General features: G+C 45.0%; 1 protein-coding gene across 2 annotated transcripts; it reads right to left on the bottom strand.

The window, feature by feature from the left end:
• Positions 1-39,543: 39,543 nt before the first annotated feature.
• On the bottom strand, positions 39,544-122,193 carry LOC138671326 (P2Y purinoceptor 2-like). Of its 2 annotated transcripts, none has more exons than XM_069759418.1 (2): positions 122,014-122,193; positions 39,544-41,866 (listed from the first exon to the last, which is right to left on the bottom strand). In XM_069759418.1, exon 2 carries the CDS (start codon positions 41,841-41,843, stop codon positions 40,785-40,787), a length of 1,059 nt encoding a protein of 352 aa, XP_069615519.1. In that variant the 5' UTR covers positions 41,844-41,866; positions 122,014-122,193; the 3' UTR covers positions 39,544-40,784. The 2 variants fall into 2 exon arrangements, with proteins under 2 accessions (XP_069615519.1, XP_069615520.1); XM_069759419.1 differs by lacking the exon at positions 122,014-122,193 and adding an exon at positions 118,466-118,486.
• Positions 122,194-144,179: the final 21,986 nt, after the last annotated feature.

Below are 144,179 nucleotides of genomic sequence, written 5' to 3'. Positions count from 1 at the left end.
TTGCTCAAACCCCTTTTTGATGGATCTTGTGTGATGCGTCATTTTCTAGAACCTATTGGTTATCAAGTCGGGATCAGTTATCTAGAGATCCTATCTTTGCATGGTTTAATGTTTTGGTTAAGGGGAGTGTTCCACTTTGCCGAGTGGGCACCTTTATAGGTGAAACATGGTCACTGTGTGCACATTTCCACTGGTCATCAACGTGTATCGCTATAGAAGTCTTTCGGCCTACCCATTATCTGTTTGATTTGCGATGTTCTGATACAGTGGAATTCCACCCTGCACATGTTACAGCAGCGACTGTGGCAGCAGCAACGAGCCCTGGTGCAGTATGTCCTTTTGCATATCCTGGGCCAATGCAGTATGAACGTGCTGCAAATCACGAGTGGACACAGATGAAGGACCTCTGCACCCTTCTGCACAGTTTTGTAATGGCTACTAAGATGGTTAGCGCTGACGATGCCATCATCAGCATCACTATTCCGGTTATCTATATGCTGGAGCAGACTTTGAATAGTCTGCGTGAGAAGGTGGTGGTCCCAGAGGAAGAGGTGGAAGCAGAGGTGGATGCCTAAGGGATAACAATATCTCAAATTTCTTAACTGTCGTCGAACAGGCGGGTGGCTAACAGCTGTTAGTGAAGGTGCAGGAGCCGAGGAACAAATGGAGGATGACAAGGTAATGGACGCGCGACAGTCAGGAAATTAAGGGGATAAGGATCCCCTCTATGTTGTCCATGGTTGGCTGAATGGGACGGAAAAAGCAAGCTTGAGGGTTACCCCACAACCAACACACCATGGACTTGGACCTCATGGAAGCGCCCAATACATGAGCGCCTTTTTGCTGCACTGACTTCAACACGATACCCAAATTCTTAGGGTTAGAAATAGTGCTGGGTACTGGATTGCCACTCTGTCAGATCCACTGCAATTTAACCAGATGCTCCCCCTCCTGGAAAGCGGCAGTATTGAAACACACTTGATGACAATCTTAAGAGTGATTTTCCCTAAGACAGCAGTGAGGCATACAATGTGCATCCCAGTTCTAGACATCCAACTCCAAGAACGTCAAGGCGTCATCGCAAAGACAATAGCAGCAGCAGTGTAACTGGCATAAGCAATTTCTGTGAGTCATTTCACACATTTTTTAGACTAGCCCGTGCACCAGCAGAACAGAGTACAAGTCTGACACATTGTGAATGACTGGAGAGGATGGTGCAGGAGTATATGGAGCTCAATATCAATGTCTCAGGGGGGTTTGGAACCTTTTGCATTTTGGCATTCAAAAATGGGAGGGTGGCCTAGGCTCACCTGTCATACCTTGGAGGTTTTATTGTGCCCGGCAGCCAGCGTTCTCTCAGAACGTGTCTTCAGCTCTGCCAGTGGTGTCCTGACTGATAAGGGCATTCAGCTGTTCCTTGGAAGTGTAGACCACCTAACTTTCATCAAAATGATCAAGTCATGGATCTTCAATGACTTTTGAACCCCAGTTGCAGATTGGGCAGACTAAGCGATGGTGTCATTTTTAGTGTCATGTATTGATCTTGCGCTATTGTAGCCTGTGCCATCTTTGTGGTGTCTTCTGTACCTGCTGCAGCTATTGCTGCTATTGCAAAAAAGTTTTTGAGATCTGGAGACTCCAAGTTGGGTCTTCATCCGGTGGGTTGCCCGTGTAAGAAGGACTCCCAAACAGGCAGGACTGCACTCACTTTCAGTCAACTACCTGTGTTACTTTCCTTACATTTTTCTACCAATATTGCTGCATGAAATTGATGTTTGTGCCTTCTGAGTGTGGCTGGAAAAAAAAAATTGGAGGTGTTGCATGAGGTATCAGGTCTCCCAGATAAGAAGGTTTACACCGCTCCTCCAGCCACCAGGTCCTCATTGAAACTTCAGTTGCAAGCTGTAAATGCTGGGCCGGTCCCTGATACCTCATGCATGGCCCATGACTGACTGCTGCTGAGCCATTTGCAAATTTCTACTGTATGTCAATTGATGCCACTTTTCCTGGTCTCTGCCCCTAATTTTAGCTGTTTGGGAAGCTTTTTGTCCCCCCTTAAGGTGTTGTGTATACTAGGGTTGAGCGAAACGGGTCGAACATTTTCAAAAGTCGCCGACTTTTGGCGAAGTCGAGTTTCATGAAACCCGATCCGACCCCTGTGCGTGGTCGGCCATGCGGTACGCGACTTTCGCGCCAAAGTCGCGTTTCAATGACGCGAAAAGCGCCATTTCTCAGCCAATGAAGGTAAACGCAGAGTGTGGGCAGCGTGATGACATAGGTCCTGGTCCCCACCATCTTAGAGAAGGGCATTGCAGTGATTGGCTTGCTGTCTGCGGCATCACAGGGGCTATAAAGGGGAGTTCCCGCCGACCGCCATGTTACTGCTGCTGATCTGAGCTTAGGGAGAGGTTGCTGCCGCTTCGTCAGAAGCAGGGATAGCGTTAGGCAGGGTCCATTAACCACCAAACCGCTTGTGCTGTAGCGATTTCCACTGCCCAACACCACCTTCGGTGTGCAGGGACAGTGGAAGCTACATTTTTTTTTTCCCCCTCAGCGCTGTAGCTCATTGGGCTGCCCTAGAAGGCTCCCTGATAGCTGCATTGCTGTGTGTACGCCGCTGTGCAAACCAACTGCTTTTTTCAAAGCACAAATCCTCTTGTTCCTTCCTTTCTGCACAGCTATCTTGTTTGTTTGTCCACACTTTTTATTTAATTTGTGCATCAGTCCACTCCTTATTGCTGCCTGCCATACCTGGCTGAGATTACTGCAGGGAGATAGTAATTGAAGGACAGTTCCTTTTTTTTTTTTTTTTTTTTTGTGGGAGATTAAGATTGACATTTCTGCTAGAGTGCCATCCCTGTCTGTGTCATCTCTCACTCAGTGGGCCATAGAAAGCCTATTTATTTTTTTGCTTGATTTGGGTTCCAAAATCTACCAGAAAAAATCACAACATCAATCAGTGGGAGAAAAATATTGGCCTCAGGGCTTGTGTGCCACTCCTTACTCCTGTGTGTGCCATCTCTCACTCAGTGGGCCATAGAAAGCCTATTAATTTTTTTGCTTGATTTGGGTTCTAAATTCTACCTGAAAAAATCAATAAATCAATCAGTGGGAGATTAATATTGGCCTTTGGGCTTGTGTGCCAGTCCTAAGCGTGCCATCTCTCTCTCTCTCAGATAGTGGGCCATAGAAAGCCTATTTTTTTATTATTTTATTGGGTTTATAAATTTTCCCTGGAAAAAAAAAAAAAGTGGGAGATTAATATTGGCCTCTGGGCTTGTGTGCCAGTCCTGAGCGTGCCATCTCTCTCACAAATAGTGGGCCATAGAAAGCCTATTTATTTTTTTGGTTGATTTGGGTTCATAATTCTACCTGAAAAAATCAATCAATCAATCAGTGGGAGATTAATATTGGCCTTTGGACTTGTGTGCCAGTCCTAAGCGTGCCATCTCTCTCTCTCAGATAGTGGGCCATAGAAAGCCTATTTATTATTATTTTTTTTATTGGGTTTATAAATTTTCCCTGGAAAAAAAAAAATGGGAGATTAATATTGGCCTCTGGGCTTGTGTGCCAGTCCTGAGCGTGCCATCTCTCTCACAAATAGTGGGCCATAGAAAGCCTATTTATTTTTTTGGTTGATTTGGGTTCATAATTCTACCTGAAAAAATCAATCAATCAATCAGTGGGAGAAAAATATTGGCCTCAGGGCTTGTGTGCCACTCCTTACTCCTGTGTGTGCCATCTCTCACTCAGTGGGCCATAGAAAGCCTATTAATTTTTTTGCTTGATTTGGGTTCTAAATTCTACCTGAAAAAATCATTAAATCAATCAGTGGGAGATTAATATTGGCCTTTGGGCTTGTGTGCCAGTCCTAAGCGTGCCATCTCTCTCTCTCAGATAGTGGGCCATAGAAAGCCTATTTATTATTATTTTTTTTATTGGGTTTATAAATTTTCCCTGGAAAAAAAAAAATGGGAGATTAATATTGGCCTCTGGGCTTGTGTGCCAGTCCTGAGCGTGCCATCTCTCTCACAAATAGTGGGCCATAGAAAGCCTATTAATTTTTTTGCTTGATTTGGGTTCCAAAATCTACCAAAAAAAATCACTAAATCAATCAGTGGGAGATTAATATTGGCCTCTGGGCTTGTGTGCCACTCCTGACTCCTGTGTGTGTCATCTGTCACTGAGTGGGCCCTAGAAAGCCTATTTTTTGTTTTATTTGTTTTCTAAATTCTCCCTGAAACAATCATTTTATTTTCTTTGGTTTCTAAATTATTCCTGAAAAAAATCATTTTTTTTGTATTTTTTTTTTCTCTCAAGTCTCCCTGAAAAAAAAAAAAAAAATCTGTGGGAGATTCATATTGCCCCTTCTGCTTGTGTGCCAGTCTTGACTCCTGGGTGTGCCATCTCTCTCTCTCTCCCCAATTGTGGGCCATAGAAAGCCTATTAATTTTTTTGCTTGATTTGGGTTCCAAAATCTACCAATAAAAATCACTAAATCAATCAGTGGGAGATTAATATTGGCCTCTGGGCTTGTGTGCCACTCCTGACTCCTGTGTGCGTCATCTGTCACTCAGTGGGCCCTAGAAAGCCTATTTTTTGTTTTATTTGTTTTCTAAATTCTCCCTGAAACAATCATTTTATTTTCTTTGGTTTCTAAATTATTCCTGTAAAAAATCATTTTTTTTGTATTTTTTTTTCTCTCAAGTCTCCCTGAAAAAAAAAAAAAAAAAATCTGTGGGAGATTCATATTGCCCCTTCTGCTTGTGTGCCAGTCTTGACTCCTGGGTGTGCCATCTCTCTCTCCCCAATTGTGGGCCATAGAAAGCCTATTAATTTTTTTGCTTGATTTGGGTTCCAAAATCTACCAAAAAAAATCACTAAATCAATCAGTGGGAGATAAATATTGGCCTCTGGGCTTGTGTGCCACTCCTGACTCCTGTGTGTGTCCTCTCTCACTCAGTGGGCCCTACAAAGCCTTTTTTTTTTTTTTTTTTCCTAAATTCTCCCTGAAACAATCATTTCATTTTATTTGTTTTATAAATTCTTCTGTAAAAAATAATTTTTTTTTAATTTTTTTTTTTCTGAAGTCTCCCTTTTAAAAAAAACAAACACAAATCAGTGGGAGATAAATATTTACATTTGCGCTTCAGTGACAGTCCTGCGTGTGTGCCATCTCATTTGTTGCCAACAACAACAGAGTGTGTAACATTGTGGCTGATTTTCGTTGTGGTCTCACCCACCTGTAAAGGGGTAGCTAAATCATACTGAAGTTATAGCTCACCGTGTAAGTTGTGTGACAGCAACAAATACCGTTCGTTTGGTAACGTTTTTAAAACAATGAGGAAGTCTGGTGGAAGAGGTCGTGGCCGGGGGCGTTCATTGTCAGCTGGTAATGAGGGTAGTGGTAGTGGTGGAGCATCAGCTGGTCGTGGGAAAAAAAATATTGCACCTAAGTCTGGAGCTGTGGAGCCAGGTTCGTCGTCTGGCTACACAAGGCCTCGAACGCTCCCTTTTCTGGGAGTAGGAAAACCGCTTTTAAAGCCGGAGCAGCAAGAGCAAGTTTTGGCTTATCTTGCTGACTCAGCCTCTAGCTCTTTTGCCTCCTCTCGTGAAACTGGTAAATGTCAAAGCAGCGCATCGTTAGTGGATGTTCACGGTCAGGGACAAGTCGCTTCCTTGTCCTCTTCAGCAAAAACAACAACAGAGAAGAATGCAGCAGGCGACACAACGGGTTACTCCATGGAGCTCTTTACACATACCGTCCCTGGCTTAGAAAGTGAAGCAGTTAACAGTCCATGCCCATTACAAGTTGAATCTGACATGGAGTGCACTGATGCACAGCCACAGCCAGACTACTATGCTGTTCCTTTGACTCAGACCACAACATTGCCCTCGCTGGGTGCTGATCAAGAATCAGACCCTGATGAGACTATGTTGCCCCATCACGAATGCTATACCACCGACCGACACGGTGACACAGACGAAGTTGCACACGAGCTACAAGAAGAGGTAATAGATGACCCAGTTCTTGACCCCGATTGGCAGCCATTGGGGGAACAGGGTGCAGGCGGCAGCAGTTCTGAAGCGGAGGAGGAGGGGCCGCAGCAGGCATCAACATCGCAACAGGTTCCATCTGCCGGGCCCGTATCTTGCCCAAAACGCGTGGCAAAGCTAAAACCTGTTGGAGGACAGCGTGGCCATCCGGTTAAAGCTCAGTCTGCAATGCCTGAAAAGGTATCCGATGCTAGAAAGAGTGCAGTCTGGCATTTTTTTAAACAACATCCAATTGATCAGCGCAAAGTCATCTGTCAAAAATGTTCAACTACCTTAAGCAGAGGACAGAATCTGAAAAGTCTCAATACAAGTTGCATGCATAGACATTTAACCACCATGCATTTGCAAGCCTGGACTAACTACCAAACGTCCCTTAAGGTTGTAGCACCCTCGGCCAATGAAGCTAGTCAGCAACGCAACATCCCTTCCGGCAGTGTAGGGCCACCATTTTCCGCACCACCTGCAGTATCTGTGCAGGTTTCTTTGCCAGGCCAAAGCCGTCAGGGTCAGGGAATCACCAGTTTCGTAGTAGGAAACACTGCATCTAGGGCACCGGTGGCAACAATACCATCTCCCACCGTCTCTCAGTCTGCCATGTCCACCGGCACCCCCGCTAGTTCCACGATCTCCAGCTCTCCAGTCCAGCTCACCCTACATGAGACTATGGTTAGAAAAAGGAAGTACTTATCCTCGCATCCGCGTACACAGGGTTTGAACGCACACATAGCTAGACTAATCTCGTTAGAGATGATGCCCTACCGGTTAGTTGAAAGCGAAGCTTTCAAAGCCCTGATGGACTACGCTGTACCACGCTACGAGCTACCCAGTCGACACTTTTTTTCCAGAAAAGCCATCCCAGCCCTCCACCAGCATGTTAAAGAGCGCATCGTCCATGCACTCAGGCAATCTGTGAGCACAAAGGTGCACCTGACAACAGATGCATGGACCAGTAGGCATGGCCAGGGACGTTACGTGTCCATCACGGCACACTGGGTAAATGTGGTGGATGCAGGGTCCACAGGGGACAGCAAGTTTGGGACAGTTCTGCCTAGCCCACGGTCTAGGAAACAATTGGCTGTAGCCGTTCGCACCCCCTCCTCCTCCTCTTCGTCCTCCTGCAGAAGCGAGAGCTCGTCCACAGACCGCAGTCGCACAACCACTCCATCCGCAGCTGCCACTGTTGCACACCAGGTCTCCCATTATGGGGCAGCTACTGGCAAACGTCAGCAGGCTGTATTGGCTATGAAGTGTTTGGGCGACAACAGACACACCGCGGAAGTTCTGTCCGAGTTCTTGCAGAAAGAAACGCAGTCGTGGCTGGGCACTGTAGATCTTGAGGCAGGCAAGGTAGTGAGTGATAACGGAAGGAATTTCATGGCTGCCATCTCCCTTTCCCAACTGAAACACATTCCTTGCCTGGCTCACACCTTAAACCTGGTGGTGCAGTGCTTCCTGAAAAGTTATCCGGGGTTATCCGACCTGCTCCTCAAAGTGTGTGGACTTTGCTCACATATCCGCCGTTCGCCCGTACACTCCAGCCGTATGCAGACCTATCAGCGTTCTTTGAACCTTCCCCAGCATCGCCTAATCATAGACGTTGCAACAAGGTGGAACTCAACACTGCACATGCTTCAGAGACTGTGTGAACAGAGGCGGGCTGTTATGTTTTTGTGGGAGGATACACATACACGGGCAGGCAGTAGGATGGCAGACATGGAGTTGTCAGGTGTGCAGTGGTCGAAGATTCAAGACATGTGTCAAGTCCTTCAGTGTTTTGAGGAATGCACACGGCTGGTTAGTGCAGACAACGCCATAATAAGCATGAGCATCCCCCTAATGCGTCTGCTGATGCAAAGTTTGACGCACATAAAGGATCAGGCGTCTGCAGCTGAGGAAGATGAAAGCCTTGATGACAGTCAGCCATTGTCTGGCCAGGGCAGTGTACAGGACGAGGTAGCGGGCGAAGAGGAGGAGGAGGACGAGGAGGATGATGGGGATGATTATATTTTTAATGAGGAAGCTTTTCCGGGGCCACTGGAAATTGGTGGCGCGGCAAGGCCGGGTTCTGGTTTTTTGAGGGACACAAGTGACGTGGATTTGCCTGAAACTGCCCCTCAACCAAGCACAACTGCAGATTTGAGAACTGGAACTTTGGCCCACATGGCGGATTATGCCTTACGTATCCTCAAAAGGGACACACGCATAACTAAAATGATGAATGATGACGATTACTGGTTGGCCTGCCTCCTTGATCCTCGCTATAAAGGCAAATTGCAAAATATAATGCCACATGAGAACTTGGAACTAATATTAGCAACTAAACAATCAACTCTTGTTGACCGTTTGCTTCTGGCATTCCCTGCACACAGCGCCCGTGATCGTTCTCACACGAGCTGCAGGGGCCAGCAGACCAGAGGAGTTAGAGGGGCAGAAATCAGAAGTGGCTTTGGCCAGAGGGGTTTTCTGACCAGGTTGTGGAGTGATTTTGCTATGACCGCAGACAGGACAGGTACTGCAGCATCAATTCAAAGTGACAGGAGACAACATTTGTCCAGTATGGTTACAAACTATTTTTCATACCTTATCGATGTTCTCCCTCAACCCTCATTCCCATTTGATTACTGGGCATCAAAATTAGACACCTGGCCAGAATTGGCAGAATATGCATTGCAGGAGCTTGCTTGCCCGGCAGCTAGTGTCCTATCAGAAAGAGTATTCAGTGCTGCAGGTTCAATACTACAGAAAAAAGGACTCGTCTGGCTACCCAAAATGTAGATGATCTAACCTTCATTAAAATGAACCACAACTGGATTTCGAAATCTTTTGCCCCACCTTGCCCGGCTGACATCTAGCTCTCCTATGAAAAGGTCTTGCCTGTGGACTATTCTGAATGCCTTTTCCAATCTCGTAATTTTCAGCACCTGATTGTCCAGCATACGACATGTTTACACCTCACTAAATGGCCAAACTCCCCACACGGGGCTGTGGTATCGACACTTGGCGACAGCACCCGTGAGAGTGCAGTTTGTCTGAAGAGGTGGGTGAGCCCGCTTTTGGTCGACGGCACTGCCACTGGGTCCCTCCCCTAGGGGTATTTGCCACAAAAATAGTTACTGACAGTAAGTACAAATACTAAAATAGCAAGACTGCACTACCACCTCCGGCCAGAAGGGGGAGCTCCAGAGACTCCCCTTGATCCATTCTGGTCTGAGAGAAGAAATGGCAGTTGGGCTAAGGAGCTGATAGTGAGAGGTCATACAGTTGAATCTCTAACAGCCCTGTGACTGTTACCAGGCCTAAATCACCGGCCTGAGGAGAAGAGGGATAGAGAAAAAGGACATTGTGAGAACCGGGTAGCATTAATCACTACCCAGAACAGGCGCAAAGACGGATACCGGATCCGTGGCTGTATTCATTATATATAATACAGCAACCGGAAAAACGTGAGGTGATATCAGCTTCACTAGGGCCGGACGCAGCAACAGACACAGAGTTCAGCGGTACTCCCAGAGGGGGTAAGCTGATAAAAGGACTCGGGTTGCCCGTCGAACCAGGACCCGGAGGGGACAGATTGGGCCGGCAGCCAGTTCACATACAGCAGCAGGGCCACACAGAAATTGCGCACAATAAGAGGCAAAGACCCCGGCAGGGTCAAAGTAACTCAGAGTTCCCATACAGACTCCGGTGACAGGACTGGTTGTAAATCCTTTTATGTTAAAGTAAACTGGTTAAACGTTTCAGTGCCTCAGTCTTTCATTTGGACAATAGCCATCTATCCAGGATCGGGATCGTCACCGCTGGGAGAACCTGCTGCTGATCAAGTAAGTGCCTGTCCCCTCATGATACCCCTTACACTGTGCATTGCCTGAGGCCACAGCACCGGGTCAAGCCACCCGTGACATCCCCCTCAAGAGGCAGACTCCATTGGTCCGGTGCTGGGTATCCCGGTCTCCTGGGCGTCACAATTGGCGTCACGAACAGGATCTAGCCAGCCCGTATACCGGGTATTGTGTGCCGTGATTGGAGCCCAAAAGTGTGAAAACTGGGATGAAAAATCTTGAAAATTGACTTTATTAAAGAAAAATCCATTCCCCATTGAAAACTATTGAAAGTGACTTTTCCCCATTGGTTATAATGGAGTAAAGATGGCCGCCATCCCCTGAGGTAATCACTTCATAACCGTTAGGCACGAGACTGTTAATTGAGCTACGCCATCACCTGAGCCCCAGTCTAACTGAAAAACTTCAGAATCCGCCATTACAGAGCGCGGTGGGTGGGAGCAGCAGGGGGCGTGTCATTGTGGGCGGCACCAAGCTGAGCGCTCTGACATCAGAGCAAGGGGAAAATCGATCCTGCTGCACAGCGGAACGAATCTACACTATCCCGACGGAAGCGGAGGACCGGAAGGGTCCGGATTAACTAAGGGGGCACAGTATGTCGCAGCACGGAGACGCCGCAGCACCCGGCAACGCTAATGCAGCTGAAAGACAGAGTGTCAATAGAGAGTCCGGCAGCGCAGCGGTGCAAGGAGTGGCGCCCATCATGCCGGTGCTGATGCCATATACCCCGGGTGGCCCATGGCTTCCAATGTATGAAAGTGAGCCTAATACCCTTGACAATTTCAGAGAAAAGATGCTGGCCCATTTTGACATGTTCCCTGTGGGTGAAGTTCAGCGTGTTAGTCTCCTGATGATGCAGTTAAGTGGCCATGCTAAGCGAGAAGTCACAGCATGGGCAGCTGATCTAAAAGGCACTGTTGAACGCATATTTGCTGGATTAAAAGCTACATTTGAAACCACGGCCAGCAGCAAAGCTAAAATAGATTCTTTAATTGCAAACAAAAAGCTAATGAGGGCGTGAGAGACTTTGCCTTAAACCTGCAGGAAGCCCTTAAATCACTTACACTGGCTGAACCCATTTTTAACACCGGAGCGGATAAACTGCTAAGAGATCAATTTATTGAGGGACTCTACACCCCTTCTCACCGGGGGCATGTGAGCATGCTTGTTTTTAAGAACCCTGAATTGACATTTGCCCAATTAAAGGAGAGCGCTATACGTCTCCAGCTGGCAGAGGCACCTCGGGATCAGGAGCCTGCGCAACCCATGGCAGAGGCACCTCAACAACAGGGAGTGCCAGTGACATCAGCTATGTCCGGGGCCATTGCTAAGCCCCTGGGGCCCAGTACTAATGAGGCTCTTCAACAACAGCTTGACTCTTTAACTGATGTTGTTGCTTCAATGGCTAAAACCATGCAGGAGATGAGAGGACACAAGATGGAGTTGGCAAACTGTAGAGAGGATGTTCCATGGATGAGACCCCGGAGATACCCGACATGGAGAGGACGACCACGCGACCGCTACCAACCGGATGGACAGCCCATTTGCCGCCGTTGCCAGCAGCCGGGCCACTTTGCACGAGATTGTGATTTAAACGGGAATCCCCTGGGAATGCGGGCCGCTTCGCAGGAATGAACTTTCAAGGCCCAACACCCTGGCACGACAGGTACATCGGAGGACGACCCATTATCCCTATCGTGCTGGACGGAATTCCCCTCAACGCTTTGCTGGACACAGGTTCCCAGATTTCATCTATACCGTATATCCTTTATAAGAGGTACTGGGCTGATGCAGATATTGATAAAGGGCCCTCTGATGTTGAACTAGATATATGGGCCAGTAATGGTAAGTTGGTACCGAAACTAGGATTCAGGGAGATGACCATAAAGATTGGTAAAGTAGAACTGAAGAAACAGGGTATAATTGTTGTTGATGTTGACCGGCGGAACTGTGAACCAACTGTATTGATAGGAATGAATGTGTTAGAGAACTGCTTTTCCGAAGTCATTTCTGTCTTACAGCAAATTGCTGAAACTGCCCAATCCTGCCAGCAGACCGTTCTCCGGAGGGAAATAAAAGTATTGATGTTAAGGCAACAGGTAGAAGTTGCAGGTGGAGAAATCGGCAGTGTGAGGGTAAGTGATCCAACGTCTATTGTAATCCCACCAAAAACAGAAATGCTGGTATGGTGTAGAGCAGCCATTGGTACTAAGGGACGAGATTATCAAGCCTTAATAGAACCAGTGTACACCGACAGCAGGCCCACTATACTCACAGCACGAGGGATAGTCGAGGTACACCGGGGACGAGTGCCGGTACGACTTTTGAACTGTGGAGAGGAAGAGGTCACTTTGCCAAGGTATGCTACAATGGCAAAGCTATATAATGTTGACAACAATGCCATCACAACCATTGAGCCCTTAGAACCAACCTGTCAGGTGGAAGGCAATGGCTCAGATGGAGAAATGGAGGATTGGTGCCAACAGCTACACGTAGGCATAAATTCAACACCTACCCATCAAAAACAAGGGGTGTATAGGCTAGTGACGGAATATGAACAAGTCTTCAGTAAACACCCATTGGACTTCGGACGGATAGAAGGGGTAGAACACACAATCCCCACAGGTGACCATCCCCCAATAAAAGAAAGATATAGACCCATACCGCCCGCTCACTATCAATGTGCAAAAGATATGCTGAGGGAAATGAAACAGGCCGGGGTAATAAGAGACAGCTGTAGCCCCTGGGCGGCCCCTCTAGTGATTGTCAAAAAAAAGGACGGAACCATGAGAATGTGTGTAGACTACCGGAAGATTAATAACATCACCCATAAAGACGCCTACCCCTTGCCTAGGATAGAAGAGTCCTTAACTGCTTTGAAATCTGCTAATTATTTTTCCACCTTAGACTTAACAAGCGGGTATTGGCAAGTCCCTGTGGCTGAGAGAGATAAGGAAAAGACGGCATTCACCACACCAATGGGTCTATGTGAATTTAATCGCATGCCGTTCGGACTCTGCAACGCATCCGGTACCTTCCAGCGGCTGATGGAATGCTGCCTCGGACACAAGAACTTCGAGACCGTCCTCCTGTACCTAGAAGATGTGATCGTCTACTCTAAGACTTACGAACAACACTTAATAGACCTGGCAGAAGTGTTCGAAGCCTTATCCAGGTATGGCATGAAAGTCAAGCCATCCAAATGTCACCTTCTCAAGCCAAAGGTACAGTACCTGGGACACATCGTGAGTTCGGAGGGAGTAGCACCAGATCCCGAGAAAATAAGCGCCATAAGGGATTGGCCAAGACCTACCAGCGCAAAAGAAGTGAGACAATTCCTGGGATTGGTGGGTTACTATCGCAGATTTATAAAAGGATTTACCAAGTTGGCAGCACCCTTGCAAGACACCTTGGTAGGGCAGACGAAGAAACCTTCAAACCGAAACCCTCCTTTTCAGTGGAACGACGAAAGGGAAGACTCCTTTGAACAACTAAAGAAGGCACTAACCGGAGAAGAGGTTCTGGCATACCCAGATTACCATAAACCTTTCATCCTCTACACCGATGCCAGTAATGTGGGACTAGGAGCGGTGCTGTCACAAAAGCAAGAAGGTCGGGAGAAAGTCATCGCCTTTGCAAGTAGAAAGCTCCGGCCTACTGAAAGAAATTCAGAAAATTACAGCTCCTTCAAATTGGAACTACTGGCAGTAGTTTGGGCTGTGACGGAGCGTTTCAAACACTATCTGGCCGCTGCAGAATTTATTGTCTATACTGACAACAATCCGTTGACCCACCTGGACACAGCCAAATTAGGTGCGTTAGAACAGCGATGGATAGCCCGGTTATCTAATTACAACTTCATAATCAAGTATCGAGCAGGTCGCAAGAATGGAAATGCCGATGCCCTATCCCGGATGCCACACTTGAGAGATGTAGAAGAGGAAATGGGGGAGCTTGAAGAAATTGAACTACCAGCCTTCCATCGTCCCAAGGCAAAACATCATCAGTCAAGTACCTATCAGAAACAACAAGAGGTGAATTTTAATCCGTTAGCACACCATAGATGGGCTGACACCCAAGACAGCAATCCGGCTGTGAAGTTGGTGAAGGAACTGTTGACTGAGCAAAGTGCATATCCCTATGAGGATGCCCCAGAAGAGACGCATCAACTCTGGAAAGAGAGAGGCAAAATGTTCCTGTATCAAGGGAAGCTCTGTAGAAGATACACCAATCCGAAAACACATGAATTGGTTTGGCAGATTATTGTGCCTACACAAGATGTGAAGATGGTCCTCGAAGCTTACCATAATGGTGCTGGTCACTTCGGTTGGAAAAAGTTAGAAGTACTTCTAAGAGAAAGATTTTATTGGGTCGGGATGAGAAAATCAATCGAACAGTGGTGCAGAAATTGTGGCCCGTGCAACCTCAGAAGAAACGATCAAAAGAACCAAAGAGCACCACTGCAGCCCATAATCACCAAACAACCACTTGAACTTGTAGCCATGGACCACGTGAAGTTGACACCAAGCCGGTCCGGCTATGTCTATGCCTTGACCATCGTGGACCATTATTCACGTTTCTTGGTAGTAGTACCCGTAAAAGATCTGACAGCAAAAACAGCAGCCAAAGCGTTCCAAACGTACTTTTGTAGACCCCATGGATATCCGGAACAGGTTCTCACCGACCAAGGTACAGCCTTTGAATCAGAGATCTTCAGAGAATTCTGTAATATGTATGGTTGCAAAAAGATCCGGACGACGGCCTATCATCCACAAACAAACGGCTTATGCGAGAAGATGAACCATATTGTAATAGACCTACTAAAGACTTTACCTGAGACAGAAAGGAATCAATGGCCAGAGAAATTGCCTGACTTGGTGGATCTGTATAATCATGTCCCGGTGAGCTCCACCAACTGCACCCCAGCTTACCTTATGCGTGCAAGACCCGGCCAATTACCAATCGATCTAGAAATGGGAATTCTGAAACCAGACGCAGAAGTCCAAGACTCCAATTGGGATATCATACGGCAAAAGCAGTATCGCCAAGTGCAAGAGAGTGTGGAAAGAAGCCTTCAGCAAACTAGAGAAAGACAAGAGCGAACTTTCAACCAGAATGCTCTAGCGACCCCATTAAGACCGGGTGACCAAGTGCTCAAGAGAAATCGTCGAACCAATAAACTGGACAATCAGTGGGAAGCCGTACCCTACACAGTTTTACCAACAAGAGTGGATAATCCTAAAATGTGTCTCATTAGCAAAAACGGAGGCTTAACATCTGTACTAGTGTCAAGAGACAATCTTAAATTATGTCCGGAAGCATTGAAAGAGCCAGACGTTGTCCAGCCAGAACCAGAAGTTATTCAACCCATACAGGTTCAACCAGTAAAGGAAAAAAAAGAGGAAGTGTATCACACCTGTATAGGAGACTTTCCCAAAACCCTACTAACATACCATGGTGCAGTAGTGGTTCCCATGGTGGCCTTTTACCCAACACCGAACCCAATACCAGAAGTCCCAAGACAGGAAGAGGCTGACCCCGTACTACAGGAGGTTCCAGGCCATGAAGAACAGATTCCTGGTCAGAGTAATCCCATTCACGGTGGACTTGCCAACTCCATAGTCGTGGAATTATCTTTAGCAGAGCGGGCAGATACTACATCCGCAGTAGACAGTAGTACACCACATGAAGAGACACCGCTATTACGTAGATCACAGCGTAGTACCCAGGGTCAATTACCGGCCAGGTATGCAGATTACCAACTATAAAGCTCATAATGTGAATTGTATATATGTTATGCCGTATATAGTTAAACAGAAAATGTAGTATAGTCATTGCTATCAGTCTGCAACGTTTAAGCCCAGTGCCTACAGAGACTTGTCTGTATGAACTTATTGCATATTCTTGAACTTTTTATCAGCCCGGAGGCACTAAATCAAAGCTCCGGAAAGACTGCTTTTTGAACTTTGCTTTTTGCTCTTTTTGAACTTTCTTTAGACTTTATATTGATAACTCCGTTGGAAAAATGGAACTAAATTCCTGGACACTAAGTACAGTGCCTTTCCTAATACCTTCAAGGATAGAACTGTATTAATGGACGCTATTTGAAGTGACTTTTTTACAGAACTCTATTTTTGTTTCCTTGAGTGGTTTTTGTAACTTTTCATTTTTAAGACTCTGTACATATTAATTGTTATTTCAAAATGTTATTGTCCCACAGTCCCGGAGTACTGTTCTTAACTAAGGGGGAATGTGGCACCCCTAGGGGTATTTGCCACAAAAATAGTTACTGACAGTAAGTACAAATACTAAAATAGCAAGACTGCACTACCACCTCCGGCCAGAAGGGGGAGCTCCAGAGACTCCCCTTGATCCATTCTGGTCTGAGAGAAGAAATGGCAGTTGGGCTAAGGAGCTGAAAGTGAGAGGTCATACAGTTGAATCTCTAACAGCCCTGTGACTGTTACCAGGCCTAAATCACCGGCCTGAGGAGAAGAGGGATAGAGAAAAAGGACATTGTGAGAACCGGGTAGCATTAATCACTACCCAGAACAGGCGCAAAGACGGATACCGGATCCGTGGCTGTATTCATTATATATAATACAGCAACCGGAAAAACGTGAGGTGATATCAGCTTCACTAGGGCCGGACGCAGCAACAGACACAGAGTTCAGCGGTACTCCCAGAGGGGGTAAGCTGATAAAAGGACTCGGGTTGCCCGTCGAACCAGGACCCGGAGGGGACAGATTGGGCCGGCAGCCAGTTCACATACAGCAGCAGGGCCACACAGAAATTGCGCACAATAAGAGGCAAAGACCCCGGCAGGGTCAAAGTAACTCAGAGTTCCCATACAGACTCCGGTGACAGGACTGGTTGTAAATCCTTTTATGTTAAAGTAAACTGGTTAAACGTTTCAGTGCCTCAGTCTTTCATTTGGACAATAGCCATCTATCCAGGATCGGGATCGTCACCGCTGGGAGAACCTGCTGCTGATCAAGTAAGTGCCTGTCCCCTCATGATACCCCTTACACTGTGCATTGCCTGAGGCCACAGCACCGGGTCAAGCCACCCGTGACATCCCCCTCAAGAGGCAGACTCCATTGGTCCGGTGCTGGGTATCCCGGTCTCCTGGGCGTCACAATAGTACAATAAAGTGTCTCTGGCGGTGGTGGTGCGCACCCAACGTCAGACACACCGTTGTAATATGAGGGGCCCTGGGCCTGTACCGCCGGCCACAAGACAGTTTCCCCCCACCCCAGCTCAAACAGTGCTCTACCACTTGCAAAATTATCTCACAGCTCCACCAATGTTTAGTCTATGCGCTGACATCCTTCAATGCCTGCCACTGACAATACCATTGTATTGACATTTTTGTTATGTTAGGCCTTCGATGCCTGTCTGTGGTCACTCCTTCCACTAGGCCTCCACTGACCACACCACTGCTGCCCGTGTACCCCTGGAACCAATTTAAAATTGCCTACAGCCATGTGTTATTATTTTAGGCCTTCGATGCCTGTCTGCGGTCACTCCTTCCACTAGGCCTCCACTGACCACACCACTGCTGCCCGTGTACCCCTGGAACCAATTTAAAATTGCCTACAGCCATGTGTTATTATTTTAGGCCTTCGATGCCTGTCTGCGGTCACTCCTTCCACTAGGCCTCCACTGACCACACCACTGCTGCCCGTGTACCCCTGGAACCAATTTAAAATTGCCTACAGCCAATTTTTTTATTTTAGGCCTTCGATGCCTGTCTGCGGTCCATTCTTTCAACTACTACTACACTGACCAGGGCACTGCTGCCCGTGTACCCCTGGAACCAACATCAGAAAATATAAAAATAAGTATTTTGCTTACAAAAAAGAAAATACTGGAGAGATATCAAATGCAGACATTTTAACATTAAAAACAAATACACAACTAAAATCTGGTACAGTACTAAAAATGGCCACCAGCTACAATTACTTTCTCCTGCAAGTAGTTAACTGAAAGGTTTTTTAAATTGTAAACACAGATATGGCATCCACCGAGTGTTGTCCTGTCGCGTCTTCTTTATATTATTGCCGAGAAGATGCAAAACAATGAAAATAATAAAATCATTAATTACCAAAATAATAGAGAAAGTCAACACCACATTGCAAATAAACATTCATTCCAAATAAAGAAGCAGGGCGCGTCCGAGGGTGAGTATATACCTAATAAGAATATAATCACCCTCGGACGCGCAATGCTTATTTCCAACAGCCTTCCTTCCTAAGAATCAGCCCTTCCGTGGTGTAGAGAGACGTTGTGTTACACTCCAAGGTGTTCCCCAGGTTGCCTTTCCTGAGCTTCGATCTTCCGGCTCTCGTTTAGTAGTTGTTGGAAACTACGCTGCATTAGGCCTTCAAATTGGGTATGGGGTGTAGAGAGATGGTGTGTTCCACTCCAAGGTGTTCCCCAGGTTGCCTTTCCTGAGCTTCGATCTTCCGGCTCTCGTTTAGTAGTTCTTGGAAACTACACTGCATTAGGCCTTCAAATTGGGTATGGGGTGTAGAGAGAGGGTGTGTTACACTCCAAGGTGTTCCCCAGGTTGCCTTTCCTGAGCTTCGATCTTCATGCTCTCGTTTAGTAGTTGTCGGAAACTACGCTGCATTAGGCCTACAAATTGGGTATGGGGTGGAGAGAGATGGTGTGTTACACTCCAAGGTGTTCCCCAGGTTGCCTTTCCTGAGCTTCGATCTTCCGGCTCTCGTTTAGTAGTTGTTGGAAACTACGCTGCATTAGGCCTTCAAATTGGGTATGGGGTGTAGAGAGAGGGTGTGTTACACTCCAAGGTGTTCCCCAGGTTGCCTTTCCTGAGCTTCGATCTTCCGGCTCTCGTTTAGTAGTTCTTGGAAACTACACTGCATTAGGCCTTCAAATTGGGTATGGGGTGTAGAGAGAGGGTGTGTTACACTCCAAGGTGTTCCCCAGGTTGCCTTTCCTGAGCTTCGATATTCCGGCTCTCGTTTAGTAGTTGTTGGAAACTACACTGCATTAGGCCTACAAATTTGGTATGGGGGAAACATTGGCGCATCTGCGGTCCCTCCTTCCTCTAGGCCTCCACTGACCTGTGTACTGCTGCCCGTGTTCCCCTGGAACCAATTTTAAATTGCCTACAGGCAGCCCAATTTATTATGTTAGGGCTTCGAAGCCTGTCTGCGGTCCCTCCTTCCACTAGGCCTCCACTGACCTGTCTACTGCTGCCCGTGTACCCCTTGAACCAACATCATAAAATAAAAAAAAAAGTATTTTGCTTATAAAAAAGAAAATACTGGTGAGATATCAAATGCAGACATTTTAACATTAAAAACAAACACACAACTAAAATCTGGTACAGTACTAAAAATGGCCACCAGCTACAATTACTTTCTCCTGCAAGTAGTTAACTGAAAGGTTTTTTAAATTGAAAACACACATATGGCATCCACCGAGTGTTGTCCTGTCACGTCTTCTTTATATTATTGCCGAGAAGATGCAAAACAATGAAAATGATAAAATCATTAATTACCAAAATAATAGAGAAAGTCAACACCACATTGCAAATAAACATTCATTCCAAATAAAGAAGCAGGGCGCGTCCGAGGGTGAGTATATACCTAATAAGAATATAATCACCCTCGGACGCGCAATGCTTATTTCCAACAGCCTTCCTTCCTAAGAATCAGCCCTTCCGTGGTGTAGAGAGACGTTGTGTTACACTCCAAGGTGTTCCCCAGGTTGCCTTTCCTGAGCTTCGATCTTCCGGCTCTCGTTTAGTAGTTGTTGGAAACTACGCTGCATTAGGCCTTCAAATTGGGTATGGGGTGTAGAGAGATGGTGTGTTCCACTCCAAGGTGTTCCCCAGGTTGCCTTTCCTGAGCTTCGATCTTCCGGCTCTCGTTTAGTAGTTCTTGGAAACTACACTGCATTAGGCCTTCAAATTGGGTATGGGGTGTAGAGAGAGGGTGTGTTACACTCCAAGGTGTTCCCCAGGTTGCCTTTCCTGAGCTTCGATCTTCATGCTCTCGTTTAGTAGTTGTCGGAAACTACGCTGCATTAGGCCTACAAATTGGGTATGGGGTGTAGAGAGAGGGTTTGTTACACTCCAAGGTGTTCCCCAGGTTGCCTTTCCTGAGCTTCGATCTTCCGGCTCTCGTTTAGTAGTTGTTGGAAACTACGCTGCATTAGGCCTTCAAATTGGGTATGGGGTGTAGAGAGAGGGTGTGTTACACTCCAAGGTGTTCCCCAGGTTGCCTTTCCTGAGCTTCGATCTTCCGGCTCTCGTTTAGTAGTTCTTGGAAACTACACTGCATTAGGCCTTCAAATTGGGTATGGGGTGTAGAGAGAGGGTGTGTTACACTCCAAGGTGTTCCCCAGGTTGCCTTTCCTGAGCTTCGATCTTCCGGCTCTCGTTTAGTAGTTCTTGGAAACTACACTGCATTAGGCCTACAAATTGGGTATGGGGTGGAGAGAGATGGTGTGTTACACTCCAAGGTGTTCCCCAGGTTTCCTTGCCATTGCTTCGGTCTTCCGACTCTCGTTTAGTAGTTGTAGAAAAGTACACTGCATTAGGCCTACAAAATGGGTATGGGGTGGAGAGAGATGGTGTGTTACACTCCAAGGTGTTCCCCAGGTTGCCTTTCCTGAGCTTCTATCTTCAGGCTCTCATTAAATTGTGGTTAAATGGAACAACTGCATTTGGCGTACTAGTTGGTTTGGGGCCTACTATCGGTGTCTGCCACTCCTTGCTGTTCTCCTGGTTTCCTGTCCTGAAATTCCATTTTCAGGCTCTCGTTAAGTAGTTGTTAATGTTAGACTGCATTTGGCCTACTAGTTGGGTTGGGGCCTACTATCGGTGTCTGCCACTCCTTGCTGTTCTCCTCCACTGAACAAAGCTGTGCCGCCTGTTTACTACGGTTGCCAATTTTGAACTGCATTTCGACTACTTACTGATTTGGCCCTACTCTCTGTGTCAGCCTCTCATTCCAGTTGTCCTCCACTGCAATGCCCCCTGGTTATTCCTGTGTTACCAATTTTGAACTGCATTTAGCCCACTTTATTCTTTGGGCCTATATCTGTGTTTCCACTTCATCGTGCCCATTGCCCAGCCAGTGATAGATGAGTCTGCTGGTACATTGACCCATAACGCAACATTCCCCGTGCATGCTACACAACAACATTGTGACCCTGCTGAAAGTCAGGTTGCTCTTCCCGCATACCATACCACCTTACACGGGGACAAAGAGGAAGGTGCAGATGAAAGTGCAGGTTCCTTCATCAGGTGGGGGGAGGAATACTAGTTGGCGACGTCACTGGCACAGTGCCTCTCATAGTACGCAAAAGTGTTGCTGCCGGTGGGAGGCGCCCCCGCCGTGCAAACACACCGCTGTACTTTGAGGTGCCCTGTGCCAGTGCCAATGCCAACGAGTGGGCCCCCCCTGCTTGCTCAGGATCACAGCACTTGCAAAGTTGAAATACTTACCTCTCCCTGCTCCACTGCCGTGACGTGGTCCAGATTTCCTGGGCCCACTAATTACTTGAACCAGCCCTACCCCACACAACTTTAGCCAAATGACCCCCAATTTCAAATGCCTTCCAATTATTATAAGGTAAATTACACTTGACAAGCTTCATTAAGAAGAATGGATGGTTTTGACATTAAAATGGGCACTCTAGGTGTTTTCCTGGCCCCCACTCACTGCCGACTATGCTGCCCCATTGACTTGCATTGGGTTTCGTGTTTCGGTCGATCCCGACTTTACGTCATAATCGGCCGATTTCACTCGACCCGACTTTTGAGATAGTCGGGTTTCGCGAAACCCGGCTCGACTCTAAAAAGGTCAAGGTCGCTCAACTCTAGTGTATACGTTTGGTTTTCCATTGAATCCAATGGGATTCGGGTACGTTTATCGAACATGTTCGGCGAATGTCTAAATATTCGGCGAATCGAACCGAACTTTGAAAGGTTCGCTCACCTCTATTTACTACATTTATATCCAGCCAGGGTTATCCTCTGTGTGCTAGGAATTTCGGACTCCAGACAGATATATTTTCTCTGCACTTAAACATTGATGCACACTATGAAGAGAAGATGGAGCTTCTGTGCTGCTGATGGGTTTCTCTTAGGCTACTTTTACACATCAGGTTTTTAGTGTCAGGCTGAATCCGGCTAATTTTCAAAAAACCGAATCAGGCGAATGTTGCCGCCGGATCAGGTTTTTTTCCCATAGACTTGTATTAGTGCCGGATTGCACCGGATGACATTGCGTTTCGTCCGGTTTTCGCCGGATCTGGCAAATCTGCCGCTTCCCGTTTCTTGAAAAAATGTCCATTGCAACGTTTTTTGTCTCCGGTGAAAAAGCCTGAAGCGCCTGATCCGGCGCTTCCGGCTGTTTGCTAGAATGGAAGCTTATGGGAGCCGGGAGGTGCCGGATCCGTAAAAAGGCTGATCCGGCGGCCTGATCCGTTTTTTTAAACTGAGCATGCTCCAAAATTTTTTTTTCATCCAATAATCTAGATAGGCTAGCCGGATCCATCAAAAAAAACGGATCCGTCGCATCAGTTTTTCACAATCTGCGCCAGATCCAGTTTTTCCAACATTCGCCGGATTTAGCACTGAAAACCTGATGTGTGAAAGTCGCCTTACAGAGCATTGTCCAAACTGTATGTGAACACTCAGCAAATACCTACACAGCTCACACTGCTTTCAGATGAAAAATGGATACAACTGTTTCCAGTGTAAACAATGCTTTGTGATACATTGTAACAAACTAGATATTTGTGTAGCATCTGTTGATGAGTTTAGCTCACAGAGCATTGCCTGGACTGGATATAATTGCATCCACCTCTCGGCTGGAAGCAGGACCAGATATATACAGATCTGTTTTCTGTAAATTCAATCAAGACAGAAAGTAAATACATTAAAGACTTAAAGAAGGAAAAAAAATTCTTTCCATGCAAATTTTTACACACTACTATTTTTTATAAAGGGAACACTTAAAGGGAACCTGTCACCTGAATTTGGCGGGACCAGTTTTGGGTCATATGGGCGGAGTTTTCGGGTGTTTGATTCACCCTTTCCTTACCTGCTGGCTGCATGCTGGCCGAAATATTGGATAGAAGTTCATTCTCTGTCCTCCATAGTACACGCCTGCACAAGGCAAGATTGCACCTTGTGCAGGCGTGTACTACGGAGGACAGAGAATGAACTTCAATCCAATATTGCAGCCAGCATGCAGCCAGCGGGTAAGGAAAGGGTGAATCAAACACCCGAAAACTCCGCCCATATGACCCAAAACCAGTCCCGCCAAATTCAGGTGACAGGTTCCCTTTAAACAACAGAATATAACTCCAAGTAAATCAAACTTCTGTGAAATCAAACTGTCCACTTAGGAAGCAACACTGTTTGACAATCAATTTCACATGCTGTTGTGCAAATGGAATAGAAAACAGATGGAAATTATTGGCAATTATCAAGACACCCTCAATAAAGGAGTGGTTCTGCAGGTGGGGACCACAGACCACATCTCAGTACCAATGCTTTCTGGCTGATGTTTTGGTCACTTTTGAATGTTAATTGTGCTTTCACACTCGTGGTAGCATGAGACGGACTCTACAACCCACACAAGTGGCTCAGGTAGTGCAGCTCATCCAGGATGGCACATCAATGCAAGCTGTGACAAGAAGGTTTGCTGTGTCTGTCAGCGTAGTGTCCAGAGGCCGGAGGCGCTACCAGGAGACAGGCCAGTACACCAGGAGATGTGGAGGGGGCTGTAGGAGGGCAACAACCCAGCAGCAGGACCGCTACCTCAGCCTTTGTTCAAGGAGGAACAGGAGGTGCACTGCCAGAGCCCTGCAAAGTGACCTCCAGCAGGCCACAAATGTGCATGAGTCTGCACAAACGGTTAGAAACTGACTCCATGAGGATGGTCTGAGTGCCCGACGTCCACAGATGGGGGTTGTGCTCACAGCCCAACATTGTGCAGGATACTTGGCATTTGCCACAGAACACGAGGATTGGCAAATTCGCCACTGGTGCCCTGTGCTCTTCACAGATGAAAGCAGGTTCACACTGAGCACATGTGACAGACGTGACAGAGTCTGGAGACGACGTGGAGAGCGATCTGCTGCTTGCAACATCCTTCAGCATGACTGGTTTGGCAGTGGGTCAGTAATGGTGTGGGGTGGCATTTCTTTGGAGGGCCGCACAGCCCTCCATGTGTTTGCCAGAGGTAGCCTGACTGCCATTAGGTACCGAGATGAGATCCTCAGACCCCTTGTGAGACCATATGCTGGTGCGGTTGGCCCTGGGTTCCTCCTAATGCAGGACAACGCCAGACCTCATTTGGCTGGAATGTGTCAGCAGTTCCTGCAAGATGAAGGCATTGAAGCTATGAACTGGCCCGCCCGTTCCCCAGACCTGAATCAGATTGAACACATCTGGAACATCATGTCTCGCACCATCCACCAACGTCATGTTGCACCACAGACTGTCCAGGGGTTGGCGGATGCTTTAGTCCAGGTTTGGGAGGAGATCCCTCAGGAGACCATCCGCCGCCTCATCAGGAGCATGCCCAGGCGTTGTAGGGAGGTCATACAGGCACGCGGAGGCCACACACACTACTGAGCATCATTTCCTTGTCTTGAGGCATTTCCATTGAAGTTGTATCAGCCTGTAACTTCATTTTCCACTTTGATTTTGAGCATCATTCCAACTCCAGACCTCCGTGGGATATTAGTTGTGATTTATGTTGATCATTTTTAGGTTTTATTGTTCTCAACACATTTCACTATGTAATGAATAAAGATTTACAACTGGAATATAATATTTCATTCAGTGATATCTAGGATGTGGTGTTTTAGTATATATATATATATATATATATATATATATTCAGAACATATTACTCCACTTCTTTTGTGAGGAATTCTCTATTGATTTCTTCCTGAACTGAACTCCCGCTCTGGAGTTTTGGACTTTACCCAGTTTGACACTCTTCTTTATGATCTGCTGATATTTCCGGCTCATATTTGCTCCTTTTTGCAGGTGATAGGCCGGGATGTCTCCAGTGGATTGCAGCACAGCTGTCCGAGGAAATGTGGAGATATTTCCTTTCTTGAGACAAAATAATTTGATGTCTGAAAGTTGCTTATGTAGGATTTGGCTCCTTGCTGACTGACTGGTTATTTCAAAAATATTCTGGTCCACTAATTTTATGGGTTTTTACTAGAAAATGTTCTAATGTGGAGTTTCTCCAGCATCTCTATATCTCTATGTCCAAATACTGGATGATGCAGCCCCTCCTCTCCTCCTCTCAGCAGAAAATCCCAGCAAAGTAAAAAAAAACAATCAAACTAATCGACTGCCTGTCACGGATCACTTGTCTCTCTAGTTTCTGACACTTGTGCTGTTTTATACTCAAACTTTTGATATTTATTTTCAGAGTTATTAGAACTTTCGGAATGTTTAGGGAAAATGTCCATAAGACTCGGTTCCCATGATGCGTATTTGGTGAGTTTTTGATGTTGCAGATTTGGTTACTTGCATTTTTTAAAAAATCTGCAACATCAAAAACTTATCGTGGGAACGTAGATTAAGGGTCTTATCTATCAGGGTTTGTTTTTCCTAATGTTTTATTATAGTATATGAAAGGATACTTTGGAGCTGGGCCAGATGAAAAGGTGGGATTTGCTGATAAGTGATGATCATTGTGTCCGACAAGTACTAATATTATTTCCAACGTTTTGACCTATGAGATCTTTCTCAGGATGTCTCTCTGAATGAACGAGTGACGTAGATGCAGGAAGAATAAAGTTCTCGTGAAGAAAGAACATGGTCTGAAAATTGTCTCCTCTTGGTTATTCAAAAAAATATGGTGACGGGAATTGAAGGCATTATTAGTTACACCCCTGGTGGTCTGGTGCAGGGAGATGAATAAGTTCCTCCCTGGTGGTCTTGTCCATTGAAGGGATTAATAATTACATCCCTGGTGGTCTTGTCCATTGAAGGGATTAATTATTACATCCCTGGTGGTCTTGGGCATTGAAAGGATTAATAATTACATCCCTGGTGGTCTTGGGCATTGAAAGGATTAATAATTACATCCCTGGTGGTCTTGGGCATTGAAAGGATTAATAATTACTTACCTGGTGGTCTTGAGCACTGAAGGGATTAATAATTACATCCCTGGTGGTCTCGGGCATTGAAGGGATTAATACTTACATCCCTGGTGGTCTTGGGCATTGAAAGGATTAATAATTACTTACCTGGTGGTCTTGGGCATTGAAAGGATTAATAATTACATCCCTGGTGGTCTTGGGCATTGAAAGGATTAATAATTACTTACCTGGTGGTCTTGAGCACTGAAGGGATTAATAATTACATCCCTGGTGGTCTCGGGCATTGAAGGGATTAATACTTACATCCCTGGTGGTCTTGGGCATTGAAAGGATTAATAATTACTTACCTGGTGGTCTTGGGCATTGAAGAGATTAATAATTACTTACCTGGTGGTCTTGGGCATTGAAAGGATTAATAATTACATCCCTGGTGGTCTTGGGCATTGAAGGGATTAATAATTACATCCCTGGTGGTCTTGGGCATTAAAGAAATTAATAATTACATCCCTGGTGGTCTTGGGCATTGAAAGGATTAATAATTACATCCCTGGTGGTCTTGGGCATTGAAGGGATTAATAATTACTTACCTGGTGGTCTTGGGCACTGAAGGGATTAATAATTACATCCCTGGTGGTCTTGGGCATTGAAAGGATTAATAATTACATCCCTGGTGGTCTTGGGCATTGAAAGGATTAATAATTACTTACCTGGTGGTCTTGGGCACTGAAGGGATTAATAATTACATCCCTGGTGGTCTTGGGCATTGAATGAATTAATAATTACATCCCTGGTGGTTTGGGGCATTGAAGGGATTAATAATGACATCCCTGGTGGTCTTGGGCATTAAAGAAATTAATAATGACATCCCTGATGGTCTTGGGCATTGAAGGGATTAATAATTACTTACCTGGTGGTCTTGGGCATTGAAGGGATTAATAATGACATCCCTGGTGGTCTTGGGCATTAAAGAAATTAATAATGACATCCCTGATGGTCTTGGGCATTGAAGGGATTAATAATTACTTACCTGGTGGTCTTGGGCATTGAAGGGATTAATAATTACTTACCTGGTGGTCTTGGGCATTGAAAGGATTAATAATTACATCCCTGGTGGTCTTGGGCATTGAAGGGATTAATAATTACATCCCTGGTGGTCTTGGGCATTGAAGGGATTAATAATTACATCCCTGGTGGTCTCGGGCATTGAAGAGATTAATAATTACATCCCTGGTGGTCTCGGGCATTGAAGAGATTAATAATTACTTACCTGGTGGTCTTGGGCATTGAAAGGATTAATAATTACATCCCTGGTGGTCTTGGGCATTGAAAGGATTAATAATTACATCCCTGGTGGTCTTGGGCATTGAAAGGATTAATAATTACATCCCTGGTGGTCTTGGGCATTGAAGGGATTAATAATTACTTACCTGGTGGTCTTGGGCATTGAAGAGATTAATAATTACTTACCTGGTGGTCTTGGGCATTGAAGGGATTAATAATTACATCCCTGGTGGTCTTGGGCATTGAAGGGATTAATAATTACTTACCTGGTGGTCTTGGGCATTGAAGAGATTAATAATTACTTACCTGGTGGTCTTGGGCATTGAAAGGATTAATAATTACATCCCTGGTGGTCTTGGGCATTGAAGGGATTAATAATTACATCCCTGGTGGTCTTGGGCATTAAAGAAATTAATAATTACATCCCTGGTGGTCTTGGGCATTGAAGGGATTAATAATTACTTACCTGGTGGTCTTGGGCACTGAAGGGATTAATAATTACATCCCTGGTGGTCTTGGGCATTGAAAGGATTAATAATTACATCCCTGGTGGTCTTGGGCATTGAAAGGATTAATAATTACTTACCTGGTGGTCTTGGGCACTGAAGGGATTAATAATTACATCCCTGGTGGTCTTGGGCATTGAATGAATTAATAATTACATCCCTGGTGGTTTGGGGCATTGAAGGGATTAATAATGACATCCCTGGTGGTCTTGGGCATTAAAGAAATTAATAATGACATCCCTGATGGTCTTGGGCATTGAAGGGATTAATAATTACTTACCTGGTGGTCTTGGGCATTGAAGGGATTAATAATGACATCCCTGGTGGTCTTGGGCATTAAAGAAATTAATAATGACATCCCTGATGGTCTTGGGCATTGAAGGGATTAATAATTACTTACCTGGTGGTCTTGGGCATTGAAGGGATTAATAATTACTTACCTGGTGGTCTTGGGCATTGAAAGGATTAATAATTACATCCCTGGTGGTCTTGGGCATTGAAGGGATTAATAATTACATCCCTGGTGGTCTTGGGCATTGAAGGGATTAATAATTACATCCCTGGTGGTCTCGGGCATTGAAGAGATTAATAATTACATCCCTGGTGGTCTCGGGCATTGAAGAGATTAATAATTACTTACCTGGTGGTCTTGGGCATTGAAGGGATTAATAATTACTTACCTGGTGGTCTTGGGCATTGAAAGGATTAATGCTTACATCCCTGGTGGTCTTGGCCATTGAAGGGATTAATAATTACATCCCTGGTGGTCTTGGCCATTGAAGGGATTAATACTTACATCCCTGGTGGTCTTGGGCATTGAAGGAATTAATAATTACATCCCTGGTGGTCTTGGGCATTGAAGGGATTAATAATTACCTACCTGGTGGTCTTGGGCATTGAAGGGATTAATAATTACTTACCTGGTGGTCTTGGGCATTGAAGAGATCAATAATTACTTACCTGGTGGTCTTGGGCATTGAAAGGATTAATAATTACATCCCTGGTGGTCTTGGGCATTGAAGGAATTAATAATTACATCCCTGGTGGTCTTGGGCATTAAAGAAATTAATAATGACATCCCTGGTGGTCTTGGGCATTGAAGGGATTAATAATTACATCCCTGGTGGTCTTGGGCATTGAAGAGATTAATAATTACTTACCTGGTGGTCTTGGGCATTGAAGAGATCAATAATTACTTACCTGGTGGTCTTGGGCATTGAAAGGATTAATACTTACATCCCTGGTGGTCTTGGGCATTGAAGGGATTAATAATTACATCCCTGGTGGTTTGGGGCATTGAAGGGATTAATAATTACATCCCTGGTGGTCTTGGGCATTGAAGGAATTAATAATTACATCCCTGGTGGTCTTGGGCATTAAAGAAATTAATAATGACATCCCTGATGGTCTTGGGCATTGAAGGGATTAATAATTACATCCCTGGTGGTCTTGGGCATTGAAGGGATTAATAATTACTTACCTGGTGGTCTTGGGCATTGAAAGGATTAATACTTACATCCCTGGTGGTCTTGGGCATTGAAAGGATTAATAATTACATCCCTGGTGGTCTTGGGCATTGAAGGGATTAATAATTACATCCCTGGTGGTCTTGGGCATTGAAGGGATTAATAATTACATCCCTGGTGGTCTTGGCCATTGAAGGGATTAATAATTACATCCCTGGTGGTCTTGGGCATTGAAGGGATTAATAATTACATCCCTGGTGGTCTTGGGCATTGAAGGGATTAATAATTACATCCCTGGTGGTCTTGGGCATTGAAGGGATTAATAATTACTTACCTGGTGGTCTTGGGCATTGAAGAGATTAATAATTACTTACCTGGTGGTCTTGGGCATTGAAGGGATTAATAATTACTTACCTGGTGGTCTTGGGCATTGAAAGGATTAATACTTACATCCCTGGTGGTCTTGGGCATTGAAGGGATTAATAATTACATCCCTGGTGGTCTTGGGCATTGAAGGGATTAATAATTACATCCCTGGTGGTCTTGGGCATTGAAGGGATTAATAATTACATCCCTGGTGGTCTTGGGCATTGAAGGGATTAATAATTACATCCCTGGTGGTTTGGGCATTGAAGGAATTAATAATTACATCCCTGGTGGTCTCGGGCATTGATGGGATTAATAATTACATCCCTGGTGGTCTTGGACATTGAAGAGATTAACCCCTTTCTGACATGGGACGTACTATCCCGTCGAGGTGGGGTGGGCCCCCATGACCATGGACGGGATAGTACGTCCACCGAGATCGGCGGTGCTCACGGGGGGAGCGCCGCCGATCGCGGCCGGGTGTCAGCTGCCTATCGCAGCTGACATCCGGCACTATGTGCCAGGAGCAGTCACGGACCGCCCCCGGCACATTAACCCCTGGCACACCGCGATCAAAGATGATCGCGATGTGCCGGCGGTGCAGGGAAGCATCGCACAGGGAGGGGGCTCCCTGCGGGCTTCCCTGAGCCCCCCACGCAGTGATCGCGTTGCTGCGAGGGTCTTACCTCCCTCCCTGCCTGCTCGAGCCCCGGATCCAAGATGGCCGCGGATCCGGGTCCTGCAGGGAGGGAGGTGGCTTCACAGAGCCTGCTCAGAGCAAGCACTGTGAAGCAGCCTGCACTGCTCTCAGATCGGTGATCTGACAGAGTGCTATGCAAACTGTCAGATCACCGATCTGTATTGTCCCCCCCTGGGACAAAGTAAAAAAGTAAAAAAAAATTTTTTCAAATGTGTAAAAAAAAATAAAAAAAAAATATTCCAAAATAATTAAAAAAAAAAAAATATTATTCCCATAAATACATTTCTTTATCTAAATAAAAAAAAAAACAATAAAAGTACACATATTTAGTATCGCTGCGTCCGTAACGGCCCAACCTATAAAACTGGCCCACTAGTTAACCCCTTCAGTAAACACCGTAAGAAAAAAAAAAAAAAAAAAACGAGGCAAAAAACAACGCTTTATTATCATACCGCCGAACAAACAGTGGAATAACACGCAATCAAAAAGACAGATATAAATAACCATGGTACCGCTGACAACGTCATCTTGTCCCGCAAAAAACGAGCCGCCATACAGCATCATCAGCAAAAAAAAAAAAAGTTATAGTCCTGAGAATAAAGCGATGCAAAAATAATTATTTTTTCTATAAAATAGTTTTTATCGTATAAAAGCGCCAAAACATAAAAAAATGATATAAATGAGGTATCGCTGTAATCGTACTGACCCAAAGAATAAAACTGCTTTATCAATTTTACCAAACGCGGAACGGTATAAACGCCTCCCCCAAAAGAAATTCATGAATAGCTGGTTTTTGGTAATTCTGCCTCACAAAAATCGGAATAAAAAGCGATCAAAAAATGTCACGTGCCCGAAAATGTTACCAATAAAAACGTCAACTCGTCCCGCAAAAAACAAGACCTCACATGACTCTGTGGACCAAAATATGGAAAAATTATAGCTCTCAAAATGTGGTAACGCAAAAAGTATTTTTTGCAATAAAAAGCGTCTTTCAGAGTGTGACGGCTGCAAATCATAAAAATCCGCTAAATAACCCGCTATAAAAGTAAATCAAACCCCCCTTCATCACCCCCTTAGTTAGGGAAAAATTAAAAAAATGTATTTATTTCCATTTTCCCATTAGGGTTAGGGCTTGGGTTAGGGCTAGGGCTAGGGTTAGGGCTAGGGTTAGGGCTAGGGTTAGGGTTAGGGCTAGGGTTAGGGCTAGGGTTAGGGCTAGGGTTAGGGCCAGGGTTAGGGCTAGGGCTAGGGTTAGGGCTAGGGTTAGGGTTAGGGCTAGGGTTAGGGCTACAGTTTGGGTTGGGGCTAAAGTTAGGGTTCGGATTGGGGCTAAAGTTACAGTTAGGGTTTAGATTACATCTACAGTTGGGAATAGGATTGTGTTTAGGGTTAGGGGTGTGTCAGGGTTAGAGGTGTGGTTAGGGTTACTGTTGGGATTAGGGTTAGGGGTGTGTTTGGATTAGGGTTTCAGTTAAAATTGGGGGGGTTTCCACTGTTTAGGCACATCAGGGGCTCTCCAAACGCGACATGGCGTCCGATCTCAATTCCAGCCAATTCTGCGTTGAAAAAGTAAAACAGTGCTCCTTCCTTTCCGAGCTCTCCCGTGTGCCCAAACAGGGGTTTACCCCAACATATGGGGTATCAGCGTACTCAGGACAAATAGAACAACAACTTTTGGGGTCCAATTTCTCCTGTTACCCTTGGGAAAATACAAAACTGGGGGCTAAAAAATAATTTTTGTGGGAAAAAAAAAGATTTTTTATTTTCACGGCTCTGCGTTATAAACTGTAGTGAAACACTTGGGGGTTCAAAGTTCTCACAACACATCTAGATTAGTTCCCTGGGGGGTCTAGTTTCCAATATGGGGTCACTTGTGGGGGGTTTCTACTGTTTAGGTACATTAGGGGTTCTGCAAACACAATGTGACGCCTGCAGACCATTCCATCTAAGTCTGCATTCCAAATGGCGCTCCTTCCCTTCCGAGCTCTGCCATGCGCTCAAACGGTGGTTCCTCCCAACATACGGGGTATCAGCATACTCAGGACAAATTGGACAACAACTTTTGAGGTCGAATTTCTCCTCTTACCCTCGGGAAAATACAAAACTGGGGGTTAAAAAATAATTTTGGGGGGAAAGATTTTTTTTTTTAAATTTTCACGGCTCTGCGTTACAAACTGTCGTGAAACACTTGGGGGTTCAAAGCTATCACAACACATCTAGATGAGTTCCTTAGGGGGTCTAGTTTCCAAAATGGTGTCACTTGTGGGAGGTTTCTACTGTTTAGGTACATTATGGGCTCTGCAAATGCAATGTGACACCTGCAGACCATTCCATCTAAGTCCTCATTCCAAATGGAGCTCCTTCCCTTCCGAGCCCTCCCATGCGCCCAAACAGTGGTTCCCCCCCCACATATGGGGTATCAGCGCACTCAGGACAAAATTGGACAATAAATTGTGGGGTCCAATTTCTCATGTTACCCTCGGGAAAATACAAAACTGGGGGCTAAAAAATAATTTTTGTGGGAAAAAAATTTAGTTTTATTTTTACGGCTCTCCATTATAAACTTCTGTGAAGCCCTTGGTGGGTCAAAGCGCTCAGCACACATCTAGATAAGTTCCTTAGGGGGTCTACTTTCCAAAATGGTGTCACTTGTGGGGGGTTTCAATGTTTAGGCACATCAGTGGCTCTTCAAACGCAACATGGCGTCCCATCTCAATTCCTGTCAATTTTGCATTGAAAAGTCAAACGGCGCTCCTTCCCTTCCGAGCTCTCCCATCCGCCCAAACAGTGGTTTACCCCCACATATGGGCTATCAGCATACTCAGGACAAATTGTACAACAACTTTTGGAGTCCAATTTCTTCTCTTACCCTTGGGAAAATAAAAAATTGGGGGCGAAAAGATAATTTTTGTGAAAAAATATGATTTTTTATTTTTACGGCTCTACATTATAAACTTCTGTGAAGCACTTGGTGGGTCAAAGTGCTCACCACACCTCTAGATAAGTTCCTTAGGGGGTCTACTTTCCAAAATGGTGTCACTTGTGGGGGGTTTCAATGTTTAGGCACATCAGGGGCTCTCCAAACGAAACATGGCGTCCCATCTCAATTCCAGTCAATTTTGCATTGAAAAGTCAAATGGCGCTCCTTCGCTTCCGAGCTCTGCCATGCGCCCAAACAGTGGTTTACCCCCACATGTGGGGTATTGGCGTTCTCAGGACAAATTGTACAACAATGTTTGGGGTCCATTTTCTCCTGTTACCCTTGGTAAAATAAAACAAATTGGAGCTGAATTAAATTTTTTGTGAAAAAAAGTTAAATGTTCATTTTTATTTAAACATTCCAAAAATTCCTGTGAAGCACCAGAAGGGTTAATAAACTTCTTGAATATGGTTTTGAGCACCTTGAGGGGTGCAGTTTTAAGAATGGTGTCACACTTGGGTATTTTCTATCATATAGACCCCTCAAAATGACTTCAAATGAGATGTGGTCCCTAAAAAAAAATGGTGTTGTAGAAATGAGAAATTGCTGGTCAACTTTTAACCCTTATAACTCCCTAACAAAAAAAAATTTTGGTTCCAAAATTGTGCTGATGTAAAGTAGACATGTGGGAAATGTTACTTATTAAGTATTTTGTGTGACATATCTCTGTGATTTAATTGCATAAAAATTCAAAGTTGGAAAATTGCAAAATTTTCATAATTTTCGCCAAATTTCCGTTTTTTTCACAAATAAACGCAGGTACTATCAAAGAATTTTTACCACTGTCATGAAGTACAATATGTCATGAGAAAACATTGTCAGAATCACTGGGATCCGTTGAAGCGTTCCAGTTTTATAACCTCATAAAGGGACAGTGGTCAGAATTGTAAAAATTGGCCCGGTCAATAATGTGCAAACCACCCTTGGGGGTAAAGGGGTTAATAATTACATCCCTGGTGGTCTTGGGCATTAAAGAAATTAATAATTACATCCCTGGTGGTCTTGTGCATTGAAGGGATTAATAATTACTTACCTGGTGGTCTTGGGCATTGAAGAGATTAATAATTACTTACCTGGTGGTCTTGGGCATTGAAGAGATTAATAATTACTTACCTGATGGTCTTGGGCATTGAAATGATTAATAATTACATCCCTGGTGGTCTTGGGCATTGAAGGGATTAATACTTACATACCTGGTGGTCTTGGGCATTGAAGAGATTAATAATTACTTACCTGGTGGTCTTGGATGTTGTTCTTCCACCAGGGGGAGTGATGTTACGTCTGAAGGCAATAAAAGGAGCCAGATGCAGACTGAGGTCTGCGGAGGACGAGGGTTCACGGAGCTGCGCCTGCCCCACATGCGGCAGCATCCAAAGAATGAGACATCAGAATGGAATTGTCTTGTAGTGAGTGAGAAACAAAGTCATAGCAAAAGGAGAGGAACATCAGCGGGAGACCAGCTAGAAGCAGGCTGCCTCCTTCTGAAGCGCAGTACCGGTAGACAGAACACCGAGGAAGTAAGGAACTCTATGCTTTACTTCAGAGACTGGCAGGACAGTTGATTCCACGTTGGCTGCCCGACCATATACCCAGGAGGCAGGATGGCAACTTGTGGGGGCTGGGGCGTCTCTAGGGTCCCTATAAAAAGCCTCAGGCCATCAGTCATACGGGTTTGTCCTATCCATCAGGGGGACAGAGAAAAAGAGACTTAACATCTACAATAGTTGTGAGGACCTCACCGAGAAACTCAGCAGGGAGGGACTACAACACCCAGGTGCTAGAGGAAGGCTATTGAATTCCACCTGGATAAGGGGACTCTGGATTTGCCTCCGAACCGGCGGGACTCTGCCTGCCTTGTGATCTGGTGCCCTGGACTGTGGATGCTGAAACCTTCAGTAAAGGTACAGAGACTGCAACCTTGTGTCCTCGTTCTTCACTGCGCCTCACATCATCCACCATATACACACTGGGAAGCCCTGGGGACATACTTCACCTGTGGGAAGGTATACCATCTAGCTGCCATAACATCACCCCAGCGGACCCCTAAGCAGCGTCGGTCACCCTGACCACAGGTGGCGTCACGAACACTATCCCTTTAAACACCTTTCCCCATTTACAACGGACGTTCCCCTAGGGCCACATACCGGGTCAGCCACCGTGACATCCCTGACGAGAACCGAAGGGCCCGGATCCAAGTACCCCATTGCCCTAACGTGGGGGCACTCCATAGGGTTTAATAATTACATCCCTGGTGATCTTGGGCATTGAAGGGATTAATAATTACATCCCTGGTGGTCTCGGGCATTGAAGGGATTAATAATTACATCCCTGGTGGTTTGGGGCACTCATACATCAAAATACAGGAGGTTTTTTTTTAGTAGATAAACTACTTGCAGTGAACAATTCCTGACCGATGTGCATTGGTGAAATATTTGTAAGTGTCCTCTAGGAACCCTTTTATTTTTTAAAGGGAAGGTGTCATCAGAAAATTACCTATTGTTTAAATCAGGATGTTGCCTTAAATCTATTTTTTTTTGTGCATTTTTGGGCAATGTTACTTTTTTCAGATCACGATATTTGTTAAAAAAATAAAATTAGAAATGTTGCAGTTCTCACTCCGGCCACTGGGGCAGTTTTAGACTTTAACTTCCTGTTTCCAGAAATGCACATGTACATTAGCAGCAATGTACAGACTCTATGTTTTTTATTGAGACATCTAATGAGCGTGTGCAACATTCTTTGTAAAGGGAGGAGGAGGCGGTGAGCTGTGACATCACGTGTTGTGATTGGTGGATATTGTGTTATCAGCTGGGTATAAAGGTGTTATCCATCTTTCTAATCTTGTCTGTGGTGATAATGAGGCTTCTGAAAACTCTTCCTGAAAGGACAAGTAGTAGGAGTCTAAAAAAGAACCCAGTGACCAGTGTGAAAATCGCAAAATTACTACTTTTAATTTCCAATAATGATCATGAAAAAAATTGTTTAAAAAATTCATGAAACACAGAAACCTGATTAAAACTGTAGGTAATTTTCCCTTTAAGGAATCCTTTAATATAGTTTGTGATTTGGTCCAAATATTTTACAAGTTGTGAAATTTTACGTTAGATAATAAAGTTTCCCCAAAAGTCACCCATGAGTGGAGTGTTCATTTCCTGCAGAGTCGGTGTGGAATGTGATGACTGGACCATAGTGGAATTATTTGTGCTGTTCTGAGTCACTTATTCCCTGGGATACAATGGTCTCGTTCTGTGTACACAGGACCTATGCTCTTCATAACAAGGGGGATTTTTCTCTTCCTCCAGAGATTTGTGTTTATGGTCACTAAGACAATGAGGCTCATGTATAAGACTGTGGAGAAGGTACGTGGCGGTCCAAAACGCGTCATGCCATCTCCCACCCAAAAGGTCATTATTGAGGCACAGTGGAGAAGAATGTGAAGGTCTTTGGCACCAAATCATCAAATTGCTTTTCTATAGGTGGGCAACCAACCTGGTCCAAGTGACCTGAACGCACTTATCTAGGTTGGATCAGCCAAGTATCTGTGCATTGGGTCTAATGGTCTTTCTCGGAATGGACATGTTCGATTTCCACATGTCTGATCCCTTGCTTATACTGCAGATAACCAACTGCCACAGGGGTTAGGCAGCCGCTTATCCTTTGGAGACGGGATTCCTTTGCTTGGGTGTGTGCTAATTCCGTTTCTTCTCCTACTCTGGTTTTACCCCATCCTCCACTCTCTGGTGCATCCCTCTGCTATTTGTGTGTGTATATTTGTATGTTTTTGGTATTTTCCTTTACCCCTGTTCGTATAACCTTGTTAGTCTGGTTGGTGTATTACGGTACACTACTATTCCCCTCTTTTCTGGGTGGGAGAAGGATACAGACTGAGGGCGGATTCAGGAGCTAAGGCAAGGTACGTGGCCCTGGCATCTTCACCATCAGAAGTAATCCAGGGTGCAGGGCGAGCTAGGGCGCCCCTAGCATTAGGCACAGGGAAGGAGCCTCTGGTCCCGAGACACCCAACAACAGAGTCATGAATACATGATTATGGGGTATGAATGAGTTTTTCGTGGTAGCAAAGGGCCTATGGTAGCAAAGTAAACTAGTGTTGCAATTACATATATACATACATATATATATATATATATAATATTAAAGAACAATTCACTGCATGGATCTAAGGAAAAAGTTTAAAGAATTCAATAAAATTGGTTAAAAACTATATAAATAATGAAAAGACAAACACAATCTTTTTTTCATCACAAACTGTAACAAAATTTTTTTACAATTTTTACAAAAAAAAGTACATGTAAGTGGTGCCCGAACTCTTGAGTTTCTACAGAAATGTGTTTGCATAACTTAGAAGTGTCAGAACTAATATTTGGTCACAGATTTGACTGATTTCCTCATGATGTCAGGTTCTTCTGAATAAATGAGGATCTTACTCATCGTATTGACGTATTGACATCATAAGGACTGATGGCTTGGCGAGAGTGAAAGCGCTCTTCATCAATCACCGCAGTGTACACAGCTTTGCTCAAGGAGCTTCTTAGACCCGTATTACCGGTTATTTGGCAATCTAGGCTTTCATTATGAGCCTCTGAATTCTACTTTTAAAGAACGGAGGATCTTCTAGATTTATTTTCCTGGCCAAAATACAACTGAGGTTTTAGGATCCATATCCTTATCCACAGAAGACCTCACATAGAGGGAGAACCTTCTCATGGTGGCCTCGTGGAAACCAGAGCCTGATGAAGGATTGTTCACCCTTGGATTGGAGAAGAATTGTACCATCCACAGAAGACCTCACATAGAGGGAAAACCTTCTCATGGTGGCCTCGTGGAAACCAGAGCCTGATGAAGGATTGTTCACCCTTGGATTGGAGAAGAATTGTGCCAACTGTTAACGTCTCTATGGTCCTAGGACGACCACCAAGAACAAACTGTGACTGACAATTACTTTAGAGATGTCCACGTCTCAATATGTCATCAATATTTAGTTTAGAAATATTTTGGACTGAAGTGGTGGTCCCATAGCAAAGAAGAAGAAAATTATATGTCCTACTTATTTTCTTCCCATACCACTCATGGAGGAGCTTTGGGCCAATGGACCTTGTTAGCCTCGTCTAGAACCACATAGCAGTTATAGAAATGACCATAGACTATTTATGCCTATGCAAGGCAAGAGGCATGTAGGATAAGGCCTGAGTTTGACTTAAAGCTCCTATAGAACTGAACGGAGAGAGCATCTCCTTAGCAATCACCTCTCCATTTCCCGATAGATGGGATCTTAGAGGTGGCATATCCAGTTCATGTGCCATAAACGTCACCAATGGGACATCCCCTTTAAGTATTATAACAATACACAGTTCAAGTTAGACGTTCCATTGGTGAGATCCATAGACCAGGACCTCCACCAAACCAAACACTGTTTTTGTTTGACCACATTTTAGAACAGTCCATATTCTATAGATATTCACCTCAAAACTGTTTGTAGATGGACAAATAGGGTCCCTGACCCAAATCAGGGCAGTTCCCAATTATGGGAGCAAGTGGTTTCATTGCAAAGGTTAAAAAGTGGAGGTTCGTAGCTCTCTTGGATAAGACGGTTTGGGTCAACTCAGCTGGTTAACTTCTTGTTGGGCCACATTAGACAAACAAGAAGTTGGTTTTTTTTTATCAGTTTTGTAGACTGGGACCTCCACCAAGAACCGAAATTAAGGGGCCTCCTTTGGTCACTCTTTCTCTTCGACTTTTCACTTGGAAATTGTCATATCTCAGAAAAGTCTATATCTCATTACCAATGTCCCCAAAAAATCCAGATGCAATGTTTGCTAACAAGAAAGCCTACCCTTTGGTATCTTTCAATGAAACTTTGGGCTTCCATCGACCCCACGGCCGTCATGTGTCCTAAATTTAAAATGATGTTTTATATATCTCAATGAACTAAAACCCTAAATACTATTTCGTAGCCCTGAACTGGTACCCAACCGTGGACTATTCTAGCATCTCCTACCCTGAGTACTTTCTCAAGATTCTCCGATCAGCGGTTAACTTTTTCATTTGCTTGGAACAATTTCGAACAATTGCAAATTTTGGGGTAGTGCTGATGGTTTTCTGGCGGGATCTGGCTGTTATCTGCACATTATCTACAGATGACTTTTGTAACTTCTCCAAAAACAGATAAGAAAATACATCAGCAAAACAGAAAAAGAAACAAAACAAGTTCTAGAAAAATCCACTTTATTTTCATGCTAAAGAGAATAGCTTTATGTGGTCTATGAAGTAGTATATTACACATTATATACACGGTGGCTTGGACTATACAAATTCCTTATACAAAACCCTTAGAGTTGGTTTTGTGGTCTGAAACCAAGCCCCAACTTTGGATCATTTAATATATATATATAAAAAACCAAAATATCCGTTCTTCATGTCTTTCAGACATGCAGTAAATCAGTCATCAGACGTAAATTCGTCACTTAAAACAGTTTTCAACCAATACTGTCCAAATACTCATGATTGACAATTTTTAATTACTTGTGTTTTAGTAGCTCAGACATAAAAGTGTTTACTCTTTTACTGCCAAGTACACGCATCATATGTCATGTTTTGGAACAATTGCCTCAAGCTCGGCACTTGCTCAATGTGGCGGAGAGGCACCAAAATATTTACTTCCTGGTTCTGTTTCTGTGTATGGTATGGACTGTATCTATGTAATGTATGAGTGTAGAAACTGATGGATATGTAGGAAGAAAAGTATAATTTGTTTATAATTTAGCTCTTTTGTGTGCCTCAAAAAAGTGAAAATTGTCCAGAAAGTGAAAGGATTATCGGATCTTCCTTTAGGACCACCATCAACAGTTACAATAATGTTAATAATTCAGTATTATCGTTATCTGGCTCAACTGATCAATCCAATCAACTTTCCAAAGACTCAACTCTGACAACCTCAATCACTCATAGCCTGGTAAACCTTATAAGGTTAAAGGTTATTTCTTCAAGACGACCCCTAAATAATTCCAACAAGCTGGATGGCCATAAGGAAAGTCAAGACTGGAGATACAATATATGGGGCATCTCACAAATTCAACCTCAAACCTACTCTGTGTTGCAAGGAGCAACATCTCTATGGACAAGGTTTGGCTGATAACCAAAATCATGTTTCAGGCTCCTTTGAGGGTCAGACTTTGACTTAAATACTAGTCACCTATAGGTGGAGGGTAATTTTTTCCCTTACCTATAAACTAAACTTTTAGTTCATCTACTCTTTCCAAAGACACACTGCGGTCAAGATCTTGTACTTAGGACCTTAAAGACACAAGTCCATCAAGTTCTTCCTGAACGTTGACACCTAAAATGGTGTCACAGGAGAAGGAACTTTCATGAATTACTGATGGAATTAAGTCAAGGTCGCTTTCTTGAACCATGCACTTGAAAGGTCTTCATCATTTTTTTTCTATGGATTCACATCCTCGTGATTATTGTAGAAGATGGGCTAGGAGTTGCATTATTGTCACCGACATTTCCATTCGTAACGGAACTCCAATTATTTTCTTGTACATAACTCGTGAATTTGTTTTTGACTTTTGTGATTCCGCTTCTTGAAATAAGAGTCCTTCGAATATTTTGACCAGCAAGAAAGTACAAGATTGGGTCAAAGCAGCTGTTGGCACTGGCCAGTGGCCTCGTGACTTTGTAGGCCATGTTGATGGCATTGAGGATGTAGCATTCAAGGTCCATCTTCCGAAAGTAATAATAAAGAGTCCGGTTGACGTGAAAGGGTAAAAAGCAAATTATAAAGACAAATAATACTATAATGATCATTTTGATGGACTTCCTCTTGGATTTGGAGGTTTGCGAAGTAGCTGCTGATGGCCTCAGTAGTGTTCGGGTCATCAAAACGTAGCACACAAGAATGACAACGAAGGGGACACAGAAGAGCAAGGCCAAGTTTACCGAGCTGTACACCACAAATGTATCAAATAAATCTGCACTAGACGTGTCATGGCAAATTGTGTTTTCCCCGTTGATGCTGGTGGTCACAAAGTATAATATAGGGGACTGGAAGGCGGCTACTACTACCCAGACAATGACAGATATAATCCGGGCATTCCGAACCTTGAGCCAACCCATTGACTTCATTGGGTAACAGATGCCAAGAAAACGATGAACACTGATGCAAAGAAGAAAGAGGATGCTACAGTACAAGTTGGTGTAGAATAAAAATTTAACAATCTTGCACAAAGCCACTCCAAATGGCCAGTTGTCCCCTTGAGAATAGTAGTAGACCAGGAGGGGTAGCGAGATGACGTACATCATGTCTGAGATGGCCAAGTTGAACATGTAGGTTGTGGATGCATTCCAAGGTTTGATCCGGAACAGAAAGATGTAAAGAGCAGAAACGTTGAGGACGAGACCCACACAGAACACAATCCCATAGGACACCGGCAGGAGAACATACTTGAAATCCTCATCAAATTTACACCTGTACGTAGAATTATCCGAATTATCCGAATTATTCATGGTTCACTTTGGTGGTCGCTCTTCTGAAATAGAAACAAAAAGAATCGGTTTATATTAACATGTAATGTAATACAAAGAAGGAACACTACATCATCAGGCTGGATTGTCAAAAAAAGATTACAGACATCAAGAAGTAGATAAGTATGTTTTCCAACGTTAATAAAACGATTTCTACAATAACAATTACCACAACCATTATGTAGAACCTTTACTACTTTTTACATAAGGAAGAATGAAGTACCGTATATACTCGAGTATAAGCCGAGATTTTCAGCCCAAATTTTTGGGCTGAAAGTGCCCCCCTCGGCTTATACTCGAGTCACGGTAGTGGTGGGGTCGGCGGGTGAGGGGGTGAGGGCGCTGAGGCATACTTACCTAGTCCCAGCGATCCTCGCGCTGTCCCTGCCTTCCTCCCCGTCTTCTGTGCTGCAGCGTCTTCCCCTCTTCAGCGGTCACGTGGGACCGCTCATTAGAGATATGAATAAGCGGCTCCACCTCCCATAGGGGCGGAGCCGCCTATTCATTCCTCTAATCAGCGGTGCCGGTGACCGCTGACAGGAAGATGCTGCAGCACAGAAGACGGGGAGGAAGGCAGGGACAGCGCGAGGATCGCTGGGACTAGGTAAGTATGTTATATTCACCTGTCCGCGTTCCAGCCGCCGGGCGTCGCTCCATCTTCCCGGCGCCTCCATCTTCCCGGCGTCTGCGCTCTGACTGTTCAGGCAGAGGGCGCGATGACGCATACAGTGTGCGCGGCGCCCTCTGCCTGATCAGTCAGAGCAGAGACGCCGGGAAGATGGAGGCGCCGGGACCGGACGCTGGGAGCTGCAATCAAGGGAGGTGAGTATGTGGTTTTTTTTTTTTATTGCAGCAGCAGCGGCAGAACAGATTAATGTGGAGCATCTATGGGGGCAGTATGAACGGCACACAGCACTATATGGGGGCAGTATGAACGGCACACAGCACTATATGGGGGCAGTATGAACGGCACACAGCACTATATGGGGGCAGTATGAACGGCACACAGCACTATATGGGGGCAGTATGAACGGCACACAGCACTATATGGGGGCAGTATGAACGGCACACAGCACTATATGGGGGCAGTATGAACGGCACACAGCACTATATGGGGGCAGTATGAACGGCACACAGCACTATATGGGGGCAGTATGAACGGCACACAGCACTATATGGGGGCAGTATGAACGGCACACAGCACTATATGGGGGCAGTATGAACGGCACACAGCACTATATGGGGGCAGTATGAACGGCACACAGCACTATATGAGGCATCTGTGCAGCATCTATGGGGGCAGTATGAACGGCACACAGCACTATATGGGGCATCTGTGCAGCATCTATGGGGGCAGTATGAACGGCACACAGCACTATATGGGGCATCTGTGCAGCATCTATGGGGCAGTATGAACGGCACACAGCACTATATGGGGCATCTGTGCAGCATCTATGGGGCAGTATGAACGGCACACAGCACTATATGGGGCATCTGTGCAGCATCTATGGGGCAGTATGAACGGCACACAGCACTATATGGGGCATCTGTGCAGCATCTATGGGGCAATATGAACGGTGCAGAGCACTATATGGCACAGCTATGGGGAAATAATGATCTATTTTTATTTTTGAAATTCACCGGTAAATGCTACATTTCCACCCTAGGCTTATACTCGAGTCAATAAGTTTTCCCAGTTTTCTGTGGCAAAATTAGGGGGGTCGGCTTATACTCGGGTCGGCTTATACTCGAGTATATACGGTACATCAATTATATAATTTACACATTTAGTGACTAAAGTACAAGCAGAACTTATCAGTTATCTGCAGACCATAAATCATTGCATCTACTGCCCAGATAACACCAGATGGACCCAAGATATGACCTTTCAGTGCCTAGACAAATAGTATACATCATTCTCAGACATTGCCCAGATAAATGGTGCATACAGTCCTCAAGACAATGCCAAGATAAAGTGTATACAGTTCTCATACAGTGCCCAGATAAATAGCGCTTACCGTTCTCAAGACAATGCCCAGATAAAGTGCATACAGTTCTCAGACAGTGCGCAGATAAATTGTGTATACAATTCTCAGATAGTACCCAGATAAAGTCCATGTAGTTCTCAGACAGTACCCAGATGAAATGTATACAGTTCTTGGTGCAAAGATAAAGTGTATACAGTTCTCAGACAGTGCCCAGATAAATAGTGTATATAGTTCTCAGACAGTGCCCAGATAAATAGTGAATCCAATTTTCAGTCAGTGCCAAGATAAATAGTGTATATAGACAATGCCAAGATAAGAAATGTATACAGATCTCAGACAGTGCCCAGATGAAATGTATACAGTTTTTAGTGCCAAGATAAAGTATATACCGGTTTCAGACAGTGCCCAGAGGAATAGTGTATATAGTTCTCAATGTCCAGATAAATAGTGCATCCAGTTCTCAGTCAGTGCCAAGATAAATAGTGTATATAGACAATGCCAAGATAAGAAATGTATACAGTTCTCAAACAGTGGCAAGATAAATAGTGTATGTAGTCCTTTTAGACAATGCGAAGATAAGTAGTGTATACAGTACTCAGACAGTGGCAAGATATTTTGTGTATGAAATTATCAGGCAATGGTAAAATAAACCATATATATATATATATAGATACAGTGCCTACAAGTAGTATTCAACCCCCTGCAGATTTAGCAGGTTTACACATTTGGAATTAACTTGGCATTGTGACATTTGGACTGTAGATCAGCCTGGAAGTGTGAAATGCACTGCAGCAAAAAAGAATGTTATTTCTTTGTTTATTTTTTTTTTTTAAATTGTGAAAAGTCTTTTCAGAGGGTCATTTATTATTCAACCCCTCAACCCACCAGAATTCTGTTTGGTTCCCCTAAAGTATTAAGAAGTAGTTCAGGCACAAAGAACAATGAGCTTCACATGTTTGGATTAATTATCTCTTTTTCCAGCCTTTTCTGACTATTTAAGACCCTCCCCAAACTTGTGAACAGCACTCATACATGGTCAACATGGGAAAGACAACGGAGCATTCCAAGGCCATCAGAGACAAGATCGTGGAGGGTCACAAGGCTGGCAAGGGGTACAAAACCCTTTCCAAGGAGTTGGGCCTACCTGTCTCCACTGTTGGGAGCATCATCCGGAAGTGGAAGGCTTATGGAACTACTGTTAGCCTTCCACGGCCTGGACAGCCTTTGAAAGTTTCCTCCCGTGCCGAGGCCAGGCTTGTCCGAAGAGTCAAGGCTAACCCAAGGACAACAAGGAAGGAGCTCCGGGAAGATCTCATGGCAGTGGAGACATTGGTTTCAGTCAACACCATAAGTAACGTACTCCACTGCAATGGTCTCCGTTCCAGACGAGCCCGTAAGGTACCTTTACTTTCAAAGCGTCATGTCAAGGCTCGTCTACAGTTTGCTCATGATCACTTGGAGGACTCTGAGACTGACTGGTTCAAGGTTCTCTGGTCTGATGAGACCAAGATCGAGATCTTTGGTGCCAACCACACACGTGACGTTTGGAGACTGGATGGCACTGCATACGACCCCAAGAATACCATCCCTACAGTCAAGCATGGTGGTGGCAGCATCATGCTGTGGGGCTGTTTCTCAGCCAAGGGGCCTGGCCATCTGGTCCGCATCCATGGGAAGATGGATAGCATGGCCTACCTGGAAATTTTGGCCAAGAACCTCCGCTCCTCCATCAAGGATCTTAAGATGGGTCGTCATTTCATCTTCCAACAAGACAACGACCCAAAGCACACAGCCAAGAAAACCAAGGCCTGGTTCAAGAGGCAAAAAATCAAGGTGTTGCAGTGGCCTAGTTAGTCTCCTGACCTTAACCCAATTGAAAACTTGTGGAAGGAGCTCAAGATTAAAGTCCACATGAGACACCCAAAGAACCTAGATAACTTGGAGAAGATCTGCATGGAGGAGTGGGCCAAGATAACTCCAGAGACCTGTGCCGGTCTGATCAGGTCTTATAAAAGACTATTATTAGCTGTAATTGCAAACAAAGGTTATTCCACAAAATATTAAACCTAGGGGTTGAATAATAATTGACCCACACTTTTATGTTTAAAATTTATAAAAATTTAACTGAGCAACAAAACTTTTTGGTTTGTAAGATTTATGCATCTGTTAATAAATCCTGCTCTTGTTTGAAGTTTGAAGGCTCTAACTTATTTGCATCTTATTAAACCTGCTAAATCTGTAGAGGGTTGAATACTACTTGTAGGCACTGTATATATATATACACACACATGCATACAGTTCTCAGACACTGCCCTGATAAATACGTTATTTAATTCTCAGACTTTGCCATACAGTACACACATAAAAAGCACATATAGTTCTCAGACACTGTCAAGATAAAAAGTGTATAGTTCTTAGACATTGCCAAGATAAATAGTGCATACAGTTCTTGACTATGCCAAGATAAGTGGTGTATACAGTTCTCAGACAGTGCCAAGTTATTTAGTGCATAAAGCTATCAGGCAATGGTGAGATAAACTGTATTTATATAGTTCTCAAGACACTGCCCAGATAAATACTTTATACAATTCTCAGATATTGCCATACAGTACACACATAAATAGTGTACAGTTCCCAGACAATGCCAAGATAAATAGTGTACAGTTCTTAGACAATGCCAAGATAATAATAATAATCTTTATTTTTATATAGCGCTAACATATTCCGCAGCGCTTTACAGTTTGCACACATTATCATCACTGTCCCCGATGGGGCTCACAATCACATTCCCTATCAGTACGTCTTTGGAATGTGGGAGGAAACCGGAGAACCCGCAGGAAACCCACGCAAACACGGAGAGAACATACAAACTCTTTGCAGATGTTGTCCTTGGTGGGGTTTGAAGCCAGGACTCCAGCGCTGCAAGGCTGTCGGAGTCCCACAAGGTTCAGTTCTAGGGCCCCTGCTCTTCTCCATTTACACCTTTGGCCTGGGACAGCTCATAGAATCTCACTGCTTTCAGCATCATCTCTATGCTGACGACACACAGATCTACATCTCTGGACCAGATATCACCTCCCTACTAACCAGAATCCCTCAATGTCTGTCTGCTATTTCATCCTTCTTCTCCGCTAGATTTCTAAAACTTAACATGGACAAAACAGAATTCATCATCTTTCCCCCATCTCACGCGACCCCCCCCCCCAATGAACCTATCCATTACAGAAAACGGCTGCCCACTCTCCCCAGTCCCACAAGCTCACTGTAATCCTTGACGCTGATCTCTCCTTCAAACCACATATCCAAGCCCTTTCCACTTCCTGCCGCCTCCAACTCAAAAATATTTCACAGATCTGTATATTCCTAAACCAAGAATCTGCAAGAAACCAGAGTCCATGCCCTCATCATCTCCCACCTCGACTACTGTAACCTCCTGCTCTGAGGCCTCCCCTCTAACACTCTCGCACCCCTCCAATCTATTCTAAACTCTGCTGCCCGACTAATCCACCTGTCCCCCCGCTATTCCCCGGCCTCTCCCCTCTGTCAATCTCTTCACTGGCTCCCCATTGCCCAGAGACTCCAGTACAAAATCCTAACCATGACATACAAAGCCATCCACAACCTGTCTCCTCCATACATCTGTGACCTCGTCTCCCGTTACTTACCTACACGCAACCACCGATCCTCACAAGATCTCCTTCTCTACTCCCCTCTTATCTCCTCTACCCACAATCACATACAAGATTTCTCTCGCGTATCCCCCTACTCTGGAACCCTCTACCACAACACATCAGACTCTCGCCCACCATCGAAACCTTCAAGAAGAACCTGAAGACCCACCTCTTCCGACAAGCCTACAACCTGCAGTAACCACCGATCGACCAAACCGCTGCATGACCAGCTCTGCCCTCACTGTATCCTCACCCATCCCTTGTAGATTGTGAGCCCTCGCGGGCAGGGTCCTCATTCCTCCTGTACCAGTTGTGACTTGTATTATTTAAGATTATTGTACTTGTTTTTATTATGTATACCCCTCCTCACATGTAAAGCGCCATGAAATAAATGGCGCTATAATAATGAATAATACTAATAATACATACTGTATATATATATATATATATATATATAGATATATAGATATATATATATATCTATATATCTATATAGTATATAGATATATAGATATATATATAGATAGATAAGATAGATAGATAGATAGATAGATAGATAGATAGATAGATAGATATAGATATATATACACAATTCTCAGACACTGCCCAGATAAATACTGTATACAATTTTTAGACGCTGCCATAGAATACACATATAAATCGTGCATACAGTTCTCAGACAGTGCCCAGATAATGTTCATACAGTTTTCACACAGTGCAAAGATAAATAGTGCACAATGTCCAGATATACACAGCTGGGATCTCAATTTTCAGACCTGGGACCCCCATCTACACAGCTGGGATTTCCACCTACAAAGCTGCTATCTCTACCTACACTGGTGGGTCCTCCAACTACACAGCTGAGACATAACCTTCAAAGCTGGGACCTCCATCTACACTACAGGGACTTCCACCTACAAAGCGAGAACCTCTACCTACCCTGCCAGGACATCCACCTTTACAGGTGGGACTTCAACCTACAAAGCTGGGATTGCTAGCTACACTACTGTGAGGACTGCAACTACACAGCTGGCACCTCCAACAATAGAGCTAGGACCTCCATCTACACTGCTGGGGCCTCCACCTATGCAGCTGGGGCCTCCACTTACAATGCTAGGTCCTCCACCTATGCAGCTGGGGCCTCCACCTACAATGATGGGTCCTCCACCTATGCAGCTGGGACCTCCAACAATAGAGCTAGGACCTCCATCTACACTGCTGGGGCCTCCACCTACAATGCTGGGTCCTCCACCTATGCAGCTGGGTCCTCCACCTATGCAGCTGGGGCCTCCACCTACAATGCTGGGTCCTCCACCTACATAGCTGGGACTTCTTCTTAATCTCCTAGGACCTTCACGTACATTTCTGGGACCTCCATCTACATACCTGGGACCTCCACTTACACTGTTGGGACCTACTCCTACAGAGATGGGAACTCCACTTACATAACCTGGGAAACACACATTCGCCAGAAGACTCGCTACACTCATCAGGAGGGCGTTAAACTAGAAGAAGAGGGGACGGGAAGAAAAACATTAGACTCGAACAAAGACGACCCAGGAAAACATACTCTGAAGGGAGGTAAGAACATTTCTAAAACAATCCACAGTGAGGAGATTGGAACAAAACAAAATCCTCTAAACTGCATGCTCGCAAACGCCAGAAGCCTGACAAACAAGATGGAAGAACTAGAAGCAGAAATATCTACAGGTAACTTTGACATAGTGGGAATAACCGAGACATGGTTAGATGAAAGCTATGACTGGGCAGTTAACTTACAGGGTTACAGTCTGTTTAGAAAGGATCGTAAAAATCGGAGAGGAGGAGGGGTTTGTCTCTATGTAAAGTCTTGTCTAAAGTCCACTTTAAGGGAGGATATTAGCGAAGGGAATGAGGATGTCGAGTCCATATGGGTTGAAATTCATGGAGGGAAAAATGGTAACAAAATTCTCATTGGGGTCTGTTACAAACCCCCAAATATAACAGAAAGCATGGAAAGTCTACTTCTAAAGCAGATAGATGAAGCTGCAACCCATAATGAGGTCCTGGTTATGGGGGACTTTAACTACCCGGATATTAACTGGGAAACAGAAACCTGTGAAACCCATAAAGGCAACAGGTTTCTGCTAATAACCAAGAAAAATTATCTTTCACAATTGGTGCAGAATCCAACCAGAGGAGCAGCACTTTTAGACCTAATACTATCTAATAGACCTGACAGAATAACAAATCTGCAGGTGGTTGGGCATTTAGGAAATAGCGACCACAATATTGTGCAGTTTCACCTGTCTTTCACTAGGGGGACTTGTCAGGGAGTCACAAAAACATTGAACTTTAGGAAGGCAAAGTTTGAACAGCTTAGAGATGCCCTTAATCTGGTAGACTGGGACAATATCCTCAGAAATAAGAATACAGATAATAAATGGGAAATGTTTAAGAACATCCTAAATAGGCAGTGTAAGCGGTTTATACCTTGTGGGAATAAAAGGACTAGAAATAGGAAAAACCCAATGTGGCTAAACAAAGAAGTAAGACAGGCAATTAACAGTAAAAAGAAAGCATTTGCACTACTAAAGCAGGATGGCACCATTGAAGCTCTAAAAAACTATAGGGAGAAAAATACTTTATCTAAAAAACTAATTAAAGCTGCCAAAAAGGAAACAGAGAAGCACATTGCTAAGGAGAGTAAAACTAATCCCAAACTGTTCTTCAACTATATCAATAGTAAAAGAATAAAAACTGAAAATGTAGGCCCCTTAAAAAATAGTGAGGAAAGAATGGTTGTAGATGACGAGGAAAAAGCTAACATATTAAACACCTTCTTCTCCACGGTATTCACGGTGGAAAATGAAATGCTAGGTGAAATCCCAAGAAACAATGAAAACCCTATATTAAGGGTCACCAATCTAACCCAAGAAGAGGTGCGAAACCGGCTAAATAAGATTAAAATAGATAAATCTCCGGGTCCGGATGGCATACACCCACGAGTACTAAGAGAACTAAGTAATGTAATAGATAAACCATTATTTCTTATTTTTAGTGACTCTATAGCGACAGGGTCTGTTCCGCAGGACTGGCGCATAGCAAATGTGGTGCCAATATTCAAAAAGGGCTCTAAAAGTGAACCTGGAAATTATAGGCCAGTAAGTCTAACCTCTATTGTTGGTAAAATATTTGAAGGGTTTCTGAGGGATGTTATTCTGGATTATCTCAATGAGAATAACTGTTTAACTCCATATCAGCATGGGTTTATGAGAAATCGCTCCTGTCAAACCAATCTAATCAGTTTTTATGAAGAGGTAAGCTATAGGCTGGACCACGGTGAGTCATTGGACGTGGTATATCTCGATTTTTCCAAAGCGTTTGATACCGTGCCGCACAAGAGGTTGGTACACAAAATGAGAATGCTTGGTCTGGGGGAAAATGTGTGTAAATGGGTTAGTAACTGGCTTAGTGATAGAAAGCAGAGGGTGGTTATAAATGGTATAGTCTCTAACTGGGTCGCTGTGACCAGTGGGGTACCGCAGGGGTCAGTATTGGGACCTGTTCTCTTCAACATATTCATTAATGATCTGGTAGAAGGTTTACACAGTAAAATATCGATATTTGCAGATGATACAAAACTATGTAAAGCAGTTAATACAAGAGAAGATAGTATTCTGCTACAGATGGATCTGGATAAGTTGGAAACTTGGGCTGAAAGGTGGCAGATGAGGTTTAACAATGATAAATGTAAGGTTATACACATGGGAAGAGGGAATCAATATCACCATTACACACTGAACGGGAAACCACTGGGTAAATCTGACAGGGAGAAGGACTTGGGGATCCTAGTTAATGATAAACTTACCTGGAGCAGCCAGTGCCAGGCAGCAGCTGCCAAGGCAAACAGGATCATGGGGTGCATTAAAAGAGGTCTGGATACACATGATGAGAGCATTATACTGCCTCTGTACAAATCCCTAGTTAGACCGCACATGGAGTACTGTGTCCAGTTTTGGGCACCGGTGCTCAGGAAGGATATAATGGAACTAGAGAGAGTACAAAGGAGGGCAACAAAATTAATAAAGGGGATGGGAGAACTACAATACCCAGATAGATTAGCGAAATTAGGATTATTTAGTCTAGAAAAAAGACGAATGAGGGGCGATCTAATAACCATGTATAAGTATATAAGGGGACAATACAAATATCTCGCTGAGGATCTGTTTATACCAAGGAAGGTGACGGGCACAAGGGGGCATTCTTTGCGTCTGGAGGAGAGAAGGTTTTTCCACCAACATAGAAGAGGATTCTTTACTGTTAGGGCAGTGAGAATCTGGAATTGCTTGCCTGAGGAGGTGGTGATGGCGAACTCAGTCGAGGGGTTCAAGAGAGGCCTGGATGTCTTCCTGGAGCAGAACAATATTGTATCATACAATTATTAGGTTCTGTAGAAGGACGTAGATCTGGGTATTTATTATGATGGAATATAGGCTGAACTGGATGGACAAATGTCTTTTTTCGGCCTTACTAACTATGTTACTATGTTACTATGTTACTATAACTGAGACTTTCGACCACACTCCTGGGACCTTCACATACATTGCTGGGACCTCCATTTACACTTCGGGGACCTTCACCTACACAGCTGGGACTCCATGCAAACTCCTGGGACCTCCGTCTGCACCACTACACCACTATGTGTCTATTCAGGGGATTTGGACCTCTGTATCAGAAAAACAACTGTGTTTCACAACTTTACAACCCAAAGTCAAAAACTCTCTGTAGATAATAGAGCTGTTATTGCGCAGATATGTTCCCACCGATATTTCTGCACAATACCCGGTGACACAAGGACCACGCTATCAGATCTCACATGGTGTAGCAGAGATAAGAGATGAACTTTGTGACTCTGTGCTACATGATCACGTGTGTGCAACCAATAATGGCAATAGCAATGATATTTTATAGGACATGTTCTTTAATAAGTGTCATCCTGTGTATGTTGATTATCAGATTGAGAGACCTTCTTTGTAATTAAAGAATTAATAAAAAATATGCAGAATACTTTTTATTTATAGAATTATAAGGCACGTTTGCTATTCTAAACTTATAAGCAAATAATAAAAGAAAAACGTAGGGTGCTGTCCCTTTAACTTTTAAAGGGCCAGTAGCTTATTATGATCAATTTTATTTTAAATGTGAATGAGTATGAAATCTCTCCCCAGATCTCCTCCAGAAGGACGGTCATTTCCTGGATCAGCATCAGATGTGAAACTATACTGAGTAGTAACCTCTCCACATGTGTAAGATGTTTACTGTCTAAACTAATTCCCCAATCTCCAAATATAACGTCAATCCCAGGAAACGTCAGATATAAATGGATTCTCGAGGTGTCTCCAGCGTCACAACTTCCTCGCTGTTTCTATTTTATAATTGTCGCCGCTTCCTGTTTGTAGGTTAAAGTTACAATAAATCTCCTGTTATTTATACATTGTTACATGTTACATTGTTACAGTCACTACCTGCCGTCTGTCTGGTAATAAACCTGATGTCATCGGTCAGAGGGAAGCAATGTCCTGGAAGTATACAGCAGCAGGGTAAACTAACCACAGATCCCCCATAGCAGTGCGTCACCCACAGATCCCCCATAACAGTGCATCATCCACAGATCCCCCATAGCAGTGCGTCACCCACAGATCCCCCATAACAGTGCATCATCCACAGATCCCCCATAACAGTGCGTCACCCACAGATCCCCCATAACAGTGCGTCATCCACAGATCCCCCATAACAGTGCATCATCCACAGATCCCCCATAACAGTGCGTCACCCACAGATCCCCCATAACAGTGCATCATCCACAGATCCCCATAACAGTGCGTCACCCACAGATCCCCCATAACAGTGCATCATCCACAGATCCCCCATAACAGTGCGACATCCACAGATCCCCCATAACAGTGCATCATCCACAGATCCCCCATAACAGTGCGACATCCACAGATCCCCATAACAGTGCGTCATCCACAGATCCCCCATAACAGAGCGCCACCCACAGATCCCCCATAACAGTGCGTCATCCACAGATCCCCCATAACAGTGCGTCATCCACAGATCCCTCATAACAGTGCATCATCCACAGATCCCCATAACAGTGCATCATCCATAGATCCCCCATAACAGTGCATCATCCACAGATCCCCCATAACAGTGCGACATCCACAGATCCCCCATAACAGTGCGTCACCCACAGATCCCCCATAACAGTGCGTCCTCCACAGATCCCCATAACAGTGCGTCATCCACAGATCCCCATAACAGTGCGTCATCCACAGATCCCCCATAACAGTGCGTCATCCACAGATCCCCCATAACAGAGCGCCACCCACAGATCCCCCATAACAGTGCGTCATCCACAGATCCCCCATAACAGTGCATCATCCACAGATCCCCCATAACAGTGCATCATCCACAGATCCCCCATAACAGAGCGTCACCTACAGATCCCCCATAACAGTGCGTCATCTACAGATCCTCCATAACAGTGCGTCATCCACAGATCCCCATAACAGTGCGTCATCCACAGATCCCCCATAACAGTGCGTCACCCACAGATCCCCATAACAGTGCGTGCTCCACAGATCCCCCATAACAGTGCATCATCCACAGACCCCCATAACAGTGCGTCATCCACAGATCCCCCATAACAGTGAGTCATCCACAGATCCCCCATAACAGTGCGCCATCCACAGATTCCCCATAACAGTGTGTCCTCCACAGATCCCCATAACAGTGCGTCATCCACAGATCCCCCATAACAGTGCATCATTCACAGATTCCCCATAACAGTGCATCATCCACAGATTCCCCATAACAGTGCATCCTCCACAGATCCCCCATAACAGTGCGTCATCCACAGATCCCCCATAACAATGAGTCATCCACAGATCCCCCAAAACAGTGTGCCATCCACAGATCCCCCATAAAAGAGCATCATCCACAGATTCCCCATAACAGCGCGTCACCCACAGATCCCCCATAACGGTGCATCATCCACAGATCCCCCATAACTGTGCGTCACCCACAGATCCCACATAACAGTGCATCTTCCACAGATCCCACATAACAGTGCATCTTCCACAGATCCCCCATAACAGTGCGTCCTCCACAGATCCCCTATAACAGTGCGTTATCCACAGATCCCCATAACAGTGCATCATCCACAGATCCCCCATAACAGTGCGTCATCCACAGATCCTCCATAACAGTGCGTTATCCACAGATCCCCCATAACAGTGCATCATCCACAGATCCCCATAACAGTGCGTCATCCACAGATCCCCATAACAGTGTGTCATCCACAGATCCCCCATAACAGTGCGTCATCCACAGATCCCCCATAGCAGTGCATCACCCACAGATCCCCCATAACAGTGCGTCATCCACAGATCCCCCATAACAGTGCGTCATCCACAGATCCCCCATAACAGTGCGACATCCACAAATCCCCCATAACAGTGCATCATCCACAGATCCCCCATAACAGTGCGACATCCACAGATCCCCATAACAGTGCGTCATCCACAGATCCCCATAACAGTGCGTCATCCACAGATCCCCCATAACAGAGCGCCACCCACAGATCCCCCATAACAGTGCGTCATCCACAGATCCCCCATAACAGTGCATCATCCACAGATCCCCCATAACAGTGCATCATCCACAGATCCCCCATAACAGTGCATCATCCACAGATCCCCCATAACAGTGCATCATCCACAGATCCCCCATAACAATGAGTCATCCACAGATCCCCCAAAACAGTGCATCATCCACAGATCCCCCATAACAGAGCATCATCCACAGATCCCCCATAACAGTGCATCATCCACAGATTCCCAATAACAGTGCATCCTCCACAGATCCCCCATAACAGTGGGTCATCCACAGATCCCCCATAACAATGAGTCATCCACAGATCCACCAAAACAGTGCATCATCCACAGATCCCCCATAACAGAGCATCATCCACAGATTCCCCATAACAGCGCCTCACCCACAGATCCCCCATAACGGTGCATCATCCACAGATCCCCCATAACTGTGCGTCACCCACAGATCCCCTATAACAGTGCATCAACCACAGATCCCTCATAACAGTGCATCTTCCACAGATCCCCCATAACAGTGCATCTTCCACAGATCCCCCATACAGTGCATCCTCCACAGATCCCCTATAACAGTGCGTTATCCACAGATCCCCATAACAGTGCATCATCCACAGATCCCCCATAACAGTGCGTGATCCACAAATCCCCATAACTGTGCGTCACTCACAGATCCCCCATAACAGTGCGTCATCCACAGATCCTCCATAACAGTGCGTTATTCACAGATCCCCCATAACAGTGCATCATCCACAGATCCCCATAACAGTGCGTCATCCACAGATCCCCATAACAGTGTGTCATCCACAGATCCCCCATAACAGTGCGTCATCCACAGATCCCCATAACAGTGCATCACCCACAGATCCCCCATAACAGTGCGTCATCCACAGATCCCCCATAACAGTGCGTCATCCACAGATCCCCATAACAGTGCATCCCCCACAGATCCCCCATAACAGTGCGTCATCCACAGATCCCCCATAACAGCGCGTTCTCCACAGATCCCCCATAACAGTGCGTCATCCACAGATCCCCCATAACAGAGCGTCACCTACAGATCCCCCATAACAGTGCGTCATCTACAGATCCCCCATAACAGAACGTCATCCACAGATCCCCCATAACAGAGCGTCACCTACAGATCCCCCATAACAGTGCATCCTCGACAGATCCCCCATAACAGTGCGTCATACACAGATCCCCCATAACAGAGCGTCACCTACAGATCCCCCATAACAGTGCATCCTCCACAGATCCCCCATAACAGAGCGTCACCTACAGATCCCCCATAACAGTGCGTCATCTACAGATCCCCTATAAGAGCGTCATCCACAGATCCCCCATAACAGAGCGTCACCTACAGATCCCCATAACAGTGCATCCTCCACAGATCCCCCATAACAGTGCGTCATCCACAGATCCCCCATAACAGAGCGTCACCTACAGATCCCCCATAACAGTGCATCCTCCACAGATCCCCATAACAGTGCATCATCCACAGATCCCCATAACAGTGCATCCTCCACAGATCCCCATAACAGTGCATCATCCACAGATCCCCATAACAGTGCATCATCCACAGATCCCCCATAACAGTGCGTCACCCACAGATCCCCCATAACAGCGCATCCTCCACAGATCCCCCATAACAGAGCGTCACCTACAGATCCCCCATAACAGTGCGTCACCCACAGATCCCCCATAACAGTGCGTCATCCACAGATCCCCCATAACAGTGCATCATCCACAGATCCCCCATAACAGTGCGTCACCCACAGATCCCCTATAACAGTGCATCATCCACAGATCCCCATAACAGTGCGTCACCCACAGATCCCCCATAACAGTGCATCATCCACAGATCCCCCATAACAGTGCGACATCCACAGATCCCCCATAACAGTGCATCATCCACAGATCCCCCATAACAGTGCGACATCCACAGATCCCCATAACAGTGCGTCATCCACAGATCCCCCATAACAGAGCGCCACCCACAGATCCCCCATAACAGTGCGTCATCCACAGATCCCTCATAACAGTGCATCATCCACAGATCCCCATAACAGTGCATCATCCATAGATCCCCCATAACAGTGCATCATCCACAGATCCCCCATAGCAGTGCGACATCCACAGATCCCCCATAACAGTGCGTCACCCACAGATCCCCCATAACAGTGCGTCCTCCACAGATCCCCATAACAGTGCGTCATCCACAGATCCCCATAACAGTGCGTCATCCACAGATCCCCCATAACAGTGCGTCATCCACAGATCCCCATAACAGAACGCCACCCACAGATCCCCCATAACAGTGCGTCATCCACAGATCCCCCATAACAGTGCGTCACCTACAGATCCCCCATAACAGTGCGTCATCTACAGATCCTCCATAACAGTGCATCATCCACAGATCCCCCATAACATTGCATCATCCACAGATCCCCCATAACAGAGCGTCACCTACAGATCCCCCATAACAGTGCGTCATCTACAGATCCTCCATAACAGTGCGTCATCCACAGATCCCCATAACAGTGCGTCATCCACAGATCCCCCATAACAGTGCGTCACCCACAGATCCCCATAACAGTGCGTGCTCCACAAATCCCCCATAACAGTGCATCATCCACAGACCCCCATAACAGTGCGTCATCCACAGATCCCCCATAACAGTGAGTCATCCACAGATCCCCCATAACAGTGCGCCATCCACAGATTCCCCATAACAGTGCGTCCTCCACAGATCCCCATAACAGTGCGTCATCCACAGATCCCCCATAACAGTGCATCATTCACAGATTCCCCATAACAGTGCATCATCCACAGATTCCCCATAACAGTGCATCCTCCACAGATCCCCCATAACAGTGCGTCATCCACAGATCCCCCATAACAATGAGTCATCCACAGATCCCCCAAAACAGTGCGCCATCCACAGATCCCCCATAACAGAGCATCATCCACAGATTCCCCATAACAGCGCGTCACCCACAGATCCCCCATAACGGTGCATCATCCACAGATCCCCCATAACTGTGCGTCACCCACAGATCCCACATAACAGTGCATCTTCCACAGATCCCCCATAACAGAGCGCCACCCACAGATCCCCCATAACAGTGCGTCATCCACAGATCCCCCATAACAGTGCGACAACCACAGATCCCCCATAACAGTGCATCATCCACAGATCCCCCATAACAGTGCGACATCCACAGATCCCCATAACAGTGCGTCATCCACAGATCCCCCATAACAGAGCGCCACCCACAGATCCCCCATAACAGTGCGTCATCCACAGATCCCCCATAACAGTGCGTCATCCACAGATCCCTCATAACAGTGCATCATCCACAGATCCCCATAACAGTGCATCATCCATAGATCCCCCATAACAGTGCATCATCCACGGATCCCCCATAGCAGTGCGACATCCACAGATCCCCCATAACAGTGCGTCACCCACAGATCCCCCATAACAGTGCGTCCTCCACAGATCCCCATAACAGTGCGTCATCCACAGATCCCCATAACAGTGCGTCATCCACAGATCCCCCATAACAGTGCGTCATCCACAGATCCCCCATAACAGAGCACCACCCACAGATCCCCCATAACAGTGCGTCATCCACAGATCCCCCATAACAGTGCATCATCCACAGATCCCCCATAACAGAGCGTCACCTACAGATCCCCCATAACAGTGCGTCATCTACAGATCCTCCATAACAGTGCGTCATCCACAGATCCCCATAGCAGTGCGTCATCCACAGATCCCCCATAACAGTGCGTCACCCACAGATCCCCATAACAGTGCGTGCTCCACAGATCCCCCATAACAGTGCATCATCCACAGACCCCCATAACAGTGCGTCATCCACAGATCCCCCATAACAGTGAGTCATCCACAGATCCCCCATAACAGTGCGCCATCCACAGATTCCCCATAACAGTGTGTCCTCCACAGATCCCCATAACAGTGCGTCATCCACAGATCCCCCATAACAGTGCATCATTCACAGATTCCCCATAACAGTGCATCATCCACAGATTCCCCATAACAGTGCATCCTCCACAGATCCCCCATAACAGTGCGTCATCCACAGATCCCCCATAACAATGAGTCATCCACAGATCCCCCAAAACAGTGCGCCATCCACAGATCCCCCATAACAGAGCATCATCCACAGATTCCCCATAACAGCGCGTCACCCACAGATCCCCCATAATGGTGCATGATCCACAGATCACCCATAACTGTGCGTCACCCACAGATCCCACATAACAGTGCATCTTCCACAGATCCCACATAACAGTGCATCTTCCACAGATCCCCCATAACAGTGCATCCTCCACAGATCCCCTATAACAGTGCGTTATCCACAGATCCCCATAACAGTAAATCATCCACAGATCCCCCATAACAGTGCGTCATCCACAGATCCTCCATAACAGTGCGTTATCCACAAATCCCAATAACAGTGCGTCACCCACAGATCCCCCATAACAGTGCGTCATCCACAGATCCTCCATAACAGTGCGTTATCCGCAGATCCCCCATAACAGTGCATCATCCACAGATCCCCATAACAGTGCGTCATCCACAGATCCCCATAACAGTGTGTCATCCACAGATCCCCCATAACAGTGCGTCATCCACAGATCCCCCATAGCAGTGCATCACCCACAGATCCCCCATAACAGTGTGTCATCCACAGATCCCCCATAACAGTGCGTCATCCACAGATCCCCCATAACAGTGCGACATCCACAGATCCCCCATAACAGTGCATCATCCACAGATCCCCCATAACAGTGCGACATCCACAGATCCCCATAACAGTGCGTCATCCACAGATCCCCCATAACAGTGCGTCATCCACAGATCCCCCATAACAGAGCGCCACCCACAGATCCCCCATAACAGTGCGTCATCCACAGATCCCCCATAACAGTGCATCATCCACAGATCCCCCATAACAGTGCATCATCCACAGATCCCCCATAACAGTGCATCATCCACAGATCCCCCATAACAGTGCATCATCCACAGATTCCCAATAACAGTGCATCCTCCACAGATCCCCCATAACAGTGTGTCCTCCACAGATCCCCATAACAGTGCGTCATCCACAGATCCCCCATAACAGTGCATCATTCACAGATTCCCCATAACAGTGCATCATCCACAGATTCCCCATAACAGTGCATCCTCCACAGATCCCCCATAACAGTGCGTCATCCACAGATCCCCCATAACAATGAGTCATCCACAGATCCCCCAAAACAGTGCGCCATCCACAGATCCCCCATAACAGAGCATCATCCACAGATTCCCCATAACAGCGCGTCACCCACAGATCCCCCATAATGGTGCATGATCCACAGATCACCCATAACTGTGCGTCACCCACAGATCCCACATAACAGTGCATCTTCCACAGATCCCACATAACAGTGCATCTTCCACAGATCCCCCATAACAGTGCATCCTCCACAGATCCCCTATAACAGTGCGTTATCCACAGATCCCCATAACAGTAAATCATCCACAAATCCCAATAACAGTGCGTCACCCACAGATCCCCCATAACAGTGCGTCATCCACAGATCCTCCATAACAGTGCGTTATCCGCAGATCCCCCATAACAGTGCATCATCCACAGATCCCCATAACAGTGCGTCATCCACAGATCCCCATAACAGTGTGTCATCCACAGATCCCCCATAACAGTGCGTCATCCACAGATCCCCCATAGCAGTGCATCACCCACAGATCCCCCATAACAGTGTGTCATCCACAGATCCCCCATAACAGTGCGTCATCCACAGATCCCCCATAACAGTGCGACATCCACAGATCCCCCATAACAGTGCATCATCCACAGATCCCCCATAACAGTGCGACATCCACAGATCCCCATAACAGTGCGTCATCCACAGATCCCCCATAACAGTGCGTCATCCACAGATCCCCCATAACAGAGCGCCACCCACAGATCCCCCATAACAGTGCGTCATCCACAGATCCCCCATAACAGTGCATCATCCACAGATCCCCCATAACAGTGCATCATCCACAGATCCCCCATAACAGTGCATCATCCACAGATCCCCCATAACAGTGCATCATCCACAGATTCCCAATAACAGTGCATCCTCCACAGATCCCCCATAACAGTGGGTCATCCACAGATCCCCCATAACAATGAGTCATCCACAGATCCCCCAAAACAGTGCATCATCCACAGATCCCCCATAACAGAGCATCATCCACAGATTCCCCATAACAGCGCGTCACCCACAGATCCCCCATAACGGTGCATCATCCACAGATCCCCCATAACGGTGCATCATTCACAGATCCCCCATAACTGTGCGTCACCCACAGATCCCACATAACAGTGCATCCTCCACAGATCCCCTATAACAGTGCGTTATCCACAGATCCCCATAACAGTGCATCATCCACAGATCCCCCATAACAGTGCGTGATCCACAGATCCCCATAACAGTGCATCATCCACAAATCCCCCATAACTGTGCGTCACCCACAGATCCCCATAACAGTGCATCATCCACAGATCCCCCATAACTGTGCGTCACCCACAGATCCCACATAACAGTGCATCCTCCACAGATCCCCTATAACAGTGCGTTATCCACAGATCCCCATAACAGTGCGTCATCCACAGATCCTCCATAACAGCGCGTTATCCACAGATCCCCCATAACAGTGCATCATCCACAGATCCCCATAACAGTGCGTCATCCACAGATCCCCATAACAGTGCATCTTCCACAGATCCCACATAACAGTGCATCAACCACAGATCCCTCATAACAGTGCATCTTCCACAGATCCCCCATAACAGTGCATCCTCCACAGATCCCCTATAACAGTGCGTTATCCACAGATCCCCATAACAGTGCATCATCCACAGATCCCCCATAACAGTGCGTGATCCACAAATCCCCATAACAGTGCGTCACTCACAGATCCCCCATAACAGTGCGTCATCCACAGATCCTCCATAACAGCGCGTTATCCACAGATCCCCCATAACAGTGCATCATCCACAGATCCCCATAACAGTGCGTCATCCACAGATCCCCATAACAGTGTGTCATCCACAGATCCCCCATAACAGTGCGTCATCCACAGATCCCCCATAACAGAGCGCCACCCACAGATCCCCCAAAACAGTGCATCATCCACAGATCCCCCATAACAGAGCATCATCCACAGATCCCCCATAACAGTGCATCATCCACAGATTCCCAATAACAGTGCATCCTCCACAGATCCCCCATAACAGTGGGTCATCCACAGATCCCCCATAACAATGAGTCATCCACAGATCCCCCAAAACAGTGCATCATCCACAGATCCCCCATAACAGAGCATCATCCACAGATTCCCCATAACAGCGCCTCACCCACAGATCCCCCATAACGGTGCATCATCCACAGATCCCCCATAACTGTGCGTCACCCACAGATCCCCTATAACAGTGCATCAACCACAGATCCCTCATAACAGTGCATCTTCCACAGATCCCCCATAACAGTGCATCTTCCACAGATCCCCCATACAGTGCATCCTCCACAGATCCCCTATAACAGTGCGTTATCCACAGATCCCCATAACAGTGCATCATCCACAGATCCCCCATAACAGTGCGTGATCCACAAATCCCCATAACTGTGCGTCACTCACAGATCCCCCATAACAGTGCGTCATCCACAGATCCTCCATAACAGTGCGTTATTCACAGATCCCCCATAACAGTGCATCATCCACAGATCCCCATAACAGTGCGTCATCCACAGATCCCCATAACAGTGTGTCATCCACAGATCCCCCATAACAGTGCGTCATCCACAGATCCCCATAACAGTGCATCACCCACAGATCCCCCATAACAGTGCGTCATCCACAGATCCCCCATAACAGTGCGTCATCCACAGATCCCCATAACAGTGCATCCCCCACAGATCCCCCATAACAGTGCGTCATCCACAGATCCCCCATAACAGCGCGTTCTCCACAGATCCCCCATAACAGTGCGTCATCCACAGATCCCCCATAACAGAGCGTCACCTACAGATCCCCCATAACAGTGCGTCATCTACAGATCCCCCATAACAGAACGTCATCCACAGATCCCCCATAACAGAGCGTCACCTACAGATCCCCCATAACAGTGCATCCTCGACAGATCCCCCATAACAGTGCGTCATACACAGATCCCCCATAACAGAGCGTCACCTACAGATCCCCCATAACAGTGCATCCTCCACAGATCCCCCATAACAGAGCGTCACCTACAGATCCCCCATAACAGTGCGTCATCTACAGATCCCCTATAAGAGCGTCATCCACAGATCCCCCATAACAGAGCGTCACCTACAGATCCCCATAACAGTGCATCCTCCACAGATCCCCCATAACAGTGCGTCATCCACAGATCCCCCATAACAGAGCGTCACCTACAGATCCCCCATAACAGTGCATCCTCCACAGATCCCCATAACAGTGCATCATCCACAGATCCCCATAACAGTGCATCCTCCACAGATCCCCATAACAGTGCATCATCCACAGATCCCCATAACAGTGCATCATCCACAGATCCCCCATAACAGTGCGTCACCCACAGATCCCCCATAACAGCGCATCCTCCACAGATCCCCCATAACAGAGCGTCACCTACAGATCCCCCATAACAGTGCGTCACCCACAGATCCCCCATAACAGTGCGTCATCCACAGATCCCCCATAACAGTGCATCATCCACAGATCCCCCATAACAGTGCGTCACCCACAGATCCCCTATAACAGTGCATCATCCACAGATCCCCATAACAGTGCGTCACCCACAGATCCCCCATAACAGTGCATCATCCACAGATCCCCCATAACAGTGCGACATCCACAGATCCCCCATAACAGTGCATCATCCACAGATCCCCCATAACAGTGCGACATCCACAGATCCCCATAACAGTGCGTCATCCACAGATCCCCCATAACAGAGCGCCACCCACAGATCCCCCATAACAGTGCGTCATCCACAGATCCCTCATAACAGTGCATCATCCACAGATCCCCATAACAGTGCATCATCCATAGATCCCCCATAACAGTGCATCATCCACAGATCCCCCATAGCAGTGCGACATCCACAGATCCCCCATAACAGTGCGTCACCCACAGATCCCCCATAACAGTGCGTCCTCCACAGATCCCCATAACAGTGCGTCATCCACAGATCCCCATAACAGTGCGTCATCCACAGATCCCCCATAACAGTGCGTCATCCACAGATCCCCATAACAGAACGCCACCCACAGATCCCCCATAACAGTGCGTCATCCACAGATCCCCCATAACAGTGCATCATCCACAGATCCCCCATAACATTGCATCATCCACAGATCCCCCATAACAGAGCGTCACCTACAGATCCCCCATAACAGTGCGTCATCTACAGATCCTCCATAACAGTGCGTCATCCACAGATCCCCATAACAGTGCGTCATCCACAGATCCCCCATAACAGTGCGTCACCCACAGATCCCCATAACAGTGCGTGCTCCACAAATCCCCCATAACAGTGCATCATCCACAGACCCCCATAACAGTGCGTCATCCACAGATCCCCCATAACAGTGAGTCATCCACAGATCCCCCATAACAGTGCGCCATCCACAGATTCCCCATAACAGTGCGTCCTCCACAGATCCCCATAACAGTGCGTCATCCACAGATCCCCCATAACAGTGCATCATTCACAGATTCCCCATAACAGTGCATCATCCACAGATTCCCCATAACAGTGCATCCTCCACAGATCCCCCATAACAGTGCGTCATCCACAGATCCCCCATAACAATGAGTCATCCACAGATCCCCCAAAACAGTGCGCCATCCACAGATCCCCCATAACAGAGCATCATCCACAGATTCCCCATAACAGCGCGTCACCCACAGATCCCCCATAACGGTGCATCATCCACAGATCCCCCATAACTGTGCGTCACCCACAGATCCCACATAACAGTGCATCTTCCACAGATCCCCCATAACAGAGCGCCACCCACAGATCCCCCATAACAGTGCGTCATCCACAGATCCCCCATAACAGTGCGACAACCACAGATCCCCCATAACAGTGCATCATCCACAGATCCCCCATAACAGTGCGACATCCACAGATCCCCATAACAGTGCGTCATCCACAGATCCCCCATAACAGAGCGCCACCCACAGATCCCCCATAACAGTGCGTCATCCACAGATCCCCCATAACAGTGCGTCATCCACAGATCCCTCATAACAGTGCATCATCCACAGATCCCCATAACAGTGCATCATCCATAGATCCCCCATAACAGTGCATCATCCACGGATCCCCCATAGCAGTGCGACATCCACAGATCCCCCATAACAGTGCGTCACCCACAGATCCCCCATAACAGTGCGTCCTCCACAGATCCCCATAACAGTGCGTCATCCACAGATCCCCATAACAGTGCGTCATCCACAGATCCCCCATAACAGTGCGTCATCCACAGATCCCCCATAACAGAGCACCACCCACAGATCCCCCATAACAGTGCGTCATCCACAGATCCCCCATAACAGTGCATCATCCACAGATCCCCCATAACAGAGCGTCACCTACAGATCCCCCATAACAGTGCGTCATCTACAGATCCTCCATAACAGTGCGTCATCCACAGATCCCCATAGCAGTGCGTCATCCACAGATCCCCCATAACAGTGCGTCACCCACAGATCCCCATAACAGTGCGTGCTCCACAGATCCCCCATAACAGTGCATCATCCACAGACCCCCATAACAGTGCGTCATCCACAGATCCCCCATAACAGTGAGTCATCCACAGATCCCCCATAACAGTGCGCCATCCACAGATTCCCCATAACAGTGTGTCCTCCACAGATCCCCATAACAGTGCGTCATCCACAGATCCCCCATAACAGTGCATCATTCACAGATTCCCCATAACAGTGCATCATCCACAGATTCCCCATAACAGTGCATCCTCCACAGATCCCCCATAACAGTGCGTCATCCACAGATCCCCCATAACAATGAGTCATCCACAGATCCCCCAAAACAGTGCGCCATCCACAGATCCCCCATAACAGAGCATCATCCACAGATTCCCCATAACAGCGCGTCACCCACAGATCCCCCATAATGGTGCATGATCCACAGATCACCCATAACTGTGCGTCACCCACAGATCCCACATAACAGTGCATCTTCCACAGATCCCACATAACAGTGCATCTTCCACAGATCCCCCATAACAGTGCATCCTCCACAGATCCCCTATAACAGTGCGTTATCCACAGATCCCCATAACAGTAAATCATCCACAGATCCCCCATAACAGTGCGTCATCCACAGATCCTCCATAACAGTGCGTTATCCACAAATCCCAATAACAGTGCGTCACCCACAGATCCCCCATAACAGTGCGTCATCCACAGATCCTCCATAACAGTGCGTTATCCGCAGATCCCCCATAACAGTGCATCATCCACAGATCCCCATAACAGTGCGTCATCCACAGATCCCCATAACAGTGTGTCATCCACAGATCCCCCATAACAGTGCGTCATCCACAGATCCCCCATAGCAGTGCATCACCCACAGATCCCCCATAACAGTGTGTCATCCACAGATCCCCCATAACAGTGCGTCATCCACAGATCCCCCATAACAGTGCGACATCCACAGATCCCCCATAACAGTGCATCATCCACAGATCCCCCATAACAGTGCGACATCCACAGATCCCCATAACAGTGCGTCATCCACAGATCCCCCATAACAGTGCGTCATCCACAGATCCCCCATAACAGAGCGCCACCCACAGATCCCCCATAACAGTGCGTCATCCACAGATCCCCCATAACAGTGCATCATCCACAGATCCCCCATAACAGTGCATCATCCACAGATCCCCCATAACAGTGCATCATCCACAGATCCCCCATAACAGTGCATCATCCACAGATTCCCAATAACAGTGCATCCTCCACAGATCCCCCATAACAGTGTGTCCTCCACAGATCCCCATAACAGTGCGTCATCCACAGATCCCCCATAACAGTGCATCATTCACAGATTCCCCATAACAGTGCATCATCCACAGATTCCCCATAACAGTGCATCCTCCACAGATCCCCCATAACAGTGCGTCATCCACAGATCCCCCATAACAATGAGTCATCCACAGATCCCCCAAAACAGTGCGCCATCCACAGATCCCCCATAACAGAGCATCATCCACAGATTCCCCATAACAGCGCGTCACCCACAGATCCCCCATAATGGTGCATGATCCACAGATCACCCATAACTGTGCGTCACCCACAGATCCCACATAACAGTGCATCTTCCACAGATCCCACATAACAGTGCATCTTCCACAGATCCCCCATAACAGTGCATCCTCCACAGATCCCCTATAACAGTGCGTTATCCACAGATCCCCATAACAGTAAATCATCCACAAATCCCAATAACAGTGCGTCACCCACAGATCCCCCATAACAGTGCGTCATCCACAGATCCTCCATAACAGTGCGTTATCCGCAGATCCCCCATAACAGTGCATCATCCACAGATCCCCATAACAGTGCGTCATCCACAGATCCCCATAACAGTGTGTCATCCACAGATCCCCCATAACAGTGCGTCATCCACAGATCCCCCATAGCAGTGCATCACCCACAGATCCCCCATAACAGTGTGTCATCCACAGATCCCCCATAACAGTGCGTCATCCACAGATCCCCCATAACAGTGCGACATCCACAGATCCCCCATAACAGTGCATCATCCACAGATCCCCCATAACAGTGCGACATCCACAGATCCCCATAACAGTGCGTCATCCACAGATCCCCCATAACAGTGCGTCATCCACAGATCCCCCATAACAGAGCGCCACCCACAGATCCCCCATAACAGTGCGTCATCCACAGATCCCCCATAACAGTGCATCATCCACAGATCCCCCATAACAGTGCATCATCCACAGATCCCCCATAACAGTGCATCATCCACAGATCCCCCATAACAGTGCATCATCCACAGATTCCCAATAACAGTGCATCCTCCACAGATCCCCCATAACAGTGGGTCATCCACAGATCCCCCATAACAATGAGTCATCCACAGATCCCCCAAAACAGTGCATCATCCACAGATCCCCCATAACAGAGCATCATCCACAGATTCCCCATAACAGCGCGTCACCCACAGATCCCCCATAACGGTGCATCATCCACAGATCCCCCATAACGGTGCATCATTCACAGATCCCCCATAACTGTGCGTCACCCACAGATCCCACATAACAGTGCATCCTCCACAGATCCCCTATAACAGTGCGTTATCCACAGATCCCCATAACAGTGCATCATCCACAGATCCCCCATAACAGTGCGTGATCCACAGATCCCCATAACAGTGCATCATCCACAAATCCCCCATAACTGTGCGTCACCCACAGATCCCCATAACAGTGCATCATCCACAGATCCCCCATAACTGTGCGTCACCCACAGATCCCACATAACAGTGCATCCTCCACAGATCCCCTATAACAGTGCGTTATCCACAGATCCCCATAACAGTGCGTCATCCACAGATCCTCCATAACAGCGCGTTATCCACAGATCCCCCATAACAGTGCATCATCCACAGATCCCCATAACAGTGCGTCATCCACAGATCCCCATAACAGTGCATCTTCCACAGATCCCACATAACAGTGCATCAACCACAGATCCCTCATAACAGTGCATCTTCCACAGATCCCCCATAACAGTGCATCCTCCACAGATCCCCTATAACAGTGCGTTATCCACAGATCCCCATAACAGTGCATCATCCACAGATCCCCCATAACAGTGCGTGATCCACAAATCCCCATAACAGTGCGTCACTCACAGATCCCCCATAACAGTGCGTCATCCACAGATCCTCCATAACAGCGCGTTATCCACAGATCCCCCATAACAGTGCATCATCCACAGATCCCCATAACAGTGCGTCATCCACAGATCCCCATAACAGTGTGTCATCCACAGATCCCCCATAACAGTGCGTCATCCACAGATCCCCATAACAGTGCATCACCCACAGATCCCCCATAACAGTGCGTCATCCACAGATCCCCCATAACAGTGCGTCATCCACAGATCCCCATAACAGTGCATCCCCCACAGATCCCCCATAACAGTGCGTCATCCACAGATCCCCCATAACAGCGCGTCCTCCACAGATCCCCCATAACAGTGCGTCATCCACAGATCCCCCATAACAGAGCGTCACCTACAGATCCCCCATAACAGTGCGTCATCTACAGATCCCCCATAACAGAACGTCATCCACAGGTCCCCCATAACAGAGCGTCACCTACAGATCCCCCATAACAGTGCATCCTCGACAGATCCCCCATAACAGTGCGTCATACACAGATCCCCCATAACAGAGCGTCACCTACAGATCCCCCATAACAGTGCGTCATCCACAGATCCCCCATAACAGTGCGTCATCCACAAATCCCCCATAACAGTGCGTCATCCACATATCCCCCATAACAGTGCGTCATCCACAGATCCCCCATAACAGAGCGCCACCCACAGATCCCCCATAACAGTGCATCATCCACAGATCCCCCATAACCGTGCATCACCCACAGATCCCCCATAACAGTGCGTCATCCACAGATCCCCCATAACAGTGCATCATCCACAGATCCCCCATAACAGTGCGTCACCCACAGATCCCCCATAACAGCGCATCCTCCACAGATCCCCCATAACAGAGCGTCACCTACAGATCCCCCATAACAGTGCGTCATCTACAGATCCCCTATAAGAGCGTCATCCACAGATCCCCCATAACAGAGCGTCACCTACAGATCCCCATAACAGTGCATCCTCCACAGATCCCCCATAACAGTGCGTCATCCACAGATCCCCCATAACAGAGCGTCACCTACAGATCCCCCATAACAGTGCATCCTCCACAGATCCCCATAACAGTGCATCATCCACAGATCCCCATAACAGTGCATCATCCACAGATCCCCCATAACAGTGCGTCATCCACAGATCCCCCATAACAGAGCGTCACCTACAGATCCCCCATAACAGTGCGTCATCTACAGATCCCCCATAACAGAACGTCATCCACAGATCCCCCATAACAGAGCGTCACCTACAGATCCCCCATAACAGTGCATCCTTGACAGATCCCCCATAACAGTGCGTCATACACAGATCCCCCATAACAGAGCGTCACCTACAGATCCCCCATAACAGTGCATCCTCCACAGATCCCCCATAACAGTGCGTCATCCACAAATCCCCCATAACAGTGCGTCATCCACATATCCCCCATAACAGTGCGTCATCCACAGATCCCCCATAACAGAGCGCCACCCACAGATCCCCCATAACAGTGCATCATCCACAGATCCCCCATAACCGTGCATCACCCACAGATCCCCCATAACAGTGCGTCATCCACAGATCCCCCATAACAGTGCATCATCCACAGATCCCCCATAACAGTGCGTCACCCACAGATCCCCCATAACAGCGCATCCTCCACAGATCCCCCATAACAGAGCGTCACCTACAGATCCCCCATAACAGTGCGTCATCTACAGATCCCCTATAAGAGCGTCATCCACAGATCCCCCATAACAGAGCGTCACCTACAGATCCCCATAACAGTGCATCCTCCACAGATCCCCCATAACAGTGTGTCATCCACAGATCCCCCATAACAGAGCGTCACCTACAGATCCCCCATAACAGTGCATCCTCCACAGATCCCCATAACAGTGCATCATCCAGAGATGCCCATAACAGTGCGTCATCCACAGATCCCCCATAACAGTGCGTCATCCACAGATCCCCCATAACAGTGCATCATCCACAGATTCCCCATAACAGTGCATCACCCACAGATCCCCATAACAGTGCGTCATCCACAGATCCCCCATAACAGTGCGTCATCCACAGATCCCCCATAACAGTGCGTCCTCTACAGATCCCCCATAACAGTGCGTCATCCACAGATCCCAATAACAGTGCGTCCTCCACAGATCCCCATAACAGTGCGTCCTCCACAGATCCCCCATAACAGTGCGTCATCCACAGATCCCCCATAACAGTGCGTCCTCCACAGATCCCCCATAACAGTGCGTCCTCCACAGATCCCCCATAACAGTGCGTCCTCTACAGATCCCCCATAACAGTGCGTCACCCACAGATCCCCCATAACAGTGCGTCATCCACAGATCCCCCATAACAGTGCGTCCTCCACAGATCCCCCATAACAGTGCGTCCTCCACAGATCCCCCATAACAGTGCGTCCTCTACAGATCCCCCATAACAGTGCGTCACCCACAGATCCACCATAACAGTGCGTCCTCCACAGATCCCCCATAACAGTGCGTCACCCACAGATCCCCCATAACAGTGCGTCCTCTACAGATCCCCCATAACAGTGCGTCACCCACAGATCCCCCATAACAGTGCGTCCTCTACAGATCCCCCATAACAGTGCGTCACCCACAGATCCCCCATAACAGTGCATCATCCACAGATCCCCATAACAGTGCGTCACCCACAGACACCAGTGCCCTGTATTTATGGTAGTTGATCAGGGCAGTTCTTCCTGGTGACCCCAATGCTCCTCACAGAGATCCTGCAATGTGGAGGGATTTGATTACAAGGATTATTAAACAGTCGCAGAACTGTTGATGATATGGGTATCTCCATGTCTGACCACACGTGTACAGCCGGCATCGGAGGGGGGAATGCAGAGAACATCTGTGCGATTGTGCGCAGCCGGCGACCTCCTGGTACACGACGCCCCGACGCTTTTTACCCACTGAGCCGCTGACATTTACACGACACTTTCCAGCCGGTTGATGGTCCTGGCTCACATCTGCTCCTCCGCACACAAATAGCTGCCATCTACTTCACCTGTGTGTACAAAGGAGAGCGACTTGTGTTGACCGTGTGTGATAAACCGCAGTGTGACCCCGGGCGCGCCCCGCTTTATGGCGCTTATCTTGAGAAAACTAATATCTGCAGCGCTTCAGACACCTACACAGCCTGCAATCACTCCGGGGCTAAAGTGGGGTCAACTTTCTCACCAAGAACATATTTTGTATTTTATTTGTCCATTTTCCTTATGTGGAAACCATCAGCAATTTATCAACAGTCTGTGTCTCCCACTAACCCCTCTATATCCCCAACCTGATTACACAAAAAGTACAACATTAATATCCTGAGTCAGAGAGCCGGGCCATTGAGGCGGCAAAGTGGTGGGCAGTATCTTGTTTGTCATGGTATTGTATGTATATGTGTACATGCACCTCGGGCGGCAAAAGAAATGTGGCGGCTATACAGCTTTTAGTGCTATGGGCGGCGTGTATTGTTTATGATGTTCGTGTCTCTCCTGCATGTACAGTGCTGTGCACAAGGTTCATACAGGTGGGAAAAATGCAGCAAAGTAAAAAGCTTTCAAAACTAGAAATGTTCATTGATTATTTTTCTCAATTAATAAAATGCAAAGTGAATGAACAAAAATCTAAATCTCATCAGTATCTGGTGACCGCCCGTCACCTCCATCATCAGTATCTGGTGACCGCCCGCCGCCTCCATCATCAGTATCTGGTGACCGCTCATCGCCTCCATTAGTATCTGGTGATGGCCTATCGCTTCCATCATCAGTATCTGGTTACTGCCCATCACCTCCATCATCAGTATCTGGTGACGGCACGTCGCCTCCATCATCAGTATTTGGTGACCACCTGTCGCCTCCATCATCAGTATCTGGTGACCACCCATCGCCTCCATCAGTATCTGGTGATGGCCCATCACCTCCATCTTCAGTATCTGGTTACTGCCCATCACCTCCATCATCAGTATCTGGTGACCACCTGTCGCCTCCATCATCAGTATCTGGTGACCGCCCATCACCTCCATCATCAGTATCTGGTGACCGCCCATCGCCTCCATCAGTATCTGGTGACTGCCCATCGCCTCCATCATCAGTATCTGGTGACCGCCCATCGCCTCCATCATCCGTATCTGGTGACCGCCCATCGCCTCCATCATCCGTATCTGGTGACAACTCGTCGCCTCCATCATCAGTATCTGGTGACAACTCGTCGCCTCCATCATCAGTATCTGGTGACCGCCCATCACCTCCATCATCAGTATCTGGTGACCGCCTGTCACCTCCATCAACAGTATCTGGTGACCGCCTGTCACCTCCATCATCAGTATTTGGTGACCTCCCATCACCTCCATCATCAGTATCTGGGGACGTCCCGCCGCCTCCATTATCAGTATCTGGTGACTGCCCATCACCTCCATCATCAGTATCTGGTGACCGCCCGTCACCTCCATCATCAGTATCTGGTGACCGCCCTTCACCTCCATCATCAGTATCTGGTGACCGCCCATCACCTCCATCATCAGTATCTGGTGACCGCCCATCACCTCCATCATCAGTATCTTGTGACGACCCTCTGCCTCCATCATCAGTATCTGGTTTCTGCCCGTCCCCTCCATCATCAGTATCTGGTGACCGCCCATCACCTCCATCATCAGTATCTTGTGACGACCCTCTGCCTCCATCATCAGTATCTGGTTTCTGCCCGTCCCCTCCATCATCAGTATCTGGGGACGTCCCGTCCCCTCCATCATCAGTGTCTGGTTACTGCCCATCACCTCCATCATCAGTATCTGGTTACTGCCCATCACCTCCATCATCAGTATCTGGTTTCTGCCCGTCCCCTCCATCATCAGTATCTGGTGACCGCACGTCACCTCCATCATCAGTATCTGGTGACCGCCCGTCACCTCCATCATCAGTATCTGGTGACCTCCCGCCGCCTCCATCATCAGTATCTGGTGACCGCCTGTCACCTCCATCATCAGTATCTGGTGACCGCCCATCACCTCCATCATCAGTATCTGGTGACTGCCCATCACCTCCATCATCAGTATCTGGTTACTGCCCATCACCTCCATCATCAGTATCTGGTTTCTGCCCGTCCCCTCCATCATCAGTATCTGGGGACGTCCCGTCCCCTCCATCATCAGTGTCTGGTTACTGCCCATCACCTCCATCATCAGTATCTGGTTTCTGCCCGTCCCCTCCATCATCAGTATCTGGTGACCGCCCGTCACCTCCATCATCAGTATCTGGTGACTGCCCATCACCTCCATCATCAGTATCTTGTGACGACCCTCTGCCTCCATCATCAGTATCTGGTTTCTGCCCGTCCCCTCCATCATCAGTATCTGGGGACGTCCCGTCCCCTCCATCATCAGTGTCTGGTTACTGCCCATCACCTCCATCATCAGTATCTGGTTACTGCCCATCACCTCCATCATCAGTATCTGGTTTCTGCCCGTCCCCTCCATCATCAGTATCTGGTGACCGCCCGTCTCCTCCATCATCAGTATCTGGTGACCTCCCGCCGCCTCCATCATCAGTATCTGGTGACCGCCTGTCACCTCCATCATCAGTATCTGGTGACCGCCCATCACCTCCATCATCAGTATCTGGTGACTGCCCATCACCTCCATCATCAGTATCTGGTTACTGCCCATCACCTCCATCATCAGTATCTGGTTTCTGCCCGTCCCCTCCATCATCAGTATCTGGTGACCGCCCATCACCTCCATCATCAGTATCTGGTGACTGCCCATCACCTCCATCATCAGTATCTGGTGACCGCCCATCACCTCCATCATCAGTATCTGGTGACCGCCCGTCACCTCCATCATCAGTATCTGGTGACTGCCCATCACCTCCATCATCAGTATCTGGTGACTGCCCATCACCTCCATCATCAGTATCTGGTTTCTGCCCGTCCTCTCCATCATCAGTATCTGGTGACCGCCCATCACCTCCATCATCAGTATCTGGTTACTGCCCATCACCTCCATCATCAGTATCTGGTTTCTGCCCGTCCTCTCCATCATCAGTATCTGGTGACCGCCCATCACCTCCATCATCAGTATCTGGTGACTGCCCATCACCTCCATCATCAGTATCTGGTGACCGCCTATCACCTCCATCATCAGTATCTGGTGACCGCCCGTCACCTCCATCATCAGTATCTGGTGACTGCCCATCACCTCCATCATCAGTATCTGGTGACTGCCCATCACCTCCATCATCAGTATCTGGTTTCTGCCCATCCTCTCCATCATCAGTATCTGGTGACCGCCCATCACCTCCATCATCAGTATCTGGTGACTGCCCATCACCTCCATCATCAGTATCTGGTGACCTCCCGCCTCCTCCATCATCAGTATCTGGTGACCTCCCGCCTCCTCCATCATCAGTATCTGGTGACCGCCCATCACCTCCATCATCAGTATCTGGTGACTGCCCATCACCTCCATCATCAGTATCTGGTTACTGCCCATCACCTCCATCATCAGTATCTGGTTTCTGCCCATCACCTCCATCATCAGTATCTGGTTTCTGCCCATCCTCTCCATCATCAGTATCTGGTGACCGCCCATCACCTCCATCATCAGTATCTGGTGACTGCCCATCACCTTCATCATCAGTATCTGGTCACCGCCCGTCACCTCCATCATCAGTATCTGGTGACCGCCCATCACCTCCATCATCAGTATCTGGTGATCGCCCATCACCTCCATCATCAGTATCTGGTGACCTCCCGTCTCCTCCATCATCAGTATCTGGTGACGGACCGTCTCCTCCATCATCAGTATCTGGTGACCGCCTATCACCTCCATCATCAGTATCTGGTGACTGCCCATCACCTCCATCATCAGTATCTGGTGACCGCCCATCACCTCCATCATCAGTATCTGGTGACTGCCCATCACCTTCATCATCAGTATCTGGTGACTGCCCATCACCTCCATCATCAGTATCTAGTGACCGCCCATCACCTCCATCATCAGTATCTGGTGACTGCCCATCACCTCCATCATCAGTATCTAGTGACCGCCCATCACCTCCATCATCAGTATCTGGTGACTGCCCATCACCTTCATCATCAGTATCTGGTGACTGCCCATCACCTCCATCATCAGTATCTAGTGACCGCCCATCACCTTCATCATCAGTATCTGGTGACTGCCCATCACCTCCATCATCAGTATCTAGTGACCGCCCATCACCTCCATCATCAGTATCTGGTGACCGCCCATCACCTCCATCATCAGTATCTGGTGACTGCCCGTCACCTCCATCATCAGTATCTGGTGACTGCCCATCACCTCCATCATCAGTATCTAGTGACCGCCCATCACCTCCATCATCAGTATCTGGTTACTGCCCATCACCTCCATCATCAGTATCTGGGGTACGGCCATGTGGCCGATGCTCATAGCAGATGATCAGTTCAGCTGGGCTTGAGCGCTGCTCGGTGTAGCACAGGCTGTTGGAGGTGACGGGCGGACATCAGACACTGATGAGATTTACATTTCTCTTTTCTTCATTCACTCTGCATGATGGTAATTGATACAAGCATTAAGGCTAGGTTCACATTTGCGTCTATGTGCGCGGCGTATCATCTGCATACCCATATGCATGTTTACGCAGCATTTTTTATCCGCATCGGCTTATGCATGGCGGCAAAAAAAAGCTGCGTGTGCACGCGTTTGTACGCTTTTTTGCCTGTGTTTGCATTTTTTACGCGCATGCGTGTGAAATTTCCAGGAGGGCGTGTCTCAATGGGCGTGTCCTGGACATGCGCAGTCTGAAATACGCAAGCGCATCGAACTCATGCGTACCCAAGGACATGCGCACACATGGGTCCCCATAGACAGTAATGCTTTTGTTAACACACTCATCCGCATGCGCATGCCTGCACATATTTAACAGATTGTTGACGCTTCCAAAAATGCAACATGTTGCGTTCACCGCGTCCGCGAAATGACGCATGCGCGTGCAAAAGCATGCGAAAGCATACAAACGCATGTCCCTGCGTACACCTTGTTAACTATATATACGCATGACGCATGTGGATCTATGCGGATCAAAGACGCAAATGTGAAACCAGCCTAACACCTTTTGGGAAGCTTTTTACTTTGTAATCGGGAGGAAAGATCTTGGGGTAATAAACCTGATGGACATGGATTAAAAGAAAACAGTGCCGAAATTTTTTTAACCAATCCGATTGTTGTATTTGCTCGTACACTGCTGGAATCTGCTTATTGGCTGTGCTGTAATATCTAGAATGTGCCCGGGGTGACAGTGTGAGCCCCATAAAATATCACGTGACACGGATTCTTGGTAAAGCGAGATCACTATCAGACAAGATCGTCCTTGATCCGAGCTGCCGACGGGACTCGTCGAGTTATGTAAGTTATTTGGCTTGTAAACGCCGTGCGGAGCGGCCACCGGTGGATCTCCAAACCCCCCCCCCAGACACGTAAGACCCCCTTCCAGTAGCATGATGTTTCAGGAAGTATCTTCAATGGGAGTGGTGGGAATCACATGGCTAAAGTCAGAGACAAACATAAAAGTATAGTAAAAAAGGAGCCATAAAACACGTACTCAGATCTTATGGGGTCACACACAATAGATAAAGGTCATGAGAACATGATTTGTCAGGATTGTCTGACTACTTTGTATGGGGCAGTAAGTACATAATACGCCTTCATTTTTAGTTAGAAGGCACACAGCTGCGTTAAGAGTCTTGTGTCCCGAGAAAAAGGCAAACTCGATCAAGCAAGCATGATTGAGTTGAGTTTACTACATCCTCATAAATGAAAAAAAGAAAAACAGCAAACAAAAATTTACAAAAATAATCTTTACTGATTGCCCCCCAAAAAATGTCTTTGAGCACTTCCAGTCAAGAAAAAAAAAAACAATAAAACCATACAAATGCCAATCAACATCGACCCGACCCCATAAAAAGAAAAGACGATCAATAAAGAACCATCCATACCCATATCAGCCTAAAATAACTGCAATAACAAAAATCTTTAACCATTATAGACTAATAAAAAACAGCGAAAAAACAAACTGTCATAATTCTCATTTGCTAATTATCCACCTCAACTAATATTAAAAATAGGAAAAGACCCAACACCAAATCCAATTCTTACCCTGTATAACCCCAAACAACCGTGGAAAAAAAAAGTAAACAGAAAATGCAACAAATAAAAACATTCACTATTTAAAGCCAACAAGAAATGTACAAATTTTAATATTTGACTACCAAACCAAATAAAAAACAGCATTAAAAAATCATCAATCCGATCCAAACATAATAAAATGCAAAAATGCAAAATCCAAACTAATAAAACAACAAAGCAAATAAAAATAGACAAAATGTGTTTTTTTTCCAATAAAGCCATGAAGCGCTATGCGGAAATATTAATAGCAAAACAATAAGAACATCGTCAATGTAGCGACCACCGACCAAGGGACAAGACCATTGGACTCATCAAGGATCTTTATGGTGCAAGGAAACATAACATCTCTGGATGCCTCGTTTTTCTGTCCGGTGCTTACAAGACCAGTGATGATGATCATCGTGAGAACTGAATATTCAAAGAAAATGTAGGTGTCTGGAGAACAAAAGTTAAATACTTAAGAGTATAGAGGAAATGTTGCGGTCAGCAGAGTCATAGTTGACTGCCAGGAGCTGAGGGTCCGAGTGACCCCACACAGGACTGTAAGGCCTAGATCTGTGAGACGCCAAATGTTCCCACAGGACACAGTGACGGCGGAGACATCATAAGCCACTTGGGTGCAGGAAATGTGACTGGGTGGATGGGCTTAGAGCTTTCATTGTTCATTTTATTGGCTTTTGGGAGCCAGCCAAAAACTTCCTAAGATATCAGTAGAAAGGAACCCAAAAAACTTTTGGAATTTCTTGAAGCATTGGGTTCAGTGGAATTCTGCATGTCCCTGGCAGCTGCGACGTGACCTGATATGGATCACGGCTATCAATGACCTCATAAAGTTTGCCAAGAAGTTTGTCTTCTCATCGATCCTGCTCAGTGTAATCTGTGCGCAGGTTATTTGGGGTTGGACCATTTTTAGTTTATGTAGATACAAACTCAATTGTGGATGTTTTTTATGCTGTACAGTAGACTGCCCCTCCAGACGTCACAGATTTTGGTCTAAAGGTACCATCACACTAAGCGACGCTGCAGCGATACCGACAACGATCCGGATCGCTGCAGCGTCGCTGTTTGGTCGCTGGAGAGCTGTCACACAGACCGCTCTCCAGCGACCAACGATCCCGAGGTCCCCGGTAACCAGGGTAAACATTGGGTAACTAAGCGCAGGGCCGCGCTTAGTAACCCAATGTTTACCCTGGTTACCATCCTAAAAAGTAAAAAAACAACCGCTACATACTTACCTACAGCTGTCTGTCCTCCAGCGCTGTGCTTCTCTGGTCTGGCTGTCAGCGCCGGGCAGCCGGAAAGCAGAGCGGTGACGTCACCGCTCTGCTTTCCGGCCGCTGTGCTCACAGCCAGAGCAGAGAAGCACAGCGCTGGAGGACAGACAGCGGTAGGTAAGTATGTAGCGGTTGTTTTTTTTACTTTAACGATGGTAACCAGGGTAAACATCGGGTTACTAAGCGCGGCCCTGCGCTTAGTTACCCGATGTTTACCCTGGTTACCGGCGAAGACATCGCTGAATCGGTGTCACACACGCCGATTCAGCGATGTCTACGGGGAGTCCAGCGACCAAATAAAGTTCTGGACTTTCTTCCCCGACCAGCGACAGCACAGCAGGGGCCTGATCGCTGCTGCCTGTCACACTGGACGATATCGCTAGCGAGGACGCTGCAACGTCACGGATCGCTAGCGATATCGTCTAGTGTGACGGTACCTTTAGGTCTTCGAGTTACTGCTTGGATCAATTAGTAGGTCTGAGTGAATCTTTTGAAATTCAAAATTAACACTATTGTCAATTTTTTCCAATTTGCCGAGAGTTGCAAATACGGCAAAGCCTTTAATTGCCTGGAAAAGACTGTGTAACACTCTGAGGTCTTCTAGGACTGTATCCAACGCCTTTCATGCACATTAATGCAAACACACTCTTAGTAATGTCAAAGTAATCTCACCATAAATGGCTAGATGTAATTAGATGGGAGCTGTTTATCACTGCTTTACTGTTCCACACTAATCGTAATGTTTATTCAGTGTTTTATGGCTATCTCTATTGCAAAGCTGTGACACCTTCTCACTATCCAGATTCACTACAAAGCGGCCGCTGCATTCCCTACCTCGGCTTTTATACAGGTTATGATAGTTCCTCCTGTTTGGCTGTGCTACACCAACTCGTTTTATAGCTGCAGGGCATTATGGGGAAACATGGGTGTGCCTTCTCTGGTTGATGCAATCTTCTGCTTTGTAAAAGTGATGGTGGGCTTTTTTTTATATTTGCAAATTGTCCAAGTGAATTTCCTAAAATTTGAGAGGAATCGATATATCATATCATAATATACAGCACTGTGCACTTACAATTGCTCATTTTGCATTTCTACCCAGATAATTCTTCTCTTTTCCATTAAGTCTATGAATCACATGATTAAAAAATGACGAGCTGAATCCTACTGAGAAACAGGAGGTCAATTTTCCCTGTATGAGTCAATGCAAAAGTCCCTAGTAGGGGAGGTGCTGGGTCAGAAGTTGAAGAAGGAGATGATAAATGCAGGGAAAAGAGACTTCCTGTTTCTACATACAGCAGATAAAAGAGAGGATTTTGCTGGGCAGAAAGACAAAATGAGCAATTGTAAGTACATAGTGCTGTATAATATGATGGCTGCAATGTATTAAGAGGGCAAACATTTTGATGAGAGGAGGAGAACAAGGAGGACAAGGAGGAGGGGAAGGAGGACAAGGAGCAGAAGGAGGACAAGGAGGAGAGGAAGGAGGAAAAGGATGAGAGGAAGTAGGACAAGGAGGAGAGGAAGTAGGAAAAGGAGGAGAGGAAGGAGGTCAAGAAGGAGAGGAAGGAGGAAAAGGAGGAGAGGAAGGAGGACATGGAGGAGAGGAAGGAGGAAAAGGAAGAGAGGAAGGAGGACAAGGAGGATAGGAAGGAGGAAAAGTAGGAGGGGAAGGAGGACAAGGAGGAGAGGAAGGAGGAAAAGGAGGAGAGGAAATAGGACAAGGAGGAGAGGAAGGAGGACAAGGAGGAGAGGAAGGAGGGGAAGGAGGACAAGGAGGAGAGGACGAAGGAAAAGGAGGAGAGGAAAGAGAACAAGGAGGAGAGGAAGAAGGAAAAGGAGGAGAGGAAAGAGGACAAGGAGGAGAGGAAGGAGGAAAAGGAGGAGGGGAAGGACGGGGGGAAAAAGGAAAAGTAGGAGAAGAAGGAGGACAAGGAGGAGAGGAAGGAGGACAAGGAGGAGGGGAAGGAGGAAAAGGCGGAGAGGAAGGAAGACAAGGAGGAGAGGCAGGAGGAAAGAAGGAGGGGAAGGAGGACAAGGAGGAGGGGAAATGGGAAAAGGAGGAGAGGAAAGAGGACAAGAAGAGGAAGAAGGAAAAGGAGGAGAGGAAGGAGGACAAGGAGGAGAGGAAGGAGGAAAAGGAGGAGGGGAAGGAGGAGGGGGAAAAGGGAAAGTAGGAGAAGAAGGAGAACAAGGAGGAGAGGAAGGAGGACAAGGAGGAGGGGAAGTAGGAAAAGGAGGAGAGGAAGGACAAGAAAGAGAGGAAGGAGGAAAAGGAGGAGAGGAAGGAGGAAAAGGAGAGGAAGGAGGAGAAGGAGGAGAGGAAGGAGGAAAAATAGGGGAGGAAGGAGGAGGGGAAAAAGGAATAGGAGAGGAATAAGGACAAGGAGTAGAGGAAGGAAGGAAAGGAGGAGGGGAAGGAGGAGGGGAAAAAGGAAAAGTAGAAGAAGAAGGAGGACAAGGAGGAGAGGAAGGAGGACAAGGAGGAGGGGAAGTAGGAAAAGGAAAAGAGGAAGGAGGACAAGGAGGAGGGGAAGTAGGAAAAGGAGGAGAGGAAGGAGGACAAGGAGGAGAGGAAGGAGGAAAAGGAGGAGAGGAAGGAGGACAAGGAGGAGAGGAAGGAGGACAAGGAGGAGAGGAAAAGAGAAAGGAGGGGAAGGAGGAAAAGGAGGAGTGGAATGAGGACAAGGAGTGGGGACAAATGCTTTTTTAATGGGACCACTATTTTGGGGAAACAGACATTAAATTTTAGATAGCTACCTCCAATAGGTGGCGCTAAAGACAGTTTAATAATGGACAAGAGATAATTTGCATACTTTTTTTCCCAGGGACCATTGCCTGTCCTGTAGGCCTCTTGATGCCAGACGGAGCTAGTGGTTTATGTGCCGGAATATTGACTCTCGCGGTCGCTGTGCCGCCCTCATTAAGGCTTTTTTCTTGCACATTGTCCAGGTGTTTGCATTGCTGACAAGCGATCGATCAGCTGAAAGCAAATGGACTTCACTATCAATCAGCGCAAAAAACCATACAAAGGACGCAGCAGATTGGGTGGGCGGACATTTTAACACAACATCTATTTCTGGTGAGGATTAGGTTGGCTGATAAGGTGGGAGATTCTATACATCGCCATTTTATGGGACGGCTGAGTGCTCATGACTCACGATAAGAGCAGCAAACACAAATATTGTCCGGGAGGAGAAAAATGAGTCTGTTCCCACGGGGTCTCCAGCGGTCACCGACCTGCAAACTGTCCCCAGTACAAGGAAACACCTCATTTATTATATCCAGAATAGTTATATAGCCAATGAAAAAGTATTCACGCCCTAGCACATAATTGCGTTAAATGGTCTCTACCTAAACTTATCCTTCCCATATATTAAGTGTGCAGTAAGTAACTGTCCCCTTAATTACACTTGAAGGAATTTTCTCAATTTATTTAGACAGAATTAAATTCTAAATAAAAAGTTTACATTTCAGTTCTTCATCGTTATCGATCGAGTTACATGATTGCTGTCAGTGAATGAGAACACCGTGGTTTCTATTCGGTGGCAGTAACCCTGCACATAGATAGTCCGGCCGTAATGCTCTGTGAGCTGCACTCATCATCAACTGCACACACCTCTATCATAGTGATACATTGTATCAGTCTGGAGTGCAGGCTGTTTAGCTCACAGAGCATTGTCTACACTGGATACAATTGTATCCACTTTTCAGCTGCATTTACACACATCTCTGATAGTTTGCTACAATGTATCAGTCTAAAGACCAGGCTGTTCAGCTCACAGAGCATTTCTTCACTGGATACAATTGTTTCCACTTCTCAGCTGTATTTACACACATTTCTGATGCTTTACTACAATGTATCAGTGTATCAGTCTGGAGTGCAGGCTTTTTAGCTTACAGAGCATTGTCTAAACCAGATACAATTGTATCCACTTCTCAGCTATATTTGCACACATCTCTGATGGTTTGCTACAATGGTATCAGTCTGAAGTCCGGGCTGTTTAGCGCACAGAGCAGAGTCTACACTAGATACAATAATATTCACTTCTCAGCTATACTGTAACGGCTGTCCTTGGATACTGTAGCTCAAATCACATTCACTTCAATAGTATCATGCACAGCTCTGCACATTGGTAGCTGCTGTGTCTGGTTCTGTAGCTCAACCTCTTCACTGGAATGTGACTATTGTAGTACAAGACACAGCTCTGTACACTTGGTAGATGCTGTGCCTGGTTCTGTAGCTCAACCTCTTAACTGGAATGTGACTGTATTGTAGTACAAGACACAGCTCTGCACATTGGTAGCTGCTGTGTCTGGTTCTGTAGCTCAACCTCTTCACTGGAATGTGACTGTATTGCAGTACAAGACACAGCTCTGTACACTTGGTAGATGCTGTGTCTGGTTCTGTAGCTCAACCTCTTCACTGGAATCTGACTGTATTGCAGTACAAGAAACAGCTCTGTACACTTGGTAGATGCTGTGCCTGGTTCTGTAGCTCAACCTCTTCACTGGAATGTGACTGTATTGCAGTACAAAACACAGCTCTGTACACTTGGTAGATGCTGTGCCTGGTTCTGTACCTCAACCTCTTCACTGGAATGTGACTGTATTGCAGTACAAGACACAGCTCTGTACACTTGGTAGCTGCTGTGTCTGGTTCTGTAGCTCAACCTCTTCACTGGAATGTGACTGTATTGCAGTACAAGACCCAGCTCTGTACACTTGGTAGATGCTGTGCCTGGTTCTGTACCTCAACCTCTTCACTGGAATGTGACTGTATTGCAGTACAAGACACAGCTCTGTACACTTGGTAGATGCTGTGTCTGGTTCTGTAGCTCAACCTCTTCACTGGAATCTGACTGTATTGCAGTACAAGACACAGCTCTGTACACTTGGTAGATGCTGTGCCTGGTTCTGTAGCTCAACCTCTTCACTGGAATGTGACTGTATTGCAGTACAAGACCCAGCTCTGTACACTTGGTAGATGCTGTGCCTGGTTCTGTAGCTCAACCTCTTCACTGGAATGTGACTGTATTGCAGTACAAGACACAGCTCTGTACACTTGGTAGATGCTGTGTCTGGTTCTGTAGCTCAACCTCTTCACTGGAATGTGACTGTATTGCAGTACAAGACACAGCTCTGTACACTTGGTAGCTGCTGTGACTGGTTCTGTAGATCAACCTCTTCACTGGAATATGACTGTATTGCAGTACAAGACACAGCTCTGTACACTTGGTAGCTGCTGTGCCTGGTTCTGTAGCTTAACCTCTTCACTGGAATGTGACTGTATTGCAGTACAAGAAACAGCTCTGTACACTTGGTAGATGCTGTGCCTGGTTCTGTAGCTCAACCTCTTCACTGGAATGTGACTGTATTGCAGTACAAGAAACAGCTCTGTACACTTGGTAGCTGCTATGCCTGGTTATGTAGCTCAACCTCTTCACTGGAATGTGACTGTATTGCAGTACAAGAAACAGCTCTGTACACTTGGTAGATGCTGTGCCTGGTTCTGTAGCTCAACCTCTTCACTGGAATGTGACTGTATTGCAGTACAAGAAACAGCTCTGTACACTTGGTAGCTGCTATGCCTGGTTATGTAGCTCAACCTCTTCACTGGAATGTGACTGTATTGCAGTACAAGAAACAGCTCTGTACACTTGGTAGATGCTGTGCCTGGTTCTGTAGCTCAACCTCTTCACTGGAATGTGACTGTATTGCAGTACAAGACACAGCTCTGTACACTTGGTAGTTGCTGTGCCTGGTTCTGTAGCTCAACCTCTTCACTGGAATGTGACTGTATTGCAGTACAAGACACAGCTCTGCACATTGGTAGATGCTGTGCCTGGTTATGTAGCTCAACCTCTTCACTGGAGTTTGACTGTATTGCAGTACAAGACACAGCTCTGTACACTTGGTAGCTGCTGTGTCTGGTTCTGTAGCTCAACCTCTTCACTGGAATGTGACTGTATTGCAGTACAAGACACAGCTCTGTACACCTTGTAGGTGCCGTGCTTGTTTCTGTAGCTTAGTCTGTTCGCTTGAATAGAATTGTACTGCAGTGCCAAGTACAGCTCTGTACACTTGGTAGATGCTGTGCCTGGTTCTGTAGCTTAGTAGCGTCACTTGAATGGGACTGTGCTGTTCTACTAGACCACAAAGGTAGGTGCCGCTCTATGTCTAGTACACAATGAATAAAATGAGCACCAAAACACTGAGAACCGTTTTTTTTGTGTGTTTTTTTTTTGTTGTTGGTCATTTTCAAGCATTTTTTAAAGTCTTTTAAGCAACAGATAAAACATGAGTGCTTTTTGTGGCACCCAAGCAACTTCTGGAAGTCATTATTTGCCTCCCCATTGACTTCTATTGTAAGGCTATGTTCCCACGATTAGTTTCTGGTGAGTTTTTTTTTACACTATGTAAACGCAAGTAACCTATTTTACTTAATCGGTGAATAAAAACTGCAACATCAAAAACTGACCAAAATATCATCGTGGGAAAGTAGCCTTCGAATGGTCACGTCAGTTCCTTTATCTGCTTCACATCTTTGGAAAACTCATATGGTTAAAAGGGTCTCTAAGGACGGGACATGTGAACGGCGAGTCGATATTACGCAGAAATGAATAGGAAGATTCTTTGCAGCATTTTCTGAACATTTTTTCAGCCGTTTTTCAGAGCAGGGACCACTCAGAAAATACTCGTAGTGTAAGCATACCCTTAGATGCAATGGTTGGGTTAGACCATGGCGTCTAAAGGGGTAAACGAAAAGGTCTTGGACCAACTTTACTAGTTTCCAATTGTTGGCTAATATCCAAGGCTCATAGCCAAAAAAAAAAAGGACAAGGTGGTTAAGAGATAAAAATCTAAAGAATATAATGAGGTCACTTGTCCGGAGCAACCTGAATATTGTCACCTTAATGCTCGGTTTCTTGTCCTCAGAGAATTCATCATTGTTCCATTGACAGAAGACTCAACGATCGAGCGACGGAACAACAAACAGAGCGGCGCCAACGCCACGAGGAGGACACAAAAGTAACAAACACGTTAAATATAGGCTCTGTTACATAAGTGACAGCATAGAGTTATTGTGGTCATTCCAAGCATAGATACATGAAGTCCGTGTCACCATCATACATGACCGAGGCTTTGTATTGTAGATATATTTCGTGTCATATCCAGCGCTGACCCTGATTTATGTCCCCAATACACACGACATGAGACAGAACGAGGAACAGTCGTTCGTCATTTGTACGAATATTGGTTTGCCCAACCTCACCGTACAGATCCGATGAAACAGAACAATGTATCTATGAGATGAAGTCTCACATATTTTATGTACAGCAAACAAAGAAGTGTAATAATCGGGTTCAGAACAAAAAAATAGGAATAGTCTATGAAAAGTGCAGTATACAACACATTAAGAATAATGTGTACACTTTTTTAATTCTCAGTGACACAGTGACTGTGATGCTAAGTAAAGGAAAACAACTTTATAGTCAATGGATAGAAATGTGTATGGAGATCTATGTATAACTGACAATATACGGAGGTAGGGTGACTCAGCGCCCACAGTGATGAGGAATGAAAAGATGTCCTGGAATAATCACAACATACACATTATACTACTGACAATGGTCATACAAAAACTTCAAACGCGTCAAATCAATTTTTTTTATGACTTCAAATGTTCATCTTTCTAAAGTCAATCAACACTTGATTATTTGTCACTTAAAAACCCATTAATAAACCATCAATTTGGTCAAAATCGTCGATTTTCTACAACTTTGATCTAATACAGTATGTATGCTGGTGCAGTCACTGTGTACATACAATACATTACTGATCCTGAGTTACATCCTGTATTATACTCCAGAGCTGCACTCACTATTCTGCTGGTGCAGTCACTGTGTACATACATTACATTACTGATCCTGAGTTACCTCCTGTATTATACCCCAGAGCTGCACTCACTAGTCTGCTGGTGTAGTCACTGTGTACATACATTACTGATCCTGAGTTACCTCCTGTATTATACCCCAGAGCTGCACTCACTATTCTGCTGGTGTAGTCACTGTGTACATACATTACTGATCCTGAATTACATCCTGTATTATACCCCAGAGCTGCACTCACTATTCTGCTGGTGCAGTCACTGTGTACATACATTACATTACTGATCCTGAGTTACATCCTGTATTATACCCCAGAGCTGCACTCACTATTCTGCTGGTGTAGTCACTGTGTACATTCATTACATTACTGATCCTGAATTACATCCTGTATTATACCCCAGAGCTGCACTCACTATTCTGCTGGTGCAGTCAGTGTGTACATACATTACATTACTGATCCTGAGTTACATCCTGTATTATACCCCAGAGCTGCACTCACTATTCTGCTGGTGCAGTCACTGTGTACATACATTACATTACTGATCCTGAGTTACATCCTGTATTATACTCCAGAGCTGCACTCACTATTCTGCTGGTGCAGTCACTGTGTACATACATTACATTACTGATCCTGAGTTACATCCTGTATTATACCCCAGAGCTGCACTCACTATTCTGCTGGTGCAGTCACTGTGTACATACATTACATTACTGATCCTGAGTGACATCCTGTATTATACCCCAGAGCTGCACTCACTATTCTGCTGATGCAGTCACTGTGTACATACATTACATTACTAATCCTGAGTGACATCCTGTATTATACCCAGAGCTGCACTCACTATTCTGCTGGTGCAGTCACTGTGTACATACATTACATTACTGATCCTGAGTTACATCCTGTATTATACCCCAGAGCTGCACTCACTATTCTGCTGGTGCAGTCACTGTGTACATACATTACATTACTGATCCTGAGTTACATCTTGTATTATACTCCAGAGCTGCACTCACTATTCTGCTGGTGCAGTCACTGTGTACATACATTACATTACTGATCCTGAGTTACATCTTGTATTGTACCCCAGAGCTGCACTTACTATTCTGCTGGTGCAGTCACTGTGTACATACATTACATTACTGATCCTGAGTTACATCCTGTATTGTACCCCAGAGCTGCACTCACTATTCTGCTGGTGCAGTCACTGTGTACATACATTACATTACTGATCCTGAGTTACATCCTGTATTATACTCCAGAGCTGCACTCACTATTCTGCTGGTTCAGTCACTGTGTACATACATTACATTACTGATCCTGAGTTACATCCTGTATTGTACCCCAGAGCTGCACTTACTATTCTGCTGGTGCAGTCACAGTGTACATACATTACATTACTGATCCTGAGTTACATCCTGTATTATACTCCAGAGCTGCACTCACTATTCTGCTGGTGCAGTCACTGTGTACATACATTACATTACTGATCCTGAGTTACATCCTGTATTATACCCCAGAGCTGCACTCACTATTCTGCTGGTTCAGTCACTGTGTACATACATTACATTACTGATCCTGAGTTACATCCTGTATTGTACCCCAGAGCTGCACTTACTATTCTGCTGGTGCAGTCACAGTGTACATACATTACATTACTGATCCTGAGTTACATCCTGTATTATACTCCAGAGCTGCACTCACTATTCTGCTGGTGCAGTCACTGTGTACATACATTACATTACTGATCCTGAGTTACATCCTGTATTGTACCCCAGAGCTGCACTCACTATTCTGCTGGTTCAGTCACTGTGTACATACATTACATTACTGATCCTGAGTTACATCCTGTATTGTACCCCAGAGCTGCACTTACTATTCTGCTGGTGCAGTCACAGTGTACATACATTACATTACTGATCCTGAGTTACATCCTGTATTATACCCCAGAGCTGCACTCACTATTCTGCTGGTGCAGTCACTGTGTACATACATTACATTACTGATCCTGAGTTACATCTTGTATTATACTCCAGAGCTGCACTCACTATTCTGCTGGTGCAGTCACTGTGTACATACATTACATTACTGATCCTGAGTTACATCTTGTATTGTACCCCAGAGCTGCACTTACTATTCTGCTGGTGCAGTCACTGTGTACATACATTACATTACTGATCCTGAGTTACATCCTGTATTGTACCCCAGAGCTGCACTCACTATTCTGCTGGTTCAGTCACTGTGTACATACATTACATTACTGATCCTGAGTTACATCCTGTATTGTACCCCAGAGCTGCACTTACTATTCTGCTGGTGCAGTCACAGTGTACATACATTACATTACTGATCCTGAGTTACATCCTGTATTATACTCCAGAGCTGCACTCACTATTCTGCTGGTGCAGTCACTGTGTACATACATTACATTACTGATCCTGAGTTACATCCTGTATTATACCCCAGAGCTGCACTCACTATTCTGCTGGTTCAGTCACTGTGTACATACATTACATTACTGATCCTGAGTTACATCCTGTATTGTACCCCAGAGCTGCACTTACTATTCTGCTGGTGCAGTCACAGTGTACATACATTACATTACTGATCCTGAGTTACATCCTGTATTATACTCCAGAGCTGCACTCACTATTCTGCTGGTGCAGTCACTGTGTACATACATTACATTACTGATCCTGAGTTACATCCTGTATTGTACCCCAGAGCTGCACTCACTATTCTGCTGGTTCAGTCACTGTGTACATACATTACATTACTGATCCTGAGTTACATCCTGTATTGTACCCCAGAGCTGCACTTACTATTCTGCTGGTGCAGTCACAGTGTACATACATTACATTACTGATCCTGAGTTACATCCTGTATTATACTCCAGAGCTGCACTCACTATTCTGCTGGTGCAGTCACTGTGTACATACATTACATTACTGATCCTGAGTTACATCCTGTATTATACCCCAGAGCTGCACTCACTATTCTGCTGGTGCAGTCACTGTGTACATACATTACATTACTGATCCTGAGTTACCTCCTGTATTATACTCCAGAGCTGCACTCACTATTCTGCTGGTGCAGTCACTGTGTACATATATTACATTACTGATCCTGAGTTACATCCTGTATTATACTCCAGAGCTGCACTCACTATTCTGCTGGTGCAGTCACTGTGTACATACATTACATTACTGGTCCTGAGTTACCTCCTGTATTATACCCCAGAGCTGCGCTCACTATTCTGCTGGTGCAGTCACTGTGTACATACATTACATTACTGATCCTGAGTTACATCTTGTATTGTACCCCAGAGCTGCACTTACTATTCTGCTGGTGCAGTCACTGTGTACATACATTACATTACTGATCCTGAGTTACATCCTGTATTGTACCCCAGAGCTGCACTCACTATTCTGCTGGTTCAGTCACTGTGTACATACATTACATTACTGATCCTGAGTTACATCCTGTATTGTACCCCAGAGCTGCACTTACTATTCTGCTGGTGCAGTCACAGTGTACATACATTACATTACTGATCCTGAGTTACATCCTGTATTATACTCCAGAGCTGCACTCACTATTCTGCTGGTGCAGTCACTGTGTACATACATTACATTACTGATCCTGAGTTACATCCTGTATTATACCCCAGAGCTGCACTCACTATTCTGCTGGTGCAGTCACTGTGTACATACATTACATTACTGATCCTGAGTTACCTCCTGTATTATACTCCAGAGCTGCACTCACTATTCTGCTGGTGCAGTCACTGTGTACATATATTACATTACTGATCCTGAGTTACATCCTGTATTATACTCCAGAGCTGCACTCACTATTCTGCTGGTGCAGTCACTGTGTACATACATTACATTACTGGTCCTGAGTTACCTCCTGTATTATACCCCAGAGCTGCACTCACTATTCTGCTGGTGCAGTCACTGTGTACATACATTCCATTACTGATCCTGAGTTACATCCTGTGTTATACCCCAGAGCTGCACTCACTATTCTGCTGGTGCAGTCACTGTGTACATACATTACATTACTGATCCTGAGTTACATCCTGTATTATACCCCAGAGCTGCGCTCACTATTCTGCTGGTGCAGTCACTGTGTACATACATTACATTACTGGTCCTGAGTTACCTCCTGTATTATACCCCAGAGCTGCACTCACTATTCTGCTGGTGCAGTCACTGTGTACATACATTCCATTACTGATCCTGAGTTACATCCTGTGTTATACCCCAGAGCTGCACTCACTATTCTGCTGGTGCAGTCACTGTGTACATACATTACATTACTGATCCTGAGTTACATCCTGTATTATACCCCAGAGCTGCGCTCACTATTCTGCTGGTGCAGTCACTGTGTACATACATTACATTACTGATCCTGAGTTACCTCCTGTATTATACCCCAGAGCTGCGCTCACTATTCTGCTGGTGCAGTCACAGTTTGACTGTTTATGTAGTAGAGAGGCTCTTGATGTTGGAGTGTCTGTGTGTTGATACACTTGTGCTTCTCGTGTAGTACCCAACGCCCTTTCATTCTGGTGTTAGTGACCTGTAGATACTCTTTGTGCAGCTTTATGATTCTTCTATAGTCATGCTCAGGAGCAGCGTGCCATGTCCTGTTTTTGGTAAAAGTGTCAGTACAATGTCGGCTCACAGAGGTGTCTGGGTTCTATATTGTAGCTCTATAGTGCGGCTCTATAGTGCGGCTCTATAGTGCGGCTCTATAGTGCGGCTTTCTGCTCATTCCCAGGTTCTCATCTCCGTTGGTACAGTATCTCCTTCATGATTAATGAGAAAGTAAACATTATATAGCGCAGAGTATACAGGAGCGGCGTTGGCTCACACTACACCCAGCGACGATACATAAAGACTGCTGCGCGCAAAGCAAAGTTACCAGAGATAAATCCATTCTGTGCTACATGTTTTCTTTTGTGACCGGAACAGAGAAATCTACTTATTTCCATTTGACTGTGAGTGATATATGAGATGTCAGACGACCTATGGGGCAAATATTAAGAAAGAACACGTGGACACTGGATATAAAATGATTCACGGTCTTGAGATATAGATAGATGCCGCCATACGGGGAATCAAACCTCTGTAATGTGGCGCCATACGGAGCACCACAGAACCATAGACCGACTACCGGCCCACACTACTGAAAAGAATAAAGAATAAAAGACAAACAACCATGTGCGATCTCAATAGAATGGCAGTAATGATCTGGAGGCAAAACCAGAGATGTCTTCAATCATGTTTTCCATTACAGGTGGTGGAGAATGCGGGCGATTCTTGTTACTTTACATGTTACTTACTTGTTACTTGTTACTAATAGACTTTTCACTTCTGCTGGAGACTCGGAGATGACAAGGTCTCTCACTTACACCTCCGATCTCACTTTATCATTTCACTGGACAGCAATTTCTTACATATCTACTCTCATATTCTACAGCCTCCACAACGCTGCACCATCACACATCTGTGCTCTCCTCTCCGTCCACCATGCCGCTCATGCTCTTCTCTCTGCCATTGACCTACAACTCTCAGCATCATCCCCTCTTACTATATGTGTTCAGGACTTCTCTCATGTTGCACCCATTCTGTAGAATTTACTTCCTCAAACCAGAAAAACTGGCTTTTTTTCTGCAGTGTTTTTTAAGGACACAACCTGATCTGGATATCTTTACTCCGCTTTGCACTCTACGTGCTCCCTACAATGCGCTTTCTCCATTTTAGATGTTTTCTCAGTTACAGGCCGGTGTCAGGTTTATGCTTCTTGTTATATTCTTCCACCAATACAGTCCTGTGTATCTGTCGTGTCACTCGCCATGGCCAGGGGCTGAGACCCTTGTGATCGTAGTCACTCCAGCACTTATATCATTATTATTACTCTTACGTTTATTAGTATTAGGATTAATATTTCCTATTTATTATATTTTTATGGTCACCTGTCTACTCTGACCAGAACGTCCTCATAATGAGATCCCAACAGAGAAGAGGAAGAGACACCTGATATATAACTATAGTATTACTAGTGGGAAACAGCGCGGCCATGTTCTGACTTCTCACCATTCACCACCACTGCTACTGATCTGTTTATTCAGGAGGAGCATAGAACATTACTAGAAGAATAGAACAGAATGGCGAGAAGTATCCAGGAACACCCAGGAAAGGAGAAACATAAGAAGCACAAAGGTCTGGGGAATTGCCCCAATATTCCCCAAAGAGTCACTGCAAACACCAAGTACCATGCAAGATAGATAGATAGATAGATAGATAGATAGATAGATAGATAGATAGATAGATAGATAGATAGATAGATAGATAGATAGATAGATATAGAAACTAAAAAAGGAACAGCACAGTATAAATACTTATCTTCGGGTGCAAGGCCCCTAGACAATCTGTCCAATGATCCAAACTTCATAGAATTCCAAGAAAGAGGCAGCACTCCATTGTTTCAGTGGAAAAATGTGCAGGATTTTAATCAACCCACATGTCTGGACGACGTTTCGGCTACAAATGTACCTTTTTCAAGGCTTGAGAAAGGCTCATTTGTAGCCGAAACGTCGCCCAGACATGTGGGTTGATTAAAATCCTGCACATTTTTCCACTGAAACATTGGAGTGCTACCTCTTTCTTGGAATGATACATAGATAGATAGATAGATAGATAGATAGATAGATAGATAGATAGATAGATAGATAGATAGATAGATAGATAGATAATAGATATATAGATGATAGATAAATACATAGATAGATAGATACAGTACAGACCAAAAGTTTGGACACACCTCATTTAAAGATTTTTCTGTATTTTCATGACTATGAACATTGTACATTGACACTGAAGGCATCAAAACTATGAATTAACACATGTGGAATTATATACTTAGCAAAAAAGTGTGAAACAACTGAAATTATGTCTTATATTCTAGGTTCTTCAAAGTAGCCAACTTTTGCTTTGATGTCTGCTTTACACACTCTTGGCATTCTCTTGATGAGCTTCAAGAGGTAGTCACCGGGAATGGTTTTCACTTCACAGGTGTGCCCTGTCAGGTTTAATAAGTGGGATTTCTTGCCTTATAAATGGGGTTGGGACCATCGGTTGTGTTGAGCAGAAGTCTGGTGGATACACAGCTGATAGTCCTACTGAATAGACTGTTAGAATTTGTATTATGGCAAGAAAAAAGCAGCTAAGTAAAGAAAAACGAGTGGCCATCATTACCTTAAGAAATGAAGGTCAGTCAGTACGAAAAATTGGGAAAACTTTGAAAGTGTCCCCAAGTGCAGTGGCAAAAACCATCAAGCGCTACAAAGAAACTGGATCACATGAGGACCGCCCCAGGAAAGGAAGACCAAGAGTCACCTCTGCTTCTGAGGATAAGTTTATCTGAGTCACCAGCTTCAAATCGCAGGTTAACAGCAACTCAGATTAGAGACCAGGTCAATGCCACACAGAGTTCTAGCAGCAGACACATCTCTACAACAACTGTTAACCCCTTAAGCCCCGAGGGTGGTTTGCACGTTAATGACCGGGCCAATTTTTACAATTCTGACCACTGTCCCTTTATGAGGTTATAACTCTGGAACGCTTCAACGGATCTTGGCGATTCTGACATTGTTTTCTCGTGACATATTGTACTTCATTTTAGTAGTAACATTTATTCGATATAACTTGCGTTTATTTGTGAAAAAAACGGAAATTTGGCGAAAATTTTGAAAATTTCGCAATTTTCCAACTTTAAATTTTTATGCCCTTAAATCACAGAGATATGTCACGCAAAATACTTAATAAGTAACATTTCCCACATGTCTCCTTTACATCAGCACAATTTTGGAACCAAAATTTTTTTTTCTTAGGGAGTTATAAGGGTTCAAAGTTGACCAGCAATTTCTCATTTTTACAACACCATTTTTTTTTAGGGACCACATCTCATTTGATGTCATTTTGAGGGGTCTATATGATAGAAAATACCCAAGTGTGACACCATTCTAAAAACTGCACCCCTCAAGGTGCTCAAAACCACATTCAAGAAGTTTATTAACCCTTCAGGGGTTTCACAGGAATTTTTGGAATGTTTAAATAAAAATGAATATTTAACTTTTTTTCACACAAAATTTATTTCAGCTCCAATTTGTTTTATTTTACCAAGGGTAACAGGATAAAATGGATGCCAAACATTGTTGTACAATCTGTACTGAGTACGCTGATACCCCATATGTGGGGGTAAACCACTGTTTGGGCGCATGGCAGAGCTCGGAAGGGAAGGAGCGCCATTTGACTTTTAAATGCAAAATTGACAGGAATTGAGATGGGACACCATGTTGCGTTTGGAGAGCCACTGATGTGCCTAAACATTGAAACCCCCCACAAGTGACACCATTTTGGAAAGTAGACACCCTAAGGAACTTATCTAGATGTGTGGTGACCACTTTGACCCACCAATTGCTTCACAGAAGTTTATAATGCAGAGCCGTAAAAATAAAAAATCATATTTTTTCACAAAAATGATCTTTTCGCCCCCAATTTTTTATTTTCCCAAGAGTAAGAGAAGAAATTGAACCTCAAAAATTGTTGGCCAATTTGTCCTGAGTACGCTGATACCCCGTATATGGGTGTAAACCATTGTTTGGGCGTATGGCAGAGCTCGGAAGGGAAGGAGCGCCATTTTACTTTTCAATGCAAAATTGACTGGAATTGAGATGGGATGCCATGTTGCGTTTGGAGAGCCCCTGATGTGCCTAAACATTGAAATCCCCACAAGTGACACCATTTTGGAAAGTAGACCCCTTAAGGAACTTATCTAGAGGTGTGGTGAGCACTTTGACCCAACAAGTGCTTCACAGAAGTTTATAATGCAGAGCCGTAAAAATAAAAAATCATATTTTTTCACAAAAATAATCTTTTCGCCACCAATTTTTTATTTTCCCAAGGGTAAGAGAAGAAATTAGACCACAAAAGTTGTTGTGCAATTTGTCCTGAGTTCGACGATACCCCATATGTGGGGGTAAACCACTGTTTGGGCGCATGGCAGAGCTCGGAAGGAAAGGAGCGCCATTTGACTTTTCAATGCAAAATTGACTGGAATTGAGATGGGACGCCATGTTGCGTTTGGAGAGCCCCTGATGTGCCTAAACATTGGAACCCCTCACAAGTGACACCATTTTGAAAAGTAGACCCCTTAAGGAACTTATCTAGATGTGTGGTGAGCACTTTGACCCAACAAGTGCTTCACAGAAGTTTATAATGCAGAGCCGTAAAAATAAAAAATCTTATTTTTTCACAAAAATGATCTTTTCGCCCCCAATTTTTTATTTTCCCAAGGGTAAGAGAAGAAATTAGACCACAAAAGTTGTTGTGCAATTTGTCCTGAGTGCGACGATACCCCATATGTGGGGGTAAACCACTTTTTGGGTGCATAGCAGAGCTCGGAAGGGAAGGAGCGCCATTTGACTTTTCAATGCAAAATTGACTGGAATTAAGATGGGACGCCATGTTGGTTTGGAGAGCCCCTGATGTGCCTAAACATTAAAAACCCCCACAAGTGACACCATTTTGGAAACTAGACCCTCTAAGGAACTTATCTAGATGTGTTTTGAGAGCTTTGAACCCCCAAGTGTTTCACTACAGTTTATAACGCAGAGCCGTTAAAATAAATTTATTTTTTTTTCGCAAAAATTTTTTAGCCCCCAGTTTTGTATTTTCACAAGGGTAACATAATAAATTGGACCCCAAAAGTTGTTGTCCAATTTGTCCTGAGTACGCTGATACCCCATATGTGGGGGGGAACCACTGTTTGGGCGCATGGCAGAGCTCGGAAGGGAAGGAGCGCCATTTGGAATGCAGACTTAGATGGATTGGTCTGCAGGAGTCACGTTGCATTTGCAGAGCCCCTGATGTACCCAAACAGTACAAACCCCCCACAAGTGACCCCATATTAGAAACTAGACCTCCCATGGAACTTATCTAGATGTGTTGTGAGAACTTTGAACCCCTAAGTGTTTCACTACAGTTTATAACGCAGACCCGTGAAAATAAAAATTCTTTTTTTTTTCACAAAAATGATTTTTTAGCCCCCAGCTTTGTATTTTTACAAGGGTAACAGAATAAATTGGACCCCAAAAGTTGTTGTTCAATTTGTCCTGAGTACGCTGATACCCCATATGTGGGGGGGAACCACTGTTTGGGCTCATGGCAGAGCTCGGAAGGGAAGGAGCGCCATTTGGAATGCAGACTTAGATGGATTGGTCTGCAGGCGTCACGTTGCATTTGCAGAGCCCCTGATGTACCCAAACAGTAGAAACCACCCACAAGTGACCCCATATTGGAAACTAGACCTCCCATGGAACTTATCTAGATGTGTTGTGAAAACTTTGAACCCCCAAGTGTTTCACTACAGTTTACAACGCAGAGCCGTGAAAATAAAAATCCTTTTTTTTCCCACAAAAATGATTTTTAGCCCCCCAAATTTTTATTTTCCCAAGGATAACAAGAGAACTTGGACCCAAAAAGTTGTTGTCCAATTTGTCTCGAGTACGCTGATACCCCATATGTTGGGGTAAACCCCTGTTTGGGCGCACGGGAGAGCTCGGAAGTGAAGGAGCACTGTTTTACTTTTTCAATGCAGAATTGGCTGGAATTGAGATCGGACGCCATGTCGCGTTTGGAGAGCCCCTGATGTGTCTAAACAGTGGAAACCCCCCAATTATAAATGAAACCCTAATCCAAACGCACCACTAACCCTAATCCCAACTGTAACCCTAACCACACACCTAACCCAGACACACCCCTAATTCTAATCCCAACCCTAATCCCAACCGTAAATGTAATCCAAACCCTAACCCTAGCCCCAACCCTAGCCCTAACCCTAACCCTAACCCTAACCGGAAAATGGAAATAAATACATTTTTTTTAATTTTATTATTTTTCCCTAAGGCTAGGTTCACATTGCGTTAGGGAAATCCGTTTAGCACTAGCGGATTGCGCTAACACAATGTCTTTTTAGGTGTCGTGTTTAGTGGTCGCGTTAACGTCCCCGCTCTGGAAGATCGGGGATCGGACCTCGGGCGTGCCGCGGACGCTGCAAGCAGCGTCTGAGGCGCGCCACAAAAGAATGGCACCTTGCTAGCGCGAGCCGAAAATGGCACGCTCTAGCGATGCGCTACACCTGAAAATCACATTGCTGTCAATGGTTGTGCTAACGGACCCGTTGCACGGCGTTAATTGTGACATTTTCGCCGTGCAACGCTGTCCGTTAGCGTTAACCCATTAACGCAATGTGAACCTAGCCTAACTAAGGGGGTGATGAAGGGGGGTTTGATTTACTTTTATAGCGAGTTTTTTAGCGGATTTTTATGATTGGCAGCCGTCACACACTAAAAGACGCTTTTTATAGCAAAAAAGTTTTTGCGTCTCCACATTTTGAGACCTATAATTTTTCCATATTTTGGTCCACAGAGTCATGTGAGGTCTTGTTTTTTGCGGGACGAGTTGACATTTTTATCGGTTACATTTTCGGACACGTGACAGTTTTTGATCGCTTTTTATTCCGATTTTTTTGTGAGGCAGAATGACCAAAAACCAGCTATTCATGAATTTCTTTTGGGGGAGGCGTTTATACCGTTCCGCGTTTGGTAAAATTGATGAAGCAGTTTTATTCTTCGGGTCAGTACGATTACAGCGACACCTCATTTATATCATTTTTTTTATGTTTTGGCGCTTTTATACGATAAAAGCTATTTTATAGAAAAAATAATTATTTTGGCATCGCTTTATTCAGAGGACTATAACTTTTTTATTTTTTTGGTTATGATGCTATATGGCGGCTCGTTTTTTGCGGGACAAGATGACGTTTTCAGAGGTAACATGGTTATTTATATCCGTCTTTTTGATCGCGTGTTATTCCACTCTTTGTTCAGCGTTATGATAATAAAGCGTTGTTTTTTGGCTCGTTTTTTTTTTTTTTTTCTTACGGTGTTCACTGAAGGGGTTAACTAGTGGGCCAGTTTTATAGGTCGGGTCGTTACGGACGCGGCGATACTAAATATGTGTACTTTTATTGTTTTTTTGTTTTTTTTTTATGTAAAGAAATGTATTTATGGGAATAATATTTTTTTTTTTCTGCTTTATTTAGGAATTTTTTTTTTATTTTTTTTTTTACAAGTGTGGAAATTTTTTTTTTTACTTTTTCACTTTGTCCCAGGGGGGGACATCACAGATCACCGATCTGACAGTGTGCACAGCACTCTATCAGATCGGTGATCTGACATACAGCCGGGCAGGATTAGAGCTGCAGCTGCAGCCTGATCCTGACCCGGAAGTGCTCCCTGCAGGACCCGGATGCAGCCCGGCGGCCATTTTGGATCCGGGGACTGCAGGGAGAAGACGCTCGGTACACGGTGAGCACATCACCGTGTACCGATCGTCTCAGGGAAGCCCGCAGGGAGCCCCCTCCCTGCACGATGCTTCCCTGCACCGCCGGCACACCGCGATCATCTTTGATCGCGGTGTGCCGGGGGTTAATGTGCCGGGAGCGGTCCGTGACCGCTCCTGGCACATAGTGCCGGATGTCAGCTGCGATAGGCAGCTGACACCCGGCCGCGATCGGCCGCGCTCCCCCCGTGAGCGCGGCCGATCGCATATGACGTACTATCCCGTCCATGGGAATTAAGTCCCAGGTCACCTGGACGGGATAGTACGTCATATGGGATTAAGGGGTTAAGAGGAGACTTTGTGCAGCAGGCCTTCATGGTAAAGTAGCTGCTAGGAAACTACTGCTAAGGACAGGCAAGAAGCAGAAGAGACTTGTTTGGGCTAAAGAACACAAGGAATGGACATTAGACCAGTGGAAATCTGTGCTTTGGTCTGATGAGTCCAAATTTGAGATCTTTGGTTCCAACCACCGTGTCTTTGTGCGATGCAGAAAAGGTGAACGGTTGGACTCTACATGCCTAGTTCCCACCATGAAGCATGGAGGAGGAGGTGTGATGGTGTGGGGGGGCTTTGCTGGTGACACTGTTGGGGATTTATTCAAAATTGAAGGCATACTGAACCAGCATGGCTACCACAGCATCTTACAGCGGCATGCTATTCCATCCAGTTTGCGTTTAGTTGGACCATCATTTATTTTTCAACAGGACAATGACCCCAAACACACCTCCAGGCTGTGTAAGGGTTATTTGACCAAGAAGGAGAGTGATGGGTGCTACGCCAGATGACCTGGCCTCCACAGTCACCAGACCTGAACCCAATCGAGATGGTTTGGGGTGAGCTGGACCGCAGAGTGAAGGCAAAAGGGCCAACAAGTGCGAAGCATCTCTGGGAACTCCTTCAAGACTGTTGGAAGACCATTCCCAGTGACTACCTCATGAAGCTCATCAAGAGAATGCCAAGAGTGTGCAAAGCAGTCATCAAAGCAAAAGGTGGCTACTTTGGAGAACTTAGAATATAAGACATAATTTCAGTTGTTTCACACTTTTTTGTTAAGTATATAATTCCACATGGGTTAATTCATAGTTTTGATGCCTTCAGTGTGAATTTACAATTTTCATAGTCATGAAAATACAGAAAAATATTTAAATGAGAAGGTGTGTCCAAACTTTTGGTCTGTATGGTATGTAGATAATAGATAGATAGATAGATAGATAGATAGATAGATAGATAGATAGATAGATAATAGACAATAGATAGATAATATATAGAGAGATAAATAATAGATAGATAATAGACAGATAGACAGATAGATAGATAAATGGATAGAGCTTTTGCAAAAATTAAGAGACCACTGCAAAATGCTCAGTTTGTCTGATTTTTCTCTTTATATTTATGAGTAAAATGTAAATTGTTCTTTTATTCTATAACTTCTGACAACGTCTCCAAAGTTCCAAGCAATAAAATTTGTATTTATTTTTTGAAAATGAGAAATGGTCAAAATAACAAAAAACTGCATTGCTTGCAGACCTCAAATAATGCAAAAAACAAAACAAAAACAAGTTCATAATCATTTAGAAGCCTCCCCAGATCAGCACCTGGTCGTCTAATGCAGGGGTCTCCAACCTGTAGCTCGGGAGCCACATGTGGCTCGCGGTCCCATGAATTGTGGCTCGCGGCTGTCTGTCAGTTTGGTGTATTAGCTCCAGCTCTAGCAAACAGGTATGAAGAGCACATCTGAAAATGGTGAATTTTGGGAGCAGCCCTGCACAGAAGAGCAGATCTGGACGCACATATCCGGGTCTTAGGGGTTTTGAGATGATTTAAGTACGGTACGCTGGAGACAAGATGACCCCACCTGTCAGAGGAGGTGTTTGAAGCTGGAGGAGAATACTGAATGGGGGTATTGTGAGAACCCCTGGATCTTAGTATACTGCTTTGGCGTGATTGATTTTTGTGGAAAAGCTTTGGTTACCATTATGCCTGTAAGGCTGTGTGCACACGTTGCGGTTTTTTCACGGTTTTTCCTGATAAAAACACTATAAAACCGCAAAAAAAAACCCGCATACAATAAGCATCCCATCATTTAGAATGAATTCCACATGTTTTGTGCACATGATGCGTTTTTTTCTGCGAAAAAAAACGCATCACGGTAAAAACTGCAGCATGCTCATTAATTTTGCGGTTTATTTGCGGATTTCCCACTACAAAATGCATTGGGAAATGTCCGGAAAAAAACAGCGGCAAAACCGCATGTAGATTTCTTGCAGATTTCTTGCAGAAAATGTCCGGTTTTTCTCAGGAATTTTCTGCGAGAAATCCTGAATGTGTGCACATAGCCCAATGGGGATTTGGTTGCCACTATTGTGAGGGGGGCGGGAGCTGAATGTGGCTCGCGACCATCTCTCAGAGCTGAATGTGGCTCTCAAAGTCAGAAACGTTGGGGATCTCTGGTCTAATGGTTAGACGGAGACCTGGAGAGGCGTACAAGCCACAGTGTCTGCACCCACGGTGAAATTTGGTGGAGGATCGGTGACGATCTGGGGAGGCTTCAACAAGGCTGGAATTGGGGAGGTTGTTCTTTGTGAAGGACGTATGAATAAAGTCGCATACAAGGTTATCCTGGAAAAACAGCTGATTCCTTCTGCTCAGGCGATGTTCCTCAACTTTGAGGTCTGGTTTTTCCAGCAGGACAATGCGCCATGCCACACAGCTAGGTCAATCAAGGTGTGGATGAAGGACCACCACATCAAGACCCTGTCATGGCCGCCCAATCTCCAGAAGAACGGCTGACATTATTATACCAGGAGCAGAGTGATCGACCGAAGCTGCCGAGACGCATGAAAGCTGGGATTAACAATCATGGTTATTCCACAAAATATTGATTTCTGAACTCTTCCTGGGGTAAAACATTAGTATTGTTGTTTCTAAATGATTCTGAACTTGTTTTGCATCATTTGAGGTCTGCAAGCAATGCATTTTTAGTTATTTTGAGCATTTCTTATTTTCAGAAAACAAATACAAAATTTATTGCTTGGAACATCTGAGACATGTTGTCAGTAGTTTATAGAATAAAAGAACAATTTACATTTCACTCAAAAATATAAAGAGAAAAATCAGACAAACTAAACATTTTACGGTGGTCTCTTCATTTTTGCCAGAGGTGTAGATAATAGATAAATAGATATTAAATAGAAAAATAGATGATAGATAGATAATAAATAGATAATAGATAGATAAATAATAGATAGATAGATAATAGATAGATAATAGATAGATAGATAATAGATAGATAATAGATAATAGATAGATAGATAATAGATAGATGATAGATAGATAGATAATAGATAGATAATAGATAGATAATAGATAGATGATAGATAGATAATAGATAGATAATAGATAATAGATGATAGATAATAGATAGATAATAGATAATAGATAGATAGATAATAGATAGATGATAGATAGATAGATAATAGATAGATAATAGATAGATAATAGATAGATGATAGATAGATAATAGATAGATAATAGATAATAGATAGATGATAGATAGATAATAGATAATAGATGATAGATAATAGATAGATAATAGATAATAGATAGATAGATAATAGATAGATGATAGATAGATAGATAATAGATAGATAATAGATAGATAATAGATAGATGATAGATAGATAATAGATAGATAATAGATAGATAATAGATAATAGATAGATGATAGATAGATAATAGATAGATAATAGATAATAGATGATAGATAGATAGATAATAGATAGATAATAGATAGATAATAGATAGATAGATGATAGATAGATAGAGATAGATGATAGATAGATGATAGATAGATAATAGATAGATAGATAATAGATAGATAGATAATAAATAGATAGATAATAGATAGATAGATAATAGATAGATAATAGATAATAGATAGAGAGATAGATGATAGATAGATGATAGATAGATGATAGATAGATAGATAGATAGATAATAAATAGATAGATAATAAATAGATAGATGATGGATAAACAATAGATGATAGATAGATAATAGATAGATAACAGAGATAGATAATAAATAGATAGCTACTGTAGATAGATAATAGTGATGAGCGATTATACCAGTTACTCGAGATTTCTCGAGCATGCTCGGGGGTCCTCCGAGTATCTTTTGTGCTCGGAGATTTAGTTTTCATCAACACAGCTGAATGATTTACATCTGTTAGCCAGCTTGAATACATGTGGGGATTCCCTAGCAAACAGGCAACCCCCACATGTACTTATGCTGGCTAACAGATGTAAATCATTCAGCTGCGGCAATAAAAACTAAATCTCTGAGCACTAAAAAAAAAAATATACTTATACAGATACTTAGATAGAATGATGGCTATCCATAGAACATTCGCTCAGCTGCTTTTCTAGTAAATTCCGTTTCTTATGGAGACAGTGATCCGTCGGTGGCTCAGAGTCGTCCCCGCGGCCTCATCCGCACCCCTCACTGACAGACTCTGACGCGTGTTTGCTCCTCCGGTCACTGACATTTCTTTACCAGAACTGGATAATTACCTCCAGAACTTGATCCTTCTCGGCCTATAACATCAATACAAAATCCCTGCAATCCGGCAACAATCAGCTTTGGTTCATTGTCACATTTTATCACTGCACATGGCACTAAAGAGACACCTGCCCTGATCATGTCCTGCGCTGACCCAGCAGCACGACCCATCACATCAGACAGCGCTGATACACTGTAACGAAAGTCAGATGGACAAGATCTGGAAGGGTTTTTAGCCTGTGGAAGTTTCTATTGCCTGTCGGCAAGCAGAGATCTTGTAAATGTAATATTTAGGAAGGAAGAAGGAATGAGAGAAGAAGTAGAATGTGACCAGACTACACACAGCAGGCTTCTTTTTAGTCTGTTACCATGGAGACACATAGATCTGCATACGAGCTGTATACACAAAACGAGTTTGGATTAGACAGATGAGTTTTGGAGGCCGTCAGCAGGAGATGTTATCGCAGCATTTTACATGCCGTTACTTGTACTCAGGAATGTATGAAGAGTAATAATATCCTGAACACACAGCCGGAGTAAAGCGCCATGAGATCAGGGATCTACGGGGACAGAGCCGCTTCTTAAAGGGAATGTGTTATTACATATCGAAATGCTGTGGTCAGTGAGTGGGAATATTCTTGTGTCCATTCAGAGGCTGGCAGCCTCCATTTCCCAGAGCTGAGGGTTTGTTACAATTGTATCCAGCGCAGATGATCCCCAGTGATGTGAACAGCTTAGCCTCCAGACTGACACATTTTACCTGCACTGATACATTGTAACAAACTATTAGGAGAGAAAAGAGACTTATGAATTGCGCGGTAATGCAGCCGTAGAGGAGCCAGTGGCAGCTCAGTATCTGGCCTTTCCATTCAGGGGCTAGGAAAAGTTGAGTGATGCCTTAAAGGGGCTATAAGAAGTGCTGCAGCTGAGTCCAGGGTGCCATACAAAAGGCGACACGAAATTCCAAATTAGCAGCTGTCCCCTATATTAGATGACAAGAACGACCCTGAATTACAGGTCGCATTGTTTCATAACTTAAAGTGGAAATGTTACGTTATTTTAAAGAGGAATTTTCCGTTAAATTGTCCTCAATTTCCAAATTGCCTTTCATACACCCATTATATCACAGCTGCAGAGTGATAATGATGTAATTAGTCCAATATCCCGTGTACGCTGGAGGTGGTCACCGGCTGATGTTCTCACAGGTCCATTATCCTGCGGGATGACAGGTGCGCGGTGCGGAGACGGGGGGTGCGGTACGTAAATGGGGCTCTTATCGATACGACTGAGGCGGAGATGTGGGCGGCAGATGGGAGAAACGCAGCTGTGGGCGATCAGGAGACAGCACCCTGATGTCACTGAGATAAAGGATAAGAGACTTGCAGGGATCGGAGTTGCTATACGTTTATGGGTCGTTGACTATTAAAGGGCCACACACTCATATCTACATCGTTATTATCTCATTAGTAGCAATAAAAAAATTAATGAATTATAATAACTAAGAACTACAAAGAGGTTTGTCACAAACGAGCATTTCTACTCCAAAATGGGACACATTTTAAACCCCACCCCTGCTCTTCTCAGGCACGCCCATGAGGATTCATAGAATTACTTTGCATTAATCCCACTCTTTGTCACTGTCAGTCCTGTAAATCTAGGACTCTTGGAAAATATAGAGACTCATTGAATCAGCTCATGTGGTTTCTATAGTGCTTTGGCAGAGGGGGCCCAGCCTTAGTTTGTCTTATCCCCTGGGAGCTCAGAACCCCAAGAAAATTTCTGCAGCCAAGTGAATATAAGGAGTAAACAAGCATAGGGCCCTGATCAATCTTTGGAGGGCCTGTTAAGCTTACTAGGTAAGGTGGATCCTCAAAGCCAAAGGTTCGGGTGGGCACACGGGCCACGGGGGTCAGTGGGTGCAGCAGGCAGTTTAGGCGTGTGGGAAACAGGTAGAGGAGGTCCTGGAGACCGCAGAGAGGTAGCAGAAATACTGAAGACAGCAGACAGGTAGCAGAGGTCCTGGAGACCGCAGATAGGTAGCAGAGGTACTGGAGACAGCAGACAGGGAGCAGAGGTCCTGGAGTCCACAGACAGGGAGCAGATGTCCTGGAGACCACAGACAGGGAGCAGATGTCCTGGAGCCCACAGACAGGGAGCAGATGTCCTGGAGACCACAGACAGGGAGCAGAGGTCCTGGAGACTGCAGTTAGGCAGCAGAGGTACTGGAGACTGCAGACAGGGAGCAGAGGTCCTGGAGACCGCAGATAGGTAGCAGAGGTACTGGAGAGCGCAAATAGGTAGCAGAGGCACTGGAGATCACAGACAGGTAGCAGAGACCCAGGAGAAAACAGACAAACAGCAGAGGTCCTGGAGACAGCAGACAGGTAGCAGAGGCCCTATAGACCACAGACAGGGAGCAGAGGTCGTGGAGACTGCAGACAGGGAACAGAGATCCTGGAGACCACAGACAGGGAGCAGAGGTCCTGAAGACCACAGACAGGGAGCAGAGGTCCTGGAGACCATAGACAGGGAGCAGATGTCCTGGAGACCAAAGACAGGGAGCAGAGGTCCTGAAGACCACAGACAGGGAGCAGAGGTCCTGGAGACCACATACAGGGAGCAGAGGTCCTGGAGACCACAGACAGGGAGCAGATGTCCTGGAGACCACAGACAGGGAGCAGATGTCCTGGAGACCATAGACAGGGAGCAGAGGTCCTGGAGACTGCAGTTAGGTAGCAGAGGTACTGGAGACAGCAGACAGGGAGCAGAGGTCCTGGAGACTGCAGATAGGTAGCAGAGGTACTGGAGAGTGCAAATAGGTAGCAGATGTCCTGGAGACCACAGACAGGGAGCAGATGTCCTGGAGACCACAGACAGGGAGCAGATGTCCTGGAGACTGCAGTTAGGTAGCAGAGGTACTGGAGACAGCAGACAGGGAGCAGAGGTCCTGGAGACTGCAGATAGGTAGCAGAGGTACTGGAGAGTGCAAATAGGTAGCAGATGTCCTGGAGACCACAGACAGGGAGCAGATGTCCTGGAGACCACAGACAGGGAGCAGATGTCCTGGAGACCACAGACAGGGAGCAGAGGTCCTGGAGACCACAGACAGGGAGCAGAGGTCCTGGAGACTGCAGTTAGGTAGCAGAGGTACTGGAGAAGCTGCATGAATGTAGTGACCTCCTGTAATTTCCTTTTATATCATGTTACATCTGTTTCCACTTTGTAAGAGTGCAGAACATCCTAACTACTACTCCCACCGCTGGGCGCCTGATCTATAAAACACACGTTGGGGGTTGGTTGGGACATCGATCATGTTGCATCACATGAGTCATGATGGAGAAATAACTTCCCCAGAATTTGCTTGTTCCCCTCCCCCATTTTTTTCTATACCCTTAATTGCTTCCTGAAATCCTTAAATCTCCTACACTAGGATTCAAAGCCATCAGGGAGAAACAACCTGGGTGTTAACAGGAAAACAGCAGAAGTTTGAATGCAGCTCTGGATGGAAATGAAGTATAAAACACAATGTCACTGGAATAATTGCCAATATTCGTCATTATTTGTAGGTCGGTGCAGTACAAGAATTCCTCCAGACCACAGATGTGTCCAGATATTATTGGGCGAGTGACGGCACAAAATAAAATATACAGAAAAGTAGCAACATGTACACAATACTCCAAAGACACTAATTCCAACTAATCCGAGCAGAAAATCAGATTCCCACACAAGCGGCCTTGATTATTTCGGCTGCACATTCCGGGAGGATGAATCACGGATCACAACCACTCATCTCACTCATTAGATACAGAGCTGGGTGTATCATGGTCTGCGGGATACGTGGCACCGACCCAAGTGAATGAAGAACGTTGTGGATGGCTCCCAGAGACCCAAAATGTACGACTGCAAAGCAGGTGTCTGCATACCGCAGCCCAAAATAAGCCCCTACTTCATAATGTTCAAGGACAAGGGGGGCTCCCTATACAAACAGGTGTAAATATAATGTATGAACCATGGTAATGTATCTCCAGAAAGAATAGGGACGTCTTCCTCCACTTCCTTATTGCTCCATTTTCCCTGCCAAAAAGTTCTCTGTAATCTCCTAAAATGTCCTCAGCCACCAAAAAATCCATCTAGATTGCATCAATAAATATTAGACAATAAAGAGGGAGGAGGGTGATGCTGCTGCAGTATTTTACTATATGTGTCTGTGCAGCTGCATGTTGTGGGAGGGGGGATGCTGCTGCAGTATCTCACTCTGTCTGTGCAGCTGCATGTTGTGAGAAGGGGGATGCTGCTGCAGTATCTTACTGTGTGTCTGTGCAGCTGCATGTTGTGGGAGGGGGGATGCTGCTGCAGTATCTTACTGTGTGTCTGTGCAGCTGCATGTTGTGGGAGGGGGATGCTGCTGCAGTATCTTACTGTGTGTCTGTGCAGCTGCATGTTGTGGGAGGGGGGATGCTGCTGCAGTATCTTACTGTGTGTCTGTGCAGCTGCATGTTGTGGGAGGGGGGATGCTGCTGCAGTATCTTACTGTGTGTCTGTGCAGCTGCATGTTGTGGGAGGGGGATGCTGCTGCAGTGTCTTACTGTGTGTCTGTGCAGCTGCATGTTGTGGGAGGGGGATGCTGCTGCAGTGTCTTACTGTGTGTCTGTGCAGCTGCATGTTGTGGGAGGGGGATGCTGCTGCAGTGTCTTACTGTGTGTCTGTGCAGCTGCATGTTGTGGGAGGGGGGATGCTGCTGCAGTATCTTACTGTGTGTCTGTGCAGCTGCATGTTGTGGGAGGGGGGATGCTGCTGCAGTATCTCACTCTGTGTCTGTGCAGCTGCATGTTGTGAGAAGGGGGATGCTGCTGCAGTATCTCACTGTGTGTCTGTGCAGCTGCATGTTGTGGGAGGGGGGATGCTGCTGCAGTGTCTTACTGTGTGTCTGTGCAGCTGCATGTTGTGAGAGGGGGGGGATGCTGCTGCAGTGTCTTACTGTGTGTCTGTGCAGCTGCATGTTGTGGGAGGGGGATGCTGCTGCAGTATCTTACTGTGTGTCTGTGCAGCTGCATGTTGTGGGAGGGGGATGCTGCTGCAGTATCTTACTGTATGTATCTGTGCAGCTGCATGTGTGAGAGAGGGGATGCTGCTGCAGTATATTACTGTGTGTCTGTGCATCTGCATGTTTTGTGAGGATAATGCTGCTGCAGTATCTCACTCTGTGTCTGTGCAGTTGCATGTTGTGGGAGGGGGATGCTGCTGCAGTATCTTACTGTGCGTCTGTGCAGCTGCATGTTGTGGGAGGGGGGATGCTGCTGCAGTATCTTACTGTATGTATCTGTGCAGATGCAAGTTGTGGGAGGGTAATGCTGCTGCAGTATCTCACTCTGTGTCTGTGCAGCTGCATGTTGTGGGAGGGGGATGCTGCTGCAGTATCTTACTGTGCGTCTGTGCAGCTGCATGTTGTGGGAGGGGGGATGCTGCTGCAGTATCTTACTGTATGTCTGTGCAGCTGCATGTTGTGGGAGGGGGATGCTGCTGCAGTATCTTACTGTATGTCTGTGCAGCTGCATGTTGTGGGAGGGGGATGCTGCTGCAGTATCTTACTGTATGTATCTGTGCAGCTGCATGTTGTGGGAGGGGGGATGCTGCTGCAGTATCTTACTGTATGTCTGTGCAGCTGCATGTTGTGGGAGGGGGATGCTGCTGCAGTATCTTACTGTATGTCTGTACAGCTGCATGTTGTGGGAGGGGGATGCTGCTGCAGTATCTTACTGTATGTATCTGTGCAGCTGCATGTTGTGGGAGGGGGGATGCTGCTGCAGTGTCTTACTGTGTGTCTGTGCAGCTGCATGTTGTGGGAGGTGGGATGCTGCTGCAGTGTGGTACCGTGTGTCTATGCAGCAGCATGTTGTAGAAGGGGGATGCTGCTGCAGTATCTTACTGTGTGTCTATGCAGCAGCATGTTGTGGAAGGGGGGATGCTGCTGCAGTGTCTTACTGTGTGTCTGTGCAGCTGCATGTTGTGGGAGGGGGGATGCTGCTGCAGTATCTTACTGTGTGTCTATGCAGCTGCATGTTGTTGGAGGGGGGATGCTGCTGCAGTATCTTACTGTGTGTATGTAAGCTGCATGTTGTGGGAGGGGGGATGCTGCTGCAGTGTCGTACTGTGTGTCTATGCTGCTGCATGTTGTGGAAGGGGGATGCTGCAGTATCTTACTGTGTGTATGTAAGCTGCATGTTGTGGGAGGGGGATTATTCTGCAGTATCTCACTCAGTGTCTGTGCAGCTGCATGCCGTGTAAGGGGAGGAGGGGGATGGTGCTGCAGTATCTCAGTGTCTGTGCAGCTGCATTTTGTGGGAGGGGGATGATGCTGCAGTATCTCACTCAGTGTCTGTGCAGCTGCATGCCGTGTAAGGGGAGGAGGGGGATGCTGCTGCAGTATCTCACTCAGTGTCTGTGCGGCTGTATGCTGTGAGAGAGGAGGCAGGAAGCAGTAATAGACATTTCATGATTTTTACAAAAACTAAGTGAAACCTTCTTCCCTATTTAGAAGGGTTGGTATAATAAGACTATGCAGAGGCCCAAAAGGAATTTCTTTTTATGTTGTTTGTTTGCACAAGAGTAGAAAATAACTAAAATTCAGAACTTGATGATTCACTGTCCAATCTCTCCCTAAATACCTGTGTATAACCGGAAAGAGCAGATAAGGTTACATCACATTATTGAGGAATTCACAGTATGTCACCCTATAACACACTGAACTATAGATCCAAAAAAGAAATACATCAAAGGCAAACGTCTGCCACCAACACAAAGGACCTCACTGAAATACACAAATACTCCCTCCACTGTCACTATATACAGCAGGAGGAAAAAGATCCCAACTGTAATAACTAACAAAATATATATATAATACACTGGATTTACCAATTATGCACAAACAGAGAAAATGATTAGCTACAAGAATTGTCCAAACATTCAGGTCAACATAGTTCAGTCCAGTATTATAGTAGTTATATTCTTGTACAGAGGGAGCAGTATTATAGTAGTTATATTATTGTACATAGGAGCAGTATTATAGTAGTTATATTCTTGTACATAGGGGCAGTATTATAGTAGTTATATTATTGTACATAGGAGCAGTATTATAGTAGTTATATTCTTGTACATAGGAGCAGTATTATAGTAGTTATATTCTTGTACATAGGGGGACAGTATTATAGCAGTTATATTCTTGTACATAGGGGCAGTATTATAGTAGTTATATTATTGTACATAGGAGCAGTATTATAGTAGTTATATTCTTGTACATAGGGGCAGTATTATAGTAGTTATATTCTTGTACATAGGGGCAGTATTATAGTAGTTATATTATTGTACATAGGAGCAGTATTATAGTAGTTATATTCTTGTACATAGGAGCAGTATTATAGTAGTTATATTCCTGTACATAGGCGGCAGTATTATAGTAGTTATGTTCTTGTACATAGGAGCAGTATTATAGTAGTTATATTCTTGTACATAGGGGCAGTATTATAGTAGTTATATTCTTGTACATAGGAGCAGTATTATAGTAGTTATATTCTTGTACATAGGGAGCAGTATTATAGTAGTTATATTATTGTACATAGGAGCAGTATTATAGTAGTTATATTCTTGTACAGAGGAGCAGTATTATTGTAGTTATATTATTGTACATAGGGGCAGTATTATAGTAGATATATTCTTGTACATAGGGGCAGTATTATAGTAGATATATTCTTGTACAGAGGAGCAGTATTATAGTAGTTATATTCTTGTACATAGGAGCAGTATTATAGTAGATATATTCTTGTACAGAGGAGCAGTATTATAGTAGTTATATTCTTGTACAGAGGAGCAGTATTATAGTAGTTATATTATTGTACATAGGAGCAGTATTATAGTAGTTATATTATTGTACATAGGAGCAGTATTATAGTAGTTATATTCTTGTACATAGGAGCAGTATTATAGTACTTATATTCTTGTACATAGGGGCAGTATTATAGTAGTTATATTCTTGTACATAGGGGCAGTATTATAGTAGATATATTCTTGTATACAGGGGCAGTATTATAGTAGTTATATTCTTGTACACAGGGGCAGTATTATAGTAGTTATATTCTTGCTCATAGGGGCAGTATTATAGTAGTTATATTCTTGCTCATAGGGGCAGTATTATAGTAGTTATATTCTTGTACATAGGGGGCAGTATTATAGTAGTTATATTCCTGTACATAGGAGCAGTATTATAGTAGTTATATTCCTGTACATAGGGAGCAGTATTATAGTAGTTATATTCGTGTACATGGGGGCAGTATTATAGTAGAAATAGTCTTGTTCATAGGGGCAGCATTATTGTAGTTATATTCTTGTACATAGGGGCAGTATTACAGTAGTTATATTCTTGTACATAAGAGCAGTATTATAGTAGTTATATTCTTGTACATAGAGGCAGTATTATAGTAGTTATATTCTTGTACAAAGGGGCAGTATTATAGTAGTTATATTCTTGTACATAGGGGCAGTATTATAGTAAATATATTCTTGTACATAGGAGCAGTATTAGAGTAGTTATATTCTTGTACATAGGGGCAGTAGTATAGTAGTTATATTCTTGTACATAGGGGCAGTATTATAGTAGTTATATTCTTGTACATAGGGGCAGTATTATTGTAGTTATATTCTTGTACATAGGGGCAGTATTATTGTAGTTATATTCTTGTACATAGGGGCAGTATTATAGTAGTTATATTCTTGTATATAGGGGGCAGTATTATTGTAGTTATATTCTTGTACATAGGGGCAGTATTATAATGATATATTCTTGTACATTAGGGGCAGTAGTATAGTAGTTATATTCTTGTACATAGGGGCAGTATTATAGTAGATATATTCTTGTACATAGGAGCAGTATTATTGTAGTTATATTCTTGTACATAGGGAGCAGTATTATACTAGTCACATGTGCTCAGTGTGAACCTGCTTTCATCTGTGAAGAGCACAGGGCGCCAGTGGCGAATTTGCCAATCCTGGTGTTCTGTGGCAAATGCCAAGCGTCCTGCACTGTGAGCACAACCCCCATCTGTGGACATCGGGCCCTCAGACCATCCTCATGGAGTCGGTTTCCAACAGTTTGTGCAGACACATGCACATTTGTGGCCTGCTGGAGGTCATTTTGCAGGGCTCTGGCAGTGCTCCTCCTTGCACAAAGGCTGAGGTAGCGGTCCTGCTGCTGGGTTGTTGCCCTCCTACAACCCCCTCCACATCTCCTGGTGTACTGGCCTGTCTCCTGGTAGCGCCTCCAGCCTCTGGACACTACGTTGACAGACACAGCAAACCTTGCCACAGCGTGCATTGATGTGCCATCCTGGATGAGCTGCACTACCTGAGCCACTTGTGTGGGTTGTAGAGTTGTCTCATGCTACCACGAGTGTGAAAGCACACAACCAACATTCAAAAGTGACCAAAACATCAGCCAGAAAGCATTGGTACTGAGATGTGGTCTGTGGTCCCTACCTGCAGAACCACTCCTTTATTGAGGGGGGCTTGATAAATTCCAATAATTTCCATCTGTTGTCTATTCCATTTGCACAGCAGCATGTAAAATTGATTGTCAATCAGCGTTGCTTCCTAAGTGGACAGTTTGATTTTACAGAAGGTTGATTTACTTGGAGTTAGATTTTGTTGTTTAAGTGTTCCCTTTATTTTTTTGAGCAGTATATAATATATGTAATAATATATATAATATACATTTATAATATATATAATAATAATTATATATATCACCTTATTTTTTTGCCTAAAATACGAAGGAGATGTGTCATCTTTAACCCCTTCATGACCTTGGGATTTTTCGTTTTTCCGTGTTCGTTCTTCACTCCCCTCCTTCCCAGAGCCATAACTTTTTTATTTTTCCGTCAATTTGGCCATATGAGGGCTTATTTTTTTGTGGGACGAGTTGTACTTTTGAACGACATCATTGGTTTTAGCATGTCGTGTACTAGAAAACGGGAAGAAAATTCCAAGTGCGGTGAAATTGCAAAAAAAGTGCAGTCCCACACTTGTTTTTTGTTTGGCTTTTTTGCTAGGTTCACTAAATGCTTAAAATGACCTGACATTATGATTATCCAGGTCACTACGAGTTCGTAGACACCTAACATGACTAGGCTATTTTTTATCTAAGTGGTGAAAAAAAATTCCAAACTTTGCTAAAAAAAAAAAAAAAAAAAAAAAAAAAAATTGCGCCATTTTCCGATACTCGTAGCGTCTCCATTTTTCGTGATCTGGGGTCGGTTGAGGGCTTATTTTTTGCGTGCCGAGATGACGTTTTTAATGATAGCATTTTGGTGCAGATACGTTCTTTTGATCGCCCGTTATTGCATTTTAATGCAATGTCGCGGCGACCAAAAAAACGTAATTCTGGTGTTTCGAATTTTTTTCCCGCTACGCTGTTTAGCGATCAGGTTAATGCTTTTTTTAATTGATAGATTGGGCGATTTTGAGCGCGGCGATACCAAATATGTGTACATTTGATATTTTTTTTATTGATTTATTTTGATTGGGGCGAAAGGGGGGTGATTTAAACTTTTATATTTTTTTTATTTTTTTAACATTTTTTTCAACTTTTTTTTTTTCACTTTTACCATTCTTCAATAGCCTCCATGGGAGGCTAGAAGCAGGCACAACGCGATCGGCTCTGCTACATAGCAGCGATCTGCTGATCGCTGCTATGTAGCAGAAATGCAGGTGTGCTGTGAGCGCCGACCACAGGGTGGCGCTCACAGCCACTGGTGATCAGTAACCATAGAGGTCTCAAGGACCTCTATGGTTACAATGGAGACGCATCGCCGGCCCCCGATCATGTGACGGGGGTCGGCGATGACGTCATTTCCGGCCGCCCGGCCGGATGCGGTAGTTAAATGCCGCTGTCTGCGTTTGACAGCGGCATTTAACTAGTTAATAGGTGCGGGCAGATCGCGATTCTGCCCGCGCCTATTACGGGCACATGTCAGCTGTTCAAAACGGCTGACATGTCTCGGCTTTGATGCAGGCTCACCGCGGACCCCTGCATCAAAGCAGGGGAGCCGGCATCGGACGTACTATCCCATCCGAGGTCAGAAAGGGGTTAATGTTAGGCCTTTTAGAGATTATTTCATCTTCAACTTTCAACTGTCTTAACGAATAGTAATTTTGACCAGGGGTGCCTAAACTTTTACATGCCACTGTAGCTAGATAGATAAATGATACATAGATAGATAATAAATAGATGCCCATGTATGTAATGTCCGGCTTCCTTGGATCCCAGCCCTTGCCGCACTTACAATAGCACGGTGACAGTTCAATACTGTAGACACAGGTGGATTTATTTTGTACACTGCCCCCTTTGTGTCTGGTCCTTGTCTTGCAGGTTTGCACAGCCACCATGCTAATCTCCCACCATTCATCCCATAGTGTCCCCAAACAGGAGCCCCAGGACAAGTCCCTGTTATGTTTTCCACCTCATCAGAATCACAAGTAATGGGATTTTACTGGTATCTATTTGTTCATGTTTCTCAATGAAAACCATAGCGGTGCCCTCCCCCATACAGCGCATCCCAGGGTGGGTCACTGGTGATAGTAACATCTATTTTCCTTTCTTTTTTTCTTCAGGACATACAGAGATGGAAGACGACCACCAGTCTGATGTCAGGTGCAGGTTGCACGATATTAGGTTTCTAAGTAGACACCGACTATTGAGGACAAAAGACGCTATAAAGGTTACATACAGGGCACCAGATCTGTGACCTGTCCTGCAGCTGTAATAAGGAGGACACTACAATAACTCCGGGCAGGACAAGAAAGATGGTGAGGGAACACTTAGCTAATTTACATAAATGTAAATCTCTTGGTCCATATGAATTACATCATAGGGTGCTGAAAGAGTTAGCAAAGGAAATTGCAGAACCACTAGCCAGAATCTTTGAAAATTCATGGAGAGCAGGAGAAGTCCCAGAAGATTGGAGAAGTGCAAATGCTGTCCCTATCTTCAAAAAAGGAAAGTAGATGGAGCCAGCAAATTACAGACCAGTGAGTCTTACTTCTATACCAGAAAAGATCTTTGAACAAATTATTAAACAGCCTGTATGTAAGCACTTGGATAAGAATAGAGTAATTAACCAGAACCAGCATGGGTTTGTAGCAAACAAGTCATGCCGGATTAAATTTATTTCCTTCTATGTTGGAATCACTGACTGGGTGGATCAGGGAAATGCGGTAGACATAGTTGATCTCGACTTAAGCAAAAGCATATGACAAAGTATCTCATACTATCCTTATTGAAAAAATTACTAAGTATGGGATTGACAAGGCTACGGTTAGGTGGATTCATAACTGGCTCAGTGATTGTACTCAAAGATTGGTAATAAATGGCTGTACATCCAGGTGGAAAAGTGTTTTGAAGTGGGGTACCACAAGGCTCTGTCCTGGCCTATACTGGATAAATAATACAGTGCCTACTGAAATACTGCCATAATATACATAAATAATGACACTGTATATTGCCCACAAAAAAAAAAATGCAATTTTTGTATACTAAAAGTTATTACTATTTTCACAATACACTGTGATACTGTACATAAATAATACCGTTATACAATGCCAATATAATACTGCCATACTGTGTAAAATATAGTACAACTATACACTGCTATACAATTTCCACGTAACACACGTGCTTAGCACTGCAGCCTTGCATCTCTGGGATTCAAATCCCACCAAGGACAACATCTGCCAGGAGTTTGTATGTTCTCCCAGTGGGTTTCCTCTAATACTCGATAGACATACTGATAGGGAATCTAGACTGTGAGCTCCAATGGGGACAGTGTTGATGATGTCTGTGTAGTGCTGTGGAATTAATGACGTTATATGAGAGAGTAAAATAAATACATTTTATAGATGAATAATACCACTATACAGTGCCCAGGAAATACTGCCATTTGGTGGAGTCAATGATGCTGCCACACACTAAACTCAGAACAATGTCCTACAGAGTGCCCCAATATTATTGATACATAGTGCCCATATATTCTCATACCCTGGAGACAAGTCACAGTAGACTAAAAGTAGGTCCAAAAATAATGCAAATTCCCGAGCTACCTCCATCTTGGCTCATAATATAGTTCAGCAAAGACTGTGCGAAGAGACTTCAGTACAATTTCTCCTTAATGTGCCGAACCAATGCTGATCTCTTCATCCATTACAAACCAAACAGCACATGCTAATTTACGGAAAGCAAACGGCTAGAACCTCTGTTCTACCAACACATAGGAAAAAGGTTATACATTTGCAAAGCGACTACAAGTCTCAGCAAGTCACATCAGTCAGATACAATTATCAAAAAGGTCCCCACAAGATATTACACAGGCCACGGAATGTTTAGTTCAAAACGTATAAATGTATTTATAACAAATTAATTAAAAAAATCATATTTTTTTTACATCCATAATTTCATAAATATGCAAGTACCTCCAATCCAAATACATGGTCACATGTGCCTTATGCAAGATGCAGATACTGAATATTGAGGTAAGCCACCCATAGCTTGTTCCATAACTGTTGTCATGCCAATTTATGGGCGGTATGTCAGATAAATTGTCCAAGGAAAACACAACCCTGTACTAAAGTGCCAATGTGCATAAAAATATATATGACTAGCTGCAGTGGTACACATATAACTATTAACAATCAATATTACAAGTGCATAAATCATACATTTTTGTGGTGCTCAAACCTGAATAAAAGGCTCCCCACAGCTGCCTTAGCACATGCAATGCTAGCGGGTTAAGTTAAACTAGAATACAATTATCCGAACATATTTACCTCTGCAAGCACATGTAAAACCAAGAGAAACCCCGACGCGCGTTTCGATAAGTTCTTCTTCCGGGGAAAAAAACGCAGCATGTTCATTAATTTTGCGGATTTTTCGTGGATTTCCCTCTATAATATTGCATTGGGAAGTTCCGGGAAAAACTGCAAAAAATCTACAAAAAAAACGCAAAAAATACACGCGTGGATTTCCTGTGAAAGTAGTCTGGATTTGCTCAGGAAAATTCTGCACACTTTCCTGAAAGTGGACACATAGCCTAAGAGAATAATAGCTCACCTTTAGAAGCTGTTTGTTATAAAGTACATTGTGCATTAATGAAAATGTTTACAGATACTAATTATCAGTACATGCAAAAGTAAAATCTCCGGCTTTTGAGATGTCCACATTATTGATTAATATCTCAATAGTCTAGAAAAGCATAAAAACAATAATTAAAAACCAACACTGGCAACAAAGCCAAATAATACACAACCGAGATGCAAAATAAATGGCACCTTACCATTCAAGTTAAAAATTATCTCACAACTTTTATTTTCCAGTTTAAAAAGTACAATTTCAGTCTACCACTTATAGAGGGTCACTATGGTAATCTACTGAACCATTCTGCCGTTTCCTCCGACTGTCACGTGATCATGGGAAAAGCCATAACCACTCCATCTAAAGAGCCAGGAAAAGGTGGTACTTTAGTTACCTGATTCATTATTATTTTAGCCACTGGCCATGTATTCTGTAAGGGGCTGGTAGTCTTTACCACTGATAACTAAAGAAATTAAGGAGTTGACGTAATCACGTGACTGTTTGTAAAAGGGCAAAATTATACAGAGGATTACCAGAGAGACCGGATTTTAGGGTCACATGTTTGAACCTGTTAAAAATGTGAAGATTGAATATATACATCTTATATGTAAATCCCTTCAATTCGGGTGCCAACATCTCTTACAATAATTGTATATCATCATTGTAATTTTTCCAGCGCACTATGCCTGCTTCCAGCTGTGGAAGAATGGAAAATGTTCTCAATGAATAAATTAGCCTGACTAGGCATGTACATCGTACCCATAGCGGTACCCTAATGCTGCTAAAAAAGTGTACTAAAAAAAAAACTTATTGAATGTCAATATATTGTTTTTGACTTCTAAGAAAAAATCAGTCTGTTCTGGCTGCAACTGGTTCTACACATCACCTTTCAGCTTGCATTCCATTTTATTTTAAGGTCTATGAAGGCATACATCCAAAGTCACCCAGACCCAAAAGCTTTTAATTTTTACATTTTCTAAAAGTTCTGAATTTTTTTTATATCTATTAGCTGTCACACAGCTACAAATGAGCGGGAAATAACTTATCCTGCAGGAAGCTATACTTTTGTACTGTGACAGGAAGCGGCAACTGTGATCATTGATTAAAAAGATCAATACAAAAACTGACTGATAAAGTTCTGGCAACTAAGCTGGATAATACACATTTTAAACTTCTGCGAATGCATGCTGTGATAGAGAAAAATTTAAATCCATGAAGAGATCTCCTGAGAGGTGACATATCGCAATCACATTAAATATATGGTATTAATTATAACTGGGGAAGTGAGAAGAAGCTGACACTTCAACCTCCATTGAAGTAGGATTTCACATTGAACATATGGGATTAATTATAACAGTAGAAGTAGGAAGCTAATTATAACTGGGGAAATGAGAAATAGTTTACACATAAACCTTCATTGAAGTGGGGATTTCCTGCAGAGGCCAGGTAATTAAAACTGGAGATCTACTCTGGAAACCAGCCACCCAGACTGGGATTTGTTTATTCGATGTGGAGTAGTACAGGGGCTTACTGTGTTCCAAGGATTTTTTGAAGACCTTTTAATCCTAGTGATCAGTAAAGAAAATTGGGATTCGCATCAATCCGATATTTAGTGGAAAAATATTTTCAGCATCGTAGTGAAGGGACGAACATAACATATTCACTCACATCACTGAAAAACCATTCTAACCCCTCCAACTTAATATCGCTCTGATAGATGATGCTATCCAGGCCATGTTTATTCTCTATAGAAAGGTAAAATAGCAAAAGAAACATAACAACAATATCTACTGCCTGGGACCTCCAGGGGCAAAGATATACTGAAAGTTAGGGATGTCATAAAACTCTAAAATTTTGCCAGTCCTGTAAGCTATAGCTTGCAGTATTTCTAACCCTTTTCCTAAGGAGTACCTCCCTCGGCTAAGCTCTGAGTCATTTTTGTGACATCAGGTGTAGTAGTTTTCTTTTGCCATCCCTTTTACTCTATGTGATTGTATATGCTGCATTGTTTTGTTCCCATTTTGAATCATCTTTCCTTACTTAAAAAAAATACTCTACCTATCTTTCTGGATTAAAAATCTAAAATTTAATAGCTCTGCTCCTCTTGCTCTGTAAACCGCACCCCTGAAGCCATATATTACCTGTAATGGGCGCCCAATTTTCCCTGTATAAACGATTTGTGCTGGGAGCTAGTACTTCCTTTTGTTATTGCAGAGCTGGCAGTAACTGCTCCAGAATATATATAAAAATAATGCATTGGAATCAGAGGTGTATATACTGTATGTCACCTATCTACAAAAAAGCTGATAAATGTTTGACTCGCACTTGCCCTGAGGACAGCACACCCAAGACTCTGTGTGAATGGAGCTGTATTGAGCACGTGTGACCACCACTACTATAGGTGGTAAATGGAGCTATGGTCGCGCATGCTCACTACTGCACCATTTCACAAAGGGGAATTAGGACTTTCGTTCTTGTGATCGGTAAAGCTTCCAGTGGTCGGACCCCCTCAGCAATCACAGAAATTGCTGATGTGTATTGTTGTTTACAGCGGTGTTTATTCGCCTTTTCTTTTTTATTATATTTCTGATTTGGACTTTTTAGGACAGGATAGCCCCAGTCTGGGGGGCACGTCTTGCTTACACTTGTCCCTCTGCTGATTTATAACCTTTTCCTATGGGAGGATTTAGCCTTTTGCAGTTTGTATATCGGTATCATTTGCTTTGTACGGGATGAGAGTGGGGTTGGGACATTAAAAAATACCGTCCACATCAGATTATAAGCTATAATTATGGGAACGTCCACTTCACAGATATATATATATATATATATATATATATATAACTCATCTTAGATACATCAGGATAGCGGTTTAAAATGGACAGTGAGGCGTCATTTATTTTGCTTCATTACCAAATTTTAATTGATTTTACTTGTCTTTAAGGTAAGTTTTTCTGCTTTTAAGGATTTCTGAAACATGAAATATTAATGAGACAAGATGTGTCGAGAGGCGGATATGTTCGGCATTTCTTGTAAATCAGAAATGTAACATTAAGACCTCACCGAGAATTAGAATAACACGATGGGACTTGTAGTCCCACAACAATTACACATCTAATACACACCTAACCTCTGTGCATTCTTAAAGGAGCTGAGAAAAATCCAATACATTCCGTAACGAGAGCCACCACCACCAACCAAATTGTATCAGAGACCCTCACATACACACCAGCCCCAGACTTACCCCAGAAAGATCCACGGCAGGGTTCTTAACTCTCTTCTCAGACTTCAGCAGACTACATGTCTTCCCAGGAAAGTGTCCCTGAACCCTGGATACAAAGTCTAGAGGAGAAGCATGGACTGACTGACACTCACTGCTGGCCCAGGCTCGTCCTCCTCCTCTCACCAGAATGAATACCTAGTAAAAGACTGTGGGTGGGAGGAGGAGAAGCTGGGAGTGACTGGGTGAGACTGCAGGCATGCAGCAAACATACAGCACAATGACAGCTCTCTACATAGACAGCAGGGGGCAAGGGACAAGATAGGGGCAACAAGATAGCAAGGCAAAGTATATCAAAGATCTCAGAAAAAGTATTTGACTACAGGATGTGACAAAAGCACAGGAGTAAATGGAACTAATCCTAACACCTATATACAGGAATATACTATAATACTGCCCCTATGTACAAGAATATAACTACTATAATACTGCCCCTATGTACAAGAATATAACTACTATAATACTGCTCTCTATGTAAAAGAATATAACTACTATAATACTGCTCCTATGTACAAGAATATAAATACTATAATACTGCCCCTATGTACAAGAATATAACTACTATAATACTGCTCCTATGTACAAGAATATAACTATTATAATACTGCTCCTATGTACAAGAATATAACTATTATAATACTGCCCCTATATAAAAGAATATAACTACTATAATACTGCTCCTATGTCCAAGAATATAACTACAATAATACTGCTCCTATGTCCAAGAATATAACTACTATAATACTGCTTCTATGTCCAAGAATATATCTACTATAATACTGTCCCTATGTACAAGAATATACCTACTATAATACTGCTCCTATATACAAGAATATAACTACTATAATACTGCTCCTATGTCCAAGAATATAACTACAATAATACTGCCCCTATGTACAAGAATATAACTACTATAATACTGCTCCTATGTACAAGAATATAACTACTATAATACTGCCCCTATGTACAAGAATGTAACTATTATAATACTGCCCCTATGTACAAGAATATAACTACTATAATACTGCCCCCTATGTACAAGAATATAACTACTATAATACTGCTCCCTATGTAAAAGAATATATCTGCTATAATACTGCTCCTATGTACAAGAATATAACTGCTATAATACTGCCCCTATGTACAAGAATATAACTACTATAATACTTCCCCTATGTACAAGAATATAACTACTATAATACTGCTCCTATGTACAAGAATATAACTATTATAATACTGCTCCTATGTACAAGAATATAACTATTATAATACTGCCCCTATATAAAAGAATATAACTACTATAATACTGCTCCTATGTTCAAGAATATAACTACTATAATACTGCTTCTATGTCCAAGAATATATCTACTATAATACTGCCCCTATGTACAAGAATATAACTACTATAATACTGCTCCTATGTCCAAGAATATAACTACTATAATACTGCTCCTATGTCCAAGAATATAACTACAATAATACTGCCCCTATACAAGAATATAACTACTATAATACTGCCCCCTATGTACAAGAATATAACTACTATAATACTGCATCCTATATACAGGAATATAACTACTATAATACTGCTCCTATGTACAAGAATATAACTACTATAATACTGCCCCGATGTACAAGAATATAACTACTATAATACTGCCCCTATGTACAAGAATATAACTAATACTGCCCCTATGTACAAGAATATAACTACTATAATACTGCCCCCTATGTACAAGAATATAACTACTATAATACTGCTCCTATGTACAGGAATATAACTACTATAATACTGCTCCTATGTACAAGAATATAACTACTATAATACTGCCCCTATGTACAGTAATATAACTACTATAATACTGCTCCTATGTACAAGAATATAACTACTATAATACTGCTCCTATGTACAAGAATATAACTACTATAATACTGCTCCTATGTCCAAAAATATAACTAGAATAATACTGCCCCTATACAAGAATATAACTACTATAATACTGCCCCCTATGTACAAGAATATAACTACTATAATACTGCCTCTATGTACAAGAATATAACTACTATAATACTGCCCCTATGTACAAGAATATAACTACTATAATACTGCCCCTATGTACAAGAATATAACTACTATAATACTGCACCATGTACAAGAATATAAATACTATAATACTGCACCATGTACAAGAATATAACTACTATAATTCACCTCTTGTTGCCACATTTGCCTCCTGGAGGGTATGTACTATACATGGTTGTTTCTGTTGTTAGTTCACTATGGGGTGCTGGTACGTTAATGACATTATCACCACAATCTGTTTATCATTCACTATTTGTCTGGGTCTTGTTGTGTTTTCTCTTTAGTATCAGAATACAATTTACTATAAACAACAGAAAAACAAAGACAATAAATGTAAATGGTAACTGCCCTCTGTAGTCTTCCTTTTGTTTCACACAGTGACTTATAGGGAATCCATCAACCCAAAAAACCCAACCCACCGGTATCAGGGGCTTCTCTCCAGCATTCTGTAATGCATTCTGTAATGCTGTAGATAAGCCCTCAATGTTACCTGAAAGATGAGAAATACAGGTTAGATTATACTCGCCCAGGGGCGGTGCTGTCCGATGGGCGTCGCGGTCCGGTTCGGGGCCTCCCATCTTCTTACGATGACGTCCTCTTCTTATCTTCACGCTGCGGCTCCGGTGCAGGAGTACTTTACCTCCCTGTTGAGCGCAGAGCAAAGTACTGCAGTGCGCAGGTGCTGGGCCTCTCTGACCTTTCCCGGCGCCTGCGCACTGCAGGACTCTACGCTTCCCTTAACCCCTTAGCGACCGCCGATACGCCTTTTAACGGCGGCCGCTAAGGGTACTTAAACCACAGCGCCGTTAATTAACGGCGCTGTGGAAAAAGTAAATAGCGCCCCCCAGAGTCGGATTTTCTCCGGGGTCTCGGCTGCCGGGGGTAGCCAAGACCCCAGAGAACATGATTCGGGGTTTTTTTTTACCCTCCCCGCATTTGCGATCGCCAGTAATTAACCGTTTATCGGCGATCGCAAAAAAAAAAAAAAGTGATCTCTTTTTAATTTCTCTGTCCTCCGATGTGATCGCACATCGGAGGACAGAGAAAAGGGGTCCCAGGTGGCCCCCAATACTCACCTATCTCCCCCGGTGCTCCTCGTGGCTCCCGGTGGGCGCCGCCATCTTAAAAATGGAAGGGCACATGCGCAGTGCGCCCGCCGGCCGGCCCCGCGAGAATCTTTGGGGTGTCGGCTGCCGGGGGTAGCCGAGACCCCAAAGAGTATGATCGGGGTCGGTTTTACCGACCCCTGTTTTGCGATCGCCGGTAATTAACTGTTTACCGGCGACCGCAAAAAAAAAAAAAAAAAAGTAAAGTGTAATTCTCTGTCCTCTGATGTGATCGCACATCAGAGGACAGAGAAATAGGGGGATTCGGGGACCCTACAATACTCACCTGCGTCCCTGGATCCTCCTGCTGCTCCTCCTGGCCGCCGGCAAAAGAAAATGGCGGGCGCATGCGCAGTGCGCCCGCCATCTGTCTCCATCTGCTGGCCGGCAGGAGAACAGCAGTTGGGGCTAAATTTAGGGGTAGAGTTAGGGGTAGGGGTAGGGTTAGGGGTAGGGTTAAGGCTAGGGTTAGGGCTAGGGTTAGGGCTAGGGTTAGGGGTAGGGTTAGGGTTAGGGCTAGGGGTAGGGTTAGGGTTAGGGGTAGGGTTAGGGTTAGGGTTAGGGGTAGGGTTAGGGCTAGGGTTAGGGCTAGGGTTAGGGGTAGGGCTAGGGCTAGGGCTAGGGTTAGGGCTAGGGTTAGGGCTAGGGCTAGGGTTAGGGCTAAATTTAGGGTTAGGGTTGGGGCTAAATTTAGGGTTAGGGTTGGGGCTAAATTTAGGGTTAGGCTTCTTTCACACTTACGTCGGTACGGGGCCGTCGCAATGCGTCGGCCCGACATACCGACGCACGTTGTGAAAATTGTGCACAACATGGGCAGCGGCTGTAGTTTTTCAACGCATCCGCTGCCCAATCTATGTCCTGGGGAGGAGGGGGCGGAGTTACGGCCACGCATGTGCGGTCAGAAATGGCGGATGCGACGTACAAAAAAACGTTTCATTGAACGTTTTTTTGTGCCGACGGTTCGCCAAAACACAACTGATCCAGTGCACGACGGACGCGACGTGTGGCCATCCGTCACGATCCGTCGGCAATACAAGTCTATGGGCAAAAAACGCATCCTGCGGGCACATTTGCAGGATCCGTTTTTTGTCCAAAACGACGGATTGCGACGGATGCCAAACGACGCAAGTGTGAAAGTAGCCTTAGGGCTAGGGTTAGGGTTGGGGCTAAAGTTAGGGCTAGGGTTGGGGCTAAAGTTAGGGTTAGAGCTGGGATTAGGGTTAGGGTTTGGATTACGGTTGGTATTAGGGTTAAGGTTGGCATTAGGGTTACGCTTGGAATTAGGGTTAGGTTTGGGATTAGGGTTAAGGTTAGGGTTGTGATTAGGGTTAGGGTTAGGCTTGTGATTAGGGGTGTATTGGGATTAGGGTTAGGTTTGAGGTTAGGGTTGAGATTAGGATTAGGGGTGTGTTGGATTTAGGGTTTTGATTAGGGTTATGGTTAGGGTTGACATTAGGGTTGTTTTGGGGTAAGGGTTGTGATTATGGTTAGGGTTAGTGATTAGGATTATGGATCAGGTTGGGATTAGGGTTAGGGGTGTGTTGGGGTTAGGGTTGGAGCTAGAATTGGGGGGTTTCCACTGTTTAGTTACATCAGGGGGTCTCCAAACACGACAGCCAATTTTGCGCTCAAAAAGTCAAATGGTGCTCCCTCCCTTCTGATCTCTGCCGTGCGCCCAAACAGTGGGTTACCCCCACATATGGGGCATCAGCGTACTCGGGATAAATTGGACAACAACTTCTGGGGTCCAATTTCTCTTGTTACCCTTGTGAAAATAAAAACTTGGGGGCTACAATATCTTTTTTGTGGAAAAAAAAATATTTTTTATTTTCACGACTCTGCATTCTAAACTTCTGTGAAGCACTTGGGCATTCAAAGTTCTCACCACACATCTAGATAAGTTCCTTGGGGGGTCTAGTTTCCAAAATGGGGTCACTTGTGGGGGATTACTACAGTTTAGGTACATCAGGGGCTCTGCAATCGCAACATAATGCCCACAGACCATTCTATCAAAGTCTGCATTCCAAAAAGGCGCTCCTTCCCTTCCGAGCTCTGCCGTGTGCCCAAACAGTGGTTTACCCCCACATATGGTGCATCAGCGTACTCGGGATAAATTGGACAACAACTATTGCAGTCCAATTTCTCCTGTTACCCTTGTGAAAATAAAAACTTGGGGGCTACAATATCTTTTTTGTGGAAAAAAAAATATTTTTTATTTTCACGACTCTGCATTCTAAACTTCTGTGAAGCACTTGGGCATTCAAAGTTCTCACCACACATCTAGATAAGTTCCATGGGGGGTCTAGTTTCCAAAATGGGGTCACTTGTGGGGGATTTCTACTGTTTAGGTACATCAGGGGCTCTCCAAACGCGACATGGCGTCCGATCTCAATTCCAGCCAATTCTACATTGAAAAAGTAAAACAGCACTCTTTCTCTTCCAAGCTCTGCGGTGCGCCCAAACAGTGGTTTACCCCCACATATTGGGTATCGACGTACTCAGGAGAAATTGCACAACAACTTTAGTGGTCTAATTTCTCCTGTTACCCTTGTGAAAATAAAAATTTGTGGGCAAAAAGATCATTTTTGTAGAAAAAATGCGATTTTTTTTTTTTCACGGCTCTTTGTTATAAACTTCTGTGAAGCACATGGAGGTTCAAAGTGCTCACCACACATCTAGATAAGTTCCTTAAGGGGTCTAGTTTCCAAGATGGTGTCAGTTGTGGGGGGTTCCACTGTTTAGGCACATCAGGGGCTCTCCAAACGCGACATGGCGTCCAATCTCAATTCCAGCCAATTCTACATTGAAAAAGTAAAACGGCACTCCTTCTCTTCCAAGCTCTGCGGTGCGCCCAAACAGTGGTTTACCCCCACATATTGGGTATCAGCGTACTCAGGAGAAATTGCACAACAACTTTTGTGGTCTAATTTCTCCTGTTACCCTTGTGAAAATAAAAATTTGTGGGCAAAAAGATCATTTTTGTAGAAAAAATGCGATTTTTTTTTCACGGCTCTACATTATAAACTTCTGTGAAGCACATGGGGGTTCAAAGTGCTCACCACACATCTAGATAAGTTCCTTAAGGGGTCTAGTTTCCAAAATGGTGTCACTTGTGGGGGGTTTCCACTGTTTAGGCACATCAGGGGCTCTCTAAACGTGACATGGCGTCCGATCTCAATTCCAGCCAATTCTGCATTGAAAAAGTCAAACGGCGCTCCTTCACTTCCAAGTTCTGCGGTGCGAGCAAAAAGTGGTTTACCCTCACATATGGGGTATTGGCGTATTCAGGAGAAATTGCATAACAAAATTTATGGTTACATTTCTGTTTTTACACTTGTGAAAATAAAAAAAATGGTTCTGAATTAAGATGTTTGCAAAAAAAGTTAAATGTTCATTTTTTCCTTACACATTGTTTCAGTTCCTGTGAAGCACGTAAAGGGTTAATAAACTTCTTGAATGTGTTTTTGAGAACCTTGAGGGGTGTAGTTTTTAGAATGGTGTGACACTTGGGTATTTTCTATCATATAGACCCCTCAAAATGACTTCAAATGTGATGTGGTCCCTAAAAAAAATGGTGTTGTAAAAATGAGAAATTGCTGGTCAACTTTTAACCCTTATAACTCCCTAACAAAAAAAAATTTTGTTTCCAAAATTGTGCTGATGTAAAGTAGACATGTGGGAAATGTTATTTATTAACTATGTTTCGTGACATATCTCTCTGATTTAAGGGCATAAAAATACAAAGTTTGAAAATTGCAAAATTTTCGCCATATTTCCGTTTTTTCATAAATAATCGCAAGTAATATCGAAGAAATGTTACCACTAACATGAAGTACAATATGTCACGAAAAAACAATCTCAGAATCAGCGGGATCCGTTGAAGCGTTCCAGAGTTATAACCTCATAAAGTGACAGTGGTCAGAATTGCAAAAATTGGCCCGGTCATTAAGTACCAAATTGGCTCTGTCACTAAGGGGTTAACAGGGCAGACAAAGTACGCCTGCGCCAGAGCCGCGGCAGGAAGACAAGGAGTGGACGTCATCCTATGAAGATGGGAGGCCCCGGACCGCGACGCCCATCGGATCGGACCACCTTGGGTGAGTATAATCTAACCTCTTTCTCATCTTTCAGGATACATAGGGTCTTATCTACAGTATTACAGAATGAGATAAGCCCCTGATGCCGGTGGGTTTAGCTCATATACGATTTTTTGGGTGACAGATTCCCTTTAACACATTTGCAGACTATTGGGCACAAAGACGTCTTGGGTCTCCACCACACTTCTCAGGCTCAGTGCATTAAATTAGTAGGGAAAAAAATATGCAAATTGCCTCTTCTGAGAAACAGAGGACTTGAACTCTATAGCGCCACCTATTGGAAGTAGCGATCCTACAAGTCACAATCAACCCTTTAACGAGTCGTGCAATATGACTTAGGATAAAAGCCAAATTAGTATCTCAATTCGCAGACACGGTGTTTCGGGCTGTTGACCCTCGTCAGTGCGAAGCATGAGAACTACCATATATACTCGAGTATAAGCCGAGATTTTCAGCCCAAAATTTTGGGCTGAAAGTGCCCCTCTCGGCTTATACTCGAGTCACGGTAGGGGTCGGCGGGTGAGGGGGAGAGGGCGCTGTGGCATACTTACCTAGTCCCAGCGATCCTGACACTCCCCCTGCCGTCCCACGGTCTTCTGTGCTGCAGCTTCTTCCCTCTTCAGCGGTCACGTGGGACCGCTCATTAGAAAAATGAATAGGCGGCTCCACCTCCCATAGGGGTGGAGCTGCATATTCATTTCTCTAATCAGTGGTGCCGGTGACCGCTGATAGAGGAAGAGGCTGCGGCACCGAAGACCGTGGGACAGGCAGAGGGAGCGGGACGCCGGGAGCAGGTAAGTATGTAATATTCACCTGTCCACGTTCCAGCCGCCGGGCGTCGCTCCATCTTCCCAGCGTCGCTCCGCTCTGACTGTTCAGGTCAGAGGGCGCGATGACGCATATAGTGTGCGCGGCGCCCTCTGCCTGATCAGTCAGTGCGGAGAGACGCCGGGACCGGACGCTGAGAGCTGCAAGCAAGAGAGGTGAGTATGGCTTTTTTTTTTTTTTATTGCAGCAGCAGCAGCGGCCATGGCAGAGCTTTCTATGGCACAGCTATGGGGCAGTACTAAACGGCGCACAGCAGTATATGGCAGCTATGGGGCAGTACTAAACGGCACACAGCACTATATGGCAGCTATGGGGCAGTACTAAACGGCGCACAGCAGTATATGGCAGCTATGGGGCAGTACTGAACGGCACACAGCACTATATGGCAGCTATGGGGCAGTACTGAACGGCACACAGCACTATATGGCAGCTATGGGGCAGTACTGAAAGGCACACAGCACTATATGGCAGCTATGGGGCAGTACTGAACGGCACACAGCACTATATGGCAGCTATGGGGCAGTACTGAATGGCACACAGAGCACTATATGGCAGCTAAGGGGCAGTACTGAATGGCACACAGCACTATATGGCAGCTATGGGGCAGTACTGAACGGCACACAGCACTATATGGCAGCTATGGGGCAGTACTGAACGGCACACAGCACTATATGGCAGCTATGGGGCAGTACTGAACGGCACACAGCACTATATGACAGCTATGGGGCAGTACTGAACGGCACACAGCACTATATGGCAGCTATGGGGCAGTACTGAACGGCACACAGCACTATATGACAGCTATGGGGCAGTACTGAACGGCACACAGCACTATATGGCAGCTAAGGGGCAGTACTGAATGGCACACAGCACTATATGGCAGCTATGGGGCAGTACTGAAAGGCACACAGCACTATATGGCAGCTATGGGGCAGTAATGAATGGCACACAGAGCACTATATGGCAGCTAAGGGGCAGTACTGAACGGCACACAGCACTATATGGCAGCTAAGGGGCAGTACTGAACGGCACACAGCACTATATGGCAGCTAAGGGGCAGTACTGAATGGCACACAGCACTATATGGCAGCTATGGGGCAGTACTGAACGGCACACAGCACTATATGGCAGCTATGGGGCAGTACTGAATGGCACACAGAGCACTATATGGCAGCTAAGGGGCAGTACTGAATGGCACACAGCACTATATGGCAGCTATGGGGCAATAATGAACGGTGCAGAGCACTATATGGCAGCTATGGGGCAGTACTGAACGGCACACAGCACTATATGGCAGCTATGGGGCAGTACTGAACGGCACACAGCACTATATGGCAGCTATGGGGCAGTACTGAATGGCACACAGAGCACTATATGGCAGCTAAGGGGCAGTACTGAATGGCACACAGCACTATATGGCAGCTATGGGGCAATAATGAACGGTGCAGAGCACTATATGGCAGCTATGGGGCAGTACTGAACGGCACACAGCACTATATGGCAGCTATGGGGCAGTACTGAACGGCACACAGCACTATATGGCAGCTATGGGGCAGTACTGAATGGCACACAGAGCACTATATGGCAGCTAAGGGGCAGTACTGAATGGCACACAGCACTATATGGCAGCTATGGGGCAATAATGAACGGTGCAGAGCACTATATGGCAGCTATGGGGCAGTACTGAACGGCACACAGCACTATATGGCAGCTATGGGGCAGTACTGAACGGCACACAGCACTATATGGCAGCTATGGGGCAATAATGAACGGTGCAGAGCACTATATGGCAGAGCTTTCTCTGGCACATCTATGGGGCAATAATGAACAGTATGGAGCATCTATTTTTATTTTTGAAATTCACCAGTAGCTGCTGCATTTCCACCCTAGGCTTATACTCGAGTCAATAAGTTTTCCCAGTTTTTTGTGGCAAAATTAGGGGGGTCGGCTTATACTCGGGTTGGCTTATACTTGAGTATATACGGTAATTTGGCTAGGTGAGAGGCTCTGGACTGGGGTCTAAGGGGTATCGTTTCTCCTTGTGGACAGCGAGTCAAATTGCAAGACTTGTTAAAGGGTTGATTATGATTTGTAGGATCGCTACTTACAACAGGTGGCGCTGTAGTGATCAAGTCCTCTTTTTCTCTGAAGAGGCAATTTGCATATTAAATTTCCCAGAGGAGCATGGCACGGCGAATAAGCCTCCTTACCTTCATAAGCCACAGCTGGTATGTCACTCTCCATAAGAAGAAACCTTACCCCTTAGACCTTAGGAAAAAAAGACATTTAAAAACTGCCATTAGAATACAAATATCCTGCTGTAGTTTAGTGCACACAATATACAAAATATTGGAAGGAAGAATTAGAAACATTCTCACTGCCGGTCATTAGTCGCACTCCTAAATCATTGCCTGTAGCAGAAATGAATAATATTGTACCAAATTACATTTGAAAAAACTGCTCAGGATTAAAAAAAAACATGGCTAGCTTTGTCCTTTAAACAGCGCCACCCCTGTCCACAGGGAGAGCCAGGTACTACTGTTCAGGTACATTGAAGTGAATGTGGTTGAGCTGTAATATCACCGGCAACCTGTGGATCAGTGCGGCGCTGCTTCTGGAAGAGAGAAGGCTGATAAGGATATCTATGCTGGTCCTGGGATCATATCTATTATCCCTGGAGATTTAGGAAAAAAACTAAGGATCATTCAAAGTCAACACTTTATATTTTATACACTGCTCCTGTTATAGGGAATGTGTGGGGATTATTATTTTTGTGTGATACATTCCACTGAACTGTGTATCTAATCCCATCATGTGATACACTCTGCTGAGCCCTGTATCTAATCCCATCATGTGATACACTCTGCTGAGCCCTGCATCTAATCCCATCATGTGTGATACACTCCACTGATCTTTGTATCTAATCCCATCATGTGTGATACACTCCACTGATCTTTGTATCTAATCCCATCATGTGTGATACACTCCACTGATCTTTGACTCTAATCCCTTCATTTGTGATACATTCCACTGATCTTTGTATCTAATCCCATCATGTGATACACTCTGCTGAGCTTTGCATCTAATCACATCATGTCTGATACACCTTGCTGAGCCGTGAATCTACTCACATTGCATGATACACTCCGCTAATCTATGTTTTTATTTCCAGCACATGATACAGTCTGCGTATCTAATCCCAGGTAATTATATCTTATCCCAGCACGTGACACAGTCCAGTTATATAATCCCATCCTGTGTCATACACTCTGCGTATCTAATCCCACCAGAGTAATGTCTATGCACTCTCATCCTAAACTTCATCCTCCCTTATCCTTGTGCGAATGCCCCGAAGGGGATCACAGCAGTGACGTCACACATGTGAGCAGACCCCGCCCACATTTACTGCAGTGGTAAAGCGATCTAGCACTACACTAGGTTTTCATGATAAATTTCTGCACCTACTCCCCCTAGTGGTTAAGAGTGGAAAATATCAAAACTTTTACAATTATTTTTCATATTTTAGACCATATAAAAATGTTGTTTTTTCTTTTTTTTTATAACAATTCAATACTAATACTTTACATTTTTTATATTGTTTGGGAAAAAAAGTTTTGATGACACATTTCCTTTAATTATAGAATAAATCATGTAAATAGTATTCTTGTAATAACTGTGGTGGTCTAAAGTGATATGATGTTAATCTAATACATCATTCTTGACGCTATAAGATAGATTTTAATAATGAGTGAATACATTCGGCACAAATAGTACAGCAGTCAGGCTATTCGTTACTCGGCGAGTAATTTTCTATTCGCGTCAGTATATTCAAGCGACCCGCCCAACATGTTTGGCGCTTTATTTGCAGCCTATGAACATGCTGGGCTTGTTTGCCAATCATAGTCATGCTGGCGCCATCTTTGGTGTGGCATTACTGTGATTGGCTGGCCTTACAGTGTCATAGGGCATATGTAATGGCTGCCGGCGCCATCTTGCACACATTACAGCCGGAAACAGCGTAGGGAGAGCGTAGTGTGAGCGTAGGGAGAGTGAAAGCAGCGTATCGGGAGAGTTTGGGATTCCAAAAGCTCTTTTAAGAACTCGTGAGAGTTCTCTGTTAGCTGGAGAAAGCATATGGCGAGATTTAATAGGAGGGAGAGTGAAGGACAGGCACCTGGGTGTTCTCATCATTGCAAGTACAAGCTGGAGAACTCTGCTATTTTGCATTGTGTTGTATATTTTAGGATTAGGAACAGACTGTGGGATTAGGGGGAGATAGGCAGGCTTCCATCCACTACTATAATATACAAAGCAGCTCTTTTTAGAGGCAAATAATATTAGGTAGTACCTGCACACAGTAAACCAATTTTTCGGGGGCTACATAATATTCCTGCGTAGCAGAATTTTTTTTACAGCTAAATATTCGTCAGTGCCAGCACATCGTAAAATGCTTTTTAAAAGCTAATTGCTAAACAATATTCCTCGCCTATTGCTGAAATAGCTAATATTTATCTAGCAGTTGTGGGACTGACACAAAACCTGCTGTGCTATGGAAACATCACTATTTACCAGGAATTTCCCCGAGTCTGCTGTTGACGTGTCTCATAAAGGCGATATATAAAAAAAAATTACATTCGTTAAATAACTAGCGTATCTTTATCTAGCAGTCGTGCGACTGTCGCAAACCCTGCAGAGATAAGCAAACGTCACAATTTACCATTGGGAATAATTTTCCTTAATCGGCGTGTGTCATAAAAGCGATCTGAAAGAAATTTGAATTTTCTATTGGATTAATAAATAGTGTATCTTTATCTATCAGCTGTGCGACTGGCGCAAGCCCTGCTGAGATACACAAACGTGACTATTTAATGAGTCTGCTGTTACTGTGTGTTAGAAAGGCGATATAAAAAAAGACAAATTTTCTATTGGTTTAACAAATAGCGTATCTTTATCTATCAGCTGTGCGACTGGCTGAGATACGCAAACGTGAGTATTTACCTGTAATTTTCATGAGTCTGCTGTTGCCGTGTGTGAAGAAAAGCTTATATCTGAAAAAAATAGCCACACATTTCTAGATACAGGGAATTTGTGCATAACACCTCTGTGAGGTTACTTGTGAAAAAAAAAGCCAGGAATTTTTTTTTTTTCATAACGCATTCAATATGAGAAAGGGTGACGTTAAGGGATGTGGTGGTGCCTGCCAAGGCCATGTGACAGATCAGAAGGTGACTGTATCTCATTCTACCTTCCTGTCAAAATTTGGTCAGCGCGCTACACCACTGTTGAGCCCAGGCAAGTGCAAGGGTGTTGTGGGTTGGATGGCAGACAAAGGCTCCAGTGTGTTGATAAGCAGCACCACGAAGTCTTCTACACTGTCCAGTCTCAGTAGCCAAGAGGCTGGGCCTCTGAATCCTCAACCTGGTCCTCCTTCTTCCCACCACCAAGAGTCCCAGGAGACATATGATCCCAACGCTGGCCACTCTGAGGAACCGTTTTTGCTCCTTTGTGAATACATTTCTGCCCAATGATGACAGAAGTATTCTAGGAGTGATACCTTTATTGGCTGACCAGGAAATAATATGTTTGCAGCTTTCAGAGCACAGAGGCTCCTTCTTCAGGCAAGATTACAAATAGATTAATAAGAAAAAATCACAATATTTAAAGAATAGTACAGCAGGACATTTGTTAGGGGGTGGGAAGTGTGATGAGTCCATACGTAAGCCAAGATAATCAAATTAGGCATTTTCTTACAAATGGAGAGGCAGTGGGAGCAATGATCTTAGTTATCTGGAGTAAAGGTACCGTTACACTTAGCGATTTACCAACGATCACGACCAGCGATACGACCTGGCCGTGATCGTTGGTCAGTCGTTGTGTGGTCGCTGGGGAGCTGTCACACAGACAGCTCTCCAGCGACCAACGATGCCGAAGTCCCCGGGTAACCAGGGTAAATATCGGGTTACTAAGCGCAGGGCCGCGCTTAGTAACCCAATGTTTACACTGGTTACCATTGTAAATGTAAAAAAAAAAAAAAAAAACAGTACATACTCACATTCCGGTGTCTGTCACGACCCCCGGCGTCAGCTTCCCGCACTGACTGTGAGCGCCGTCCATCCGTAAAGCAGAGCACAGCGGTGACGTCACTCACAGTCAGTGCGGGAAGCTGACGGCGAGGGACGTGACAGACACCGGAATGTGAGTATGTAGTGTTTGGTGTTTTTTTTTTACATTTACAATGGTAACCAGGGTAAATATCGGGTTACTAGGCGCGGCCCTGCACTTAGTAACCCGATATTTACCCTGGTTACCAGTGAACACATCGCTGGATCGGCGTCACACATGCCGATTCAGCGATGACAGCGGGTGATCAGCGACCAAAAAAAGGTCCCCAGCGACCAACGATCTCCCAGCAGGGGCCTGATCGTTGGTCGTTGTCACACATAACGATTTCGTTAACGATATCGTTGCTACGTCACAAAAAGCAACGATATCGTTAAAGAAATCGTTATGTGTGACGGTACCTTAAGTCAGGTGGAGGTGTGCATTGTATCCATGTAGTGACTCATAAATCCAGGTGTTAAATTGAGTCCTAGTGTCAACAAATTAAACATATTCATTAGTTTGTATTCCCAAATTTCTCTTTCCCTGTGGTTCTTAAAATGACCTTTTAGTATTAAGACTTTTAAGTCTGTCATACTGTGTCCAGGTCCAGAGAAATGTTTTCCCACCGGTGTGTTCATTTCATTCCTGATTGTGTGTCTGTGCAGGTTCATCCTAGTTTGTAGTCTTTGCATAGTTTCCCCAATATAAATACTTCCAGGGCACCTCGTACATTGTATCATGTACACCACGTTGGAGGATGTACAAGAAAAGGAACCCGTGACCTTATAGTCCTGATTTGTGTTTGGTACACGGACTATATCTGTTGGTAATATGTGGCTACTAGTGTTGAGCATTCCGATACCGCAAGTATCGGGTATCGGCCGATACTTGCGGTATCGGAATTCCGATACCGAGTTCCGATACTTTTGTGGTATCGGGAATCGGTATCGGATCCATATTAATGTGTAAAATAATTAAAATAAAAAATATTTATATACTCACCTCTCCGGAGGCCCCTGGACATCACCGCTGGTAACCGGCAGCCTTCTTTGTTTAAAATGAGCGCGCTTAGGGACTTCCATGATGTCACGGCTTCTGATTGGTCGCGTGCCGCTCATGTGACCGCCACGCGACCAATCAGAAGCCGCGACGTCATTCTCAGGTCCTAAACTCCTCATTCTAGGAATTTAGGACCTGAGAATGACGTCGCGGCTTCTGATTGGTCGCGTGGCGGTCACATGAGTGGCACGCGACCAATCAGAAGCCGCGACGTCATTCTCAGGTCCTAAACGCGCTCATTTTAAGCAAAGAAGGCTGCCGGTTACCAGCGGTGATGTCCAGGGGCCTCCGGAGAGGTAAGTATATCAATATTTTTTATTTTAATTCTTTATTTTACACATTAATATGGATCCCAGGGCCTGAAGGAGAGTTTCCTCTCCTTCAGACCCTGGGAAGCATCAGGATACCTTCCGATACTTGGTGTCCCATTGACTTGTATTGGTATCGGGTATCGGTATCGGCGATATCCGATACTTTTCGGGTATCGGCCGATACTATCCGATACCGATACTTTCAAGTATCGGACGGTATCGCTCAACACTAGTGGCTACAAGTTTTGCATTTTTTATTGTTGCAGGGGAATGTGCCAGTCACTGATGGTGATGAGAGGACACTTCTGACAAGCAGATTCCTTAAGTTAGGGGGCTGTTTGTAGGAGAGAAGTGGTAGTTCTGGGAATATGTCTTTCAATTTGTGATCTCTATGGAATATGGGTTGGAGATCAGCACCAATTTTCCTTAGGATGCTCATGTTGGGGTTGTATGTGACCACAAGAGGTGCCCTGCTGTTATACTCTCTCAGTTTGTAATCCAGGAGGCTGTTTCTTGGGATCCTTGTAGCCCTGTGGAGTGTCCTCTCCTCACCATCAGTGACTGGCACATTCCCCTGTAACAATAAAAAACGCAAAACGTGTAGCCACATAGTATCAACAGATATAGTCCGTGTACCAAACACAAATCAGGACTATAAGGTCACAGGTTCCTTTTCTTGTACATCCTCCAACGTGGTGTACATGATACAATGTACGAGGTGCCCTGGAAGTATCTATATTGGGGAAACTATGCAAAGACTACAAACTAGGATGAACCTGCACAGACACACAATCAGGAATGAAATGGACACACTGGTGGGAAAACATTTCTCTGGACCTGGACACAGTATGACAGATTTAAAAGTCTTAGGGTACCGTCACACAGTGCAATTTTCATCGCTACGACGGTACGATCCGTGACGCTCCAGCGTCGTAACAATATCGCTCCAGCGTCGTAGACTGCTGTCACACTTTGCAATCTATGACGCTGGAGCGATAATTTCATGACGTATGTGCGATGTAGAAGCCGTTGGTTACTATGCGCACATCGTATACGATATATGTTACACCATGCAATCATGCCGCCACAGCGGGACACTAGACGACGAAAGAAAGTTTCAAACGATCTGCTACGACGTACGATTCTCAGCGGGGTCCCTGATCGCAGGAGCGTGTCAGACATTGCGATATCGCTCGAACGTCACAGATATATCGCTCGAACGTCACGAATCGTGCCGTCGTAGCGATCAAAATTTCACTGTGTGACGGTACCCTTAATACTAAAAGGTACTTTTAAGGACCACAGGGAAAGAAAAATTTGGGAATACAAACTAATGAATATGTTTAATTCGTTGATACTAGGACTCAATTTAACACCTGGATTTATGAGTCACTAAATGGATACAATTCACACCCCAGACTGACTCCAGATAACTAAGATCATTGCTCCCACTGCCTCTCCATTTGTAAGAAAATGCCTAATTTGATTATCTTGCCTTATGTATGGACTCATCACACTTCCCACCCCCTAACAAATGTCCCGCTGTACTGTTCTTTAAATATTGTGCTTTTTTCTTATTAATCTACTAGCTGAAGAGCCCGGCGTTGCCTGGGCATAGTAAATATCTGTTGTTAGTTAGAGAACCTCACTTCTCTCATTTTCCCAATCACATCTTTCATTTTCCCCCTCACATCTTTCATTTTCCCCCTCACATCTCTCATTTTCTCCCTCACTCCTCTCATTCCCCCCTAACACTTGTCATTTCGAGCTCACATCTGTCATTTTTCGATCACTACACTATTTTCCCTCACTCCTCTCATTTTGCACTCACACCTTTTCATTTTCACCTCACACCTCTCATTTTCACCTCAGTATATACATGTTTGTCATTTCCCTTATATAAAGTATACACCTGTATGTCATCTCCTGTATATAGTATATACCTGTATGTCATCTCCCCTGTATATAGTATGTACCTGCTGTGTGTCATCTCCCCTGTATAAAGTATATACCTGCTGTGTCTCATCTCCTCCTATATATAGTATATACCTGTATGTCATCTCCTTCTATATATAGTATATACCTGTATGTCATCTCCTCCTGTATATAGTATATACCTGTGTGTCATCTCCCCTGTATATAGTATATATCTGTGTGTCATCTCCTCCTGTATATAGTATATACCTGTATGTCATCTTCTATATATAGCATATACCTGTATGTCATCTCCTGTATATAGTATATACCTGTAGGTCATCTGTTCCTGTATATAGTATATACCTGTGTGTCATCTCCTCCTGTATATAGTATATACCTGTATGCCATCTCCTCCTGTATATACTATGTACCTGTATGTCATCTCCTCCTCTATATAGTATCTACCTGTATGTCATCTCTCCTGTATATAAAATATATCTGTGTGTCATCTCCTCCTGTATATAGTATATACCTGTGTCATCTCCTGTATTAGACCTCGTTCACACGTTATTTGCTCAGTATTTTTACCTCAGTATTTGTAAGATAAATTGGCAGCCTGATAAATCCCCAGCCAACAGGAAGCCCTCCCCCCTGGCAGTATATATTAGCTCACACATACACATAATAGACAGGTCATGTGACTGACAGCTGCCGTATTTCCTATATGGTACATTTGTTGTAGTTTGTCTGCTTATTAATCAGATTTTTATTTTTGAAGGATAATACCAGACTTTTGTGTGTTTTAGGGCGAGTTTCGTTTGTCAAATTGTGTGTGTTGAGTTGCGTGTGGCGACATGCATGTAGCAACTTTTTGTGTGTCAAGTTGCATGTGACAGGTTAGTGTAGCAAGTTGTGTGCAGCAAGTTTTGCGCATGGTGAGTTTTGCGCGTGGCGAGTTTTATGTGTGGTGCCTTTTGAGTGTGTGCAAGTTTTGTGTGAGGCAACTTTTGCATGTGTTGCAACTTTTGTGCATGTGGCAATTTTTCCCATGTGTGCAAGTTTTGCGTGTGGCGAGTTTTCCATGAGGTGAGTTTTGCACTTGTGGCGAGTTTTGCGTGAGCCTAGTTTTTGCATGTGGCGAGTTTTGCGCGTGGCGAGTTTTGAGCGGCGACTTTTGTGTTTCGACTTTTATGTGGCGAGGTTGGTGTATGTGTGGTGAAATGTGTGCTGAGGGTAATATGTGTTCAAGCACGTGGTAGTGTGTGGTGCATTTTGTGTGTGTGTTCATATCCCCGTGTGTGGTGAGTATCCCATGTCGGGGCCCCACCTTAGCAACTGTACGGTATATACTCTTTTGCGCCATCGCTCTCATTCTTTAAGTCCCCTTTGTTCACATCTGGCAGCTGTCAATTTGCCTCCAACACTTTTCCTTTCACTTTTCCCCATTATGTAGATAGGGGCAAAATTGTTTGGTGAATTGGAAAGCACGGGGTTAAAATTTCACCTCACAACATAGCTTATGTTGCTCTCGGGGTCCAGACGTGTGACTGTGCAAAAGTTTGAGGCTGTAGCTGCGACGCCTCCAACACTTTTCCTTTCACTTTTTTCCCCATTATGTAGATAGGGGCAAAATTGTTTGGTGAATTGGAAAGCACGGGGTTAAAATTTCGCCTCACAACATAGCCTATGACGCTCTCGGGGTCCAGACATGTGACTGTGCAAAATTTTGTGGCTGTAGCTGCGACGGTGCAGATGCCAATCCCGGACATACATACACACACACACACACGCACATTCAGCTTTATATATTAGACTAGCTGAAGAGCCCGGCGTTGCCTGGGCATAGTAAATATCTGTTGTTAGTTATAGCACGTCACTTCTCTTATTTTCCCATCACGCCTCTCATTTTCCCAATCACATCTTTAATTTTCCCCCTCACATCTCTCATTTTCTCCCTCACACCGCTCATTTTCTCCCTCACTCCTCTCATTCCCGCCTAACACTTGTCATTTCGACCTAACATCTGTCATTTTCTGATCACTACTGTTATGTAGGCAATCCAGTAACACAGTGTGCCAGCAATCAGAGCACATACAGTGATCTGACAATAACCCAAAAACAATAGAACGAGCTCTGAGACGTGGAATCTCTGTAGACCGCAATACCTGAACCTATCCTAAACACAACTAAAGGCAGCTGTGGATTGCGCCTGTCACTACCTATGCAACTCGGCAAAGCCTGAGGAGCTGACTAGCCTGAAGATAGAAAAACAAGCCTGACTTGCCTCAGAGAAATACCCCAAAGGAAAAGGCAGCCCCCCACATATAATGACTGTTAGCAAGATGAACAGACAAAACGTAGGGATGAAATAGATTCAGCAAAGTGAGGCCCGATATTCTAGATAGAGCGAGGATAGCAAAGAGAACTTTGCAGTCTACAAAAAACCCTAAAGCAAAAAACCACGCAAAAGGGGGCAAAAAGACCCACCGTGCCGAACTAACGGCACGGCGGTGCACCCTTTGCGTCTCAGAGCTTCCAGCAAAAACGAATAGACAAGCTGGACAGAAAAAGTAGCAACAAAAGCAAAGAAGCACTTATCTAAGCAGAGCAGCAGGCCACAGGAAAGATCCAGAAGCTCAGGTCCAACACTGGAACATTGACAAGGAGCAAGGAAGACAGAATCAGGTGGAGTTAAATAACAAAGCAGCCAACAAGCTCACCAGAACACCTGAGGGAGGAAGCTCAGAAGCTGCAGTACCACTTGTGACCACAGGAGTGAATTCAGCCACAGACCTTGAGGAGGGGTCACCGAACCCTCACCAGAGCCCCCAGGCCGACCAGGATGAGCCACATGAAAGGCACGAACAAGATCTGGAGCATGGACATCAGAGGCAAAAACCCAGGAATTATCTTCCTGAGCATAACCCTTCCATTTAACCAGATACTGGAGTTTCCGTCTAGAAACACGAGAATCCAAAATTTTCTCCACAATATACTCCAATTCCCCCTCCACCAAAACCGGGGCAGGAGGCTCAACAGATGGAACCATAGGTGCCACGTATCTCCGCAACAACGACCTATGGAATACATTATGTATGGAAAAGGAGTCTGGGAGGGTCAGACGAAAAGACACAGGATTGAGAATCTCAGAAATCCTATACGGACCAATAAAACGAGGTTTAAATTTAGGAGAGGAAACCTTCATAGGAATATGACGAGAAGATAACCAAACCAGATCCCCAACACGAAGTCGGGGACCCACACGGCGTCTGCGATTAGCGAAAAGTTGAGCCTTCTCCTGGGACAAGGTCAAATTGTCCACTACCTGAGTCCAGATCTGCTGCAACCTGTCCACCACAGAATCCACACCAGGACAGTCCGAAGACTCAACCTGTCCTGAAGAGAAACGAGGATGGAACCCAGAATTGCAGAAAAATGGAGAGACCAAGGTAGCCGAGCTGGCCCGATTATTAAGGGCGAACTCAGCCAACGGCAAAAAGGACACCCAATCATCCTGGTCTGCAGAAACAAAACATCTCAGATATGTCTCCAAGGTCTGATTGGTTCGTTCGGTCTGGCCATTAGTCTGAGGATGGAAAACCGAGGAAAAAGACAGGTCAATGCCCATCCTACCACAAAAGGCTCGCCAAAACCTCGAAACAAACTGGGAACCTCTGTCAGAAACAATATTCTCAGGAATGCCATGCAAACGAACCACATGCTGGAAGAACAAAGGCACCAAATCAGAGGAGGAAGGCAATTTAACCAAGGGCACCAGATGGACCATTTTAGAAAAACGATCACAGACCACCCAAATGACTGACATCTTTTGAGAAACGGGAAGGTCAGAAATGAAATCCATCGAAATATGTGTCCAAGGCCTCTTTGGGACTGGCAAGGGCAAAAGCAACCCACTGGCATGTGAACAGCAGGGCTTAGCCCTAGCACAAATCCCACAGGACTGCACAAAAGTACGTACATCCCGTGACAGAGATGGCCACCAGAAGGATCTAGCCACTAACTCTCTGGTACCAAATATTCCAGGATGACCAGCCAACACCGAACAATGAAGTTCAGAGATAACTTTAGTAGTCCACCTATCAGGGACGAACAGTTTCTCCGCCGGACAACGATCAGGTTTATTCGCCTGAAATTTTTGCAACACTCGCCGCAAATCAGGGGAGATGGCAGACACAATGACTCCTTCCTTGAGGATACTCGCCGGCTCAGATGAACCCGGAGAGTCGGGCACAAAACTCCTAGACAGAGCATCCGCCTTCACATTTTTAGAGCCCGGAAGGTACGAAATCACAAAATCGAAGCGGGCAAAAAATAACGACCAACGGGCCTGTCTAGGATTCAAGCGCTTGGCAGACTCGAGATAAGTAAGGTTCTTATGATCAGTCAATACCACCACGCGATGCTTAGCTCCTTCAAGCCAATGACGCCATTCCTCGAATGCCCACTTCATGGCCAGCAACTCTCGGTTGCCCACATCATAATTACGCTCAGCAGCCGAAAACTTCCTGGAAAAGAAAGCACACGGTTTCAACACTGAGCAACCAGAACCTCTCTGTGACAAAACCGCCCCTGCTCCAATCTCAGAAGCATCAACCTCGACCTGGAA

Source organism: Ranitomeya imitator, chromosome 3, assembly GCF_032444005.1.
Source record: "Ranitomeya imitator isolate aRanImi1 chromosome 3, aRanImi1.pri, whole genome shotgun sequence".
NCBI lineage: Eukaryota > Metazoa > Chordata > Amphibia > Anura > Dendrobatidae > Ranitomeya > Ranitomeya imitator.
The sequence above is the reverse complement of the archived record's forward strand: the minus strand, read 5'-3'. Positions and strand labels throughout refer to the sequence as shown.

Coding starts and splice junctions, on each gene's coding strand:
- LOC138671326 (XM_069759418.1), bottom strand. CDS start 41,843: ATGAATAATTCGGATAATTCGGATAATTCTACGTACAGGTGTAAATTT.